The sequence below is a fragment of the Muscardinus avellanarius genome, assembly GCF_963383645.1.
Source record: "Muscardinus avellanarius genome assembly, chromosome: 14".
Lineage (NCBI taxonomy): Eukaryota > Metazoa > Chordata > Mammalia > Rodentia > Gliridae > Muscardinus > Muscardinus avellanarius.
The window spans coordinates 27,682,894-27,827,072 of NC_137800.1; the positions used below are offsets into that span (position 1 = coordinate 27,682,894).

At 37.2% G+C, this 144,179-nt stretch overlaps 2 protein-coding genes across 4 annotated transcripts; one reads left to right on the top strand and one right to left on the bottom strand.

The window, feature by feature from the left end:
• Positions 1–12,484: 12,484 nt before the first annotated feature.
• On the bottom strand, positions 12,485–62,522 carry ASB5 (ankyrin repeat and SOCS box containing 5; the record flags this gene model as incomplete). Of its 3 annotated transcripts, none has more annotated exons than XM_080710123.1 (7): positions 12,485–12,612; positions 13,682–13,873; positions 16,295–16,429; positions 16,601–16,751; positions 17,827–17,934; positions 21,464–21,543; positions 62,327–62,522. In XM_080710123.1, 7 exons carry the CDS (start codon positions 62,520–62,522, stop codon positions 12,485–12,487), a joined length of 990 nt encoding a protein of 329 aa, XP_080566249.1. The 3 variants fall into 3 exon arrangements, with proteins under 3 accessions (XP_080566249.1, XP_080566250.1, XP_080566251.1); XM_080710124.1 differs by lacking the exon at positions 62,327–62,522 and adding an exon at positions 34,987–35,110; XM_080710125.1 differs by lacking the exon at positions 62,327–62,522 and adding an exon at positions 28,469–28,529.
• A 32,077-nt stretch (positions 62,523–94,599) lies between these two features.
• Positions 94,600–102,917, top strand: SPCS3 (signal peptidase complex subunit 3; the record flags this gene model as incomplete). The annotated part of the gene is made up of 5 exons (XM_080710677.1): positions 94,600–94,742; positions 96,059–96,138; positions 98,328–98,398; positions 101,754–101,869; positions 102,785–102,917. 5 exons carry the CDS (start codon positions 94,600–94,602, stop codon positions 102,915–102,917), a joined length of 543 nt encoding a protein of 180 aa, XP_080566803.1.
• Positions 102,918–144,179: the final 41,262 nt, after the last annotated feature.

The following is a 144,179-nucleotide window of genomic DNA, read 5'->3' on the forward strand; positions in this document are numbered from 1 at the left end:
GACTTTGATCGCTGAAGGTTAAAATATATTTAAAAAAAATGAATGTGTTAATCAAGATAAGTAATCCTAACTAAAACACAAAACCTAAAAATATCGGTGGCTTAACACATCAAATATTTATTTCTCGCTGCCATTTCCTGTCTTTGCTGCATCGTTGGGCATGGGATGGTATCCAGGTGCAAGGATCGAGGCTGGTGCAGATATAACCTCCTAGGTCACATGGCTTCCGATGTTGCTATAGCAATGGAAGATGCACAATGGCTCTTAGGCTGAAATGAAGAACATTACTTCCACACATGCTTATCATACAGTACCATCCAACTTGCATGAGAATCCTAGGAAAGCAGAAGAAATGATGGAATATTTGGTCAGCATGACAGCTAGTCATCTTTGCTTTCACTGGAAACCTTTTATTGTGTGGTGCTAAAGATTGAACCCAGAGGCATTATACTTCTGAGCTACACCTCCAACCCTACTTTTTATTCTTTATTTTGAAACAGGGTCTCACTAAGTTGCAGAGGGTCTCATTAAGTAGCTGAGGCTGGCCACAAACTCGTGATCCTCCTGTCTCAGTCTCCTAAGTGCTGGGATTGCAAGCATGTACCACCAGGCCCTGCTTGGAAACCTCTTTTTGAAAGGGGTATATCACCTCTGAAGAGCAGCATTCATGGAGTTGTGAGAAGGATTTCCTGTGGCTTATCCATGAAACTTCAATGGTAGACTCAAGGAATTCTAGATAGGAAATGGTCTCAAAGATTCTATCTGTAAATAACTATATTTCTTTATATTTTTTACCTGATTTGCTAACTTGGAATTCTGATCCTAAATGACTGAAAAAAAGAAGTAATTTAATTTAAGAAACATTTGTAGGTAGAGGAAGGGTACTGGAGATGGTACTCAGGGGTATTCTACCTTTGAGCTAAACCCTCAGTCCAATTTAATATTTTTATTTTCAAATAGTGTCACACCAAGTTCTGAGGGCTTTCCTAAATTGCTGATACTGACTTCAAACTTGTGATCCTCCAGTCTCAGTCTCCCAAGTACTAGGATTACAGGCATTTGGCATCATACCCAGCCCAAAACATTTTTTATTTTTTTGTTAGTGAAAAGGCAACACTCTTTCAGTCAACATCACCAATAGAGAACTAGTGAACTTTAATGATCCCACACAGAACTGTAGAATCCATCCCAATTCTTTATTAGGAAAAGCAGAAACTGAGAAGCAATGAGAAAAACAAGATAGAAATACTCATAAGTCCCCATAATGAAGTATCTATTTCTTATTGACATCTATTGTTGTATAATTGAACCATTCTAAAATTTATTGGTTTGAATTAGTTAAAAACGTATCTGTTAGCTGGATATGGTGTCACACACTTGTAATCCCTGTACTTGGGAGGTTGAGACAGGAGGATGGCAGGTTTGCGGCCAGCCTCAGCTTCTTAGTGAGGCCCCTTGCAACTTATTGAGGCCCTGTTTCAAAATAAAAAATAAAAAATAGGACTAGGGGTCTAGCTCAGAGGTAGAATGCCCCTGAGTTCAATCCCTGGTACCGCAAAACACACACACACACACACACACACACACACACACACACACACATTTGTTTTCTCACAATGATGCCCCCCAGGGCTGGGATCAGGTAAGTTATTCTGCCACACATATGATTTAGGTTTTCTTGCTGTTGGAGCTGAGCTGCATAATCCCATATGGCCTCCGTCACATACATAGCACTCAGGGCTGGCTGTCTCTGGCCTCCTTGCTCCACCTGTTTCCTCTCTGAAGAGGTTAGCCCAGGCTTGTTTGCATGATGGTTTTGCTTTCACATCAAAGTGAAAGCTACAAGGCGTCTTAAGGGCTAAGCTCAATACTAACCCTACATCATTTATACCATGGTTCTTAGTCATGGAAAGAAACAAGACCAGTCCATATTTAAGAGTCAGGGTCGTCAATTCTACCTTTTGATGAGAGTGGAGAGAAAGATTGAAAAAGTGTGTACCCAGGAATGGGAGAAATTCTTGAGGACATTTTGCAAACAATCTACTGCAGAAACCCCTTTGTCTCGTTAATCAAATAAAATTTGGTTCTGTGCATGAAATTTTCCCACACAGGATTCAAGACAACTGAGATATTACCATCCCCAGGAGAAAAGTTAATGCTGTGTTTTGAGTGTAGCCTTTTTTCCCTATGTGTTAAGTCCCCATCTAGTGGAAAGGAATTATCTGAGAAATTTTCATTTGACTTAAACAAAGAGGGAGACATCCCTCCAGATGATTTTATTCACTGGTTTATGAGCAGCTATACAAAAAAAATAGAACTGGCTACCTAATTTTCAGAAAACAGTGCAAAATAAAAACATGGAATTTATTGTTCAAGAATTTATAATATCAAGGTAATAATAAATTGGGCGTGGTGGTGCACACTTGTAATCCCAATATTTGAGAGCCTGAGACAGGAAGATTACAGGTTTGAGGTCAGCCCCAGCAACTTAACAAGGCCCTGTTATGAAATAAAAAATAAAATAGGGCTGAGGGTCTAGCTTCAAGGTAGAATACCTCTGGGTTCAACCCCCAGTACCATTATATAAACAAATGAGTAAATAATAAGAAAGCAATCTCAGTCAACAATCTCACCGTTGTAATCCAAAATTATCAACCACACAATGTAGGGAAAGGAAGATTTATTTGCTCAGTTTTGAGAAGTTTCAGAGCTTCAGTCTGTGTCGAGCTGGGTCTGCAGAGCTCAGAGCATGGCGTCAGGAAGCATAGGGAGCAAGGCTTTGCTCCACATCCTAGAGGCCAGAAGCAAGAGAGGGAGCAGAGGAGGAAGGACATTCTGTAACCCTCAAGACCACACCCCAGGCACCCCTTCTTACCAACCAAGGGGCCTTATCCAACATTGCTGTGAGGGCAGGGGAACATTCTAAATCAAAAGCGTAACAATAGCAGGTCATTAGAGCAAGTGTGGGCCATGTGGTGCCCTGCAGCAGAGTCCAGCTCAGTAAGTCCAAGAAGAAATGTGTGTGTGTGTGTGTGTGTGTGTGTGTTGTTGTTGTTGTTGTTGTTGTTGTTGATTTTCCTACTCATATACAAATAGAGTAGAAAGTTTTCTTAATGCTATCCTTTTTTATTTTTATGTGAAACATTGAAGATGGCATATATTCAGACTGTGCTTGGTGCCCTCTCCTCTCCCACTTCTGCTTTCCCCCTCCCAACAATGAGTGTCCAGGTTATCCATGCTACATTCATACTTTTACACATATTCAGATGTAGCTCCTCCATTAATCAACCTCAGCCTTTTTCCTCTCTTATTCTTCCATTCTAGCTTTGCTGATGTATCCCTTCCATTATCTGGAGTCCCTCTGGTATCCCCAATGCTCCCTAGTTTGGGAATATTAGAGAAAACACATGTCCCTTCTCTTTCTATGCCTGGCTGATCTCACTTAACATATTGTTCTCCATGTCTTTCCATTTTCTTGTGAATGACCTGATTTTTTTATAGCTGAGTATAATTCTGTTGTGTGTATTCCCCATAATTTTTCAATCCATTTATCTGTTGATGGAAACCTAGGTTGGTTCCATATTTTGGCTATTACGAATTGTGCTGCTATGAACATGGGTATGCATATGTTACTGTAGTTCTCTGATTTCAACCCCTTTGGAAAAATACCCAGGAGTGGTGTGTGTGTGTGTGTGTGTGTGTGTGTGTGTGTGTGTGTGTGTGTATTGAAACCAGGGGCATTCTACCTCCTCTGAGCTACACCCCAGCCTATTTTTTATTCTTTATTTTGAAACAGAGTTTTACTGTTGCTGTGGGCCTCATTAAGTAGCTGAAGGGTGGCTGAGAACCCAGATCCTCCTGTCTCAGCCTCCCAAGTACTGAGATTACATGCACCACCATACCTGGCTAAGAAGAAAGTTTATAACACAGTAATACTTTTGTGTTTTTTTTTCAAGAAGAATGTAACTGAAAAGTTAAAATCACTGCCTTCCATCCCCCCTGACTGAGCTCTGTGGCTGAGAATTAAACTAAGTCCTCCTTTACAAGAAGGAATGTCTTGTTCAAGGCACTGTGTAATCATATACCCAGTGGGTATGGTTCCGCATAATAATTTAAAAACTAACAATGCAAATTGCTGATTTCACTCTGAGACAGATAGCTCAAAAATTATGAGGTAGTTAGGAAAATTATTCTTTTCCCCTGTGTAGTTGAATTATACTGTTCCCGAGAATTAATGTTTGTCCTTCCATAGTACAGAAGTGAGCCTGTTTGTGGAGAAGGGAGTGAATTTCTTCTGGGTAACAGAGATAACTTAAAAGGCTGCCTGCCCCTTGCACTGGCAGAGAGATCGCAAAGCAAAACCAGCTGTCAAGGGCTCCAGTTCAATCCTGGACCATGTGTGCAAGTTGTACAGTGGCATAAAGCCCTACACCTTGAGGACTCCATACTTGGGTCCAGTTATGCAGCCATTTCTGATCAGCTGTGACATTGTATATCCAAACTTTCTCCCCCCTCCATATTCCTTTAATATGCCTTCAGGAGTTTACATGTCAGAGGAATTATATCTGCTCTTACAAAGTCTCTGAGGGATTATTCTACATCAATGGTTCTAAAAAGGAATAATTTTTCCCCGGGAGACATCTGGCACTGAATATCTAGAGACATTTTTACTGTCACAACATTAGGGAGGCAGGGTATTGGCATCTAGTGGGTAGAGGCTGGGGATGATTCTGCATGACCTATACAATGCACAAGACAGGTCTTCACAACAAGGAGTATCTCGTCCCAAATGTCCACAAGAGTGAGGCTAAGAAATTAATGTTCTAGACTAACTTGAACCCTGTTCTAGATTAACTTGAACTTGCAGAAATATGTCACTGAGGGTCAGGCATAAGTTCTGATGGAAGCATGATGCTGTAAGTAGCATGGTTCCCTGAAAGGATATGAATGAAAGGGGGGTGTCTTCACACACTTGAGGACAGAAAGTGGGGATGTGGGAGCTGATAGCTCTAGAACTATGCTTTATAATTTATCTAGTCTTGTAAGATGGAGAATGGAGGAGAACAAAAATCACCTATATTTATCAACAGAGAGAACCATGATGAGAAATAATCAAGGTTAAGCCAGGCATGGTGGTGCACACATATAGTCCCAGTCCTTAGGAGGCTGAGATAGGAGCATCACATGTTCATGGTCAGTCTCAGAAAATTAGTGAGGCCCATTGCAACTTAGTGAGACCACACTGTTTCAAAATAAAAAACAACATAGTGCTAGTGGTGTAGCTCAGAGGTAGAATGCCCCTCAGTGGTCGATTCCTGGTAACACACACACACACACACACACACACACACACACGCACGCACACACGCGCACACACATGCACACACACACATACACACACACACACACACAGTTGTGCACTTGTCCTTGCAGACTTTATGGATATTTTCTTCCTGGTGTTTACTTCCTGCACATCACTGCAGCAAAATAATTAATAAAAAGTCAATCCAGGTGTGGTGATGCACGCTTGTAATCCCAGCATTCAGGAGGCTGAGACCAGAGGATTGCGGTTCGCAGACAGCCTCAGCTACTTAGTGAGACCCTCTGCAACTTAGTGAGACCTTGTTTCAAAATAAAGAATAAAAAATAGGGCAGAGGATGTAGCTCGGGTGTCAAATGCCCCTGGGATCCATCCCCAGACCCACAAAAAAAAAAAAAAAAAAAAAAAACGAAAGGCAACTTCACCTTATAAGTAAACCTTAGGAGTAAGTTACTCTACTGAACTCCAAAGCAAGATTAAAAGCACTCGTTTTTTTCTTCTCCTGAGTTCTGAAACATCTCTGAGACAAAAGATTGGGGCAGTAGGAAAAAAAAAAAAAAACTCCAGTATATCGCTGATGAAATTCTTCTATGAGAAGGCAGCTTATGCCCGTGGGCAAAGGTCTTGATGATGATTATCTCCCAGGCACAAGTGTGTTGAACAGGACAGGGGTCAGATCGGCTGCTATAAGTGTATGGCAGCTCAGTTCAGAAGTGGGAGAAAAGGCCTGAGCATGCTCTGTCTCCCTTTCAGCTTAACTAATCCTGTTTCTGTCCCCCATTTTTTATGGGGTGATGGTGTTGTGGCTGGCAGTGGGGGAAGATGGAGACTGGGTCAGGACAGAGCCCTGGAGCACTGTGGAAATGGTGCTGCCTCCACATGGGAAATCCCAACAGGAATGAGGGAGAGACACTCTTCTCCCCACTGTAAACATGTTCAGGATGCATTCAGTCATTCACTGCCTTGAGGAATAGGGATGCCTGGTCAGCTTTCTCTTCTAATGAGAATGGAGGAAAATGGGGTCGAGGTAGAGGTTATAGGATCAACCAACAACCAACTATGAATCCATAGAACTTTTCTTTTTCTCCTCCTCCTCCTCCTCCTCCTCCTCCTCCTCCTCCTCCTCCTCCTCTTCTCCTTCTTCTTCTTCTTCTTCTTCTTCTTCTTCTTCTTCTTCTTCTTCTTCTTCTTCTCCTCCTCCTCCTCCTCCTCCTCCTCCTCCTCCTCCTCCTCCTCCTCCTCCTTCTTCTTCTTCTTCTTCTTCTTCTTCTTCTTCTTCTTCTTCTTTTTTAGTGGTACTGGGGTTCCTGGAAGCCCTTCTACCCCCGGGCTACACTCCCAGACCTATTTTATATTTTAATTTGGAAACAAGGTCTCCTAAGCAAGCGGGCGTGGCTGGCTTCCAACCTGCGCGATTCTCCTGTCTCCGCCTCCCTAGCGCGGGGATTACAAGCGTGCGCCACCACCCCCGGAGAATCCATAGAACTTTTCAGGCTCACCGCCTTCACTTTCAAACCCCTCTTAAATAAGAAGCTGAAGTTAGGAGCTCAAAAGATGGCGAGTCATGTCCACAGTGCTGCTTCATCCACTCTGAGCAAGAAATGAACTGTCAGATCTCACCTAACCATAAGATCCAGGTATCAAGAGATGGCAGCACTAATTCCTTCCTGTCTCATACTATGATCCAGCCACTGATGAAACCCAAACATTTCACTTTCAAAAGGAGTAGAGTGGTCATTCTGTCTTATACATGGTTGAGGGGATATTGGAAATGTCTTATTCCTGTGGTCTAATTCAGCCATGCCCACGTTATGATAAATAATTTGAAAGGTCCTGCCATGCAATCACCCCTTAGTTACTCCTGCAGGGAGGCACGGCTGCTCCTCACTCTTCATCTCTTCTATTTTCCCCCCATGCTCCCCATATGGGACAATTTTGCAGGGTCCATGCAGAGATCCTTGATGGATATTGAATATCCTGATGGTTTCTCCTGCCTGGAATCAATGTGATCTCCTTTCTAATGTTTTCCCAGTTGATATCAAGTCACATGTCCATTAAAAAATCCAATTTTTTTCTTTCTTAAGTCTTTGAACCTTCTCTCTTTGGTGAATCACTAGCATGCTCTATTTTTGTTCTGATGCAAAACACTAATATCTCATATCTCTAGGAACTGGACCTAATGAGTTTTGCCTGTATGATGTAGAGTAAGTGAATCAGGGTAGTTGGATTCATTTCAAGGAATGTCTTCTTTTATTATTATATTACATTTATTTTTAAGTTGTTCATTTTATTTAAAAATTTTTTTATTGGTTTTTTGTCATACCTCTTAATGGGGTACAAGATGGTGGAGGCATACATGTACACATCACTCATTTAGTCCTTCCCCAATTCCCACCCCATTTCCTTCCCCCTCCCTCTTTCTCATGTTTGGCTTAGTGATTGACTTTGATATGTTTGTACATCATGTACATTAGGGAATTTTCCTCTTCCCTCCTCCCATCCCCTTCAGTTAGGTCACCTCATTTGCTTATTTATGTTTTTCCTTCTTCATCTAGAGTTTCTCCTTTTACATGTTTAGGTGATTTGTTTATTTTTTATGAACTTTATTGGTGCATTGTAGTAATGCATCATAGTGAGAGTCAAAGGGATATATTTATACATGAATACATCACTTGGTGTATTTCAGGAAAGAAACAATTCAAATAATATATCAATATATGAAGGTACCACTACCAATCTCACTAAATATATACAGGGAGGTAGAAAAGGGAAGCAAGGTGGGGCGTGGAGGGAGATAACCTGAATAGGTTGTTTATATCACCTGCAGCATCCCTTTTCCATCTGAAACATCCTCTCTTGGATCATTATTTTGGGAGGATGTCAAAGTTAAGATCCTGATATGCTAGCTTTAAAAAAAAGTATATTACTATTGATCTGCAGAGGACAGGGATTTTAGAGCTCCACCCTAAAAAAATTCAAGATTTTAATTGCCTTACCTCTGGAGCTATTAAAGATAACAACTGTTGACAGTAAGATTTGCTACATCATTATCTGTGTCAGCTGCTCCAGCATTATTGCACAGCTCCCTGGAAAGAGGATGAAATTAAAATCAAGGCTCATTTTGACTATTTATACTTATGGAATTGCTTCAAAGATTTAAAAAGATTAGTTTCTTAATGTAAACTATTATGTATAACCTGTGATAAGGACCTCAGTGCCAGAACTAGTTAAACAGGCTAATATATCTCTAACTAGAGCATTTAAACAACGCAATGATGGCTTCCCTCTGGGATGTTCTTTTAGATATTTATGAATTTGCCTTTATAGAACAAAACACATGGGATTAGCACAGGATAGCATTTATCACACAAACATCTCATAATGGGTTGTATCAGACATTTATTCCTACTTTGTCCTATCTTTGGTGTTGCCGACTAGCTCAGTCGGGAATAATAAATCCAGCACTGAATATGGCCACTGAGTCCACTCGAGATCGATTTTCTCAGAAAGATGTGCAAAGGATTCGGGTGCAGTTCTGCAGCCACTTATCTGCAGCGATTCTTTCCCTTTTATGAAATAAATTCCTTTAAGTTCCTATTCACGGCGCTAAAGGTGAAGATTCCTCTCCGGGAAAGAATCTGACATGGACAAAAGCCTCTTGTGCAATTGATACTTTATTACAAGAACCCAGAAAATTTATATCCTTCACCAGTGAGATTAATAGTAAAAAAAAGAATAATCACCACAAATCAATAGTGAAGGACATGTAAACAAAGTAAAAAAAAAAATAAATAACTAGTCCGGGCATTCAAGATTAGCTCCGATTAGCTCTGGATCCTGTGACCAAATCCAGCCCCCTGCCCTTGAGCCCCCTGCCCTTGCAGACAGGCGGCTCCAAAGGGCAAATTCCAGAAGACACGGGCATGCCCAGGGCTTGGAGAATACGGCCTCTCATGGAATGTCCTTTAACTTTTTTCGGAACTTTCTGTTTCTAGGACTTAGTCCATATGGCAGGCATGGGGAGATATGGCGATCCAGGGGGATGCGATGGAGGTCTCCCAGGTTTTGTCTGCATTGCCATTTAAAGTCTGAAAGCTTAAGCAGCTCACAACACAGTTTAGCAGATAAACACCAAAAAATAACATGAAGTTTTTAGATTTAGTTGTCAGATGTACTTCTCTAGCTGCTGAGCACTTTTCCTCAAAGAATAGGCTTATTAGAAGCCTATTCCTCTTTTAATAATCCATTTTCCTATCACAAACCCTTTGCATCCTTTTCTTTTCTGATTACCCCGATTCTCTCTTTCCCATTTGGGACAATCTTAGGATAAGCTCTTCTTCATACAAAAATTCTTTCTTATTCTCACCATATTTCCTTTCTTTCACATTTACACATTTATTATATCTGTCCTTTGTTCTGACATATTCATTTCTTAGCCACGTGGCACCTCCCTGTTTCGGGAAGCACTCATACTGGGTGTAAAGGTCAAGAATCTTCCTAGCCTTCAGCTCTATTGTATTGGGCAGTATTAGCTGCTCATCAACTAGGCTGCTTTGATGTCACACACAAAGTTTATCTTCTCTGTATCTAGGCAGGATCACAAGGAGAGGGGGTAAACAGAGGCACCGGTTGCCTCCCTTACGAGTTTTTATGGCTAATGGTTTCAGCTGACTCTTAAGGCTTTTACTATAAGTTAATAATTAGAATGAAGGTCAGAGATAGAGGGGAAATCTGAGTTTATAATTACTGTGACTGGAATGCTTCCACTGCATTCTAACTAGATTTTATTACCATTTGAGCAAAGCCGAGGGCGTTTAGAGGCTGAGACAAATTACTAGAAAATTTATTTTCCACGGACTCAGTTTCTCTCACAGTCCTGATCTTACATCACTGGAGCAATTCGTGTGGAAAGTTAAAAGAATCATTACCAAAAGAATAATAGTTATGAAAGAATATCTAAGAGTGGGGGAGTACTTTGGCCAGAGACAACACTTCCCCTCAGGGCTCCGCCTCCTTGAAGCTTAGCCAATTTCCTGCGTGGGAAATCTTCACGCAGATGCCGAGGAGAAGGAAGGAATCTTAGCACTTTGGTATGGATATGTTGGACATATTAAAAATGACTACTTACCCTCCACTTATTGATCAGCATTATTGTTTAAAATTTGGTCTAGTGATGCATGATAGAGAGCAAGAAAGAGACTTTCAACTTCATTCTTGTTCGTAACTTTTTGCTTTCTCAAAACCAATCAAGCAGGTGTGTTTGAATTTTCTTCTTTCCTGAGGGGATGTGTAGGTTTTTGTTTTACCATGTTCTTTAGTTATCTCTTTTATTCTGTTGTTATTTCAGGGAGGAGAGACCCACGGAAATTATTTCTGACAGTTGGAGGGGATAGCTTGTCCTGTGCCATGCCAGAGTTGACATTTAGCATTCATTGCTGGGGTGTCCCACCAGCTCTGAAAGTTTTGTTTCCTGTTTACTGCTACAGGGGCTCTTGGAACAGTGGAAGAATGGTGGGCAGGTGAAGAAGAAGAAATCTATCAAAAGTCTGCTCTGGTTCTGCTGTCCACAGAAAAGCCCATCATCGGTGAAAATCATATGTCTTGAAATTTTGTCAAACCTACAGCCACTGCAAGTTCAGCACATACAGTATGAATCATGTGCCACCTCCTTCCATAGATGATTGTGGATTTCAGTCTCTCTCTCTCTCTCTCTCTCTCTCTCTCTCTCTCTCTCTCACACACACACACACACACACACACACACACCTCTCACACTCTACCTTTCCCTATAATCCTATTCCCAGCATCTCTGATATCATTTATTAATTGCTTTATTGCTTATTTATTTTCCAGCATCTTATATCAGAGAATTGCATTGGTTCAGCTTATATTTCAATGTCACAAATAATCTTCCTGTTGTCTGCTCTTGGAAAAAAAAATGCCAAGTCATCTATGGAAGGAGCAAATTTTCATGGCGTATGATAATGTTGTTCAATGAAGATTAATACATTTAGAATGGTTTTATATTGTTTTGTTTTGTGATACTGATAATTGAGCTCAGGGGCATTCTACCTCTGAGCTCTACCCAACCCTATTTTATTCTATTATTTTTAAATTGTCTCACTAAGTTGTTAAGACTGGCCTCAAACCTGCATTGCTCCTGTCTCAGCCTTGCAGGTACTAAAATTATAAGTGTGTGTCATGGCACCCAACACATTTATTGCATAATAGCATTTTGGGGAGGCTATCCGAACATGATTACGTAGCACCTCAGATTTTAGGTTGCACTCTTACAATATCTCAGAGTTCATGCAGCAAGGGAGATGGCCATTTAAGATCTAATAGTAACATCCCTTTCGTCCAAGGAGCAAGGAAGAAAGAGCTCTGTGGTAACTATCCCAAAGGACCAGGTATAAGAAATCCCTCAGATGTTCCTCAGATGTTCAATTCCAAATGATTGAGTCACTCTTTTTATCTATGAAATCCTTCCCTTCGATCTTTGAAATAAGGACAATGATTAAGGAGGCAGTTGAATTGGGTTAACATCTCCTTTTTCTTGTTCCCATGCTAGGAGAATAGATGCTACATTTTTTATATACGATCACAGTATTATAATCACAAGAGACATGCAGCATAGTAGGTTTCCTGAATGAGAATCATCTTTATTTCAAAGAAGCAGATTAGCTGCTCCTTCCTAAACTGTCCTCATGTTTCATGCCCGTATTAGCAACACAGAGATAACCAATGACAGTAGACAGAATTAAAGTTTACCCATTATTTGGAGACTACAGATCTTTTAAAAGTGTGATACCATTTATAATTGAAAATTTTAAGAAGAGTTCACATTTTTCTTTTCCACTCCAGAAAAAGAAAAAAATATAAAATGGATAATTTCTCATTATTTTTGTAAGTCAACACAATGATCTATTGGAATACTAATAATATCTAGATATTTTAACACATTATAATCTAAAAGACAGTAAGATTCATAAAACAACAGTGCTAACTAGTCCACTTAAAAACGAAAATTGATATTTTGCTGCTTCACTGGGTGATTTCATATTAACTTTTGCCCTATTTTTACAACTTTTAATATGGAATATTCATTATGCAAGTTAAGTAGAATTTTTTTATTTTCAATGGATTTAGAACTATTTTACTGCCTTATCGATACTGTAAGAAATTGTGCAGTAATGTTGGCAGCTGGAGCTGGGGGATAAGATGCAATCTTGGTTTTCCCACACAGTTTCGGATACAGAGTCGGCAAAGTTGGCAAAGAGAGCTTGGAGTAGCTGCAAGAAGACATGAATATATTTATTAATTAAAATCAAAATGAATTTTTATATGTGTCAAGATACATGAAATAAAACCATAAAAGGACTGCAGTGCTTTGTAGTAAACTAGAAGAGTAAGACCAATATACTAGAAATATTTTTTTTTTTTTTTTTGCAGTACTGGGGATGGAACCTCAGAGCATTCTACCTCCAAGGTACGCCCCAATCCTCAGCCCTATTTCTCAGTCATTTTATTTTGAAACAGGGTCTAATCTAGTTGCAAATGGCCTCACTAAGTTCCTGAGACTGTCCTCAAATTTTGATCCTCCTGTCTTGGCCTCCCAAATGCTGGGATTACAAGCATGCACCACCATGCCCGGCCTACTAGGAAGATTTATTTAAGCATTTTTATTGTTTAAATAAATATATGAGATTTAAATAAATTTATGAGATGTTATAATTGAGATATATCCCCCCTCTATATTCTTTAAAACACTAATTTTCAGGATGATGGAACTACTGTTGCATTAAAATCCTCAGAAACAAATTCTGGTTTTTAAAGGATATATAAATCAAAAGCCCCAAGAAGTGTTATGTACTTAAAAGGGAAATTTTTAAATTACATATTTTCCTCAAGTTAGGCTTAATAATTAAGTTAAAGGAAATGTTATTATAATATATGAAACAGGCATAACAAATTCCATCTTAGAAGTATAAAGTGTTAATTTTTTTATTATGTTTCTGTAATACACTACAGAAGGAAGGTACATGCCTTATAAAATGGGTCATATTTTCAAATATAAACTAGACAATATCATACCAGAACTGCATACTACACATTCTCAAAACAAGCTGGATACATTTAGCCAGAGGAAGAGTTTATATATGATGAAAAATAAAAAAATAAAATATTATTATATCTTCTTTTAAATAGAACATAAGTTAAAATTCTTTTCTATTCTACTTTCACAAAAATGTTTGAAATATATGGCATTATTATTTTGCATGCCAACAAAAAGCCTTTCACTTTCCTCTATTTTTTGTAAATACATTTGTATTTCTACACATTCACATCTATACTTCATACCTTCATGCTGAAGCAGTATCCTTTCCACCACACTGTTTGATGTAGCTACATCTACAGGTCGCAGGAGCTCTGTATTTTTGGCATTGATATCTGCTCCAAATTCTAGCAGTAGATTTATAATTTCTGTACTGGACTGTTGAGCAGCAGCATGTAATGGAGTATCCCAATATTTGCCTTTTTGTACATCAGCCCCTATGTGAAAATAAGAAGTGATGATAAATACAAACAAAATTGTTATTTGAGTCAGTTTTTCTGCTGAGAGAAGAAAGGGAAAGCAGTTGAGGAAGGGCACAAAAGGGACCTTGACTCCATCTGCAATGAGTTATTTATTTTCATACACACTCATACTTTTATACACATTTCTCTCATATATATATGATATATAAAAATTTAAACTTGTTATCTCAGGATTGGGAGATACACACATATTTGTTATATTATTTTCAAATACGTATCTGTATGCTTGAAAGATTTCATAAAAATATTTCAAGTGATTTCAAAAGTGGTCATATTAACTAATGTTATAATTAGTCCATGATTAAATTCATAAATCTCTAATTTCATCATTGATGAGTGCTCTTAGAGTAAAGAACTCATTGCTTTCCTTCTTTTCACTTAAGACAATAAAGGTCTTTGATTTCTGAGAAAACTCACGAATCTAGACATGCTGAGCCATTTAGATAAAACAAATATAGGTTGTTTATCCTGCCACTTTCACTCATGTAGTTTAGATCATTAAATATATAGATACTGCACCTCTCAAGTATAAAAGTACCATTAGTGATGTCTGTATGCGATGTACTTTTTAATAAGATGCTTACATAAAAAAATTCAAAGATACATGTGAAACTGCCTATTGCATAATTGTTTTATCTTAGTGCAAAAACTGGCATGTATTGGTCATTCAATACACATGCAATGAATAAAGGCTGTTTAATATAGTAATTAGTAATATAGTAAAAAAATGACTAGTACATAAACAATTACATCACCAAGAAGCATCTATCAATAAAATTTTTTTCAACTCTGTTTTCTGATACTGTTTGCAAAATTAGTGATTATATATATATATATATATATATATATATATATATATATATTTTACTGGAGACTGAGCCCAGAAGGTTTCTACCTTCAAGCTATACCCTAAGCCCTATTATTTTATTCTTTATTTTGAAACAGGGTCTCACTAAGTTGTGGAGGGCCTCACTAAGTAGCTGAGACTGGCTGCGAACCTGTGATCCTTCTGTCTCAGCCTCCCAAGTACTGGGATTACAAGCATGCACATCCATGCCCTGCTAGAATCCATATAGTTTAAGAGTTCCATTATTGCCCTCCTGCTACTTTCAAATTTCAATAAATTTAATAGATTTCAATATTTTAAAAACAAATATAAAATATTTAGTGGTGAAATTATATTCATAGAAAAATGTCCATAGAGAAAGCATAAACTCTGTTGGTTATATTCATTTTATGAGAGAATGGGGCATGAAAATAACAATCTATCAACAACTATAAACAGCCCTTTCAGAATCTTTTTAACCCCATTTTAAAATGTTTGGTGGGAAGAATATCATCCCTAGCTAAAGAAAGAAGGATGAGAAAGCATAAACTCTTTTGGTTATACCAAATTTATGAGAGAACATAACTAGAAAATTACTATCAACAATAATTAGAAGAACTCATGCTTAAGAGAATGAACTAGTAATTACAGACCCTGATTTTAAGATATTTCTAACTTGGCTAAGATCATGTGAGTAATATATAAAGGGGTTACCAAAAATGTGTTTGAACATAGTAAGGGTCAAAATAACTGTCATAGACATTAAATAGCATAGAAATCCATTTTTTGTATGTGTGTATATGTATGTGTGTATATGTATGTGTGTGTATATATATTCTGAGCATCTACCACATAAGACACTGTGGTAAGACAAAAGAGATGGCCATATCCTAAAAGAAATCCCAGTTCCAATGTGGTAGAGACCACCAGGATCTCAACAGTTTAGGAATGTTTCTCAGGGGTCTAACATTGAAGCTTGAGGAACTAAGTTATTTCATGTAAGTGAAAATGGGAACTGAGTCTGTTTAAGCACATAGGACAGAACATACAAAGTCTGGGAAAGTAGAAGACATGGTTACCAACACAGTTACTATCCCTAAAGTTTCTTTTGAAGGAGATATTCAGATATATACATACTGAGCAACATTATATTCAACCTCAAGAATCTTAATTTTATGACCTTTTACAATTAGGACTTTCAGGCTCCATTACATACACAAATGTCTGCTAATTATATTCAACCTTGAGGATCTTAATTTTATGACCTTTTATAAGTAGGACTTTCAGGCTTCATTACATACCTAAATGTCTGCCAATGATGATTGTACAAAATGTAGAGATTACATATTCATTTGTGAGCCTTGAAGTGTTCTCATCAATAATGAGGCTCTTTTTTATGGTATATACTTGCAAGGGAGAATGCTAGTAAGCATTCCTAGCTTGTAAGAACGTTCCTAGCAATGAACTATTAGTTTAACGATGCCTAGTTAGAGAAATTAATAATTTCTGGGTATATAGGCAAGAGTAGAAGATGATTTAAGGAAAAGTACCAGCATAAAGAAGCTTCCGGATGCAATGGAATTGCTGTGACATACAAGCCACGTAGAGAGGGGTTCCCAGGTGAGGAATGTCTTGGTCGACATCTATGCCCCAGGATATCAGTATGTCCAGACATTCATGATGACCTGCCGACACAAAGTAGAGAGGAGTTCTCTTTTACCTAATGCCTACCTCCCCATATTCACATGCACCCAAATGCATGCTTCCTCCTGAAACACAGCTCACTGAAAGGTAAGTGGAACACTGCATGCCCAGGAACTCTCTCCCCCTTTCACTTAGTCCCATAGCTAAATTACCTTTACTGGCTGTCTCATGTGTGGGAGATGGGAGAGAGGACTCTAGCTGGGCCTTGGCACCATATTCCAAAAGAAGCTCTGCGCAGCTCTTACTTCCTTGAGAGCATGCGTTGAATAGTGGAGTCACGCCATCGATCGTGAGTGCATTCACCTAAACCAAACCCAAAACCTGAGCGTAAGATTCAGAACTCGTACACGATGAACAGATTTAGTTCCGCATTTTCAAAAGTCAGGTGAGGTGCTAACCAAAATAAATAGGGAGAAAATGTGTGCAGTAAATATGACAGTCTGTTTGTTCATACACATCAATAAGGAAAACTCTAAAACTTCATGTAAACCAGGAGAACTTTATGTTAAGTGAGATTAGCCAGTCACATTAAGTGCAGGGTCATGTGTTTTCTCCCATATGCAGCAGATAGGGAGTAATCTGGAAACAAGAGAACTTTAAATAGTGAAAGAGAAACCCAGTGGAGCCAGAGAGGTGGTCTAGGGGAAGGAGGGAAAGAAATAACGGAGGAAATGCTTCCATTGACAGTATGTATATGTGTGAGAACCAATGTCAAACTCATGGAAGGAGGGAGTGGGGAGGGAGTTTGTATATGGGGAAGAACTCACCAAGTGCTATGTGCTTGTAAGTTGATACCACTAGGAACTACATTATGATGTGATACTATAATGTACCAATAAAAGTATTAAAAACAAAAATAAATAAAACTTCAAGTAGTAAAGAAAAATGATATGGCAGATCATTCACAGGAATAGGCACAAAACCAGTGAAAATTATTAAAAGAACGTACTCAATTAGTGAACAAAAATAAATCAAGGGTTATGTAAAAAAATGAAAACAATTATAATTATGATGAGAGTTATGTTACCACTCAGCAGGTTGCTGTTTAAATAGGTAACGTTAACCATTCTACTTCTGAGGATTCATCTAAGGAAAATTGCTCAAAAGATGAGCAAGCGTTACAGCCTAAAGCTGTTCATCTAACGCCATTAAAGCAGAAAATAACCTAAATAATATTCTTTAGTATAATGCAGCATGCTCTCCTAACACGCAATAGTTGGAAACCCTATTACAAGAACAATGAGGAAGCTAAGGTAATTCCAGGGTTTTGATTCCGTTATTTTTGAAAACTGAGAAAGAAGGAAAGAAAAGCAAAATGAGAACTGTGATCCTTTCCATCAGCAGATGTGAATTGCTAATGTTTCAGCAAGGTGCTCACATTAGCTCCAGCTTCCAGAAGAGTCCTGGCACACGCCACGTGATCTCCCAGGCAGGCTTCATGCAGTGGGGTGACATGGTCTATGGTTACTGCGTTGACATTATAACCCTAAACACAGGACACAAATTATTTTGACGGGTGAGAAAAATGTTAAATAAAATCATTTCCATAAACTTCATTAGAGAATAACAGATTTTTAAAATTATTTATTTGCTGTAGTGTTGTTTTGTGTACTGGTGATTGAACCCAGAGGTATTCTAGCTCTGAGCTACTTTTGATTATTTTTTATTTTGAAAACAGGGTCTGACTAAATTGGTGAGAGTCTTATTAAGTTGCTAAGGGTGGTCTCTAATCTGTGATCCTTCTGCCTCAGCTTTCCAGGTTCTGGGCATGCACCATCATACCCAGCTAGAGAATTATATGTTTTAAAGAGCAGAGACTCTCAGGCAAACCTGTTAGCAGTTCCGAGGAATGGCCAGATTGAATGCCAGAGTCAATCAATCGTCAAACCAGCTCAGTTTCTTTTTTTATAATTATTCATAATATATATTATAGGTTATTGTGAACTAAAATCACTCTGTTGTGCTCTAGAACACTAGAACATATGTCTTCTAATGGTATTTTGGTCCACGTTCTCTACCTGGACTCTATTTCCCTTTCTCCTACCCTTCTCAGCCTATGGTAATCCCTATTATACATTCAGGTTGACTACTTTAGCTATTTTACATGCAGTACTTGAATTTCTGTATCTGACTTATTTTGCTTAACATAATGTCCTCCAGTTCCATCCACTTAATTGCCAATAATAAGATATTACTCTTTTTATGACGGGATGATAGTCCAGTGTGTATATGTACCACATTTTCTTTACCCAATCATCCATGTGGGCATCTAGGGTTGATTCTATTATCTTGGCTATTAAGAATGCTATTTCTTTGATATGCTGATTTCATTTATTTTGGAGCTGGAAGGCTCCAAACATAAAGTAATCATAAAGAGATGTATAAATTTTGAGCATATATTGAAAATATCACATGGTACTTCCTAAATATGTACAGTAATTTTTATTTAAAAATCACTAAAAGTGTTTAAGGAGTTGAAAACACTAACTACACTGATTTTGTCATTGCACACTGTATCCATGTATTGAATATGAAAAATTAACATTTTGAAAAATATCATTAGTTCCATTATTGTGGCACTATCTTGCCTTGACATAATAATTTCTTCAATATTTTCAATAGATTCTGGCAGGTTTTCTTTGAATCTTACCTTCTTAATTTAGGTGAAAGGAGTTGTCTTTTATTTTGTGGAACTGAAGAGAGTTTAGAGGTTGGATCATTTGTTTTGACTAGGGCTGAAAAATTAAAAATCAGCCCAGACAGGTGAAACCATACTCTAAACCTTAGTGGGCTGCTTTGTACATACAGAGTTAGGCTTGTGTAACTGCCTGGCTTGCATTATGTAGTAATCATTGTACTTTGGATAAATACCTTGGACTTTACATTTTAAATTCATTACAATGAGAATTAACTCAGATAATGCCTGAAAATCATTATTATTATGGTGTTTAGCCTATAGAAAATGTTACATGTTATTTTATTATTCAGTCAATATTAAATAAAAACTTGGGCTGGTTGGTTGGTTGGTTTTTATATCAATCGGACCCAGAGGCATTCTACCTCTAAGCTACATACTGAGCCCGTTTTACTTTTTATTTTGAAACGGGGTCTCACTACATTGCTTAAGCTGTCCTTGATCTTCCTGCTTCAGCCTCCCAAGTACAGGAAATACAAGCATGTACCACTGTGCCCAATTTAATACCTTTTAATCGTATTCCAATTAAATCCATAATACCAGACTAAATTAATTAAATATTATTACAATGGGAGAGTCTTTGTCCTCTCAATATTATTAGTAATCCATTTTCTTGACCATCAAGCTAAGCACTATTTATAGGAAAAATGTCAGGGCCAAATCCTCTAAGTATGTTCCAGATTATCATGATCTGTAAGACCAGAATGGACACGAGGAATCATAAAATGAAGGTGCAAAAAGAGATAATCGCACCAATTTTTTTGTCACTAGCAAGTGGATATTTTTAAGAGCCTTTTACTGTCCCTGTGAGATTCCAAGCTCCTAGCCTGCCGTAGGATTTGGAGTGCTGCCTCCAGACTGCTGCAGGCTAAAGTGGCCAGGCAACAGCCCACGAGAGAAGGTCAAGGTCCCTTTCACGTGGCACTGGGGGCAGCCTCTCACTCCTCCTGGCTGGCCTGTGCTTGGACAGGAGATGCACGTTGAGAAATACCCTAGGATTTCTCACTTCTCGAAGAACTGAATGCCCCTCTCCGAGGGATTACCATTTGGAATTACTGACCTTTTTATGGGGTTGTTTTTTTCTTCATCAAATGATGAGCAAAGCAAAAATCATCACGTGGTTGTGACAGAACAAGACAGCCCCGAGGGGGAATCTCTTTCACATATTTATTTTACAAATGAGAAAATGGAGCTGAGACAGGCTGTGGGTCATGTCAAGCGCCCGCCCATAGTCCAGGTCTACCTGGTCCCAGGCAATCCCAAGACCATGTCCTTTCTCTCCTTTGGCCATGTGAGAAAGTTCCTTTCTCTTTGATGCTGGGAAACACTAGTGTGGTGACATCTAGAACTGAATCAAAATGGAAGCTTCAAAAATAAAATGTAGTTGGGCGTGGTGGTGCATACCTGTAATCCCAGTAGTAGGAAGGCTGAGACAGGAGGATCATAGGTTCCAGGACAGCCTCAGCATTGTAGTGAGACTGCCATCAACCTAGGGAGACCCTATTTCAAAAAATGAGAAAGGGTTAGGAGCGTAGTTTGGAGGTAGAATACCCCTGGGTTCAATTCCCAGCACTACAGAAAACATTAAATTAAAATTAAATGCATAAGGCTGAGCTCTGGAATCTGTTTTTTATTTTTCTTCTGGTGAGTCTGATGAGCACACAGGTATAAAAATGAGCATTCCCTCACCTTCAAGGCAATTCCCCACAATACCAATTACCATAACATAAAAGCTTGTTTCAGCATCTGGTCTGATCACTCCTTTTTGGTTATTATGTGATTAAGTCTGCAGTTAGCTGTACATATTGTACAGATTTAAGCATATTTAGAATGATAAACAATGTGTAAATAAATTACTAATTGCTTACTATGACTGAACAAATGTACTCCATGATAAATTTAAAATAGCACCGGGCGTGGTGGCGCACGCTTGTAATCTCTGCGTTTGGGAGGTGGAGACAGGAGAATCGCACAGGTTCCGAGCCAGCCGCACTGGCTTAAGAGACCCTGTTTCCAAATAAAAATATAAAATAGGTCTGGGAGTATAGCCCGGAGGTAAAACGGCTTCCAGGAACCCCAGTACCACCAAAATAATAATAATAATAATAATAATAATAATAATAATAATAATAAATTGGATTATGCCAAAATATTTTTAAAGGAGTTTCAAAGATAAATCAGAAACTGCTAACTTGCTTGCCATGAGTTAAAATGAAAAGGTAGCAGTAAAATTTAAGAAAGTTTATTACTTTTGAATTAATTTGCCTTGCTAGCATTTTGTGCTTAGGGGAAGCAGACACATTTTAAGATGTCATTTTACCTGTGATAATAATGTTCTCAAAGCAAGAAGACGACCTTGACTTGCAGCTTCATGTAGCGGTGATCGATCTGCCCAGGAACCTGTCAAAAAAGAAGGAAAACAAAGATTGGTGAGTCAAGTAAACCCTGAGAGGCTGATAGTTCCCGTTATTTGTTTATGTGTATACATTTATTGGTGCATTATATTCTCACATCATAATGTAGTTACTTGGGATAGTGACATACAAGCACACAGCACTTGGTGGGCTTTCCTTGGTTCCCTCCCCACTATGCATTCCCAATACAGGGCAGGCATCCTCAAATATGTACATACTGTACATCATGTACATAAGTCATTCTTTCATTGATCCTCCCTCTCCCTTCTGCCCCCTTCCCCTAGACCACCTCCCTGGCTTCACTAGAGTTTCTCCTCCATTTTACGAAATCCTTCTGGTATCCAGATTCCTCCCTAGCTTGTGCATATGAGAGAAAACATATGACCCTTCATTTTCTGTGACTGGCTAATCTCACTTTACATAAAGTTCTCTCCCTCTGGGCCATCCATTTTTCTGCAAATGACATAATTTTTATCTTTATTGATAAGTAGAATTCCATTGTGTGTAGATTCCATAATTTTCTAGTAGATTCTATAATTTTATAATCCATTCATCTATTGATAGACATCTAAGTTGGTTCCATAATTTGGCTATTATGAATTGTTTTGCTATAAACATGGATATTGATTTATTACTACGATTTTCTGGTTTTATTAGCATAATCATTATGGAGATTAGTGTGGAGATTTCTTAGAAAATTAGGAATGGATCCACCATATGATCCAGCTATACCACTCCTGGGTCTTTTTCTTATGTTATTTATTTATTTATTTATTTATTTTTATTGATTTATGTTTTTTGCAATACTGAAGATGGGAGCCAGGAGCATTTTACCTTCAAGCTGTACCTCCAGGCCTATTTTTTTTTATTCCTTTTTTTTTTTTTTTTTTTGGTGGTACTGGGGTTCCTGGAAGCCCTTCTACCTCTGGGCTACACTCCCAGACCTACTTTTTTACATTATTATTTGCAAACAGGGTCTCCTAAACCAGTGCGCATGGCTGGCTTCGAACCTGCGCGATCCTCCTGTTTCTGCCTCCCAAGTGGGGGGATTACAAGCGTGCGCCACCACACCTGGCTTATTCTTTGTTTTGAAACAGGGTCTCATTAAGTTGCAAAGGGCCTCACTAAGTAGCTGAGGCTGGCTGCGAGCCATGATCTCCTGTCTCAGCCTCCCAAATGCTGGGATTACAAGTGTGCGCCACCACACTCACCTTTCTATATAATTTAAGTTATTCACACTCATTGTTCAGAAAGGTGACCCAGGCACTTATCCCATAGAGTAGAAAATTTTATGTTTAACCAAAGGATCTGAAGAAGCAGTTTCCAAATCCAGAGCACCATCGTGTATGCTCTGGACTTGACCTGCCCTAGACTTACTGTATCTAATTGAGTTATTCTCCAAAGACAAGAAAGATTAGTAACCAGTCAGGTTGTACACACACACACACACACACACCTCTATACTTTTATTTCATGAATTTTCAGACAGAGCTAGATTTTTTTTTTTTTTTTTTTTTTTTTTTGGTGGTGGTGATACTGGGGCTCCTGAAAACCCTTCTACCTCTGGGCTACACTCCCAGACCCATTTTTATATTTTTATTTGGAAACAGGGTCTCTTAAGTCAGTGAGGCTGGCTTCAAACCTGCGTGATTCTCCTGTCTCTGCCTCCCAAGCATGGGGATTACAAGCGTGGCCACCACACCCGGCCAAATAGTTTTTTCTTTCATATATTTAGCAGTGACAGCAGCCTGAAGGCTCACCTCCCCATGCCCAGCCTGCTCTGTGGTCCTCCCTGTCCCCATACTCCAATTTGCCTGGCCCTGAACTGTTGGGAGCTATAGTATATTGCCAAGGAGAACGAGGATCTGAGCTTTGAGTCTATAACATGGAGCAAGCCAGGTGGGCCCTTAAAAGGGAGCCCACAGGAGAGGAGAGTCACAGGGGCGGAGTGTCTGAAGTGATGGTAAGGGACTGTGGGAATCACTGAGCCCCTCTTACTCTGCGTTATGGTGATAACACACTGACTTGTCAAGGACCGCCAAGGTTTCTTCTTGTGCCTGCCGCACCCCTCCCGTAGAAAGATCAGCCCCTTCACACTAGGAAGTCTCCTTCTCCTTCTCTCCCCCAGCCCTTTATAGCACCCAGTTGCCACCCAGAGTCACACCCCTCCCATCTCCTTTACCTTGTTCTCACCCAGGTGGGTTTAAAACCAGTAGTTTGGTTTAATACACAGTGAGTTGGTGCACAGTGATTTTCTTGTAATTTAAAAAGGAAAGCACTGTTGGCCCAATTTACTGGGCATGAGACACATTAGAGGTTTTTACATAATTAAATGAGTTGACTATGCACATCAGAAAAAAACTTTTTTCTTGAAAGATGCTGTTGGCTAATAAAGCAACAAAGCAACGAAGACTAGAGAGAAAATCTTCCCAAAGTGTTATGATTATGGTGGCTAATATATCTTACCCCCTTTTAAAATCCATAAGACAATAAACAAAAATATAATTTTTACACTGATGATTGATTCTAGCACCATTTAAATAAAGTCACTTAGCTGTTAGGCATAAATATAAGTTTTATGGAACACATATCTAAAGTTTGTTTAAATAAGTTAGGAAAATTATCAAAAACATAGTTATAGTGGAATGCTGTACATTAGAAACCATATCATTATGAGACCTTTGAAAAGGTCTACATGTGATTCTACTCATGATTTCCTATTATGGTCTTACCACAGAGCTATGCCACCAATGTGATAGCCAAAGAATACCACTGAATAAAATAACAAGCATATATCAGAAGGCAAGTGAAATGAAAAAGTGATCCTGGTGCAGACTTCAGAAGTCAATTGCCAACCATCAATCTTTTTACGGCTACATCGGTATTATAGGATTTCATTGAAAATACAAATCCTAAGGGAAAGGACACAGAGTATGTCTTCTTATTGCTGGTTTATGGGTAACAATTTTAACAGCTAATGTCGAATAGCATGTCCTGTGTGCATAACTGGGTACATAGTTATCTCACTGAGTTCTCACAAGAATGGCTTGAGGTACATACAATTACTGCTTGCCTGTGTGTGTGTGTGTGTGTGTGTGTGTGTGTGTGTGTGTGTGTTAATGAGGATTGAACTCAGGGGCATTCTATCTCTGACCTACACTCCCAGCCCCAAAACATACATTCATCTATTTTGAAGTTTGTTTTAAAAAATAACTGCAGCCTGTCTTTCTAAAAATTCTCAAGTCAATAAAATAAAGACTTTAGCCATTAAGATTGAGAGCTTGAGAGCATGTCTTTATCACCTAGTTATATGTGGGTCAAAGAGGGTCAGTCTATGAATGAGGCACAAACCTACCTTCACTAACAGTCTTTTGGGTACTTATCTTTCTTCTTCTTTTCTTCTTCTCTTCTCTTCCTCTCCTCTCCTCTCCACTCCTCTCGTCTCCTCCTCCCCTCCTCTTCCCCTCCCCTCCCCTCCCCTTCCCTCTCCTCCTCCTCCTCCTCCTCCTCCCTTCCTCCTTCTCCTCCTCCTCCTCCTCTTCTCCTCCTTCCTCTCTCTCTCTCTCTCTCTCTCTCTCTCTCTCTCTCTCTCTCTCTCTCTCTCTCTCTCTCTCCTTCCCTCCCTGCCTCCCTCCCTCTCCCTCCCTCTCCCTTTCTCCACTCTCTCCCTCCCTCTCTCCTTTCCCCTCCTTCCTTTTTTTTCTGGCAGGGTTTTGCTGTTTCTGATGCTAGCCTAGGCTCAATCAGCTCCCCAACTTCAGCCTCCTCAGTAGCTGGTAGCACAAGACTGTATGAACCTCTACACCTCATTATATTATTATTTTTCAAGTATATGTGATTAGTGGGGAAAATCCCAGTGATACAGTTAGGTTTTTAGTTGTGATGTATTTTCTCTTTAAAAATTGTAGAGAGTTGTGGTGGTGCACACCTATAATTTCAAGACTTAGGAGGCCGAAACAGGAGGATCGCAGGTTCAAGGCTAGCCTTAGTAATTTATCAAGACTCTCAGTAACTTCGAGAGACTCTGATTCAAAATAAAAAGAACTAGGGTATATCTCAGAGGTAGAATGCTCCTGGGTTCAATCTTCAGGTACACACAAACACACACACAGTAAAGTATTTTATACATGATAATGCTATAAATTCCTGTAGAGACTATTATTACTGTAATTTATTTCATTGATTTATTATTTTTTTCTAATGGCCCACCAAAATATAATCTCTAGTCTAAGTGACAATTTTATTTTGTTTTATTCTTAGCAAAAGTAGCAGGCCATTGTTGTGACAGATGATGCTAATTGAAATGAGACATTAACAATAATACAGTGAAATTTCAGTCAGAGGACCAAAAGCTACAAATGAGTCTAAATTTTGGCAAAACAATTATCATTAATTTAGTGGGTTTCAAATAAAAGTAAACATCTTAGATCTGTTTCTCAGATACTCTTGGGAGCTTTGTGTTTTTAGTTTTGATTGTGTTTTATTAACAATTTCCTACAATTTAAAAATATAGCCTGTTTTATCAGATTCCCTTTCACTATATTTTTTTCTGCACCCCAATTTCAGGATAAAAAAAATCAATGAGAATTAAGTCTTACCAAGTCTTTGTAAAAATAAAATAAAAAGCAAATTCCTAAATATATCCTACAAATTATATAACTCCCACTCAGTTTCTTACATGTTTTTCTTGAATCTAAGAACAATGAAAATTGAGATTTAAAATTTAAAACATTGTAAGACTCAAAGGAAGACTAACTTATCTTTTCCCTGTATATAGATAAATGGATGTTCTTTAAAGCATTCTTCTAGCATTATTTCTTGCTTATCTAGAAAAATTTGTAAATCAGACACCTAATTCTTTGAGTTTGCAATTGAATAAAGAATTTTTATATTAGTTTTAGTGCATTACTTATTTGCAGTGTACCACAGTACTATTATATATTCAAAGCAGAATTATAATAATTCACACCATTAAATATATGTTGGCAAGACAAAATTTGGTGAAAAACTAATAATTTATAAAAAACTGGAACATTATGTTCTCACTAACTAAAATTCAAACTTCATTGTTGCAAAAAGTATTCTTCAGGGGTAATGACCATGGCTTGAGTTCTAGCTTCTAAAATGAAATCCAGTGCTTTACAAATCAGACATATTTCTTTTATCATTAACAAGTTCATTGCAGAGTGAAACTAAGAAACTTCAGAACATATATCAGTTTCAATGGGAACATTCATGCAAGAAAAAGAAAAAATTATATTAGCTTTCCAAATAGATTGCCTATGTGAAACCACTGTGTTCAGTTTAATTGGCAGAGCAGTAGCAATTTCATAAGGTTGTAAATAATTGATGCTTAAATACTTGTTTTAATTTAAACCATCACTTGCAACTTTATAATGCTGAGGTTCCCTTTTGTTAATAATGACTTAATAAATTTTATTATCTTTAATTTATCTCTAAAATTAGGAATTATACACTCAATTATATGATGCTGACTCATCATTACTGCCTGTATTTTTCACTCTTATTACCTAACATGACAGTTTACCAGATGCTGGATTGGAAAAAGCCTAAAGAATTCATTCAAAAGTCTTTCAAATTCATTTTGGACCCATTTCTTTCTACTATATCAGGAGACTTTTAAGGGGCAACAAGCTAACAATATTCATGACCCAGGCTACTGGTATTTCTCCCAGCCAGCTCACCTCTTCTGCATTCTAATGTGTTTGTTCCCAAAAATGATCTTATTAGTCTTCTGAACAACTTTGACATTACTTGCTGGTGCTTTAGAAAGTAATAGAGAGCAACAGAGAGAGAAAGAGAGAAGGAAAATTATTATTTAGAAAATGGTCACACTAGCAGGACGTGATGGTGCACGCTTGTAATCCTAGTACTTGGGAGGCTGACAAAGGAGGATTGCAAGTTCACAGCTAGCCTCAGCTACTTAGTGAGACCTGGTTTCAAATAAAAGAAATAAAAATAGGTCTTGGGGTGTAGACTAAAGGTAGAATGCCCCTGGGTTCAATCCCCAGTACCACACACAAAAAAAAGAGAGGAAAGAAAGAAAGAAAGAAAGAAAGAAAGAAAGAAAGAAAGAAAGAAAGAAAGAAAGAAAGAAAGAGAAAACAGTCACATGCGAATCAAAATAAAGCACTGCTGCTACATTTTTTCCTAAAGTAATAAATAAGAAATAAGCTATATCATTATATGAAAGAAACAATTTATAGAACATGCATACCACCCTAGAAAAAAATCTTTTGTTTTGAATTCTGTTAGCTTAGTGCCCAAGCAACTCTACCCTGTTTTCTGCCTTATAACTTCTTAGAAAAATTTCTACACTTAATCTGGTACCACGTGAGAATCAAAGGAGACTGGATCACATTCCAATTTCTGTTTGAAATATCTTTGCCCTTCCCTATATCTCCCCTTTGAAATATAAAATTTAGCAATTAAGGATTTCTATTTCAATATGTGAAATACCAAATAACGTGCAATATGGATAAGTTTTATGTCAGACTTACAAGCTTTCTCAAAATCAAAGAAAATATAAATATCCCATCTACAACAGTTTAGTAGACTTACAGTTGTGTTGGACTTTAATCAAGTATCTAGAATAAAAGCATCAAAACCCTACTAAAACATTTTCTATTTCACTCTTACGGATAAATTATTCAGCGTGAAATTGTTTTACAAAATATCTGTAACTTTCATCACAGTGAGCAAATGCTACTGTTATGGTCTCTGTAGCTACACAAGAGGTGGCTAACTATATTTAGAAACAGCAACAGTCCCCAGACATCTGCCATATAATTTACAAGGCCAGAACTTGCCTGTTTGTAAACATCATACTGCTTAAGCAAAAACATTTGTGGCTTAAAATGCGCATAGTTTTGTAAGCGTCTATATCATACCTAAGTCACCATCTCCCCATGGCACCTCGAGCCAACCACTGTTGAGGTAGACCCGACTCATCTCCCTTTTCATCAGCATGAAAAAACATCTCTTGTCCTTTGCTAGTTCTGTACAGTTATTTAAGGAGCCCCAAGCTGCTTGTAATATGACCGTCCACCTCCAAAACATACACAACTTCTGAAAATCTACTTTATTTTCAAAATTGCTTTTCCTTATTGATTTTTCCTCTTTATTTGAGAAATTACTTACTGGTCTCTCTCCCTCTCCCTCTCCCCTCCCCGTCCCCCTCCCACCCCCCCCCCTCTCTCTCTCCGAGCAGTATGGGCCCTGCAATTAAATAAAAGCATTCCAACTTGAACTCTGCCTCTAGCTATGGTGGAGATATTTTGTTATTTAGAAAGTCTTTACTTGTTCCCAATCTTAGGACCATCAGCAGAAGTAATATGTGGAGTCACTCAACAGCTAGTTTAAAAGTGATGCAGAGGGTCTTGCTAAATTGCTGAGGCTGGTCTCGAACCTTCCATCTCGGCCTTCCAATTCGGCACTGCTTAAAAAAAAAAATGAGGCCGGGCGTGGTGGCGCACGCTTGTAATCCCAGCGCTTGGGAGGCGGAGACAGGAGGATCACGCAGGTTCGAAGCCAGCCTCGCTGGCTTAAGAGACCCTGTTTCCAAATAAAAAAGTATAAAAAATAGGTCTGGGAGTGTATCCCAGAGGTAGAAGGGCTTCCAGGAACCCCAGTACCACCAAAAAAAAAAAAAAAAAAAAATGAAATTGGGCTAGGGATGAGGTTTAAAGGTAAAATGCCCTTGGGTTCAATTTCCAGTACCAAAACAAAAAAACAGTGATGCAGAAGGCTCTTGGGGCTTAGTCACACCCATTTTTCATTAGTGTTTCCCCAAATAAAAAAAAAACAGGAAACTTATCTCAAACAAGAAAATTCTAAGGAAGTGAGAAAACTTGATATTTTCTTTTTTAATATTTTTCTTTTTTGAAATACTTTCTGGTGCATTGCAATTATACATCATACTGAGGTATAAACTGATGGGAATATACACACACATACACACACACACGCACAACACTTGGTGTGCTTCCCTGGGACCCCACTTCCTCCCTTCTCTTCCTAATACATGTCATTGAGACTGGTATGGATAATAATTTCATATAAGTGCATAGCATTGGTTAAACTGTTACCTTCTACATGTCTCTATTTCCCCGTCTCTCCCCACCCCCCACCCAAACTCCCTCCAGAGCGCCATTGGAGTCTGTACTGCTTTATCTGAGGTCTCTTTTGTTTCCTGATTTTTCTCTAGCTTCCACATATGAGAAGAAACAGTCACTTTCTGAGACTAGCTAATCTCACTTAGCATAATATTCTCAAATTCCCTTTATTTTCTTATAAATGACATAATTTTCTTCTTTATGGTTGAGTAAAATTCCACTTTCACTTCAGTAAAAAGTATTAATACATTTTATACTTCCCTTAGCATAAATATTAAGTCAATTACCTTCCTGACAAGGTAGGTAGATTTACCATGAAGCCAATGCAACTCAAGTTTAGGACCCCTAGCTTGCATGGATCCTTTCTATCGCTCTCATTTCATATTTCATTTTTCTTATAGGAGCCCCCAAAGTGGAGCTTTTTTATAAGCTCCCGTCCTGCCAACATCTGTCCCATCTCTACTCACAAGTTTACAAATAGAGTCATCGGGCATTCATTGGCCTTTATTGTGTGCTGTCAGATGATGAGATTAACAGCCACAGAGATCCTAGAGGACATGGTTAATCAGAGGGAAGTAATGGGTGGTCAAAACCAGTGTCTTCAAGGATGGAGACTATCCTTGTCTTCTTCTCACCACCTCTCTGAAAAGATCATCAGCCAACTCAATTAACTAGTATTGATTACTGGTGTCCTGAGCAGATCATGCTGAACTTGGCCATCAGACAAATCTGAGATTCTCTTCTTTCTTTCTTTCTTTCTTTCTTTCTTTCTTTCTTTCTTTCTTTCTTTCCTTCCTTCCTTCCTTCCTTCCTTCCTTTCTTTCTTTCTTTCTTCTTTCTTTCTTTCTTGTCTAAGGATGAAACTTAGGGGCATTCAACCTCTGAGCTACACCCTCTGCCCTAATTTTTATTCTTTATTTTGAAACCAGGTCTCACTGAGTTGCAGAGGGCCTCACTAAATAGCTGAGGCTGTCCGTGAACTGTGATCCTCCAGGTCTCAGCCTCCCGAATGCTGGGATTACAAGCATGTGCCACCATGCCCGGCTCAAATCTGAGTTTCTATTCAAGAGAGGATAGATACTTGCAGTTAGGTGACCTTTGGCAGTTAACATTTTGAAACTCACTTTTATTATAGCTGTAAAATGACAATTCCACCTACTTCACAGTATTGTGGTTGATGCAAAGAAAGCACTTAGCATAGTACTAAACACATTTAAATATCAAAAATGCAACCCAAATTTCATTGTAAACAATGACTTCCATATGTCTTCCCTATGAACTCAGCCACATCTTTTTTTTTTTTTTTTTTTTTTTTTTGCAGGTCTGGGGGTGGAACCCAGGGGCATTTGACCCATGAGCTACACCTCCTGTCCTATATTTTATTCTTTATTTTGAAACTGGTTCTCACTGAGTTGCAGAGGGCCTCACTAAGTAGCTGAGGCTTTCCGCGAACCGCGATCCTCCAGGTCTCAGCCTCCCAAATGCTGGGATTACAAGCATGCGCCACCATGCCCGGCTTTAGCCACATCTTAAAAACAGAATAGGGAATAATTTATTTAGAATGCATTTAGGATTATGAAGCTTTATTTCATATAATTCCTTTTGCATAAAGTTTGTAGGAGATAGAAACATAAAATGGTCAACATTTAAGGACAATAATAACATTGATATGGATAAATCTATAGCTCTTACTCTGGTCTCTTCCTAGGCTTGTGATATAGCTCAGCGGTAGAGTTTGTCTTGCATGAATAAGGCTCTGTGCTTAATTCTCAAGACACACACGTATCCCTAATCTCTCCAGCAAAGTTCAGCCCCTCTATTTATTTACATTTGCGGTACTGGGGATGGAAGCCAGGAACATTGTACCTCTGAGCTACATCTCCAGCCCTATTTTTATATTTTGAAACAGGGTTTCACTGAGTTGCAAAGGGCCTCACTAAGTAGCTGAGGCTGTACACAAACTTCGATCCTCCTGTCTCAGCCTCCCAAATGCTAGGATTACAAACGTGCACCACCATGCCTGGCTTTCCTCACTTTAAAATATACTTCTGAGCATTCACCTGGATATTTTTCTGACTTCTCAATACATTTCTAAAAGCAAATTTATCATCTTTATCTTAAAAACAGCTATTCCTTTTTTTCCTTTTTGCTTCTCTATTGATTTAGTGTTATAATTTTCTCTTAACACCTGGCAGTAATAACAGGGTCTTTAATTTGAGCACAAAATTTTTCAAAAATCTTATGTACATTGAAAGTCTATGTGTTTCTTTGAAAGGAGACAGTTATTATTACCCTCACTGTTTCGTTTTCATCCTTATTCCCCACTACCAGATCCTCTTCGGTGGAAGCTCAGTTCTAGCATCTACCTACATTTACTCTTGAGAAATTCTCTCCTAGTTCAATAGATAGAAATATCATCCACATGTTGATATTCCTAAATGTACATTTCCAAACCAGTCACATTTTCCAAATTCAAGACTCCCAGCTCCAGCTGGCTATTCAATTTCTCCACTTGGATATCTAAGAAGGCAACTCAATGTAACATGTCCAAAATAAATTCTTGATCTGATACTTCTAAAATCTCCCTGTCAGTTAATGGCAGCTTTACTGACCTAGATGATTCAAAGCTAAATATTCTTTGCATAATCCTGAATTTCTCTCTGTTTCTTACACTCCACAGGCCAACACTTTGGCCTTGACCATTCACACATGATTCAAACTGTGACTATCTCAGTTTCCACTGCGATTACTTCAGTCCACACCATCATTATTATTCCCACTTGACATGCTACCCCTGCTTTTCCAACAGTAGTCCGTGGTAAACTCAGAACTCAGAGCAATAGCCCAGTGTGTGTGTGTGTGTGTGTGTGTGTGTGTGTGTGTGTGTGTGTGTTACTAACATTGAACTTGAACTCAGGGCATCCTACCTCAAGCTACACCCACAGTCCTTTGAAACAAGGTCTCTGTAGATTGCTGAATCTTGCTATCTTACTGAGCCTGTCCCTGAACCTGTGATCCTCCTGTCTCTGCTTCCCAAGTACTGAGATTACAGCCATACGCCACCACTTCTGGCCTGAGCAATTTTTCAAATGTCAGAGTATGATCCCAAATCACTGCAATCATCTACAAGTAAATGGTCCACTTTTTTCAGCCCCTATTGTATAATAACCTCCTACACCAGTGTCTACCATTCTTGTGTATATATTGCTATTGAATTAAACTCTCACAAGCATCTTGACTCCCAGATTGCCCATAGAGTGCCATTTGGAAAATCAAAACAAGGCGCTCTTTTTCTCTGACAGATCCCAAACTATGTGACCATCCCAGATGGCACCATGCTACCACGGTGTGATTTTCACGTTCCTTGCTGAATAAAGTCTAACATATTCATCCTTCACTCGGATATGGATTAGATCTCCCATTTTTGTTTGATATTTAATTTTATCTTCACAGTTCTCCTGTGGAAGCTAGGTTGGACTGTTTTACAAATTCCCTCAAACAAGTGTTTATGTCTTTTCTTTCTTGTTTTATATCATCTTCCCTCATGCAATTCTTTCTTATGGTTTTTCGCAGTCATGTATTGTGGTTTTGTTCTCCTTGCTTTTCCTACTTGACTTATAGGCTAATATGTACCCGTACTATTCCTTTTGCTTTTAATCTGTTTCTTTCCATTTAACCTTATCTCTTGGTCATTGTTCCATGTCACAAAATACAATTCTATCACATTTTAAATGATTACTTCAATGATATTTATTGTGCTGTCATACCATTATTTAGTTGATCATCTATCATATAACGTTTAAGTGCCTTTTGGTTTTAGCAGACCAACAGTGTTATTTATCTCTGTGACTACATCTCATTTTCTGCTTAGAATAAATCCCTAACATTATCATGCATGTCATGAATTTCCTCTTGCAAGACTGGACCTATTTACATTCGCATTAACATCTCTGGGAAAACTTGAACTAAATCTAATAAAAGTTTGCTAAGAATTGTTCTTTTTTCATCAAAGCATGAGTCATGTCCTCTTTATTATATTTTCAATATATTTAAACTTTGTTGAATATTGTATAAAACATATTTTACACAAACTTTATATTGAGCATAGTTTTATAGTTCATTTTCAACTTGTAGAGCCTATAGGAAGGCAGAAGTATGAGTCACCCAGGTGAATTCATTTATGCATTTTTTTTAAGTTTTTTTTTTTTACCATCTTCCACAAATCTATTCTTGCTAATACTTATGGTCTGCTGTACAGTTGAATAATTTACTCTTCATTTGAGATATTACAAGATTCTTTTTTTATTTCTACAATAGTTGCTAATATTCCTCTGAGATGTGACAGTGATGAGACTATTTATTACTGCTTCCCAGAACCTAGAACATAGTTAATACACAATAAAGACTTGTAAAATTGTTTTCTTTGTAGTCAACTACTTTTCATTTATGCTAATATGTTCTCAACTTGACTGTTAATTATACTGTTAAAAAGAAACAAAAAGAAATGTGTTTGGTGTTGGCAGAAAGAATTCAGTTGCTTTTTCAACCTTTTAAAGAAATTCTAATATTTGATCCTGCTTAAAAATATGCTTTGTTTTTGAAATTTATAACCACTTATAACATTCTTCCAGCTACAATACTACATAATAAATACAACTCATGATTTTTTTTGGATGGGGTGTATTATTTTACCTCTATATCTTCATTTCTGTCATTTAATGTCTTTCATGGACATATTAGTGTTCTTCTAAAATTCGTGATATTCTATTTTTCCTTTTAAAAAGAACTCCCCCACGCAGCTCCTCTTTGGTGCTGTGCTCATTATCCATTATAGCTTTCATAATTTTCTATTATTAAAGTTAATAAGCTGGTGTCATAGCATCTTAAGGAAGCTGTTCTAGTCATTTTCTTGCCTACATCATTCTCCTAGATGATGGTCTAATTTTACATGATTTAAAATTCCCCTATTGCCTGTAAGCAGCCTTTTCCTGCTTAATAACCCCCTTCAGTTTTCACACCAACTTATAAAAGCCTGCTGAGTTGGAAAGGAGAGCAACACAAAATCTAAAAGTTCACTGTCATCTTTCATATACTATCATAAAAAGGAGAAGCCGAATTCATTCTCCCATCCACTAAAAGATGAGATGCAGTGCAGTCGTTTACCGTGCCACACATTTACATTTCAGAGTTGGAATTCTGGAAAGCACTCACAGATTAAAGTTAGTATTCGCAAAAACAGCTCAAGGTACTCTATTTCAGGACATCCACAGATTTGCAATGGCCGCTATACTAACCTTGACTGGTCAGAATACCCCAGCTAGCTTTTCGTTTGGAAGAACGTTCCTCTACACTCGCTAGCCTTCTTTTCGTGAGGATCTGTTTAATGCAGTTCCCTTGCATAGCAATGTCTGAGGACATAGTCTGATTGACGTCTCTGCCTGTGGCAACCAGGTGTCATAAGTACAACTGCTCTAGCCAGAAGAAATATTAGCGCCTGGATTTCTCCCTACTTTTTTTCCTTCGGTTGGTTCAGATTTTCACAAAGGTTCCTGTGTGCTGACTGCAGAATGGTTCCGGACGACATTGAATTCTATTCAGAAGCACTTGGAGGGGGGCTGGTAGTTGCAGCGTGGGGGATGGGCCAGAAATGCGGGAGCATTTTCTATTTTTAAAGCTGAGACTCGCGGAGGCAGAAAATCGTTAACTATTTGTGTGATATAGAAAGCACGAAATGGGTAAAATTGCTTTTCCTGCCTAAAACTGAAGAGACACGAGCTCTGTCTTTAAAATAGGAAAGCCTGTTAAAATGATCTGCGAATCAATCAAACATGAAATTGCCGTCTATAATGGCTGCAGGCAGAATATTGCAGTCAGAAAGCTCAGGAGTGATCCGTGACTAGACAGCGACCAGGTCGCCTTTCTTCCCTTCCTTCTCAGGAATACATTTAACATGTGCATTAGGGTCAGCTGGTACCTATCCCGCAGGTTTTAATTTTGTAAGGATCTAAGTTTAGAATTGACCTCAGGACAAAATCACAGACATTATTTATATAGGCACAGCTCACTATTGGGATTTTTCTTGAGATCATCTCTAAACCCAAAGATGTCAGCAGAAAGTTTAAGTAAAGCTGAGATTTTTAAAATTTATTTATTCATTTATTCACCCAAAAACGCAGAGGAGAGTGTAAAGCTGGAGAGAAGAAAGGAAAACCAAGCCTGTGCCTGTTCTATTTCTCTATTTCACTAGCAGCAGTTGTGCGGGGCACACAGTCCACGCTGGAGTCAGGAACAGGGACTGCAGGGCTCTGGGGATTAACTGAGCTGGAGATCCTGTTACCCAGCACTAACAGGTTCAGATTCGTCTGGATGAAAACTGGTGGCGACACAATCTGTTATCAGCCTTTGAGTTTCATATGCATTTTTAAGGCTCTAGCTTCTGTTGGTATGTAGAAAAAAACAAAATTGGGGGGGGGGTGTTATTTCCTGATGTAACTATTCGAGTAGGAGGAAAAACTTTCCATCAGTAAAATGTTTCTCCACCCACTAGCCTATTAGTGTACTTGGGTTTGTTATGTCGCTGGTGTTGACCTCAGAGATACCACAGTGCTCAATCCCAAGAGTACGTTCTCCTTATATGAGATTAAGTGCCAATCCCACTGTCTGTGTGAGCCCCGGCAAGTAGCACATGATGCCTCAATGTCCTTTTTTATAAAATGAGAAGGTGGAATAAACAATCGTTCTTTGTTGGTCATAATATCTTTTGACTCAAATATTATGACCCATGCACAAAAAGTAAGATAGCATATCAGTTTCATGCATGTATCACCACAGAAGAACCTAGACAGCCCCAATAAACTAGAAACTCAGAGGTGGCAAAGCACAGGCAATTTACGTGTGTGGAATATACCAGGTGAAATTCAGAGACTGAAGGGCCTTATTGGAGTCTAACACATTTGTTTGTGCCAATTTCCCAATTGTCATTAACTACTGACTCCTTGTTCCCTAGTTTGTACTAGTTTATAAAGGGGTCATGATAATCTCTACAATAAAAGTAAATTAGTAAATTATAAAGGAGGCCCAGTGGCACACATCTGTAATCCCAGTACTTGGGAGACTGAGATAGGAGGACTTTAAGTTTGAGGCCAACCTCAGCAACTTAGCAAGACTCCCAGCAATATAGTGAGATTCTGTTTCAAACAAAAAAATTAAAAAGGGCCAGAGGTATGCGTCATAGGGAGAATGTTCCTGGGTTCAATCTCCAGTAATGAAAATAAAAAATAAATTATATTTTTGTTTAAATTAATTAAAAGAAAATGTGATTTTAAGTTTATATGACTTTTCAGATTTATGCTTTTGTTATTGTAAAATGAATATAGAAAGCTTTACTATATGTGTCAGAACTATTTGTTTTTAAAATGATTTTATATATCATGTATTATAATGATATGTCTCTGTGTAACTATTTGTTATTTCACAGATCTCTCTCTTAGACAACGGGCACTTTAAAAAGTGTCAGTTTAAAGAGCAAGGCTTGGTGGTGCATGCTGGTAATCACAGTACATGGAAGGCTGAGACAGAAGGATCACAGATTCAAGGCTAACCTCAGCAATTTAGCATGACTCTGTTTCAAAATTAAAAAAAAAAAAGTCTATGGTATATCCTAGAGATAGAATGCCCTTGAATTCAATCCCCAGTAGAAAAATACAAAATTAATTCAAATATGTAATTTAAGAAGGCATTCTATTGTTATAGAATATGTTTATATATTTATGTGATAATAATAGTTATATGACAATAAGCACATTTAGTAATAATATATAGTTATGTGATAATAAGCATATTTAATAATAATAATATATAGTTATGTGATAATAAGCACATTTAATAATAATATATAGTTATGTGATAATAAGCACATTTCCAGTGCAATGCAATAAAAAGAAACCAATGGATTTGAGTATGACTCCAAATAGCTGAAATGTACTTTGGCTTGCAATATGGACTAAGAAACAGAAGTAGGTGATTTTTTTCATTTCAAAATTTAAAATAAATCAAAAGTAATCATTATTTTAAAATGACTTCATGGAATTGAGGGAAAATGCTAGCATTAATTCACTAGGGGAAAAAAGAATTCAATAGATTGTGGAGACTCATGTATGCTTCTTATGTTCATTTATATATTATCATAAAAATAATGTGCAGTGAAGTTAATGTGTTTGGGGAAGAATTTAAATGTTGAGTACCTAGGATTTTATAAATAATGGTGCAGTGGGAAACCTTTAGGTACATAGAAGACTCTTAACATCTTCCCTAGTGCAAAAACAAAAGGCAAATTGGGTTAATTGCATGGTATTATATGTTCCATGAGTGTATGGAAGTATTAAAGAGAACCAGTATTACATAAAATATTAGGGAAAACAATAAAAATTAGATCCCATAGCAGATGATGGAGTCTGAATGATTATGTCTCAAGAAAAAGCTTTATAGATATCCTATAGATTAGAGAGGACCCAATATTACTACCTGAAAAAGCTAAAATAAAATGTAAGCCTAGTAAGAAGAATATGGGATATTAAACGGTAAAGATTTTCTTCCCATTTTAACCGATGCTGATGTATCTGAAAACACAGAGACCTGTGTTTGTTCTGGTCACCCATCCAGTGAGATGGTGAAGAGGAGAGCTCTGGTAGCTGGACAGGTTTCAGAGAAGGGCATTAGAAGCCATCATAAAGAGGGAGCCACTTCTGCAGGAGAGGGAACTTCACTTTCAAGTACTTCAAACTGGAAAGTTGAAATTAGGTGGCATTATGACAGAAATCTGTATTATCATGTAAGGCATGATTAGGAGTGAAAAATTTAAGAAACTCTGAAAAACTAGAAAGCAGGATCATTGACAATTTTGATTTTTTAAAAATTTGCATGTCCTCCTTGTGCAGGGGACATGCCAATCTTCTATTGTTTCAGTTTTAGTATATGTGCTCCTGAAGCAAGTACCCTATGTTTAAATTACTTTCAAACAGGATCTTAGTTTAGTTGCTGAGGATAGCTTCAAATCTGTAATCTTGTCTCAGCCTCTCAAGTAATGGGCTGATAAGCATGTGCCACTACACTCAGCTACCTTTTGATAATTAAAAAAAAAAAAAGCTAAAATTGAGGCACCGAGAATTTATAGTCTTTTTTTTTAGTTAGTACAACAATCACTAACTTACAGAGCTCATTGCTTCCAGGAAGTCATATTTAGATACATTAATGAGTGAGACATTGATAAAAATTTTTGAGGATATATATTTGAACTATAGGACTTAGTTCATTAGCAATTGTTCCTCCACTGACAGAAATAGATCAAGATAAATATATTGTTTAAATCCGGATCAGCAGTCTTCCTGAGATTTTACTACAGAATATTTCAAATATATCCTCATATCTGTCACCTATTTAAAAAAATTATCAAATCACAACTAGTCTTGTTTCATGTATAATGTACCTGCACTCCTACAATCTTCTGAGATCTTGAAGCAAATCTCAGTCTATCATCTTAGGCATAAATATTTCAGTATGTCTTTCTAAAAATTGATTATTTGTCATCATAACTGCAATACCATAATCACAAAAAAGCAATTCCATATTATGAACAAATACATCTTGGTAATATTTATTTATTTATTTATTGGTTGGCTCATTGGTTGCTACTGGGGATTGAACCCAGGGACATCCTACCTCCATGCTATATCCTCAGATTGTTTTATTTTTATTTTGAAAAAGGGTCTTGTGAAGTCACTACATGACTGAGGCTGGCCTGGGACCTGAATTCTCTCAGCTTCCCAAGTACTGGGATTACAGGTGCATACCACCACGCTCAACAGTTTAATTTTCTTTGAAAGAGCAGGTCTGTTCACAAATTTCCTTCCATAAACAATGCCTGGATTGTTATAATCCTCAGTCATTTTTGAGGGCAAAAGTCTGATCTTTCCATTTTATTATTTTTAAGATGTAAGATTCTCATACTTCAGGGGAAAAAATGAATGCTCATTTTCTCCAGTTACTAAGAGCTCACTAAGTATAAGATAAAGTTTTCACCTTAAGTCACCACAAGATATCTAATATTCTCTGTTACCTGTTAGTACAAAATTTCCACCTTTGCAGAGCCGCATCTGGAACAAGCCATTCTTCAATTCTCAGAGGCTGTGTTGCTCTGGGCTTCTTTACCAGCTCATACATTTGTACAATTACAAGGAGTCATCACTGAGCCCCATTCTTGCCCCATTTTATTTTTAATTCTATTTTATTTAAACACAAACACCTGCATCTGTTGGCCTAATGATAGTCAATGAGGGTAGATGAGGTCTGAGAGCAAGCCTGGCGCAGGTATCCTGGGAAAAATACAGGGATTGTTATCCAATAGTCAACCTTTGTTCCTAGGGTCATTCACTCTTTATCTGAAGGTTGCTTGGAAACCTACAGATGTCAGTGCTGTGGCTCATTATATTTCCTCTCTCTGCTGGAATTGAGTGGTTAGCAAAGGCCATGAGAGTCCGAAAGAATTGCAGCTAGAGAAAATATGGTTGGGGTAGCTACAAAACCACACATAAAATGTCAAGGTCCAACCTTGGTGGTCAAGGATATTGCATTACCAATATGTGTGCAAGGATTTTAAGAAGACACATTATATAACAGAGTCTTTTCAACTTTACTGACTTTGGTACAATTAAGGAAACTAAGCATAATTAATAGTCAAGAAATAATAATGTCGCGGAGTTTCACAGAACTTATTTTCATTGTAGATCCTGAAACAAAATGGTAAACTTCTGTTGAGGAAAACGTATATGTTCTCATTGTCCAGGTAATATAAAAAATGAAGAATCATGTGCCTTTACCTGTGATGTAAAGATTATTTCTATCATACTTGAATATTTGTTAATATCAAGAGCTAAAACATCTCAAAATGTTAAAAGTCTCTTGAATGATGCTATAAAAGAAAACATGTACATGAATCAGGAATAGTTTAAATTAAAATAATAGGAAGGAGTTTTTTAAAAGACACAAATAATCCTTACATGCGGAAAAAAAAATGATAAAATACGATTTTAATTCCCACTGCATTGCTGCTTAAAACATGAAGGACTACCATGAACCTCTAACTACTAGAGTGTATTCATTTTTAGTTGTGTAAACAAACAAGACGGTGAAATATTTATTCATTCACCCACTTATTCATTATTTTCTCTGTATGTACCAGGAGTTACGTCCTGGGGACACAGACATAAAAATATAAGAGCTGCTGCCCACTTAAGCCTTCAACTCTAGAGGCTTAAGATGCATTTAGAATTCCACAAACCTCAGTCTGATAAGTTTTATAAGTCTCAGAATCAAAGAACTGAAGAGTCACAAAAGCTCAGAAAGTCTCATTCTCCTAGCTAGGTTGCAGTAATAGTCCCTTAGCTGCTAAAATTGCCAGAAAATATCATTTCCACATAATTTTCACTGAAATTAAATAAATTGTTAAGTGCTACTCTAAATTAGTGATAATCAATACAGAGGTCATGGTATTATCATAGATAGTACATTTCCATTACTAAGATTTTTTTTTTTTTGTACTGGGGATTGAACCCAGGGGCATTCTACCTCCGAGCTACACCCCCAGCCTTTTTGTTGTTGTTGTTTTGTTTTGTTTTAATTTTTACTTTGAAACAGGTCCTCACTAAGTAGCTGAGGCTGGCTGAAAGCCTGCAGTCCTCCTGTCTCAGCTTCCCAAGTACTGGGATTACAAATGTGTGCCACCATGCCTGGCTCATGGCTCATTACTAAGATTTTGTTTTTTTAAAAAGCACAAAACAATTTGTAGAAAAGTAAAGTGAAAACACTTTTTGTAATTTTTCCCTTTCTCTGTGAAATGAACCCAGGTCCTTGTACATGCTAGGAGGCAAGTATTCCACCACTGAGATGCATCATCAGTGTTTGTTGTTATTCTAAACATACCCTTAAAAGAATTTGGCTAGCATGTAAACTGTGAAATAAACAGTGAAAAGATTGTGTGTGTGTGTGTGTGTGTGTGTGTGTGTGTGTGTACAACTATATAGATACCATTGTAAAAGAAAAATTAAGGAAAAATTTAACTGGAAATACTAGTTCTACTTCTGAAACCAGAACTTAATGTTTCTGCAGACTTTGCTAAATGCATAATATTTAGAAGGAAATATGCATTGCTTTTTAAAAAGCATAAACACATTTTGTTTTTGAACTATAATAATAGAAATAAAAAATTTCAAGCGCTTACTGATATGACTACGTTTTACAAATGACACTTGTGTCAGGAGTCTACCTACAGTGCACTTAAAGATCTTGGTAGAGACACTCATGGAATGACAGTCCTCATTCCAGTAGGGTGCAGTACTTAAACCTCAGTCCTGCAGTCAGACCGTCAAGGTGAGGTCTTAGCTCAGCTGAACCATATACCGATCTGTTATCTGCAAAGCTACTTAATTTGGGCTTTAGTCCCCTTATCTGGAAAACAGAGCTGGCAAAAGCACCTACCTCACAGAATTTCTAAATTAATACCTAATTTCACAGACAGTATGTTCATGAATTGGAAGTGCCTGGAACATGGCTAGCCTTCAATTAATACTAATTTTTGGCACTATTCTTCCTAGTTATAAGGTATATATGAATGAATCATTCGTGCTTTCTTCATGGAAGGTTGCCTTTTTACTGAGGAATAAAGTTAAGAAGCAAATTAAAAATTCACAACTCTGACCACTTCAGTTATTAGTAAACTCCCAGGCATTCATGGTTCACTGCTTGCTCAGTGACTATGGTGTAACAGCAAACAGTTCTTGGCCTAGTCAATTCAAATTTTCCTTTTTGTAAGTGAAACAAAACAAAACAAAGCAATAAAAGCAACAAACAAATGCAATCCATAAAAATAAAGCAACTGAAAAACACAGACTGAAAGGGCTGAAGACTCAAGAATACATCAAACTTATTTCATAAGTAAGTCCACTGGTTTCAAGGGAATAAGTGCTCATTAAGATGTAATGGACCAGCCATTGTCTTGTAAAAGGAAATAAAATTAGACAAAGAAAATATCTAAAATATTAACAATAAGGAAATTTAAAAACAGAGGGCATAAAGAACCCACAAATTTGAAGTAATGATGGTCTTTTTTCTTTTTTTATTTTAGGGGTGGGGTGATTACAGGGGATTGAATCCTAGGGCCATTCTACCACTAATCTATATCTTCAGCCCTTTTTATTTAGTTACTTTTCTTTTGAGACAGGGTCTTGATAAATTGCCCAGGCTGGCTTCAAACTTGCTATCCACATACCTCAGCCTTCCAAGTCACTAGGATTGCATCACTACGCCTGACTCTTTAAGCAGCAACAATCTTGAAGCACAGAAGTTTCCTGAATCTCCTTGTTGACAGGCCTCAGGGCCTAGAAGGTCTGGCCTATGATTATGAAACTGTGATCTGGATGATCTCTGCCTGCAGATTTGCTAGGTTGAATTATTATTCTTAAATATTTTTAGCTAAGTTTTTCCCCAGGTAAATTTCAGATTTAATGGACAAATAACTGGTAACATTTCTTAAGGGTAAAATCATGCATTATAATGTGTTCCACTAAAATTTTCTTAATAAATTTAATTGTTAAATTGTTATTACCCTAGAGCTTTCAAATGTTGATGTGTAGGTATATATAATTCTTATCCATTACTTTATCATGCCCATTTATGCCCCCCAACTTTCCCTTGATTATGTCCATATTCTCTCAGTTCTAATATCAACACCCTTGAGTCAAAGGACTAGGCCAACCTATCAGAAATACTGCAATAGCTGCTAATCATTGGACCTATTTTTCTTTTATTGATTCAGTGAAATGTCTCATTCAAAATAGTCCCCAGGTAACTTTTGCAGGTTTGCTTGTTTACTTCTACAAATTCAAGGGGTTTTCTCCTAAGAGTGTTATCTTTCTGCTCAATGTCTGGGCAAGAACATTATTTAAAACGAGAACGTCTAAAATAGATTTTTGAGAAAGCTGGTTCCTCATGCTGAGTTTGCTTTGCTGATAGTTATTTAAGATTTCTGTAGCTATGTTCATGAGTGAGATCATGTATAGTATTCTTGTAGTGACCATTTCAGGTTTTAGTAATGTATTAATGATTGTTTGATGGCTCTGAATGTTATAGGATATGGAATATAGTACACCAATGACATTGTCTACTATGGCAGGGGCTGGTTATGAAGTCTCTGCCTCTGATATGGGCCTGAAGTCACTGGAGGCCACCTGTCTGGCAGCGATCGGCAATGACAGCTGGTGTGAAGTGAAGAATATGGAAGACGACAAGGAATCTACAGAGAACCCTGAAACAACATTTGCTATCATCTCCACTCTCTGTCACATTGGTGACACCTGGCCTGGGGTGCAGAAAATCAAAAAGGGGAGGCCAAAGCCAGGTATGGTGGCACACGCTTATAATCCCAGCATTTGGGAGGCTGAGACGAGAGGATTGCGGTTCGCGGACAGCCTCAGCTACCCAGTAAGACCCTTTGCAACTCAGTGAGACCCTGTTTCAAAATAAAGCATAAAAAAATAGGGCTGAGGGTATATCGTGGAGGTAGAATGGCCCTGAGTTCCATCCCCAGTACCGCAAAAAGAAGAAAAAGAGAAGACCAGTGGAGCAGAACCAGCTGTAGGTCTGGGTGCTACAAAACAACCAGTGACATATATGTGAGCAATTACAGCACCTGCTGCCCCCACCCCAAACTTCAGAGTGTAAAAATGGCAACTGAATCAATCTGCCAGTCAAATCTTGTGCTAATTTCTCTCTGGTCAGCTCCCGCCCAGAGCAACCTAGGAAAGAGAAGCATTTCTGGCATAACTTGTTGAAGACTCGGGACAAAGTCATCACAGGTAGCTGACTAATAGAGCCACACCAAAAATCTTAAAATAGAGGAAGAGATTAACAGAAAATGTGGCATTCTAGAAGAGGAAGCACTTGGCTCTTCTAATCCCAATGGTGTGTGTGTGTGTGTGTGTGTGTGTGTGTGTGTGTGTGCGCGCGCCTGCACACACGCATTACTGGGGATTAAACCCAGGAGTGTTCTATTTTGAAACAGGGCCTCATTAATTGCTGCAGGTCTTGCAAATTTGCTGAAGCTGTCCTCTAACCTACGATCTACAATCCTCCTCTTTCAGTCTCCCAAGTACTGGGATTACAGATGTGTGCCACCAAGCCCAGTTTAACCTTGATGTTACTTATTCCACACTGAAGCATTCCTCCCTCCTCTCCCTAACTGCACAAATGAGCTGAATATCTGCTCTGCCATGAGCTCAGAAAGAGACTTTAGTTTTTCTATTTGAGTTGAGGAGTAACTGTTCATCTTTATGAAACAGGCTGCTCAACATGACCTAGGAAATCTCTCCTAGTACCAAACATGTGCACAGCGGAGAGGATGAGGATATTTGCAGATGGATGAGGACTGGAGTAGCTGGAGAGTACAACTGACCACAGCGTGCTCTATAAGATTTTGTGTAGCCCATGAAAGAAAGAATTTAAAGAAAACATCCTCTGCAAACCCACAGAGAGTTCTCTAAAATAATTGTCATTGCATGTTAATTTGTGACTGAGGCAGTGATTCTTGATGGTTCAGGTGAGTACATGCTCCAAGTTCTGAGATAAGGCGACTGAGGTCATGAGTGTGATCTGGTCAAAAAAGGTAGCTTGGGGTGGTGAAGCCTGATGGCTCTATCTTCTAACAGTGAGTCTTCCCACTCTGCTCTATCAGGTTACAAAGTGAACTTCCCAATTATTGCAAAAGAAAAAAAGAAAGGGTCAATGGCTTCAAAGAGAGGAAGAGAGAGAGAGAAAGAGAGAGAGAGAGAGAGAGAGAGAGAGAGAGAGAGAGAGAGAGAAAAGAGAAGAGAAGAGAAGAGAAGAGAAGAGAAGAGAAGAGAAGAGAAGAGAAGAGAAGAGGAGAGAAATCTCCAATTCTCTATGGTTCCTTTATTTTGCAGATAAAGGAACAGAGGTTGAGAGTAGATGATATTCTGAAAGTCACCATTGGGGTTAAGAGCAAAGCAAAACTGGAACCATTCATTCTTTCCAACATTCTATTTTGCTATCTAATACTATATGTGAATAAATTGACACCAGTGACTATAAGATAAAGACAAAAACAAACCTAATAACCAAAAGCTTCTATAACATAAAGTTTGTATGAGGATCAGATGAGTTTATAGTAGCACATGTTTAGAATGGTCCACGGCATGCATCTAAGAACAAGGGTTTACTATTCTCACAAAATAACACTTTCTTGTACAAACCACTTTATTTTTGTACTTTTCCTATACAAACATAAAACCTTTTTTTTCTCACTTTATTTATACTCTGTTCTCTCTCTGCCAACTACCAGCTTGAAATGAAAAGGGTCACAAATTCATAGGAGGAATAAAATCTACAACCTATCTTCTCTACTCCTCAAACAACAGTTTCTGGAGAAAAAAAACTGATATGCACCATGGATAAGGATTTAATGTAAGAACATTTTTTTTCTTATAACCCTTCTCCTTCCCATAGTTCTAGCCACAGACTTGTTGTTGTTGTTGTTGTTGTTGTTGTTGTTGTTGTTGTTGGTTTTTGGTGGTACTGGGGATGGAACCCTTCTACCTCCGGGCTACACTCCGAGACCTATTTTATATTTTATTTGGAAACAGGGTCTCTTAAGCCAGCAAGGCTGGCTTCGAACCTGTGTGATCCTCCTGTCTCTGCCTCCCAACCTTAGGGATTATAAGCATGCGCCACCACGCCCAGCTAGCCACAGTTTTATCACCACTATGAGCTCATGAAGGTTTGCATGCTGACAGCAATTAGAAGGTTTTATCTTGATTTTTTTCATGAAAAATTTAGCATATTTGCAAAAGCATATCTTAAGACAGAAAGAAAAGGTCAAGAGGCCCAGGTGTGCCAGCCTCAATTCCAATGTTACATGTCATGCAGGTATCACATCCACTTTGGCTGGCCAGCCCTGGGTATCCTGCAGGTCTCTGCCTTTGTCACACAGGAGGTGTAGCTCACTGGGGAGAATGCTGCTTTCTTCCTCCCTGCTGTTAAATTGACTGTGGGGAAAACTGAGTTCCTAGCACAGGAGATAAAGCATTCCACCCACTGGAACCCTCCAGAAGCCTATGGATGAATAAGCCAGGGAGTGCATGGGAAACAGCAAGACTTCTGTTTGTTTAATCAGTCAATCCTACCACTTTAACTAAACAGATTCTATAGGATTTGAGGAATAGGCGTAACATGTAAAGTGACATAAGGGTGAAAACCTGAAGTCCAGAGATACTGCTTTCACCAGATACTAATTCTCTATTTTGCATCAGTCCTAGGCCTTCTTGTCACCGCTTCTAATACTTGCTAGTATTTTGATCTGCTTTAGGGAAGAGAAGAGCAATCTCCTGTCAGTTACTGTTAGTACTGTTTTCTGTTTGCCATACACACTTCAAAGTATTATGCTGAGCATCTAATTTTAGGTGAAAAAAAATTATTAATATTTGAAGATTGGCTCACAAAGTATAAAATGTTAAGAACTAAAATGCATTCACTTAAGATGAAAACAAAAAAGGTGAGTTAGCAGTGTTCTTCACCAAAAAGAAAGAGATCTTTGAGTTAACAGAACAGGGAGAAGATATATGAATCCATTAACAACCATTAACTGATTCCAATTAAAAATAAATTTATTAAGAATTTGTTTTATTTGGTGAAATGGTGCTAGTTTCATGAGAATGAAAGAAGTTAGGAAAAGGGACATTAAGTTTGATGAAGAAGAACAACTGGAAAGCATTACCTATAGATTCATTTTATCTATCTTCATTTGTTCTCTGAGAATCTCCAGAGTCACTGTGCATTAGCATTTATTTGAATGTATGTGGATCCACAGCACTGGGAAAGGTATGACTACAATAGTCACTGCCCTGTACTGAAAGTGACAAAATCCACTTACTTAATTTTGAATCCCTCACTTTCTCTCTTCCTTATTTTCTTCTTCCTGTATTAATTCCAACCTTGAATATTTATTAACTAACTTCATGTGTTAGGCATTAAAAAAATGAACCAAGTCCTTGTCTTCATGAGGCTTACAAGCTAGACAACGTCTACTTTATGGCATCATTAATGATAAATTTGCTTCTGCTATGATAGTATTAAAAGAAAAAAGCAAAACCCCACAGATGGGAAGAACAGTGATGCCCAAGCAGAAGACCCAGGTTCACATTCTTATATTCCTCTAAGTAGACTGATAACTCTGAGCCAGCTCCTCTATATTTTTAAGCCTCTGATTTCTTCTCTTCAAAAGTATAAGACTGTTGACTTATTTGAGGACAGATAGAAGGATGAAAAGGGATAGTATGAGTGCAAAAACTTTGTCAGTTACAACAGAAAATATATTCTTACTAAGAAGTATGAAAGAGACCATGCTAAGTCAAAGCCCGAGTTTAAGAAATGTCAAGAAGCCAGGCGTGGTGGCACACACTTGTAATCCCAACATTTGGGAGGCTGTGACAGGAGGAACCGGGTTCTCAGACAGCCTCAGCTACTTAGTGAGGCCCTTTGCAACTCAGTGAGACCTTGTTTTAAAAATAAAGAATGAAAAATAGGGCTGGTGATATAGCTCAGAGGTAGAATGTCCCTGAGTTCCATTCCTAGTACCACAAAGAAGAAAAAAAAAAAGAAATTGTTAAGAGACTGGATAAACCCACTAGTAAATACAATTGTAGGGAATCTCTAGGAAACAGGGATTCACTCTAGGTTGAAGATGATATTTACTTCCTTCTCTTTCTCATCTTCTCTGTCTACAACATTAATTAAATAACATTTACTACAAAAGCAACACATAGAATTATCAACTTGAGAAAATGTAACATATGAAAAATTTATTTTTGCCAAATGAATAGATTATTTCCAAAGTGAATTCTTTAAGTAATAAATTTACATAACCCTTGTAACCCTTTCTAACATTTGGTAATGTTCTGATCTGCTTTATTATTTATTTATTTATTATTTTTATTTTTTGCAGTACTGGGGATTGAACCCAGGGGCATTCTACCTCCAAGTTACACTACCAGCCCTATTTTTTATTCTTTATTTTGAAACAGAGTCTCACTAAGTTGCAGAGGGCCTCACGAAGTAGCTGAGGCTGTCCATAAACCGTGATCCTCCAGTCTCAGGCTCCTAAGTACTGAGATTACAAGTGTGCACCGCCACTCCCGACTTCTGATCGGCTTGATGGGGAAGGAGTAGGTTTTAATGGTGTGATGTGTGCATATATATCCACACAAGTTTTTTATTCCATTAAAATGTATTAATTCAATGCACCAATAAAAAAAAGCAAGCTCTTGTCAGTGCTCTGATTTCTGATATTTGTACTATTTTAAATTTTTATTAATTTACTAAAAACTATTTTGCATACTACTTAAAATATAACTGATACACATATATCAATATAGTATACATATTCTGTATAAATATTCTAGTATAAATATTCTGTATATAAATATCTAGTATATATAAATATACCAGAATATGTGTTATTAGTTATCCTCTAATTCCTGTACTTGGAAGACTGAGACAGGAGGGTTGCATGTTCCAGGACAGCCTCAGCAAGTACTGAGACTCTTATCAACCTAGCCAGATATTGATTCAAAATAATGATTGGGCTGGGAGTATAGCTTGGAGGTAGAATGCCCTTGGGTTCAATCCCAAGAACCAAAATACTAATAATAAAACAGAGCTTTTAAAGGATTTTGCATTAGTAAAATTACATTATAAAAAAAAAGCACCTTGGACTTAGCCATTTTGAAAAAATAGAAGTTCTGTTAGAGTATTACTATTCTGATATTATCACATGGAATTGGAATTCTATTATCTCAAAGAACAAACAGTCTTACATCATCAGCATGATTAAGACGCTACTGAGGAGCAGGATAGTCTAAGGTATATCCTAAAAATGTTAGAGGTTGTATTGTACAGCTGTTAACTCAGAAATGCTAAAGTGTTGGGATGTCACCCAAGTACATTAAATTTTCAGAATTTTTGTTGTTGTTGTTGTTCTTCATATTTCTGCCAAGCTTTCAGTAGTAAAATTTTATTTTTGACTTGAAGTTGAGATTTACACCTACCCAAAGATACTATAGTAAAATGCTAATTTCTTAGATTTTACAATTAACAGCCTTAATTTTCCTATTATTTTGATCACCATTTTCCCTAATTAAAATATTAATAGTTTAATGGTCTCATACTGGATGGAGAAAATAAAAATTATTATTATTATTTATGTATTTATTTGTTTATTATTTTATTTTGGTAGTACTAGGGATTGATTGGACCCAGAGATATTCTGTCTCTGAACTACACCCCAGCCCTATTTTTCAATTTTTTATTTGAATCTCTCTAGGTTGCTGAGGGCCTTGAACCTGAAATCTTTCTGATTCAGCCTCCCATGCTTTGAGATTACAGATATGCACAGCCACACCTGGGAGACAAAAATTATTTTTAAAAAGTTGTTTTCTGAATAGACTCTTAGCCACCTTCTAGACTTTACAGTAGTCTATTAAGGAGCAAGCATTTCAGGAAGACATGGCTCTTGAAATACACTTTGCAAGCCTCTGCATAGCACCCCAGAAATTTATTATATAGACCAGATTTTGAGGTTTTCCAATGACCCTATGAAATAATTATATAACCTTGTTTCCAGATCTCATATGTTTATTTTAAAACAAATTTTCTCCTTTTTCAAAAACAAAAATAAACCACCCAACTTTTTGTAAGGTATGTCCAGTGGACAAACTCTTTCCATCACTTCCTAGACAGGTGGGCTGACAGAAAGGAGCAGAGAAAATAAAGGAAAAAGTCCCATCTCTGAAGGGGCTCACTCAGCTCTTCACAGTTAATGTTGTCATTATTCTTTGTTTTCCTTTTCAGCTGTTCTGGATTAAGAGAAAAGAAAATAAAAGCACAAGAGACTTTGAAGAAGGATGGTTTGGCAGAGGAAATGAATATCTGGTATCTGATACGCTAAAGGTCAAACAGCTTCAACCCTTTCTATGACGCTGACTATAAAAATATAGCCAGAAAATTGCCATTACAACATACTGTCACAAATTTATCAGTCTTCAGAAAACAATCTAGGTTTCCCTCCAGTTTAGTCACAACCAAGTATTTGATCAGATTTTCTCAGAAAAACGTTTCTGTTCAAGGAATGTCTACAAGGAAAAGTTTCTTTGATGTAGTAAGATGGCAGAAGTATTTCAGCAAATAATTTTAAAATTCCCAACTGTGAAGTAGGCTACCTTTTATAACATTCTGCCTAGGCCTTTGTCTACACTAACCAACTTCTAAATTTCTCTTTACTTCAATCTTGTGTAATGGCTCAGAATGTCTTACTTTCTTTCATGAAGTACATCACTGAGAATATTTGACTAGAATAGATATCTTTAGTCCTAAAGGCATAAAATAAACTGTTTATTTTGGCTGCATTTGTGGAAAACCTTGTGCTATGGTTAGAGGTAGAATGTCCCCTGGAGAGCGCATGTGTTCATGTTCAGAGTTGATAAAATTAAGTCATGAAGATGGCAAGCTCATCAGTAAATAAATCTATTATAAGGGATTTACTGGATGGAGAGCTAGGCAGGAGGTGGGGCTGTAGAAAGTGGGTCCCTGGGAGTGTGGCCTTAGGGACTTTGCTTTTGTCTTTGACTCCTCTTGCTCTCTCACTGGCTTCCAGGCTCCATAATGTGGGAACCGAGCTCTTCATCTTTCCTTCTCCTTGCTTTCCACCCAGAGCTCTGCAGATGTAACCCAGCCTGACAAAGACTGATAGAAAAACTATGAGCATATAAATCTTCCTTCTTTTAAGGTGTGTGGTCAGTTGTCTTGGATTATAGCAACGATAATGTTGACTGAGCTACTTCGTATTTTTACAAATTTTTAAAATAGTTAAGATTTACAGATAGTCTCCCTTTTTAGTATGACAAATAGCCTATACGTAATGTACACAGGTGGTATAGACTTGATGAGCTTGAGGTTTGATTTTGACACACATTGTTTATTCAGTGTGAAAAATAAGAAAGGTTATGGGGTCAAAGATGTCACTGGTCAAGAGGAAAGGCTCAGCAGTCAACAGGATCTAGTTTGAAATGCTGCTTCTTCCAGACACTGAAAAACTTACTAGAGCTCCAAATGGTTATCACTAAACTGATATATAAATAAACCCAATCACTTAGGTTCTGAAATCATCTACTTAATGAGTTCACCTGATGCTAGAATACAACATACACTCGGTAGATACATCCTACCTGCCTATAAGCAACTTATTGACAAACACAATTAATTATTGTAATCTTACTATCTTTCTTATCACTTGTCCATGTTATTAAACATGGCCAGTTCTAGATTTATTTTGGAAAAATTTTAAGTATAAAATAAAGAGCTAACAATTATAACCTGTTAACTGTGTGCTAGAAACTATAGTAAGTGGTTTGGGTAATAAATTGTCTCTCATATGAGATTTACGTTGAGCCTCTGTAAGTATTAATATCTCCATTTTGCTGATGAAGAAACTGAGGCCTACAGATGTTATACAATATTCTTAAGTTTGCATGCCTAAAAAGTGCTAGAATATGATAGAACAATGTATATCTGGGTAAATCATAATGTATGTCTGGTAAAATCACTATATGCTATGTGTTTTTAACCTTCATTTTATCCCAGTTATGGTCTTTTATTCATTCTACAAACATTTATTGAATTTCTTCAATATCCAAGGCATTATTTTTTTGTGTGTGTGCTACAGACAATTATTTCAGGGTCCAAGTGACAATTCTTTCTATTAAACTGTAATTTAATTTTCTTATCATGAATAATAGCAGTTTTAAAAGATTGGCTTTACTTGTCATAATGTTACAATTCAGTCTCTATTTAAGACTTTTTCCATAATTTCATTTGCCCCATGAACTTTAAGTTAATTATAAGTTATCCTTTTTCCATTTTACTTAAGTACTTTGTCTATCAAACACAGTAAGATAAAAAAATTCACTGTAATATTATAGTACCAGATCACATGTATACTTTTTAAAATTAAACTTTTAAAGGGTTATAAAAATTCCCATATTAAATCCAATGATTATTCATACATAATTTTTTAAACTAATATCATTAGAATCAGTGAATTTTAAATATTAATTTCAAAAACATATTTCTATTTATTTCTCAATCTTGGAGAATAGTACTAATTAGAATTCAAATATCATTGTAGGAATTAACATTCGTAATATAGAAGATTATTCTCTCCAACCCCAAACCAGTCTTGTTTTGTTGGCTTCTTTGAGTAATAGCAAAGAGCTGTAAGACTTTGCTCCTGCAATAGATTTTACTAGATGAGTAACTTCATAATAACTACAGGACATAGGAGGGATTCTCAAATTTTCTTTCAACTCCTTTTCTTAAGAGAAGCATTTATTCTTTCATAGACACAATGGCCTTGTGCTTCTGTGTATTTGAACTCAAAGGAACTAGCACTTTTTTCCTTTTCCAAATTCATCATTCTTGGACTCCAGTTCAAGTGAAAAGACATAAAACTCCCACATTCAGAAATAGATTTGGTGCATCATTTCATTTTAAAAGTTACATTTAGCTTTTACTTAGCAGATGATAGAAATCATGATTTCTCAGGGACTGCAGTAGACTTTGGCAACCGTAAGTCTTCCGACCTCCTTCTTGGTTGATCAAAAATGAGGCTGGTTGTTACTGAAGAGGAGAGTCACAGAGACATTACTTCTTCGTTCTGTATTCACTGCTATTGTAGTGCACTGAGCCCTTTGTAGAAGAATGGCTTCCACTCACATATTGGTAGCCTCACTGGATTTGCTCTAAGAACAAGGGGTTATTCGGCGTTTTAAACAGTGAGGAGTGGATTTTCAATGGGTGAGCCTGAACTTTAATATTATCGTTGTCAGTTTTCATCCCCATCGAGCTGCACACTTGACAGTCAAGATGAGCCGTGCTTCTATTTAAGAACATGAGTGGCATTTGGGTGTTAGGTTTCAGTTTGTTTGTACTCTGCCCATAGTTTAAGACTCTAAGCCGTCTGGAAAGAGTTTATGTATGTCCAAAGGTTTCTATTTTACTCAGTAGGGAGTGGTGACATGGAAAGTTTAGCTGCCCTCGTGGAGAGAGGATGCCCTCGTGCCATTTCACATAGTTACGCACATTCCTGACGGGCCCAAAATGTTAACTCTCCTTCTAATCCCTAGGAAAGAATGTTGAAAGGATGCTGTTATGACTCAGGTCAGAGGAAGATTAAGTTCTGCAATGATGCACATAACTTAATATTTTAAAAAGTGGGACAGTTTCATCTTAAACAATATTTTATCACTTTCTTAAAGCAAATTCCTTCTAAGGTCCAACCTAGGAGGATTTATGAAAATAGAGGAGTTGATCTATTTAAGAAGACCCACGAAAATGTATCCCTTTCACTGCACCCTACCTCCGCAATCTCAAACTCTTCCAGAAAAATTTTTAATCTAGTTAGAAGACAGATGTGTGTGTGTGTGTGTGTGTTTTAAAAAACCTTGTCCTACAGAAGCCAGTGGGATTTTGTGCTATGAAAAATATATATTATTCCAATACATCTTCTCTTAACCTTTTTTTTCACAGAGTGGACTCATTTTTTTTCACAGACCATCTGGAAGGTTCATTTAACATTTAACAATTCATTAAACCTCTAGCCTTTTTCCCTGACTTGATATTATTTGAGCATTGTATACTAGCCATTCTAAATAGCTCATGGTCTGAGAGGCTGGAAAGAATGAACAATTTTCCCTATATAGATGGTAAAAAGAAACGTCAAAAGTTCTATGTAGCCTGTCACCAAACTCTTTCCTTTATCCCCTCCCTCCTTCCTACCTCCCTTCCTACTTGAGTGTGGCTTTGAGGAAGAGACATTTTGAATACTCCACTGGCTTTCAATGACATAGTTTATCATTCAGAATAATCTTTCTCCAATTAAGAAAATGCACTTAATGTGCTAAAATGGTGCAGAGACCCATGGTATCTGTCTGCTGAATCTGAAGGTGTGCGCCACTGACCCCAATATCAAGGAGGCATTTCATCTTCTCTGACATGTAGTTCATAGAATGCACATAATGATGCATTGAATCATTACACCAAGGCTTTTATAAAATGCTTACGGCAGTGATTACTTCCATCGTCAGCTCATGACTCCTTTTCATACACTGAATCCAGTAAAGACATTTGAAAGCTCTTAATAGAGCCCTCAACTTTTGGATGCGGTTTGAGAAGATGTGACTTCCTCTTTCCATTGGCATGCAACTGCGTATCTTTAGCATTTTTACTTCAAACCTTGCTCCTGATGAACTTGGCTTCTTTGGCTAAATTTTTCCTCATTTTTTCTTTTGTATTCAGCTTGGTTTTGATTCCATGTTTGCATATACAAATATGTTCTGCTTTTGACTTTCTGCCTCGAGTTCCGCCTTTCTATGAAGTGCCTTATATTCTCAACCATTCCCAATCTCTTCCCCTCCTGACTGCTAAGAGAGCAAGTATCACAAAACTCAGCTGTGCTTAACTTTGCATGTGACAAGTTTCTACTTGTTTGCTGTTTGGTTATTTTGCATGTGTGAGGGTTCATGCCCCTCATCTGAGTCTTCTCCTTTTATTCAAGAAACAAGTCATTTATTACATGCAGCAAATATAAAATATATGTAACTAATAACAAACCTAGAAATTATAAAATATACACAAATATATTATATTCTCACACACAGCACATAAAATTGTGTCAGGAATAGGGCAGAAATCAAAGTATTTACTGGACTCACTTGAATTCCTAGCTACATCAGTTAAGTCAATAAAAATAGTTTATCTTCACAATTTATCACTTTTTATTTCACTTACATTTTAGTATACCTGCTCTTCGTTTTTTTAGATTACAAACTTATTTTTAGAGTTTTATTGGTACATTTTAGTCATACATCTTAGTAAAGTACAGATGGTAGAGGGATACATGCACACTTAGCTCACTTAACCATTTTCATAAAGAGAATGTAACATGGAAAACAAATATTAAGACCTCATTCCCATTCCTCCAAGAAGTAAAAAATGTGAGTAGAGAGTGAAAGTAAAAAGTTTTGGAGCATTATGAAAAAGAATACATGTATAATTGTGGGCTAGAACATGTCCATTATTGGTACTGCTCTTACTTAACTAATATATCCCAGGCAGAGCTAGTCTTACCTTTGTATTCTTTCCTCTATAATCCCATACCACCTTGTTTTGTTCATTACTTGGTTATCTGGTTTTTGCCACTAGGCTACACACACTTTAAGGAAAGGGCTGCGTGTTTTAGTATATTTGCTCTTTACTGCCTCAGACATATGCAGCTAGGACATATCTCCTCGGACCTAGCATGTATGCATGTGCGTGTGCATACACACATACACACACACACACACACACACACACACACAATATTGTGTATGTCCTAAGTAATAAATGACCAAGCAATTTCATGATTAGAAGAAGGAACAAAACAAGGAACAAAAACAAATAAAAACATTCCTAGAAAAAAAAAATCATTCCTCTTAAACTACCACTGGCTATGCCAAGCTCTTTAACTCCAAAAATTCATGCATTTCTCCAAAAAAAGAGAAAGAACAAAAGTAAAAATACAATAAAATTTGAAAAAGTCACTTCTAACTTGAAACTTTGTTCCCATTTTTTGTTTGTTTGTTTGTATTTGGTGGTACTGGGGTTCCTGGAACCCTTCTACCTCCGGGCTATACTCCCAGACCCATTTTTATATTTTTATTTGGAAACAAGGTCTCTTAAGCCAGCGAGGGTGGCTTTGAACCTGTGTGATCCTCCTGTCTCTGCCTCCCAGGCACAGGGATTACAAACCTGCGCCACCACGCCCGGTGCCATATTTCATTTTTAATTTGAAAAATTACAATGGGTTCTTTCAGGAAAAAAATAAAGTACTTTGGCATTTCTGAAAAGTAAGAAGAGTTTTAATAAAATAAAAACCTTTAAAATTTGTTGGCAGCACTTTTGAATGTGTGATATCTTTTGTCAAACAATAGCATTTCTATTGATTTCAGTTATTCTTATGTTGAGTTTTTTTCACCTAAATACAGAAAATGTGTCCAAGATAGGTTCAAGAGATTGTCACACTTTTATATAATGAAGACAAAGAAGTCATCATCCTATAGATTTGCCTCCTGAATTTTTTAATTTCTGAAGTGTTGAGAAATAGTCCTAACATCATTAATCTCATGCGTGATCAATTAAAGCAGCTCCAAAAATCATGTGAAGCAAATCTTCTCAGGAACTGGAAGAATGATTATTACTGCTGACATTGTTGGCAGCTGCTACAACATTAAATTCCCCAAATTGGTTTTAAACCTGAGAAGAACTTCAGTGATAGGGGAAAAAATAGATATTTTATCATATTAAATTCTAGCTGATGTGTGTGTGTTTGTGTGTGCGTGTTTGTATGTGTGGTACCGGGGATGAAATACAGGGGCATTCTACTTCTGAGCTACCTCCCAGACCTTCTTATATTTTGTTTCACTAGGTTACTGAAGGTCTCTCTAAGTTACTAAGAATTGTCTCAAATCTGTGGCCCTCCTATCTCAGCCTCCCAACTACTGAGATTACAGGCTGGCTCCAGCTGCTTTTCCTATCCCGGTTATATTGCTCTCTGGAATGACAAGTTCTTTTACCACTTGATGTGAGGTGGCATGTTTACAAAGTATCTAGTTTTCAGGTATCAATCATAGATATGATGAAAAATAATTGCAGGCTTAAAGGTGGTTCTAAAAACAAACTTATGAAATCACAAGAGAAATATTCTTTCAGATAATTCTACATACACCTGATATTCCACATAAAGTTTGAACCATGAAAGGAGTGCCTGATGAGGAGAGGTACAGCCACCAGGCTGCTTCTTCAGCAGCCTCCCAAAACACATTACCTTGAGGGATTTTCCACAATCCCAAATTTGGCCCATGGCCTTGCAGACTTTGAAACTCGATCTATTAGCAAAGCTGGAGAAAATTTCTATCTCTGAGGCAGATTTACAGCTCAAAGTGCACAGAACGCTAAAGACTGTTTTTGAGATGCAAATATACTAATTTATAATTAGTCGGGTGTGGTGGCAGTTTGTAATCCCAGCATCTGGAAGGCAGAGACTGGAGGATCTGGGTTCCTGGACAGACTTGGCTACTTTGTGAGGCCTTTTGTAACTCAGTGAGACCCTGTTTCAAAATAAAGAATAAAAATAAAAAATAGGACTAGCATTGTAGTTCAGAAGTAGAATGCTCCTGGGTTCCATCCCCAGTACCTCAAAAAAAAAAAAAAAAAAAGGGACTAAAAACTTCAGAGGCACTGAAACACTCTGGTGGGCAAACCTTCATATCCTTTTAGAGTGGGAAACCAAGTCATAATGAGAAGTCTACTTGGTGATAAAAACAAAGTAGACCAAAACAAACAAACACATTAAATAAGCCAATGCAAGACTAGAATTTAGATTCTAGCTTTATTCTTTCCTGATTTACCTTGATATTTCATGATAGAGGTCGGTAAATGGCCCACCACACTCACCCAGCAGCTGACAGCCCACCTCCCCAAGGTGGCCATGCACACTAGCCCGTGTGGCTAATCAATCCCTTTTCTGACTGTGTATCTACCTCCGAAGAGACTCATTTATCTTAAGGTAATAGCAACTATCTCTATCAATGCTATTTAAAGTGATCATCAGCTGGGAGTGGTGACGCACACTTGTAATCCCCGCGCTTGGGAGCAGAGACAGGAGGATCGGGCAGGTTTGAAACCAGCTGCACTGGTTTAAGAGACCCTGTTTCCAAATAAAAGTATATAAAAAAATAAGTCTGGGAGTGTAGCCTGGAGGTAGAAGGGCTTCCAGGAACCCCAGTACCACTACCAAAAAAAAAAAGTGATCATCAGAGTCATTCTTTCTACTTTACTTATTTTTGTTGTTGTTGTTGTTGTTGTTGTTGTATTCTTTCTTTTCTTTTCTTTTCTTTTTTTTTTTTTTTTTTTTTTTGGTGGTACTGGGGTTCCTGGAAGCCCTTTTACTTTTTTTTTTGTTTCCTATTTTTACATTTTTTTTTTTTTTTTTTTTTGGAAACAGGGTCTCCTAAGCCTGCGCACACGGCTGGCTTCGAACCTGTGCAATCCTCCAGTCTCTGCCTCCCAAGCGCAGGGATTACAAGTGTGTGCCTGGCTGTATTCTCTCTTTTCTATTCACTCCACAATACCACCAAGCCAATCGAGGCCCTCATCTTCTTATGACAAAAGTCCTAACTGGTCTACTTGCTGCAAATCTGTCCCATTATCCTTCTCCAAAGATTATTACTATATAAATCTACCTTAAATTATGATTTCATACATGTTTTCTCTTATTTTTCCCAACTTCGTTCATACCAAAATCTTAGTGACTCCAGTTGTCTTCAAAGTTCAACCCACATTGTTTAGACTGCCATTCAAATTCTTTCATATCTAAGCCAAAGTTATTTTTCTACCTAATGAACTTTCCATTCTAGCTAGATCTATTGTCTCTCAGTTATTCCAGGCACACCCCTAAGTCCATGTCTCTGTGCATTTTGGGGGTCAACTCCATCTCTCCTGTCTCTGTGAAGGTTCTCTCTGAAATTCCAAATCTGAAATGGGCACTTTAATTCTTAAGACTCACTGGATACTTATTATATTTGAAAGTTATATTGTTAATCCCAAATTACAGTGGTATCTTTAAAATAATACCAGGCCTATGAATATATATATTGGAATCAGGACATTAACAGCAAGAACAATAGAGGAAGTAAATAGGGCTATCTCATATGATGGTGTGGTTGATAAGTCTTCAGAGATAAAAAGATAGATTTGCAAAGTTTTTTGGAATCACAAAGGGATCAAGAAGGAAATGTTTTAAGCTATTCTAACTACGACTTAACATTTCAGCATTCTGATATGCAATTATATCTAGGTCTCAAGCTAGATTGGAAGTGCTTTAAAAAAGCATACTGCATTTGTCCAATACAATAAGTGATTTGCATTAGTACTGAGGAAAATCAGCAGTTTCTATTATTTCATACCAAAATAGTACTGCTTACGGGGAAGACATTGATGAAGTTGTCAGCAAAGTCTTCTGTGATTATGAAAGATATGAAAATAAATGCATCATCTCCTACTTCATAAAATTTGGCAACTCTACACAGAAATGTTGGGGTACAATCTAGCTAAGCCTTTAGAGCAGAAGTGGGAAACCTAATTTAAAGTGGAAGGAAGGTGATAATCTTTCCAAGTAAGGAGGAAATTAGTGGATTATACAAAGATAATTAAACCTGATTAGTCAACCTAAAGATACAAACAAGATAAAAATAGTTTAATTGTGGTTAAAAAAGTAGAAGAAAGCCATGCTAAAAATGGGAAAAGTAACAATTTCCTGGGCAAGGAGGAAGAAATGATCTCCCAGCAGCAGGACATTAAAAGTTTTTGTAAGGTACTTGATTTATTTTTTGAATGTCAAAATAAACTTGGGAAACAATTGACTATATATAATTAAAAAATATAATTATATTTTTATTAGATGTATAGGTTAATGTATGATATTGGTAGAGTTTTGTGATCCAGTATTAAAAAACACAAAGATTTTTATAACTTCATTCTTATTTTAGATTTTCAGTAAGTGTTTCCTACACTTGAGTATTGGTCTTCTTTCTTTCTGTCAGGGGATAAAATCCTAGAGTTCTGACATATCATAAGATAGAATTCTGAGTAAGTCAATGGGAACATGGGAGCCATTTCATTTACTCCCATGACTTCGCTGCATAAACATACTAAGAGCATTTTAAAGAGGGCCAGTTCCCTCCCCCCTCTCTCCCTCCCTCCCCCTCTCCTTCTCCCTCTTCTTCTCTCTCTCCCTCTCCCTCTCTCTTTCTCTCTCCTATTTTCTGGTGTTTATTTTATTGCTGGAGATTGAATACAGAACTTTGCACATGCTAGGTAGATGCTCTATCACTGAGGTATAACTCCAACCCAGACTATCTCTTTTTATTTATAAATATATAAAAAAAATTCCATAGCCTCTTCTGAAACCCGTTAACACACACACACACACACACACACACACACACACACACACACGTTTCTTCTTTTAGCCATTATTTCACTATTTTATGTAAGGTACTTCTCATAATGCATAAACAAAATGACTATGAATTTATCAACTTTAGACTACCTAGTAGAATAAACTTTACTACCCCATGATTTTATTACCTTTTTAAAAATATAATTTTTTAGGTTTGCTGTTTTGTACAGAAATAGTCCACTTACCAACTGAAATTATTATTTTTAGTTGGGTAACATGGTATATATAGGGGATACATTTATATAGTGCCTATTCCGAAACAGAGCTGGTAGGTAAAGGATTGAATTATTACCTATTTCCTCTGGATTTCATCTTCCCTACAGGATTCTTATGTTGGTGTATAGATTTTCCTCACTTTGAGTGACTACCTACTTCACATGCCACAAAAGATTTTCCAACCGACTTTCTATGTATTGATAGAGTAACTTAGATTTTAAATGAATTATGTCACAAATTGAAAAAAGTAGGAAAATAGACTTTAAAGAAAGTAAGCTTTCTACTCTAAGTACTCTTTTAAAATTTTTTGTTTTCTAATTGTGTGACACTAAATTTTGCTTCTGAAAACTTAAATTGCTTTATAGGTATTTGGGCTATAAAATGTTCATGCATGTCTTGATGCATTTCAAATCATAAATGAATTGAAAGCCTATATGAAATCAAAATGTCACTTTGAAGCCCACCATATGAATCATTTTTACTGTGTAGAATATTGGTTCAATACAAGTGGTTTTACAACCTTTAGAATCTGTGATTAATATTGATTTTCTTTTTCATTTTACCACATATTTCAGTTTCTTCTAAGAAACATGGATGCACTTGGCTGTACCCAGAGAAAATGTGTTACTTTGTGTTCCTGTCCTTTTATAATTAATTTTTCACAAATAAAACAAGCATTAACAATCCCTTAAAAAAAACACATGGCATAAACCTTCATTCTTTGTGCTTTATTTTAGAATAAAATTATAAAGTTCTGTGAAATAAAATCGTGAAATCTCTTTTTAATAACAATTATTTTATATAACTAAATATATGATTAAAATGATATAAAGCCAGTTCATGCTAAAGAACAACTGAAATACATTCTGTTATTTCTAAAACTATAATTTGGTAAATCAAATACTTACAGTTTTAAAATGTTGATTAGTAGGAAAAGATATATATTAATAGTATATTTCCATTCATCTGCTTTGCAATGACACCTTGATTTATACCCAAATGTGTACACAGAGAAGTAATTTTCTTCCTCACAAAGCCAGAATATGACTTACTAATATTATTCTGAACAAAAGTTTACAAAATATTCACACTGGAGCTGTCATAAGAAAACATGTGATGTTTTCTTGGATTGCAGGTCAGGTGACAGCTAAACTTGAAACGGGAGAGCATTATCATAAACATACCTTGTCCTTGGGTTACTCCATAAAACTCAGCTGCTATCCTTGCCGCCTCCTTGCGATTTCCCTTCACAATGTAGAAATGACTGAGGATGGCAAGGCTGATCTTCACAAAAAGCTTAAAACAAAAAAGTGAAAGTATTGTAAAGTAGACATTGGATAACTGTTGAGCAAACGGCCGGGTCTCTTCTAACACCGACATTGCTGCAGAAAAGTCTGCGGCAATCTTTAGTTAGATCCAAGTTTCAGCTGTGCCTTGGCTCCGCTCTGGGGTGCTCCTGAACAGCTGGTCCTGAGGAAAGAAAATATAGATGCCGACAGCTCGAAATATTTATACTGTCCAGAAAAGTTCTTTGCAATCTCCTATTGGTCCAGCAATATTCCATGGAATCAACTGCGTCACGTTTCGCAAGACTCCTGACTTTCCGTACTTGGTATAAATTGATACCCCGCCTCTCTGCCCTGAATCCCAAGACCCAGATATTATAACATAAATATGCTTAGCACCTCCATTTATGGGTATCTAACTATCAAAAAGAATTTGGAGACATGATGGATGGGGTTTCCATGATTCGTGGAAATAATATTCACAATATTGAGGAAAAGTTAAATCCTTCAATTCAAGGCTTTAAAATGGTACTATTTGTAGACCATGAGCTAAATGAGCAAATAGTTCATGACTTGCATCTTAATGATGACTCACCAAATTGACCAATTATGTCCTTGTCATTGTTGGTAGACTAAGACTTATTTTCCTTACAAGTGACTAGATGGGATTAATAACTTTGTACCTATACCAGTAAATACTTTCTGAGGTCCTGTTATGTATCACAGATTTTTCCAGATGCTGGAGATATAAAAATGGATTAACAGTCCCTGCCATAAGAATCTCATAGCCTAGAGGAGGAAATAGACAAGAATGGAATACAGGTAAAGAGAGTATCTTGTGGGCACAGAGTGGAAGAGTTTAATTGTGATAGAAATGTCAGCAAGGCCTCTTGGGGAAAGTAAAACTCACAGAAGAATTAATAAGTAAACATAGTATTTCATTAGGAGCCTAAAACCAACAAAACAATATGCTTTTTAGGTATATAGACTTTAGTAAACCCCAATCTGATTTATTCAAGAGTGAAATACAACTGCATGTATAGGTACACTTAGACAAGCTATAGTTTAAAAGAAAAAATGAGTACATTATTAAGATAAATAATGTAAAGTGACAATATTTTTACATTTAAATAAAAATAATATGCCAAGATAAAAAATATCATGTTATACAGGTATATTTATTTATTTATTTATTTAACCAGGTTTGGGGTCTGTTAATTGTTGTATTTCACCCAAAATCTTCTGAGAAGTTTCAGTAAAAAAAGTATAGTAGCTCCTGGGAAAGGGGGTATATAAAAAAAATTGGTCATATTGGTACAAATTGTATGTTGATCTGCTTTGGTGTATACCTTTATTCTGCGTATCTTTACCTGTTTAGACTGTTTAGATTTAAATGAAACATTCCTATGATGAGGGATAAATGGCTGTTAAGTAAATATGTCAAATAAAGCAGGTTGCTTCTTTCCCCCTGTGATTGAGTAGCTCTTACCAAAATAAATCAGACTAACATGTTAGAAAGAAATTGCCAAGTTTTTTTTTTTTTTATGAATATGGCCCTTGGTGTTGTTCTCAGCGGCAGAATACTAGTTGAATCATCATTAATTGGATCCAGTGTGCCACTTTCATGTGGTTTGGGGAAATCAGTAAAAACATATCTTTGGAGTTGTAACGATAAGTTAACCACATGCTCTTCTCTTTCTCTGGCATGGAGATTGTGTCGGGTAAGTGACTAGAGGGTGACTGCGTCTCAGGGAGAGTGAGTCTTCCCTCTGGCACCATGATGCCTAACCACACGCTGGAGAGGTCCACCCGTCCGTGGACAGCTGGCCATCACAATGGTCTGAGTCACCGTGTGACTTCCACCCCAGAGCTTAGCATCTGAAATAAACCCGCCTTAGTCACATCCAAGTGCCTGTCTAAGGTTTCACTCTTTTCTCTTTACCAGCAAGTGCTATTATAAATAATTACCTCCACATCAGTTAATCAGGAGCCTGGATTTTTAGGGGTTAACAAATACTTCTGTTTCACTAAGGCTGTTGTTATTGGCGCATTAAGTTTAAATCTTTATGGTTTGACTAGTAGAAAAATACTGCTGTACAATATTCAGGATTTTATATCAAGAGGGCAAGTTTTATTTTCATAAATTTCTTGATTCTCACTTTGATTTTTTTTTCTGTGTGGTGATATCTCTCTCAGCAAATTTTACCATCTGTGTGTTAGCTAACTAAAATTAAGGCCAAATAAAATTCATAGTAATTGAGTTAATCAAATATGAATCAGATGCTGCATTTTCTTATTATAGACCTTCCAGTTAACATCTTGAGTAGCTGTTAATATTTCAAAGACACATGAGAAGTACTGTACATCTATTTCTATGGCTTAATGTTTTCTTAAAGATGAACTGAATATTACTAACTTAAATAATTTATTAAAATAAATTCTCTTATGGTTTACCATTTTGAGAGGATGTGGCAGAAGAATTTTATTGATTAGTCCAGTACATCCAAACTTTTATAATATTATTAGTTTTAACCAGTCAAACCAAAATATAGAAATTAAGTGCAACATTGTTACTAGAATGAATGATGTGAGAGAAGATAAATAAACCAGAATAAATCTATCATGGAGGGTCACTGTATGATACATACACGTACATATACATTAATTCACTCTTTTATTCCATATCAGAAGATATTATTATTATTCATAATTTAAAGAGGAGGGAAAGTGGGCTTCTAGAGCTTTAGTGACGTAAAATGTTGATTATGAACAACAGCACTATTTGAACATAGTTCTAACTCTGAATAGATGCTTAAGTTGCACTCAACTTTCTCTATTTTTAAACACCTGGAATGTGAGCAAATACAATTGATGACTACGTAGACTGAGACTATCATACAGGTTCACACACTGAGATCAACATAAGGTTGTATTTAATTAGGGACCTAAATTAGTGGGGTAAGCTATATAAATATGCTATGATGATTAAATGAGATGGAAACGTGTGTGATGAGTGAACAGGAATAAGAGAAAGGAGGAATGTTTCATGATGAGGCTAATATTTTTCAATTATTCAAAGCTAAGAATTGATGAGTGACCCCCATTAAAAAAGAAAAAAAGCAGAAATAATACCCATAAATGTGAGCATCAGTGATGGCTTACAAAATGAAAGGGAAAAAATTACCAGTTATATCTGCCAATGTAATAGTTCATGATTGCACTTAAATCTCCATTGAAAACATAACACTCACTTCTTTGGTTTTGTGAATCCCCCCCCAAAAAAAATAAGACAAATAAAACCTTTCAATGTTTAGAATACATTGGAGCCCTAGATTATTTAAATTTATGGGAATTTGAAACAAAACAGAAGTGTTTATACTCAGAGATATTCTTAAAGGATATTAACAACTAAATCTAATCTTATCTCCATTTGGTACATTTTGTTTATCTTAACTCACCCAAAAGCTACTCTCCTAGAAATAAGAACTTCATAAAGTTGAACCAAAGTACCCTGTCATAATTTCTGATACACATTTAGACATCATGACATCAGGCTTCTGTCATAAGCAATTAACTTATTGACAGAAGAAACATAGGTATTGATGCCTCCTGTTCTTATTAGATATCCTTAGTTATCATTATTATCATTTTCTTTTACAGTACTGGGAATTCTGGGAATGGAACCCAGGGGCATTCTACCTCCAAGCTACACACCGAGCTTTATTTTTTATTCTTTATTTTGAAGGAGGATCTCACTAAGTTGTAGAGGCCTAATAAGTAGCTGAGGCTGTCTGCGAACCATGATGCTCCGGTCTCAGTGTTTCAAATGCTGGGATTACAAGCATGCGCCACCACACCTGGCTTAGCTATCATTAACTGTTGATGAAGGATATATTCTCATAGAAATTATAAATAGCATACTATTATTTATTTTGCTTGTGGGGATAGTTTGGGTGAGAACTCTTCTGTTTGGTTTGACTGGACTACTTAGTAGTACATCCTTATTTGTCTACCAGGTATACTTCTTTCTTTAAAATATTTTATTATTTTTCTATTTGAGGTATTGGGGATGGAACTCAGGGGAATTCTACCTCTGAGCTACACCCGCAGCCCTACTTTTTAATCTTTATTTTGAAACAGTGTCTCATTGAGTTGCAAAGAGCCTCACTAAGTAGCTGAGGCCATCTGCAAACTGAGAGCCTCCTGTCTCGGCCTCTCAAATGCTGGGATTAACAAGCATGTGCCACCATGCCTCGCTCAGGTATACTTAGTAGAGCAAATGGTAATTTCTGCTAGTATTATGATAATCTATAAAATATTAACACACAGAGTTGTCATTAATTTAGCTTACACTCGGGCTTTTCAGGAAAAATTACTGGCTTTCTCTAAAACACAAATCAGTCACAACACTAAAACTTGAGTCACATTCAACATCACATATTTTGATCTGCTTTAACTAGAGATTTCCTTAGGTTAAACAGGCTCTTGTCACATATATGTGGTCCGGTCCAGGAAAAGTTGCCTGAAAGTTGGTAGTTCTTCATATTTAAGAGTTTCTGAACAAGGTTCTATTTTTTACTATGTAATATACACTTATCAAATACATACTGTATATCAAACACTGTTCTAGACATCTTATCTATTACAATGTTTTAAATACATTTTAAGTATATTTATAAATCTAATATTCTTCATGTAAAAAGAGCAATACTAGTGCTAGTAACACTCATTAACCTTTTCTCAATGATTTATATAAACAGCTTTATATGCTTCTTCATATCCCACTTTCCACTATACTCCAGTTCCATAGAAAAAAATGAGCCATAAAACATTTCTCTGGGGGCTGTAGTATTCACCTTTCAGTTCAACACAGAACCTGTGCTAGTCTCTGGTGTTTCTGGCTTGGAAAAGGCAAGGTAAGTACTGCTCATGCATGAGCTGGTAATCTGTCCTTTGGCTATTTTAATATTTGTGGGCAGTAGTATAAACACGGTCATGGGAAATATATCATCTACCTGGGATGTGCAGCATCTGCCCAATTCATTTCTCCTTAATCTCACTGAACCCCGGTAACAAGTAGATAAAGTTAATTTGTCAACCTGTTTATAGAAGAGAAAATGAACTGGCCTTCTCTTTCCCATGTTAAACTTAATAAGATGAAATTGTATGTGGAAAAAAAAATCATTCTACACCCAATCTATTCTATCCAGGCAGTAGAAAATAAATTAAGTCCATGTTATACCTTTAGCCATGGTTGAATAATACTAAATGAATTGGTAGCCTTCCAGTGCCTGATTTTCTCATCTGTAAAAATCCCCAATATAAAACAATCTGCCTTGCTTATTGTGAGTTTTAAATGCAAAAATTTATGTGAAGCAGTAAAGCTTCACATAAATTTTTGCATTTAAAAATTTAGAGCTCAGAAACTATTAGCTATATACTAATACATTCTACTAGATTTTTATTTGAGTTTAAATGAGAATCTGTTGCATACCAGGCATTGAGATTTTGTTGCATGCTTGTATAACGAAATGTCCAACTTTTAGTACTACTATACACACTGCCTCTTTTTAGAGAGGTTATTATATAAAGAAAAATTTCTTAGAACCTCTCTGCTGTTAGAAAATGTGCCCAATTTTATAACAAAATTTATAATTAGCGTTATATATAAAACAATTATAGATTATTTGCTTCATGATACAAAAGATAGCTATAACTTATTAAGAAAATTTTCATCACAATACCTTTAAATATTTTATTTACTTTCTTAAGACCCAGGACAAAGGTACTAAGCAGTTTGGCATACACTAGAAGACAAAGGATATTGTGAGTTTTAGAAATAAAGTAGATATCACACTATCATTCATGTCTTCTGATTTAACTAAGTTTCTGGGACTACAAAACCTCACCTGAAGATGTAATAATGAGAATACTAAGAAGAACAGTACCAGCTTGTATATTCTGTTACATATTATTGTGGCCGGAATCTGGCCCATGAATTAACTGAAGTGACGGATTGAAGACAATGGGATCTGTGTGGCCACCTGAAAGCCAGGACATTTGTTGTGATGAGTCTGTAGCAGCTGACATTGCTGTGTCCCAAGATAACAGGGCAAGTTGGCAGAAAGTGCTATGGTGAGGTCTTCAGAAAAACCAGATGAGGAGTCTCAGTTGTTCTAGTAATGAGCACTGTGAAATTGGGCAAATTTCTTAATCCCTGTGGCCCTATTTTCTCACCTGTAAAAACAGGAAAACAGCTGTATCACAGACTAGAAAGAGTGTATGAAAAAGTGCCTTGTCAAATATACTCAAATTAGTCAGAGTGACTAACTTCCCAAATTAAAAATCCAGCTGTCTCCTCTGATGTAAATGTTTAAAATGCAAACCACTATGAAAACTGAGAGCGTGAGATGGGTGGGAAGACTCCAAATGGGATTTTTCCAGTGGGCTGCAAGATGAAAGCACAATGTCTAGAACAGGCCTGTGGGGGACCCCAAACAACCACCACCAGGGAGCAAAAAAGCATCTGATGAATTACTTAAATGCTTTGTTTTTCAAATTTTCTTTTAAAACTATTCAATAAGTTCTGAAATGCAAAAATTACTCTTTTTATGGTCTCCTTGTAGATAAAGTGTATTCGTTTTATAAGAGAAGTGTGGGAGCTGGGTGTGGTGGCACATGCCTGTAATTCTAGAAACAGGAGAATCACAGATTTGACGACAGCCTCAGCAAGTAGTGAGACTCTCATCAACCCAGCAAGACACTATTTCAAAACAAAAATGAAATAGGGCTGGGGTGTAGCCTGGAAGTGGAATACCCCTGGATTTAATCCCTATTACCACAATAAAAAGAGAGAGAAGTGTGGGAAAGCGTCTACTCAAGAAGGCTTTAGTAAGTAATGACATTTCCATAACAGGAAATAAAACAATTTAAATTTTTTTTAAAACTTTCTTTTATTTTACTTAATTTCTGTTTTCTCTCTTTTTTATTGGCACATTTGTAGTCATACATCTTAATGGGGTACAAGATAGTAGAGGCATACATGCACACATACTCCTTTAGCCCTTCCCCAGTTCCCACCCCAATCCCTCCCTCCTCCTTCCTTCTCGTGTTTGGCTTGGTGATTGACTTTGATATGATTGTGAACATACATTAGGGAATGTCCCTCTTTTCTCCTCCCATCCCCCTCAGTTAGGTCACCTTATTTGCTCATCTATGGTTTCTCTTTCTCCTCTAGAGTTCCTCCTATGACCTATTTTCTCCCTAGATTTTCCATATTAGGGAGAGCATCCGATTTTTACTTTTCGTGACTAACTCACTTAGCATAATGTTCTCCAGTTCCATTCATTTCGTTTCAAATGACATAATTTTGCTCTTCTTTATGACTGAGTAAAATTCCATTGTACACATATCCCATAGTTTTGTAATCCATTCATCTATTGATGGACATCTTGGCTGGTTCTACAGTTTGGCAATTGTGAATTGTGCTACTATGAACATACATACACATGCATTAGTTTGGTAATTTGGTTTCCATTTTTCTGGGTATATACCCAGAGTGGTATTGCTGGATCATATGGTAGGTTCATTTGCATTCTTCTGATGGTCCTTCATACTGTTTTCCAAAGTGGTTGCACTAATTTGAAAAATTCCACCAACAATGTTTTAGAGTTCCCATTTCTCTACACCCTCGCCAGCATTTGTTGTGTTTTTAATGATTGCCATTCTAATTGGAGTGAGGTGAAATCTCAGGGTAGTTTTGATTTGCATCTCTCTGATTGCTAATGATGTTGAACATTTTTTCATACTCTTACTAGCCATTTGAGTTTCTTCTTTTGTGAAATGTTTATTTAGTTCACTAGCCCATTTTTCATTGGGTTAGTTTTTTTAGTGGTAATTTTCTTAAGTTCTCTGTATATTCTAGATATTAGTCCTCTATTGGATGAGTAGCTGGCAAAATTTTTCTCTCATTCTGTCAGCTTTCTGTTGAGGTTCTTGATAGTTTCCTTTGCTGTACAGAAGCTCTTCAGTTTAATGCAATCCCATGTATTGATTCTCTTTTTAATTTCTTGTGCTTTGGGGGTCTTGTTGGGAAAGTTTTTACCTGTGCTTATGTGTTGAAGTGTTGGACCTATGCCTTCTTCAAGAAGCTGCAAGATCTCTGGTCTGTTTGAAGTTGTTGATCCATTTTAATTGACTCTTGTGCAGGGTGAGAAAGTGGGGTTTATTTTCATTTTTTCCAATATGGCTAACCAGTTTTGCCAATACTATTTGTTAAAGAGACTATTTCCCAAAGTATGTTTTTGGCCCTTTTGTCAAAAATCAGTTGGCTTTAAGTGTGTGGATTTGTTTCTGGGTCTTCTATTCTGCTCCATTGGTATAACTGTTTTTGCGCCAATACCATACTGTTTTTATTACTATGGCTTTGTAGTTTAGTTTAAAATCAGGTATTGTGATGCCTCCTAGATCATTCTTGTTGCTGAGAATTACTTTGGCTATTCTGTTTTGTTTTGTTTTGTCTTGTTCCAAATAAGTTTAACAACTGATTTTTCTATGTCTGTGAGGAATGACCTTGGTAATTTAATGGGTATTGCATTGAATCTATAGAGCACTTTTGGAAGAATGGCTATTTTGATGATATTTATTCTGCCTATCCAAGAGCTTGGAAGATCTTTCCATCTCTTAAGGTCTTCTTTGATTTTTTTTCAATGTTTTATAATTTTCCTTGTATAGGTTTTTTTTACCTCCTTGGTTGGGTTTATTCTTTAGTATTTTATATTTTTGTGCAATATCTTTTTTTTTTTTTTTTTTTTTGCAGGTCTGAGGTTGGAACCCAGGGGCATTCTACCTCCAAGCTACACCCCCTGACCTATTTTTCATTCTTTATTTTGAAACAGGGTCTCACTAAGTTGCAGAGGGCCTCACTAAGTAGCTGAGGCTGTCCGCAAACCACGATCCCTTGGTCTCACTCAGCCTTCTGAATGCTGGGATAACGAGCATGTGCCACCACGCCTGGCTTTTAAGATTAATTTTGTATTCAGATACTTTGCTGAATTTAATGATAAGTTCTATATACCTTTTGGTTGAGTTTGTTGGGACTTCTAAGTATAGTATCATGTCATCTGCATATAGTGATAGTTTTAGTTTTTTTCCTGTTTGTACTTTGTTTTCTTTTCTTGCCTTATTGCTCTGGCTAGAATCTCAAGTACTATACTGAAAAGAAATGAAGATAATGAACATTATTGTCTTTTCCTGTTTTTAGGGGGAACTCTGGCAGTTTTTCCTCATCTGATATGATGTTGGCAATGGGTCTGTTGTATATTGCCTTTATGATTTTGAGGTATATTCCTTCTATTCTGATTCTCTACAGTGATTTTAGCATAAATGGGTGTTAGATTTTATCAAATGGGTTTTAATTGTCTCTTTAAATGATCATATGATTTTTGTCTTTGGTTCTGTTTAAATGATGAATTACATCGATTGGTTTTCATATGTTAAATCAGCCTTGCATCTCTGGGATGAACCCTACTTGATCATGGAGTATGATTTTGTGTTTAATTTATTTTTAAATACAACTTCTCAACTTGTAAGCATCTAGTGTTTTGTTTTTGTTTTGGGGGAGTCATTCACTTATTTTTGCTTTTTTGTGGTACTGGGGATTGAACCCAAAGCCATTCTACTCTGGGCTATATCCTACCCCTTTTTAAAAAAATTTTGGGTTTCAAATAGGGTCTTGCTAGGTTGTGGAGAGTCTTGCTAAGTTGCTGAGGCTGGTCTTGGACCTGTAATTCTCTTGTCTCAGACTCTCAAGCATATGCCATCACACTCAGTTTAAGCCCAAGGTTTTATTAATCTTTTTAAAATAATAAGTAATAATTCACATGCTGTCACTAAATATGTACAACCTACTGTTCTGCTTTGCGAGTTAAGATCTTTTATTCACACACACACACACACACACACACACACACACACACACACTTGATCTCTTTTGTGTTCCAGGCACTGTTGGGTACTGAATGCAGACACAACAGTGAGCAAGCAGATGAGGTGCCTGCTCCGGTGAGGTTAAACTTGGCATAGCCAAGCCAGTTTGAATTTGGAACAAATAAAATATTCGGTTTTTTTAACAATAGGTTTCCTGCCTGCCTGCCTGCCTGCCTGCCTTCCTCCCTCCCTCCATCCCTCCTTCCTTCCCTTCCTTTTTTTCTTGCTTCCTTTCTTTCCTTCCTTAATTCTTTCTTTTTCTTTCTTTATTTTTATTAATACTGGGGATTGAACCCAGGTATATTTTACCTCTAAGCTCCACCCCAAGCCCTCTTCATTTTTTAATTTTTGGGATAGGGTCTTGCGAGGTTGCTGAGCGTCTCATTACATTACTGAGGCTATATTCTAACCTGTGATCCTTCCTTCTCATCCTTCCAAGTACTGGGATTACAGGTATGTGCCACCACTTCCATCAGATTTTCTTTCAATTTTGCAGTTTGTTTTTTTCTTTCCTTTAGTGCCTTGAATCCCAAATCAATGCAAACTTGAAAAAAAAAAAAAAAGCCTTCAATTGACCATCACCCTCAACATTAGGTTAGCATTTGTACTTTTTACTTATCTTTCATTCTTGGTGCTGGAACAATTCTCAAACTTCACTTCTCCCCTCCCCATAGAGATATAATTTGACTTTGCCTTTTTTCATGGAAACTGGGCCCTGGAATGATATGGGTCAGACTTTCTACAGCCAGTCCTATGGAGAGCTCCCTCACCTGGCCTTAGTTTGTAATATCACCAAAGGCAATGATGAGCTTTAAAATATTTTTGCAAAGAGACAAAGATGAATATGCATTACAGTGTGGTCCCTGGAATCAGGACCCAGTTATCCTTGGAAATGTGAAGGGAAGGCTAACTCCACAAGAACTCGAGGGGTACTGGCAAGATGTTGTGTATTTATCACATGGATATGGGATATCATACACAGAAAAAATGGAGAGTCACTCCCTGAATAAGTGAGACAGCCTTGGTGAGGAATTGCTTGGGGTCCATAGGTGTTTAAACTGCTCCTTTGTTCCATCATTGGGTTGTGGTGTGTCTTTAACAACCTTGCTACTCAAACAAGCACATTTAATATTTACTCTGTTTTTGTATGGTAGTTTATTATAATTGGCCTCTGTAGAATGTTTAATGGGCCTAGCAATGTATTCTAAGGTTTTATGTGGGCTTATTGAGAAGATTCTCTGCTTAGATATGACACTCCCTGGGAGGTGGCATTTTTTTCTGAAGCAAGAGTCTGGGTTTGAATCCTCACTCTCCCACTTCTAGTTACGTGATATGGAAACTTCCTTAGTCTTTCTGTACTTCTATTCCTTCATTCAGGAAATATGAATACTACTACTACTAATATTACATATCCCAATGTGTCTTCAGGATCATTAAGTAACTTCATATTGAAAGGTTTCTGGTATAGTAACTAGCACATACTAAGAACATTATAAGAATTTGTTAAATTTCAAGACAACAAAAAATATGATAACTAAGCCACCCGATAAAGACTAAACTGGAGGTGGTGCTTGGTGTATAAAAACTCCAATAACACACATATGTCTTAAATTTAAATATGGCTGCTCTATAATTTCCCATGACAAATTAAATCCAAGGAATATTTTGAGAATATTTATAAAAGATATCTCCATATCAGCCCAAACTGGAAACAACTAAAATGTCTGTCAACAGGAAATAAATAATTGTGGTATATTTAGTAACCTAGCACAATTGAATATAAAAGGAATACGCTGCTGATATGTGCAGAAAATGGGTGAACATCAAAAACATAGGTTGAGCAAAAGTGAAACTGTTATGTAATTTCTTTTATACAGTTTAAGGTCAATAATATAAATATAAGATGTAAGAAATTAAATGATAGGTTTCTGGTGGGGTGAGGTAAGAGTGTTCACTGCAAAAGCAAATGAAGTACTTCCTAGGAAGATGAGAATATTATTCTTATTGGAGTGATGATAACCTACAAATATACATTTGAGAAGGAAAAATAAAGCAACCTCAACTAAGCATTTAGAATCTATACCATTTTACTTTGTGTACATTAAACCAGAATAAAATTTAAAAAAATTTAAAAACACAAATACATCCTGGTTTTTGTTCATTGTAGACTAGTTAACTTAGGACAAACTTTCATTCGGTGACAATAAAAAATTTCTAGATGAAGAATAAAGTCATTTTCCTAGTAGCATCAATAGCTATGAAGATACTGAGAAGTCATTAGACCAAGAATCCTGGGACAGAGGATAATCAAGAGAGGAGAATATGAAATTTGGGACCTCAATTACCATAGAAATATTTTTCTATTAATAAAATATGGCAGATTAAGCAATTTTTATAACAATCTTTTAAAGGAAAAGGAAATAAAAGTTGAAGAATAAGGCCTACCAAAATTGGAACCAAAGTAAAATAAAGTGCTGTGCACCTAGACTTTATATCCATTAGGGTTAATTATCTAGGATTAATAAATCAGAAATAAATCAGCCTTTCAATGGTTACATCAATGTGGTCTAGAACTATAATGAGATTAAAGTGATCAAGATAGGCACCAGACAGGAAGAAACACACAATGCTTTCTGGGGGAAAATAATATTCTTGGCCTTAAATTATTTCCATATATATATATTTTTTGGTGGTACTGGGGTTTCTGGTAACCCTTCTACCTCCGGGTTACACTCCCAGACACCTATTTTTTATATTTTTATTTGGAAACAGGGTCTCTTAAGCCAGCGCGGCTGGCTTCGAACCTGAGCGATCCTCCTGTCTCTGCCTCCCAAGCGTGGGGATTACAAGTGTGCGCCACCACACCCAGCAACCATACATGTTTTTAAAAAGTGTCTAGCACTCATTCAAAAATATAAATGCCCACAGAAAGATACATCAACATGAGAGTTAGAATTAACAACAGAAACATCTACAGGCATGCCAAATAGTGAAATTTTCAGAAAGAAAATATGCATTAGCTATTTTACTAATTGTATAGAGAAAAAGCAAAACTTCAGTATCTCAAAGGAAACAAGAATCTTTAAAAAGGACTTCACAGATTTAAAAGCAAAAAGAAAGAAAGAAAGAAAGAAAGAAAGAGAAAGAGGAAGGAAGGAAGGAAGGAAGGAAGGAAGGAAGGAAGGAAGAATAAATGCCAAAACTAAAAAAAACACAGTGTCTAAAATTAGTAACTCAATGACTGGGTATGTCAGCAGATTAGATGTAAGGAAAGGTCAGTTATCTCCAAAGATGAGTCAAAAGGAAATTTAGGTTGATAGAGACACATGGACAGCTTGACTTGGTCTCCTTTGGTAGTATCATCAGAGTGTCCTTACCATGGTATCAACCTGAGTAGTTGTGATTTGTTTCTGGTTCATCTGGTAGTTGTGATTTGTTTCCATAATTTGTGGCCCCAATGAGGAGTACCTTTAACTCTCCAGAATTCAGTTTTCCAAGTGGCAGACCAAATATCTGGGCCATTGGCCACCACTCAGGAATCAATAAAAATATAACAAGGTTCATCAAGGGACTATGGGACAGAGCTGTGAGAATGGAATTAAATTCTACCCACTGAGTGTAGAAACCACATCCATTTTCACTTTTGCATTGTTGGCAGCGAGGCTGAACAGGCTCAGCAGCCCATGGACACCATCTGATTCCAGCTGAGCCAGATTATCAGGCAATCAATTGGTTCTGAAAATAAACCGCAACTACACATGTGTGACTTTCACAAGTATCATGTTGAGGAAATAAGTTTGTATAACAAATAAAAAGGTAATATATAGTTTCATTTATATAAAGTTTATACAAAAGTAAAAGTAAGCTGGGTGTGGGGTACATGCCTATAATCCCAGTAGTTGCAAGGCTGAGATAGGAGGATTAAAGGTTTGAGGATAGCCTGAGCAAGTAGTAGTGAGACTCTAATAGAGGGTACCCTGTTTCCAAAAAAAAAAAAAAAAAAAGAAAGAAAGAAAGAAAGAAAGAAAGAAAGAAAGAAAGAAAGAGAAAGAGGGATAGAATGGGTAGCCTGGAGGTAGAATGTCTCTGGGTTTCATCACCAGTACCACAAAAAAATAAAAAAGTTAAAAGAAAAGCATTGCAGTTCAATATACCTAGGTAGAAAAAGCATAATAATGTTTACTATTTGGGTTAGTAGTTACCTTAGTGAGTCTGGCGTATGATAGAAGGTAGTCTGGTGTGGTGTGTATGTGTGTGCATATGCATAATGTCTTATATCTTGAAACTGTAATCACTTTAATATATATATATATATATATATATATATATATATATATATATAATTGGTGGTACTGGGGTTCCTGGAAACCCTTCTACCTCCGGGCTACACTCCCAGACCTATTTTATACTTTTTTTAAATTTTTGGAAACAAGGTCTCTTAAGCCAGTACGGCTGGCTTCGAACCTGCACGATCCTCCTGTCTACACCACCCAAGTGTGGGGATTACAAGCATGCGCCACCACGCCCGGATATAATAATTTTCTAGCATATAAATTTTTGTGCACTTTCAACATGATGAATTTCAGTATGTTGTTGAATTTTTTAAAAAAGGAATAAATCCCTTAGTTTATTGACTAAGGAATTAACTTGGTATGAATATGTTCAAGTCCAAAATCAAGATCACTTGCTTTTGTTAGTTACCAAAGTTGAAAAAAAAACCTTAAACTAAATTAAAATCGAAGCATAATTTTTCTAATTTTTTATTCTGCTCAGCCTCAAAACTGTACCCTGTAAAAGGGTACAGCTGAAATCTTTACAGCAGCCCCAGCCCAGGTTCCTATTTGAAAAGCTATAATACCTTCAGGAGATCAAAAGCCACATTTTAATGCCAGGCCCTTGGTGTTCCTCACTTGTCAAAAAGCTCAGAGAGACAGTAGGACATGCAAGATTATCAACAGCCCTGGCCCATTACCCAACAAATACAGAAAAGAAGCCAATTCCCTGCTGTTGGCAATTATCCCAGGAAAAATTACATTTCTACAACACACTATTAGTATTGCCAAAAGCCATGGCAGAAATTCAATAGTGTCTAAGTGTAGGAGGGTGAAAAAATATCTGAGTTTTTAATTTTCACCAGATTGTCTATTAAAAGATGCCAGTTGTACCATACCCACAACTGTGAACTTAAAGAAGAAAAATTTATCAGCAAGAGTTTGATTTCAGTGCTCTGAATTTACTATATCTGGAAAGGGAAACCCACCCATACATATTATCTCTTCTCAGAAAGTGACATTTATGATGGAAGGCTTGTGGCCAAGATTCTAATGCAACAGAGACATTTCCAGTCCACATGTTTTCTTTGGGTTTATTTTTCTTTCCATCCAGGAAAACATTACCATTTTCACTTTGGGCCTCTTAGTTCTGACCCATACAGCTTTGTGTCTGAGCTCTATAAGATGACAGGCTCTCCATGGTCTCCTGCAGGCAATCATTTTTAGTCCTGTGCTGTCTTTTTTTGTGTGTGTGAAATTACTTAGGTTTGAGAAACTGATATTTCAGAGAAACATGTACACGAAGTCCCCCACGTTTGTTCTAACTGAAAAATCACCCTCAGGGAACTTGTGATCTGAGCTGCTTTGGAGAGTTTTAATGCCTGTTCCCTGAGAGGTCTTGGTAAATTGCTCCAGATACTCTTTTCCCACCACTTTGAATTCTAAACTCTTCTCAAAATGTTCCCTCAATCTGGACAGAGCACATTTAATCAACAGTATGGTTTTATCCTTCATGCCCACTCTGTCATTTTGAAACATCTATTAATTCTCAGAGGATTTTTATATTTGATGCCACAGATAAGCCACACAAATTCAAGTTTATTGTCCCAGATCACAACCTGCCCCTAAATGTAGAATTTGAGAACCTTAGGAGCTCAACAGTCAGACATCCTGCATAACACGGAAATATTCTGCCTCCTAATATCTAGAAGTTCTGTAGATGGAAAAAGTTTTCCCTATAGTGATTCATTGTTCCAGTGTTCCAGCTCTTGTCGACAATAGCATCCACCGGGCACCCTCGCTCTGAGAATGTATGCCAAGTGGACCTCCAGGGCAGCCTGTGCCCCCAAATCACACGCTTGCCTCCTACCTCTCCTTCAGAAAGAAGCTGCCCCAGTACTCTCTGCTCAGAGCCTCTCACGCTTGTAATTCTACCTTCATCAGGACCAGCCACTCACCTGTGGGCAGAGCCCAGCGATCATTATTTGCATGCATCTGTCAGGTTGATCATCCACATGATCAATTTCACACAGGTCAGAGTAATTAAAAGCCACTGAACCATTGTAAATGGCAGACCAGCCTGATCAAATTCAAGCAGGGTTGTGTTGTGACTTTGTGGGCCCTGAGCATGGTCAGCTTTTAGGAGTTTCTTTGATAATTAAAATGCTATTAAAAGTATTACAAATTTTATTTTGTGACTACATTAGTATACAGACAAATCCAAACTAGAGCATGTGTGTTTCTTTTCTTCAGAATTTAAAGAAATAAAACATTTCTGTGGGTTCCTTGATGCATCATGGTCCTTAGGCACTGTGCCGGCCTCAGCTACAAGTTAAATCAGCCTTGATACCAGAGTCCAAGCCCCACGCCTACCAGTCCATGCTCGATTTAGCTTATTACTTATTTCTTAGTGATCTTGGCCAGTGTAACAAAACTGTGACATTTTGAGGGATTCCAATGAATGACTTCTTTATCCTCTTAGAGAAAGGAGGCAAATAAAAAGGTGAGGGTTAGATATAACCTTTATTGCTAATGGAGAATAGGTTAAAAGGTATCATCCGTTTGACTCTTACATTTATTATAAGTTAGAACAATGCATCCACCCAGTTACAAGCAATGCTGAACTGAGGCAGGCTGCTCCACAGACTGGGGAAGGAACAGTGCCTGTGGAGGAACAGCAGATAATGCCTCCTCCTTGTAAGAAAGCTCTGGCGAGGTAGCACATTGAATTGAAAGGCTGAGGTGAATGTGTACAGAGTTGATTTCCAATATTTATCAGCCAGATGAGTCATTTTTATGCCTGGGGAAGGAAAGAGGAAATGTCAAGCGAGAGTTGTAAAGGGGTAGCCCTCGAATCTTTAAACAGAAGAAAAACATCAACTCAGAAGATGCATTCCGTCACCAGTCCATGTGAGAGGTTAGGAATGTTTAGGCATTCTTTCAGGATTGGCAGGATGGGAGAAGAATCATGCTCAACATTACTTTGGGCAGGAATGAAGATAAAGCTTTATGTCATATACTCAATAAATCAATGATACTTATTAAAATGATTATCACTAAGTCCACTGAAAGAAAAGTGGTTTAAAACACTTGATTATATTTTCAGTACATGATAGAAGAATATTCATTAATTCTTGGTAGTCTGATTAAAAAGAATATATTATAAAGAATTATAAAGAATAATTAAATGATTCCTGGCACTTGAGTTTCTGTTGCTTGATTGAGTAAACAATGCAGAAAAAATTCTTTAATAAAATTTCACTTTATTGTTATGAAAGGATTCTGGTCTACTTCCATTTACAAATCCCCATAATGTTTACAATTAATATCTATTAGTTGTCTTCATTGGGAATACAACAATAAAAAAGAAAGGCTTTAAAATAAAATAAAAAATATTTGTCCTCATAGAACTAACATTCTTGCATTTTAAAACAAAAGGGACTCAAAAGGCTCAAATACAAAAAGGGAATTTTACCTAAATCTTGATCTGTAGTTCCTCAGTGATAAAAACAAAAAACTCCAAACAATATTTATAAAGATTTGAGTAGATAGACTTTGAGCTCTTGGAATTATTATGACTAGTAAAATTGCATTTATTGGTCAGTTATGAGTCAAAACTATTATTAGTTGCCGACTGATTTTTCTTTTATTTCTATGTATAGATATAAAATGCATCCTCATAAACAGCAAAGAATTGCTATATTCAAATCTTAGTCAAATGGGAGGCAGCTTTGTTCAATGGTGGTTGAACAGGAATAATTACCCACTGTATGTGTGTATACACACACACACACACACACACACACACACACACACACATATATATATATATATATAGTATATATATATACTATATATATTGTATATTTAAAGGCTTGAAGTTAGCCAGGCATGGTGGCGCATGCCTGTAATCCCAATACTTGGGAGGCTGAGACAGGAAGATTTAGCAGGTTCGAAGCAGCCTCAGCTACTTACTGAGGGTCTCCACAATTTAGTGAGACTGTTTCCAAATAAAATATAAAATAGGTCTGGGAGTGTAGCCTGAAGATAGAAAGCCCCTGGGTACCGTCCCCAGTACCAAAAAAAAAAAAAAAAAAAAAAAAAAAAGTAAAGGCTTGAAGTTTTTGCTTACTCTGTTTTTTCTCATAATAATCCACTTTATCACTTAATGTCCAGCTTGGTCAAGATAAATTTAGTCTTAATGAAGTGTTGGCCTCTCTTTCATCAATAGCCATCTGATAGAGTTGGCTAATAAAATTTATGTTATAGGCCTTGTATAACTATATGTGGTGATCTTGTAAGGTAATTATCATTTAATCTTTGTTCAACCAGGTAGGCTTTCCAATATATTTTTTGTGTGTGTGGTACTGGGGATGGATCCCTTCTACCTCCGGGTTACACTCCCAGACCTATTTTATATTTTTATTTGGAAACAGGGTCTCTGAAGCCAGAGAGGCTGGCTTCGCACCTGCACAATCCTCCTGTCTCAGCCTCCCAAGCGCAGGGATTACAAGCATGCGCCACCATGCCCAGCTCAATTGTATTTTTTAAAATAAGTATTCTAATTCAATTCTTATAACACTTTGACAGAAAAAAGAACATTGTGTGCTGAATGTAAAATAAATAAAAATGGCAACTTAGCTAATTTTGTATTATGTAATCTAAAAGGTGCTACAATCATTTGAAGTCATTATTTTTGTTTTACTTAGACAATACAGACACTACAATTATTTCTTGTTCTGAGGTTCCCACCAAATAGATCTACTTAAAATAGTTCAATCAACCTTTGAAAATGCATTATGAAATTAAGTAGCAAATGACTCAAGAAATGGTTAAACATATAAAAAGAACTTTCAAAGGTTTATGATACTGTACAACAAATTAGAAAGTGACCACTTACCCCTACTATCCTTTGAAATATTTCTTTAGATCCCAAGTGAATATTACTACAGATATTTTGCAATTTTATATTGATGAACATGCTATAATCACATCTACTATTTTTTATTGTGTCACCAACTTATTGAATGTTTAGTTTATATAGGACTTTAGTTGAGTGTGTTTGTTCAGCTATTGATGTAAAATCCAGTGATTATGCTGTTTACAGCCTTTGGTCAGTTTTCTTTGCTGAACTTCTCTTTGAAGACTATACTTTGCTTCTGAGATCTGTCCTCACCATCCTGCCAATTTGTCTCTTTTCATATTCTTGGTATAATGTGTAAATAGTTTTTCAGCTGGAAGCAAATGGCAAGAAGGTCCCTTAGGTTTCAATGGCACATGGATTATACAGGTTTTTTATCTTAAGAGCTAGTTTCTAACAATGGCTATTATCTGCACAATAAAGGGCCTCAGCTTGTCATTCCTTTTGTCATTCCATTTTTTTCATCAGTCTAGATATTCCAAAGTAGTTCAAAGACTGTCAGCACTTTTCCCTAAAAGTTCCTTTAGCCCTTCTAATATACCAGTACTGGTGCAAGGCACTACTTAATAATACTATATTTTCTGTTTTTGGTTCAGATCACTCACAGAGTGGCAGTGATGCCCTCTTGTTTCTATCCTTTCGGCATCTTCTTTTTACATATCTGCACCTATCTCTTGAGGTCCTGGCCTCATCTGCCACTAGATCTAAGTTTTCTGTAGTCTCTACTGTCATTTTCTTTCTTAAATATCATTCTTAGCAAGTCAGGGTAGGGGAATGTTGGTTTTCTTAATATTTATTTTTATTAATTCATCAAGAATGTACACAAGTATTTAGAGATAGCTTTAGTATTCACTACAGTAAATAATAAGTGCATTGAACTTTCTCTACAATTTTCCTCTGGGGCAGTGGAGAAAAGAAGATGGAACCATTTCTTTCGTGAGCAGCTAGACATTCCACAGGTGAGGGACAGAAAACATTAGATTTTTTCCTTTTCTATGCTGGGCCTGTGTCCTGTTCCAAAAGCAGAATTGTTTGAATCCCTAATAATAGAGATGGTAGTGTCTCGTGTTCCTAACTTCTTTATAAAGTATTAATTTTATTTGGTTCTTTTTTTTTTGGAACTAGGAATTGAATCCAGGGGCATCCTACCTTCAAACTTCAACCCCAATCCTATTTTTCTTAATTTTTAAAGTCTGCAACAGGGTCTCACTGAGTTGTAGAGAGTCTCACTAAGTTGCTGAGGCTGGCCATGAACCTGCAATCCTCTTGTCTCAACTTCTCACAAACTTGGATTACAGGTGTGAACTACCATACCTAGCTTTCTCATTCTTTCTATACAGGTCTGCCTCACTTAATGACAAGGATGACTTCTGAGAACTGTCATTAGAGCTGCAGAGTGTACTTATATAAATGTAGACATTATAGTTCTATCACTTGACCTTACCTTCCAGATTCAACCAAGAGATGTAATAACATGAAATATCTAAGGCTGCTGCTGGTGTAACGCAGTGTATTATTTTACAGTCAACTTTTTTATGAATTGGAGAAGCATGCTTTAAAATATTAAAAGAATAATAAATACACAAACCAGGAACAGTCACTTATTATTGTCACCAAGTATCATGTGCTGTGCCTAATTTTATTTGCTGTATTTTTACAGATCTGGCAATAAAGTAGGTTTGCTCAAACCAGTATCACCACAAACACATGAGTAATATGTTGTGCTAGGAAGCTGGGACAGCTACAGTGTCATTCAGTGATAGAAAATTTTCAGTTCCATTATAATCTTTTGGGACCACCATTGTACATATGGTCTGTCACTGAGAAATATGGTACTATGCAACATGTGACTGTATTATAACTTTCATTGGCATCTTCTGTATCCTCCTTACTATCTATAAACTACAGCTATGGGCCAAATTCAAGTTTTTCCTATTGAAATTCTTAGAGTTCAAAAAAATCAGGAGTTATGACTAAATATGGTGGGGTATCACCAACTCCACCTGCTGGTCTTCATGAGCTTTGGTTCAAGAGCTATAGTTTATGTGCAGTTACTACTTACAATCTAGAAATGAGAAGGAAGGTGAATATAGTTTGCAGTAAAATAGAAAGACTGCGTGTATCATAACTATATCTGGTGTGTTGGAAGAAGTAGAAATCAAGCTTTTTCCTTTATTAGCAGATAATAACAATAGCCACAGATGTTGGTTCTTATATTGGACAATTCTTTCAAACAAAACTATGACTTGTGTCAAAGATGTTTTCTTCTCCATTTATTTTGGGTAAAATAATGCCCCCCCTTTACAACCTGGCACAATAAAGCAAGTAAGTTACTATAGGTTTTCATTCTCTTGTAGAGGACTATGATATATGCAACTTTGCTATTTTATCATAAACTGAATTCATCTTATTCATCATCTCTAGGTTTTAAATAGTAACTGCACATGTAGTACAGTTAAATGCTATTTCAATTCTCCACAAAATATGTTATATGTAGATATATAGAATTTAAAACTATAAGTGATTTTTATGCAGTATCTCATTAACTACTCATTATATCTCTTTTACGAACTGAACCATGTCTCTTAAAAATTTATATATCGAAGCCCTAACCCCAATATGATTGATAAAACCTATAAAAAGAAAAAAAGGTTAAATGAGTTCCTAAGGGTGGCTCTTTGATCCAGTAGATGTCTTCATGAGAAGAGGAAAGGACTTGGGAGAGCTTTCTCTCTGCAGGCATAGAGAGAAAAGGTCATGTTGTGAGAACAAAGTCTATAAGCTGGTAGGGGCTCCCAACCTCAACCCTGTTACCATCTTGAACTGTGACAAAATAGATTTCTATTGTTTGAGGCACTCAGTCTATGGTATTTTGCTGTGAAATTTTGAACCAACAAATAAAGGTCTATGTGGTAACAGTATGAATAGCTTTATTTTACCAAAAAAAAAAAAAAAAAAAGGAGGGGGGCAAGAAGCCTAGGAAAGTTTCAGTAACTTGAATGACTTGTTCAAGGTCACAAAGTAGAACACATATTAACTTAGCAGACTTGATGGTTTCCAGATCAGTCAAAATAACCTAGAAAGATTTGAAAAGAAGTGCCATAAAAAGAATACTTAATAATACACAGATATAGTTTATAACAACACAGCAAGATTGCTTATGCTGCAATTGTACTGCTGAATGAGAAGTCCAGGCAGAGAATACCGGTAGTTCAGAAGAGGCAAAAATGGGGTTTTATCTATTCTTTTGAGACTATTCTTTGGAGCCAATTCGGGAATAATATTCTAAGTTGACTTAGGAAAACAGGAGCATAACTAGAAAATAAAGATTGAATCAACTGAAAAAGTTTATAGTCTACTAAACAAAATCAGAAAAAGGCTGCTTCCCCACTATATTTAAAGGTCAAATTCCTTAAGATGATATTTGTAGTATAATGGTAAAATTTTTATCACAACAAAAAAAATTTTTTAGGGTGAAAGAAGGTATTATTGTGATATTTACAAGAAAAACAATATTAAACTAGGACAGTTCTAGGGACACATTAACAAGAGGGTCTTGCATCATCTGACTCATGTCTTATATCATCTGCTCCCTTTGTGTCAAAATGGCTTTCCATTCTTTGAACACATCCACCTCCAAAGTGAATTTTGTTCAGAGACGCCACACATACATTTGGTCCATTTTGTTAGCCTTTCCCTCTTTGCCCGGGTAACTAATCATCTTTATAGGCCGGTTAATTACCCTTTCCTCCCTCTTTCCTGTTCATTGCACCTTGATTTTGTCTGGCCCTCCTTCACATAACCTCTGCCACACAGAGAACTCTAGAATCACCTCTTTAGGCAAGAACAAACAGTGGAATCTATCAACTATATCAGTCCTCTGTCTGGGCAATGACTTAAGGAGAGGATATTAGTGTGGAGTTGTGTACGGCACAAAACCAACTTTCTACTAACTGTTTGAATGAAACAGAAATGTATTTCTCCCTAATTTAAGAGAATGTAGGGTGAGAAGATACAAGGTCGATGCTGCCAAGCCCTTGGATTTATGTTGCTCTGTCTTCTTCAATATGTGCCTGCCCATCTCAGCCTTCACACTCATATCCTAGCACAGGGAAGACAGAGGGACCAGGAGGGGCACTCCCTGCTAGCTTATATCCTAGAAATGACACACATTACTTCCACTGATGTCGCACTGCTAAAATTAAGTCACAAGCCCAGGCTTAGCTATTAAGAAACCTGAAAGGACCATGAGGTCCTTCACAACTCAGTGAGACCCTGTTTCAAAAATAAAAGGAACCAAAAAATAGGGCTGAAGGTGTAGTTTGGAGGTAGAATGCCCCTGGGTTCCATCTCCAGTACTGCATAAAGAAAGGAAAGAAGGAAGGAAGGAAGGAAGGAAGGAAGGAAGGAAGGAAGGAAGGAAGGAAACCTAAAAGAAAGCATTCTTTCTTCCAAGTGACTATGTGCTCAATTAGACCGAAGGGAAAGACTTAAGTCTACAAGCCTATTTATTTTTCTCTCACCTAGTGAATAAGAACAAGAATGAAAGGAATCCTAGTTGCAACAATATTTGAATGAGAGAGAAACAAATTTCTAATTTTTTTGGAGACACAATCCCAAAAAGACTAAGGCTTAAACAAAGTATTCAAGTATGCTGGACCGTGGAGCAAAAGGAAAAACCCATTTCTCTGAAGATGCAGTTGAGTCGCTAAATCCACCACTCAGGAAACCTATTCTGTCTTTACACACCTGATTATATGAAAAAACAGTATCTGTCTTTGGCCGTGGTGGTGCTGGGGATGGAACCCAGGGCCTGTGTGTGCAAGGTAAGAAGTCTACCTAGGAGACAAACCCCAGCCTCAGAAGCAGTTTCTTTATTGTGCAAGTCACTTAGGTCCCATTTCTTTTTCCTATACCTGAAACCATCTTAACTGAACTCCCTGTAATCTCCCTCAAACCCTCATTCCTGCTTAAAGTCTGTCTTAGTGACCTCTTCCTCTGCAGTGCTTATTAACATTTTGTAATATAAGTTTAGAAGTTTATTTCTTTTAAACTTCTTTACAACTAGTATCACCCGTATACTTGTTTCCATCACACTGGAATAAGGAAGAGAACTAGGATTATAGATTAAGTCCTTCCCTTCAGTCTACTTGAGCCAATGTGGACTGTTATCTGTCCACCATGGCCCATTTTCCTCAAATTTTTAGTGGATCCCCGGGTCACCTGCAATAACGGTTACATTTCTTAGCTTTCCTCATAGCTAGATGTGGCTTATGAACAGGTTTTAACAATGGGGTGTAAGTAAAAATAATTATTACTTTTATTACTTTTGAATCATTTATTTAATATTTATCTCCCCCACAGGTTGGAAGCCATGAACTTTAGAATTCTGTTTTGTCAATTATTGTATATATATAAAAAGCAATGATATCGCTAGTACAGTTCTTGGCACACAGTAAGCTTGTATTTAGCAGCTGTCATAAAAATGAGGTTGACTAGCCGGGTGTGGTGATGCATACCTGTAATCCCAATACTTACTTGGGAAGTTAAGACAGGAGAATTACAGGTTCATGGCCAGCCTCAGCAATTTAGTGAGACCCTATTTCAAAATAAAAAATAAAATAGGGATGGTGGTATAGTTCAGAGGTAGAATGCCCTTGGGTTCAATCCATAGTAAAACACACAAGCATGAACATGCATATGCACACAACACACACGCGCGCGTTAATAAGCTTCACGCAGAAGAGTCATTTTTCCTTAAAAATAGAGCTACAGCCACATGAAGAAATGGGCAAGAATAATTTCAAAAGTCATTCTCTCCTTTATTCTTTCATATATATATATATATATATATATATATATATATATGAAAGAATATATATACATATATATTATATACATTATATTATATATTAATATATTAATTATATATTTTATTATAATATATATATAATTATTATTCCACCTACCTCAAGCATCTGTTTTATACCTTCATTGAGAACCTCAGATTTGAACACTGGGGTATTTACAGCCATAGCTTGTTCTGAAAAGGAGCAACAGCAGAAATGAGAGCACAGAGGTGTCACTGCCGCCACTCCCCAGGCTGCACTGCGGCTCCCACTCCAGCATGGACATCTCAGGTCTGGGCCATGCACAGACGGGCCTGGGGAGTCCTAACAGCCTCCCCTGGACATTGCAGAAGCAGCGTCCTCCCAAATGCCCAAGCACTAGGGACCCTGACTTTTCCACTTCTCCAATGCCAGTTTCCTTTCTTAGACACAGGTTCGTCTAAGGCCATGGTTCTGGGTAAGGTTTCTTTTTGTTTTTCTCATTCCTGCAACCCCTAAACCTTTCTGCCATTTTTGTACTCCAGGCAATAGAGAACAATTTAAGCAATAAATATGCCTAAATTTATAGGTAATCACTAAAATATTTTACACACCACTCTGAAGTGTCCTTCTAAAGCTTTCTCTCTGTATCATCCACTACTTCTTCATATACCCAGGGCATTACCTTGTGTCTATGTACGCAAATGCATTCGTGCAGAAATGGGGATTGAAACCAGAAGCATTCTGCCTCAGAGCTCTATTTTATTCTGAAACAGGGTCTCATTAAGGTGCTGAAGCTGAACTCAAACCCACAATCCTCCTGTTTAGGTCTCCCAAGTACTGTGGTTACAGGTGTACACCAACATGTCTGGATGGAATTAGCCTTTAATTATTACTTATTTTAATACTGCTTTCTATCTAAATGTGTTTAATTATTACATACGGCTATTGGAGGAAAAAAGAACCATAACCATGATGTTGATCATTAATAACATGCAAACATCTTTAAAAATAATTTAGATAAAACTGATTTTTAGCCACGATGATTCTAAATAGATGCATAGGCAGGCCACAAGCTTTTTTCTTCCCCATTCACTCCTAGAATACCAAACAGTTCATGACTGACTCCCACAACATGATGCATGATTAAATCATTGATGCATAATTAGTGCTTTAAGAATTTCAGTTTTAATAATATAGTCACATAATTTCTGTGATCCATAGAATTTTTTTGTAATAGTGCAACATATTCTGGTACTCAGAAGCTAAAATCTAGCAAACAATTTTAAAACATTTTTGTTCTCCAGATCTTGAAATTAAGATAGGAAGAGTTCAGATATTTCTTTATACATTTTTAAAGTTACCAAGTAAAATAATAAGAGATTCATATGAATTTGTAAGTTTGTAAGACTTTCAGCAATAAAAAAGCATACAAACATTTTTAACCTTCTCTGTTAGATGTTGAATTTAGATTCTTTTCCGCTTTACATACATAAATATGGAGCATAAAAGTGGCGATAGGTCAAAGGATATTATATCTGACTGTGGTAGTAGACTTTGCCTGATTTATTTCCTTTATGGGAAGGTCCAATGAACTGATGAAGCCACTGAAGTGGTTAAGAACCACCATGTCCGGCATAAAATATTTTTTAAATACAAAGTTTAGTTGGGCATGGTGGCACACGCTTGTAGTCCCCGTGCTTGGGAGGCGGAGACAGGAGGATCTCGCAGGTTCGAAGCCAGCCTCGATGGTTTAAGAGACCCTGTTTCCAAATAAAAATATAAAATGGGTCTGGGAGTGTAGCCCAGAGGTAGAAGAGCTTCCAAGAACCCCAGTACCACCAAAAAATAAAAAATAAATAAATAAAATAAAATACAAAGTTTAGAATCAGTCAGCCACTCTTATCATTAAGAAAAGTTTATATCACTGAAGGGAACTATTCACTAGTCAAGTTTTCCAATATCAGACATGGCCAGCCTTTGAAAGCAGGTCTAAGGACAGAAGTCTCAGGCATATTATGTTAACTCTTTTCTCATAGTTTCAGTCATTTTATCCATTTTTTTCCTTTCCAGATATTGCTGGCTTTGTCAATGACATCCAAAACTTTTCTATAATAAAGATAATTTGAATAAGTAAAAAAAAAGGGAGTAAACTCACCAGGAATAACCTCGATTTCTAGATCTTATTTATTCCAGAGCGTTGGTTGCCTGAAAGTTTTATAAATGATGGCCAGCTTTGGTGTTGATAGCTATCTCATAGATCCATTTACCTCAGCTGAGAGTAGTTTTGTGGAATATATATTTATATAAATTTATATTTATAAATTATATAAATTTATATGTAAATTTATATATGTATATATTTACAGTGATACAGATCAAAACTGGGTCGATGTCCACCATGGCACAGAAGAGACATAGTATTAACAGCGAGTTGCTTGGTGAATCGGAAGAGTTCAGAAAAAGAGAAAAATTAATCAATTCAGTTCTTCAACTAAGAGAATGTCACAGTCTTCATTAGGAGACAGGCAAACCTCACTTTTTCCTGAAAAGAATATTTGTCCAGATGTATGAGCAGAGAAGTTGGATATTCACTGCCTAAACTATTCAAAGAATCTCAATTGTACTAGGATTTCTTTGATTGACTGGAAAATAGAAGGACTTCTTGTCCATTTTCCTCAGGATTATTAAGTATAGATATTCAGAAACCAGAGGCCTTTGATACAGTTCCTGAGACTTCTTTTAGGGCTGTTCCATACACTCACTTGGCGTGTATGTATGGGCTGGGCTAGGTGATCATGAATACATGAGATAACTTGTCAAGGAAGCTAATAATAAAGAACCTAAAAGTACCTAGAAGTAGGCCAGGAATAATGACACAAATGGTTAGATTCAAAATGCAAATCAAAGAAAGGAGAGCCTACAAGGAGAATGAAGTAGCAGAGTGCAAAGCTAAGATACATAATGTAACATGATGAGAGAATAAAAAATGGGATAGAAGCTACTTGAAGAAATATTATAGATAGAAGCCTTGGCTGGCAATGGGCATTTATTATCTCCCCACAGTCTACAGAGTGAATAAATTATCTTTATTTGAAGGGCTGTGGGCCAATTTTAGCTTAAGAAAAAGAAGGACAATAAGTGAAGGAAATGTACTGTACCAAATATTAAAACGTATTCTTAAATTTTCTCATGTGCCATAAGAATCATTCTTGGTAAAGTCTTCTAAAAGAAATAAAATTACCTGAAAGCAACAAGGTTTTATACTTCTACAACATAACTGATACTTCTCCCCTTAGAACAGCTGCTTGCAAGATTGTCCCTTGGGACATCTGGGAATTTGACTGTTAAACATTTCCCCGAACTTCTTCCAAGTGGTGAAGGACCCACTGTGCCTAAACCGTAGAATAATGTATTTTGTGCCAAACACCTGTTTTTCTTCTGGGGGGCTGGCAATTTGATATGTGCTAGGCAGAAAATGGGTTTCCTTCTTCATTATTCTTTTCTGGCTTTTCCTTTTTTAAAGGTATTCACAAATATAAGACTACTGGAATTCTTATAGTGGCATGGTCTATCCATCTTGAATAATTACAGATATTTAATTAATTAAAGAAATTATCTTCAAAACAATCAGCAACACCACCACCACCACTACTACAAAATCTACTGCAGTAATCGCTCACACCTGGTCTACCAGTTGTCCGTCTCATCCCTTTCCACGAAGCTGCATACCTTCTTAGAGCCTACATGGTCATGACACTCAATTGACCTAAAATTCACAAAGGTTCTTTGCTGTCTCCTGAATAATATTCAAACCTATTAGCATGGCATTCATGCTTTCTAAAATTTGTCCATAGCCTACATATTCAATTTAGCTTTATATTTTAGCATTTTTCCAATACACTTCAAATGTTTGTTACTTGTATGTGACAGCATAGCACGTATCTTTTTTTTGTCCCCCTGGCACTGGGGACTGACTGAACTCTGGGGTGCTCTACTACTGAGCTCCATCTTCAGTTATTTTCAAATTTTTTATTAATTTTAAGAAAGGCTCTTGCTTAGTTAGTTGCCCAAGCTGGCCTCAAATTTGGGATCCTCCTTCCTCAGCCTACTGAGTAACTGATGTGGACTACTGTGACGGGCTGACATGCATTTCTTACATGGAAATTCTTAAAAAATAGTATGGCCTATGGATTCAGAATATCTAAGTTCAATAATGTGTGTGTGTGTGTGTGTGTGTGTGTGTGTGTGTGTATGTGCACATACACAAGTGTCAGTATTCTGTGCCCAGAAAGAATTAGGAAAATATACAAAACATCATCCTGACTCTCCATTACAGTATAATTTATAATCGCTTCCTAGAAACCATTTCCAATTTGTGTGCTTAATGTGTCAGACCTAAAACATGCTCCACTGAAAGCAATTCCTTACATAATTTAGTGCTACGTGGCCTCTAGATATTTCTAGCAATGACATATTTTATTGGAATACTTATCTTTTTAGATTTATCCCCTTTTAAAACAGCTTAACTGTCTATCTGCATACAAATTTATTTAAGATATTTCCTCATAAATGTATTTTTCCCTCTCCTTAGCTGGGTACTATGAAAGAATAATTATTTGTGAAATAATTGTTTGTAAATAAGAGCAACACCTTATTTTTACTCTATTTTTTCTATCCTTCAGAAATATAGTCAAACATGCCTTCCCCATCTGACCATGTCCTATTGGTATTAAGTCATGACAAAGTATACCATTTGCCTTATCCAATCATATAACTTACAAATGGCTGCCTGTGTAGAGATGCTACTCTTGTCTAATATGCAAATTTCTTGCTACAAACACTCAACTTTGTGACCTGTTTTTTTTTTTTATACTAGGCCCTTAATTTTTCTTTCCAAAATTACTCTTTTCCTAATCCTTTGATCATACATCATTTGGCTGAACCAGACTACTGCGCATCTCTTAGACATCTCTTACATATGCCGGTACTTACTGCTTAGTAGACTTTGGAATAGTCAATCTAGACGTTACCGCCTATAACAAATATCCTTTCTCTGAATTATTCTAATATGAGAATAATAACGTGTATTAATGTTTAGGTACTGGATTAAATATTCTGCATATGCTGCCTTTGTTCCACCTCTGCCTAAATGTGGTTTCTTCCTGCATTTTGTAACTTCCCTTGGTTTTTATTCCTGTTTTAAATTTTAGATTCCTGGTGGTGGAGGATAACTTGGAAGGCAGAGATATGAGGATCACAGGTTCATGGCCAACTTCAGCAACTTAGTGAGGCCCTCTGCAACTTAGTGAGGCCCTGTTTCAAAATAAAAATAAATTAGAGCTGAGGGTAAAGCTCAGAGGTAGAATGCCCCTGGGTTCAACCCCTAGCACCAAAAAAAAGTAAATAAATAAATAAAACAAATAAATAAATTTCAGATTCCTATAATCCCAGTACTTAGGAAGATCATAAGTTCAAAGCCAGCCTCAGGAACTTAGTGAGGCTTTCAGCAACCTAGTGAGATCCTATTTACAAATAAGAAATAAAACTGGGCTGGGCCTATAGCTTAGAGATAGAATGCCCCTGGGTCCAATCCCAGGTACCAAATAAATAAATTGATAAAGTTCAGTTTCTTGCTTTTGAAAAAATTTTTATGGTGCACTGCAGTGAAACATCTTAATGGAGTATTTTTACTTGATTAGAAGCTTCCTGAGGTTAAGAAGTGGTTAGTACACATCTCGGTATCACTTGTAGCACAGTAGGCATTTAATGGATACTTGCTTTTTTGAATAAAATATGGCTGCCTGAAAGATAAAAATTAAGGTTTTTAAATTTAGCCAATGCCCTCTCTTTTGTCTATAATTTCATTTTTCATGTCTTGGCCTTGTTCCATTTGAGCAGAGGCTCTGCCTTATTAGTGCTGTATTCTAGAGACCTAGAATAGTCTTGGCACGTGCAAGGCAATTAGTAATCATCCTACCTGCATGGCTGTATAAAAACTGAATAGTAATGATGATACAAAAAGGCTCAGCAACAGACAACATAAGCCAGCATCAGGGGTAGATCATCTCTGGTTTATATTTATCATATTCTATAATAAGTATTCTTTAGTTTAGACAGCAAAATAAAAAAAATTACAGATTACCAGAACCGATAAATCCCATTTTTATAATTACAAAAATCCCTAGGTGTGAAAGGAACAAAGACTGAGTAAGCTATATATTCAAGGTCAAGAACTGGTACAGTCAGAACCCTAATGGCTTTTAGGGTTTCGGGAATGTGATGTTAATTCCATTGCTTACTACTCATTATTATTATTAAGTTCTTATACATTATGCTGTGTAGCACCTCCACAGCAAGTACTTCCACTGAACTCGAGAGTCTAGGGTTGCTGGTTACTTTATTAGTTATCGCAAATTCGTTTTTGTTTAAAAGCAAATATTTAAAATGGGAATAATCAGCTCTTACCTTCTAAAGCAGCTTCAGCTGTCTTTAGAAAACATAGCATTAATAAGAACTGGACTAAGGTTGGAGTGGACAGTAAAGGCGCGGAAGGCTGGTACAAGGGACTGCTCTTTCAGGCCCTGTGTGGCCTCATTTCTTCCCTCTTCCCTAGAACTTTGACCAGCTTTGAGAAAGGAGAGAGAGGACCAGACGTTTTATAGTGCGGCTTCCAAACACAGGACATCAGTACAGACTCCAAACCACTTTGCCTTACTTGGGTTTCTAAGTAAAAAGAAAAGGCACAGAAGTAACCAAGACGCTGCTGTCTCAAATCACCTGACCCGAGAACCGAAAAAGCAGGGTGGGCAGCCGCTAGCCCCTTCCCCTCTCCCTTTGCAGAATTCTGTGGCCAGATGGGGGAGTGGAGGCGGGAAGCATGAGCTGGAGGAGGCGGGGCTCCAGTGACGACGCTTCGCCCCGCCCTTGCTTTTCCTGATTGGCGGCGGCGCTAGGGAGGCGGGCCCTCGGTGGGTGTGTCCCGGCGGGCGGGTACGCGCGCGCGTGCGCGCGGCAAGGGAACCGGAAAAAAGGCGGAGCCGCGGCGGCGCGCGCCCCCGGAACGTCCGCACCGCAGGCGGCGCGGGTCGCAGGGAGCCGGTCCGCCGCCGGAACTGGAGCCGGGTGGCTGCGCGGAGACGGGACTCGCGAGCGACGGTCGCGATGAACACCGTGCTATCGCGGGCGAACTCCCTGTTCGCCTTCTCGCTGAGCGTGATGGCGGCGCTCACCTTCGGCTGCTTCATCACCACCGCCTTCAAAGACCGGAGCGTCCCGGTGCGGCTGCACGTCTCGCGGATCATGCTGTGAGTGCGGCCGGGGCCGGCGGGACGGGACCGGCGGCCATGGAGCCGCTCGCCCAGGCCGGCGCCCCGGCGCGCGCTCGGATCCCCGCCCCATTCCCGGGCTTGCTCTTAAATTTTAATTTTGAGTGTGGCCGAGGTCCGTGCCTCCGCTTCCTTCCTGTTCCTCACTTCCCTCACCCACGCCCGGCCAATGAGGGAGCAACACAACAGCAAACCCCGCGCCGCCGCCCGCCCCGTGGGCCGAGGGCTGGGGCGCCCGCCCGGCCCGCGCAACTTGCCGGGTGTCATTGAGGACCCGAGTTTGTCCTGCCTGGCGTTCCGCGTACGGTTTCTGCCTCCAGCACGCAAGAAATAACTTGCAGCCGCTTTGAAGTTAGGGTATTGTTAGGATGCAACTAGAAGCGTCATAGGCTTAAAACGTGCCCGGGGTCTTTCATTTGTCCTTTTTTTTTGGTCCACCTCTGGAATAAATTTATGGAGATGCCCCGGATAAAATTCTCGAGATGTCTTGTCATTTGGCTATTGCTTCTTTTTTTCCTTGATAGCTTTCTTTTTAATTCTCCACCAGTTTTGCCTATGATACGTAGACTTTTTGATCCTCAAACCCATTTACTGTATACCGTTTTACAACAAGGTCTGTCTCTTCTTTAGTTTTACTTAATTTTTTTGATAGAATCTCCAACAATCCAGTCGTCTAATGGCGAACTCTCCGCTTGCTTTTCTTCCTGTATTGTTTATTTTGTTAGATAACTGTTGGAGATTCATGTAGATGTGGGATGGAAACCAGCACTGCCCCTCTGAACTCCTGTGAGGGCTTGGAAGAGCTTGGCACATATTACACACCGAATACATGTTAAATGTTATCTTGAGTAAATTTTTAATTTACAGGGCTTTAATTGTTTTTAAACATGAAAATACCTTGATGTGAGATTCGAAATAATTATGAAATATACGAAGCAGATCTGACACAGTAAGCACTAAGTAAACAGCTGTTATTATTCTGGTTTTCCACACCACCTTGTAGTTATGCAACTTTTTTCTACCTGTTCTACTTGCTTTAGATCAGTGTTTGCAGTTTCTTTTTGGCAGTTTTTATCTTCCCTTGGGCTCTATTCTGTTATGAAAATAACTGAAGATCTTTTTTATTGAGTTAGAATATTTGCCTTGTTTCACACTTCAGATTCCCTGGTTTTGTTTCTTTGTAGAATTGCCTTCACCTGTGTGCACAGCTAGATTTTTTTTTCCCCTGTCACTTAATTATATGAATTACGTGTTATGTATGAAAGATGGTAATTTTTTTTTATCTTTTCTTCTAGAAAAAATGTAGAAGACTTCACTGGACCTAGAGAAAGAAGTGATCTGGGATTCATTACATTTGATATAACTGCTGATATCCTTTAAGGAAATATTTATTTTTCCTTTAGTTTTGTGTTGAGCATGTTGGTTAGATATTTGCAGGACAGTGAGTATGCCTACTGCCTTGAATCAATCAAACCTTGGAAATTCCTGTACCTATGTTTTCATCATTTAAATTGTTTTAATACACTTCTAGTAAATTTCATAGATTCATGAATTTGTTGTGCGAACGTACTTTAAATTTTCCAGACATGTTAAGTTGATCGAAATCTATACAAGAAGGTTGACTGTGAAAGAAAAGGAAAATTAGATCATTTGGTTTAAAGAAGGAAAAATGCTACCAGATTTTGGTCTGCCTAGAAATGCTCTATGTGCACTCTCAAAGAATCCATATTTTATAATGGCAGAAAAACACCTATGTTTAAAAAATGAATTATATTTGTAATAGTTCGAAAGGCCTTTTTACAACTTAGACCCTGTTTCAAAATAAAAATTAAAATAGGGCTGGAGGTGTAGCTCAGAGGTAGAATGTTTCTGGGTTCAATCTTCAGTACCAAAAGACTGATTTTAGGACAATTTCAAGATTTTGCTTGAGTGTTCATCTTTTGACAACTTTGATCATTTGGACCACTTTAAACTTCTTTATGGTCATAATTAATACCTTGGCAATATGTTCTCTGCCATTTCTAGCCTGATCTCATCTGCCTTTCTAAGACTCCATGATTAAGAACAGTGAGAACTTGCATAAAGCAACTATCTGGACATTTGAAGCCGATGAAATGTTAAGAGAGTTTACTTGCTGTTCCTCCTTACTACCGTAGGATTCTTTTTAACTTTTCAGAAGTTATTGAATTTAGAAGTAGGCTTGGAATTAGTCCTAAAGGCCCCTTTTTTAGGAAATAGAGTTTGTTATCAGGAATTAGTCCTAAAGGCCCCCTTTTTAGGAAATAGAGTTTGTTATCAGAAATTGTCAAGCCAGGTGGTGCACATCTGTAATCCCAATACTTGGGAGGCAAAGACAGGAGGATCTCAAGTTTGAGGCCAGCCTTAGCAACTTAGACCTTGTTTCAAAATAAAACATAAATAGGGCTGGGGATCTAGCTCAGGTAGAATGCCTGGGTTCAATCTCCAGTATCAAAGAAAGAAAAAAAAAAGTATATACTAAATTTTGTGTACCGTTAAGCCTTCGTGTCATTTTCAAAAATCTATTCCAGAAAGAGTATAGAACTAGTGTGAAAGTAATTTTGTAGAGTATTATGGTGAATTTCCTACCTCATTTTTATATTAATGTCATTTGTAATATATCATAAAATTATAATAATAAAATTATACCTGTACTTATAAAGAACTATCATACTTCTCAGTTCTAAACGAGTAACTCTTAGTGACTACACATAATTCAAAGTGGAATGTAACTTACCTGTCTGTTCATGTGTGAATACACATAGTAAAATTTGAACGATGTTTATATAGTATTTAATATTATCTAACATGGAGCTCATTTCTCTGTGGTGGCACCAGTATGTATTCTTTCTAGTGAGTAATTCTCCCCACCCCAAGCTGAATGGAGCCAAATTAATGTTGAGTTGCTGCTTATCAAAGCACTTTAGTATGTTGAGGCATTTTCATCTCTGCTGGTATGTAACCAAAAGCAACTGACACTGTATATTATATTTGGTTAATTACTTGAGCCTCTCTGATGTTTGCATATTGCTAAATTTATATAGTATTATATTTTCACTAGCAGTACTAATACTTCAATTAAAAAAAGAAGTAGTGAAGAAACATACCGAGCTACTATTTTTTTAATTGAAGTATTAGTACTGCTAGTGAAAATCTAAGAACAACTAAGATGTATTTAAAAGTTGTGTGAAAGAGAAGGAACATATGTTTTCTCTAATATGCACAAACTAGGGAGTATTAGGGATACCAGAGGGACTCCAGATAATGGAGGGAAATCAGCAAAGCTAGAATGGATGAGTAGGAGAAGAAGAAGGGTCAGGTTGATTGAGGAGCCACAAACTGTGAATGTAGCATGGTCAACCTGGACACTCATTGTTGGGGGAAGTAGGGGAACCGGGCTGGGGGGGGCACCAAGTACTGTATGAATGTATGCTACTTTCAGTATGATCCATGTAAAAATAAAGTAAAGCACCACTACTTGGATGTTTAAAAAAGAGTTGTGTGTTGCTGTATAATTTGTATATTCCTTAATTTGTTTACATTTAGAGAATATATTTGATTGGAATGTTAAGCAGTTGTTTCTGTATTTATCAGCAGAATATTCAACAAAAAATAATGTAAGTATACTTAAACATATTTTAATAGTTACTTTAAAACTTTGTTAGATTTTTTAAAACCTTTTTGTTGTTTCTTTTGAGTGTTCTATAACTCTTTAGCATTGTGGTGTCCAGGATGGTATTTATGCAAAGTAATCAATAGGTATATACGAGAAACACTGTAGTTTTTAGTCATCTAGTTTGCAGTTTAAAATTAAAGAGAAAGATTTCAACCTCTACCAATAATTGCTATGTGAACTGATTAATATTCATGTTCAGTTTTTAAGTCAGATGATCAGATGGCTATGACAATTTGCAAATATTCTAGGGGAAGAATGCTGAAAGTGGTAACATGGTCAGCGTCTATAGGCCAAGAGTTAAAAGTTGTGTACTGTAGAAAAAGCATTTCTAAGGCCATGCAAATTGCAGCATTTTGCAAACTTGTGGGGTTCATGATTATATTATATAGTTTTAAATAATTGCTATAAAAATGGAAAAATAGCTTTTAAAAGATTCCTGCACTGGGTGTGGTCATGCACTCTTGTAATCCCTGTATTTAGGAGGCTGAGACAGGAGGCTCGCAAGTTGGAAGCCAGCCTTAGCAGCTTAGTAAGGCTCTCAGAACTTAGTAAAGATCCTGTATCCAGAACAAATAAAAAATAGGTCTGGAGATTTAGCTCAGAGGTGGAAGGCATCTTGGTTCTATCCCCAGTACCATACACACCCACACACACACAAATAAGATTTCTGCAAAGAAAACCCAGGTTGAAGATAATGCTAATGTCCCAACACATATAAACAATAGGAAAATGGTTGGAGACTTAGATTTCTTTCTCTAGCTGCTAAGTCATATAAAAGGATTAAAAACAAAAAGATAACTTAAATGCTCTACTAAGTTGGAGGAGAAAATTCTGTATTGGTTAAGATTATTTGGAATAGAACTTTGTATTCATTATCAGTGATGATATTAACTAGTAATAGTATGTATGTAATATATAATAAATAAAGGACATCTTTTGGTAAATAATAATAGTATCTAGCTAATCATCAGTAGTTCCTTCTCTATAAAATGAGAACTATTTAAGCTAAAATATTATTTTTCCAGTCAGAATTAGAAGGCTACTGGCAACAAAATTCGATCAACAAAAACTCAGATCTGTGATTAAAACTCATTATAAAGATATATAGTCAGGCTGTAAATATTAAAAAGTTTTGAATCATTTGAGATTATTTTTTAACTCAGTACTAAATATATTTTTCTTTTTAAAAATACATGCTTTGGTTGTCTTATTAGATCATACATCTATAAATAATATTCTGCTTGTTGAGGTCGATTTTACTTTGTTTTAGAATTGTATGGGATTCACCAATCTGTAATTAACTTAGTCTTTATAAATTATAATAACTTTTGTAATTAAGAGCTGTTAAGCTATCAGATTAAAACATACTAAGATTGTTAACTTATGTTTGAAAGCTAGTCTGGTCTGATTTGTAGCTTTTGTTGCAGGTAGGGAATGTGGTAGACTCTTCCTGCTAAATGTTCTAAGGGGCTAGCTTAGTATTTTATACTAAAGATTTGAAGTGTCATGAAATTGAAAAGGGAAATATATGGAATTATATGTTGTTTTACTAGAGAGATTCTCTCATCATTGCAGACTGAAGATGATTTGTAGTTAAAGATGGGTCTACGTTTTTTGAACTGTATTTGTTTTTAAGAAAGTAACACATTAAAGAGCTTTATTTCTTAATTGGAACGTTTAACACTTAAAAATTATATATTTATTTTGAGTTTGAGTGTGTTTGTGTGTTATATTATGCCAACTATTTTGTTAGGCATTGGGAATATTGGATAAGTAAGTTTTGCTCCTTGTTCCTTCAAGATCAACAAAATGTTAAACAGAGAGAAACAGAAATGGCTCTTGAAGATAAAGAGTAACAAGTATATATAATAATATTATCCCACAGAATTATACATAGAATTTAAATATACTTGTCATAAAATAATTCTGATTTGCCCTATTCTAACTACTAAGATACTATGAGTCCAAATTGGACAGGTTATTGCTTTGGTAAATAAGAGATTATATATATAAAGTCTTTTTAATTTCAGCATCTTTGGTTTTGCTCCTTTAGTATTAGTGTTTCTGCTAATGTTAGGAAGAGGATGGCTTTGAACTTGGATCCTCTTGTCTCAGCCTCCCAAGTACTGGGATTATAAGTGTGCGCCAGCACACCCAGCTAGGAAGAGGCTTTAAGTTGTAGGTTTAAGCCCTCTTTTAAAAATAGCTGTTCCACATTTCTTATCAGTTGATGCAGTTACCCATACTGAGCAATCATCTCACAAGCTAATGATAGCTTAGTGAGAACAAATTCCTGGAGATTTAGTGACAGTCATAGTGATATTTGCTTTTCATTTCATGCTCCTAATTTTTTAATGGAACTTGTTTGTAACATGTTGAAATAGAGTGTCTATAAAGAATTGTCCACCCTTTATAATTCTGCCATGATAGAACACCGGTGCACATATTCTTGTTAATACAAAGGGAAAATAGATCTTAAACCTTTCTTTGGTGACTCCTTGACAACTTAAAATATTGAAGATTCACCAATTTTAATGATATAATCTGGCAGCAGTAAATCTATGTTTAACTGTGATGGAACAGGGATTAACTTACTCTGCTTATTCTGTTTTCCCAGTACTATTGAGGGCTCATTCTGACATGAGAGGTATCAGAGAGCTTAAAAGGAAAAGACTTAAAAGAACACTCGTTTTCTAGGGATTCTAGTCTCTCTGGTTCCTCCATAAGATTTTGCCCCCCCACTCCCATTTTATACTTTTATTGGTACATTGTAATTACACATAATCCACGTCATACAAACAATCATGCACACAGGTCTTGGTGTGCTTCCCTTCAGGGCCCACCTCACTACCCACCCTTCCCAGTTCATGATCCTCAGATGATGGTGACGCCTTTGTACTTGGCATAAGATGATTCATTTGAATTGTTTTTTCCATTGGTTCTTCCTTTTACCCTTCCCACCTCTCTCCTCATTCCCTACCACTCTTCTACTGGTTATGACCCCATGATCTTTGCTTTATATAGCTCTAAAACTTTACAGGAAGCCAGGAGAGCTCTGTGCAATAGAGTTGGTTTAGGAAAAGAAACAATTTCTTTTAGGGAAATACTTTTCTCTCCAAAAAAAACTTTGCCCCAATACATATCTGCTTGCAGTCATTTTTTATGTGTCAAGATTTTAGCAAGACCAACAGCATTGGAGACTTCCTGTCAAACTCTTTGTTTACTTACACTTTTAATTTGAAATACTAAGATGCTGTTTCTGATGAGTTCCCTAATTCATGTTTATTTTTATGTAGGCTCTGAACCAAGTTGTCCTTTGGGACAAGATTGTTCTGAGAGGTGATAATCCAAAACTGCTGTTGAAAGATATGAAAACAAAATACTTTTTCTTTGATGATGGAAATGGTCTCAAGTGAGTGATTCTTTGTCGTTTTTTACATTTAGGAAGATGTAAAAGGGAGAGAAAGATATAATGTTTTTTATTTTAAAGAAAAATAGTAAAGGGTAAAAAAAAAATGGGAGAGAAGTATTTATGTGGATGTAACCTGAAAGATTGAGAAGAAATCTAAATCAGGATCTAAAAACCAGTTTTCTTGCAGTGTGTGAAAAGTAATAAACTAATAAATGTCTAAGATTTTATGCTAAGGAAACAGGAAACATAGGTTTGTTTACATATGGGAGGGCTATGATTATCAAATTAGGGGTCTCCATTTTGAACATGAGACAGGGATAATTTAGCGAGAAAGTAGTGCATTGTGTCTAGGAATCAAATATTGGTTCTATTAGTTTTTCTAGACTTCAGGTTACTTAAACAAAATGAGGGAATCCAATGATTGATCTCTCAGGTCATTTTTTACCTCTTATGCTCTGTGAGGTAGTATCAGAGAGGATTTTAGAGGAGAATTGTTATGACCAAACCAAACTTCATATTTTTAAGTGAAAATTCCAGACTGATGGATATTGACTTGTTCTGTTTTGCCCGACTTGATAGTGACAAAATTAGGCTTCAACTAATTGTCTTCCTATTCCTAGCACATGTCTCATTTTATACTCACTGAGTTTTGCTTATATGAGCGTTTTGGTTGTCAGTTATTAATGTACCTGTACATGAGTGGAGATTGGTCATTAAGGGGTATCCACAAATGTAATGCTGATATCTTCTAGTATTGTCTTTGGATTTCAGATGAGGTAAGAAAACAGTTCTGTTTGCAGATTTGAATTCTTGTAAGAAATAGGTACTTTATAAGTATTTGACTGCAGTGTTTAGAATATTATTACTGAACTATAAGTGTTTCTGCTGACTTCTGTTTATTATGTCTTTTTATAGGGGAAACAGGAATGTCACTTTGACCCTGTCTTGGAATGTTGTACCAAATGCTGGAATTCTACCTCTTGTGACAGGATCAGGACATGTGTCTGTTCCATTTCCAGATACATATGAAATAACGAAGAGTTATTAAATTATTCTGAATTCGAAACAACATATTTTTATACTTAATGAATTATATCTCATCCCTTGTATTTTCATTCGTTTTTTTTTCTTTTTATAAGAAATAACATCAAAAGACACGTGTTTGAAAGGAAAGGCTAATGGGCTACTTAAACTTCATTTTACAAACAAAGCAAAACAAAAACAAGGCCACCATAGTGGAGTATTGTAAGGATAAAGCAACTACATAACAAAGATTTGTAAAAGACACATATTAGAAGTACTCCCTGTATCTCCCTTATTCTTTATGGACTATTAAGTGAGCATGAAGGGTTGTTAAAACTTTCAGGTGCCTGTAGAGTCATAAGAACTCTTGAATTTTGTGCTTTGCATACGTGCAGGTTCACATTGGTTGTGACTTTAGATTTAGACATTCTCTTTTAGGGTGTTAGGTTACTGGAAAAATTAACATAGTTATTTTTTAGAAGTCTGGTTTACAAAAAAGCCCAAAGTCATAGTTTCCATTTGTCTTAGGAATACCAGTAATGCTTGTTTTTCTTAGAGGACTAGCAGCTTCTTCCACATAAAGACTAAATACCTCTTTATATGCTGTAAATCATTCAGACTCATTTTTATGTCTCAAGTCAACCAAATGTCTGTCTTTCAGTGCTCCCTCTAAAAATGTTCCTTTGTATTTCTTTGTATGATTTTTTTAGTGTTGCCATTGAAAGTTGAAATGTTTGCATGGTTTATGCTTTGAGTTAAGTTTGTTCTCGTGAGCATGCCAAGTGCCACTAAGTGGTAATTATTTACAATTTTCTGTAGGTCTACATTTAATAATTATTGGAATAGTAATAATGTTTGCAGTGTGCTTTTCCATTTACAAAGCACTCTTTGGTATTCTTATATGTTATCCTCAATAATCTAGCAAAGTAAGTACTGCAAGTGTTAGCTTTTTGCAGATCAAGAAACTGAAACCCAGAAGTTTATTGAATTGTTCCAAAATCAGAATGGATTGAAACTAAAACTTGAACTCAAATCTTTGATTTGCTAGGCTCATTCTTTCCCTTATACCTCAGTTTACAGAGAAATCAAATTTCACTTATAATTTTTATTATATTTTCTGTTATCCTGGATACCCTCTCTGTCACTTCTAGAAGTTTTCCCATCTAATACGGAAGCAACTGATTTTTAGGCTGTCAATGGTAATATTTCATCTCATTCTCTGCCTAAAGATAGCAAATGCAAATTATCCTTAAGAGCAAGACCAAACACTGTAGTCATACCGTAAGCAACAACCAAAAAGGGCTAATACTTTCTAAGAACAGTTTAGTATTTATTGTATTTACCTCATATGAAATACATCACTATTTAGTTAAATTTATTTAAATAGCTGTTGTATGTGGTTGTACAATTCATGTAAAAGCATATGCATGAATTTTCAAATCAGCAGGAAGGTCAGAGGTATGTGAATACTAGACTAGATTTGGTCCCAGCTTTTTCATTAAACTTTTCAGGGTGTCAGTTTCTGTATCTGTAAAATGACAAAGTTGATCTAGTAACTTAAATGGTGATCCTTTTGTGCCACACAAGTCTCTAATAAAATTTGTTTTATCTGTTCAAAGAGATTGAACAGAAAAGCACCTTAGTAATGTGAAGACAGATAATTGAAAGGCTAACACATAATTTGTACTGATCTGACTTTATTGCTGTTACATATTTCACTTAGAAATTTTAACTTAATATACTTTGTGCAAATACTAGACATGTAAACTTAAAATCTGCAGGTGGCAAAGCTTATAAAAATTGGCTGTGTTCTGTCTAAGGAAGGCGTGTCCAATAAGCCTGCGGTGTGAACCAGGCCTGGGTTCTGGTTAAGTAATGCATCATACCTTTTATGACGAGTGGATCTATTACTCGAGTAGGGATTAAAAATGCAATTTACTTGAGTTACAGTTTGTTAGACAAGCTCTCTTTTTGGGAGTTTGGTGAGGAATAGGAAGGCCCAACCAGCCCAATGTGGATTAAAGTTTTCATTTGTATTTAATTAAGGAAAACTGCTCAGGATAAGATTGCTCCAACATGGGACTAAGGAATGTGTGTCTCAGGAACTCTTTGGGTGTGCACAGCTTTATTTTTTATTAGTTCACTATAGTTCTACATCTAAAAATTTGACTTCAGTTTGATAACCATATCATTAGTCTCAGTTTTTCAAATCTATACAAAGACCCAAGGTTTCAGACTTATAAGAACAAAAGTGTAATCAGAAATAGGCGTCTAAGTCCAGAGATGATTCTGAGCAAAGAGAATAATTGCAAGACGCTTACTTGAACTAATGTCAGGTGGAAATGAATACATTTAAAAATAGCACTCATACCCTTTTGTCTAGCAGTTTAACCTAGACAAACAGCTAGATCAGTGTTTTTCATTCCCATAACTGATTGCATCTAGCTTTATGACTTCCTAATTCCTAAGGATGTAATAAGAAATTGGCTCATTTTGAATATCCTTTTCTAGAATTGAAGCTTTTTTGTGGGTCTAGCCAGCCAGCTAATAGCGCCTAAGAAACGGGCTTTAAGGAACTAATCCTTTGGATTTGGGGGGTGTAAGTTAATGGATGTTATTTGGTAATACTTTGAATTGACATGTAATGGGTTTATGGGGAAGAAAACCATAAGCTGTGAACTTTGATTATAAACACAACATCTATTTCAAAAGCTTTCCTTGCTTTTAGCAGGGATCCTGTGTACATGATACTGCCAGTAGTTTAAAGAGATCTGTTTCAAAAAGTTGTTGCATGTTTTTGATGCAATTTGGGAAATTGTTTACTGCAAAAATAGAGACAAGGAAAAATTCATGAAAATATATGTGTTTGAGGATTTTCATAATTGCAATAAATATTCAGCCTTTTTTCTAATGAAAATGAATTTTGTTTATGGTGTTATGTATGCATTTTAAAAGACTTTCAGATTTTCGCTTTTTATGTGAAGCTGCTGAACTATAAAGAAAGAAACCAAGTCTAGTAAACTAAAGTGGGGGGTGGGTTGGGGAGAGGTGGTTAATAATACCTAAATTATCTTCTCCAGGAACTGTATGCTCCTATACTAGACTGTACGCCCTTGGAGGGCAGGCTGTCAGATTTTTCTTTGTATCTTCCCCAGCACCTAGTGTAGTGCCTTGCACATGATAGGCACCCAATAAATATCAATGATAATGAATTCATTGTGTTTCTAATGTGACCAAACCATGGGTCCTGCTCATAATTAACACTATTTTTTCCTAAGTACTGCCTTTTTTATTGTTGAGTTCTTGGTGACTTTAGCTCTGGCCATTCTTCCTATTTCCTTTCAAGCTCATTTGAACTGTCCAGTAAAAGTAAATGGTGCACTTGCCGCCATGCCCTGCTTAGGGGGCAGTTATTTTAACCTAAGTGTATTTATTCTCTTAGTGTTGCTGTGAGAGGTCAGCTAGATTTTTCTCTTGTTTTCTTCCAACCTGGGGAATCCTCTTCCAGAACTTCCTCTTCAATTGGTAGATATTTTCCCTCACCATCTTCTGTCTTTTCACTTCTATCCAGGTAAAGTATTAAAGCAAGAATTCTGGTTTCAGTAAGATATTGGCTCATGAATGCATTGTCTCTACAGAAAGAACATCACCTCCATCCTATACCTTAGTATATCCAAAGAGACCTCAAGTTCCAAGGTATTCCACAGCACTTCCTGTTCATGTATGCAGTTGTTTATCTGTGAGATTAGTTGAAAAGAGGCATTTGGGAGTTGAAGAGTAGAATGGCCGATTCTAGAAGTGTGTAACACTCTCACTCTCGCTCGCGCGCGCTCTCTCTCTCTCTCACACACACACACACACACACACACACACACACACACACACACTGCCCTTTCTAAAGATACTGCTGTGCTTTTATATCTCATTCCCTTGCTTGTTAGGGACTTAAGATGGCTGTAACCTACCTGGTAAATTAGTACAATGAGTTGGGAAAAAATCTGTTGGGTATGGGTGGGGAGGAAGAGGGTTCTGAGGATGTACTGAGGAATCTGAAACAGTCATCTTAAAGGGGATTGGATCCTGAAATGTCTTCCCAAAGTCATGTAGGCATCTCCCAGATTTACCTCAGGTTGGGGCTTGGCCCAGTGCTTCTGTTTTAAGCATCCTTTAAGTGCTGTTAATACTGTGTATGCAGAGACAACCCAGAGTTATTCATAATCTAATTAGGAATCATACTTTTTATTTTTTTAAAATTTATTTATTTTTATTGGTGCACTGTATTCATACATCATAGTAGGATACATACTTTTGTAGACATACATGCACACTTTTCCCAGTCAGCCCCCACCCAATCCCCACCCCATTCTCTCCCTATCCCTCCCTCCCATGCTTGGCTTAGTAGTTGACATCTAGTATTATGGCAATTTATCTAAAATTAAAAATGATAATCTCACATAACAGTTTCATTTGTCTGATACCAAGCTTTTGATGACTTAAAGATAACATTTCAATATTTCTTTTTGCTTTCTTTCTTACCAGAGAATATTTTTTTTTCTATTTTTTAGGTGAAACTATCATATATTTGTATATTTATTTTTCAGAAAAAAATCTATCCTAATATGGAATATGGACTCTAGGTACCCAAAACGATCTTGAAAAAAACAAAGCTAGAAGATATATATTTTCTGATTTCAAACCATATAAAGCTACAATAATTGAAACAGTGTAGTACTATTCTAAAGGCAGATATATAAACCATTGGAGTTAAATAAAAGCCTAGAGCTAAATTCTTCCCTATATTGTCAAGTTATTTTTGACAAGGTTTCCACGAACATTTGGTGGTGGAAATATTAATCTTTTAACTAAATATTGTTAAAAAATAATAATTACATGGAAAAGAATAAAATTGGACCCTTACCTAATCCCATATACAAATATTAACTCAAAATAGATAATAGACCTAAATATAAATCTTAAGACTATAAACTTTTAGGAGAAAATCTGGGTCATTAAACCTCACAACATTGAAATTGGCAGTGATTTCTTGGTTATGATTTCAAAGGCACAGGCAACAGAGGAGTATACAAACTCCCTAAAAAAAAAAATTGTATATTCAAAGACAGTGTAAACAGAGTTAACAGTTACTAATAGAATGGGATAAAATATTTCCAAATGCTATATCTGAAGGTGTATTAATATTCCAACTAGGAATCCTAGAAATTAACAACAATAAAGGCAAACAATACCCTTTAGAGATAGGTAACAGACTAACATAAACAATGAATCTCCACAGATAACCAATCTTAGTTGTTTGTTGGATGGAAAATCTTGTTTCTCTAGTTCTGGAGTGTGTTACCTATTTCTTCTTTGTAGTTAATCTCTTTGAGTATTTTCTCTAGCGCTGGTTTTGAAGACATAAATTCCTTCAGTTTCTGTTTGTCATGGAAGCTTCTTATTTCTCCATCTAATTTGATAGAAAGTTTTGCTGGGTAGGAAATTTTTGGCTGGAAGTTGTTTTCTTTCAGAGTTTGGAATATGTTACTCCAAGCCCTTCTGGCTCTCATGACTTGTTTTGGGAAGTCTGGAGTGATTCTAGTTGGTTTGCCTCTGAATGTCACTTGGCCCTTGGCTTTTGTTGCCTTTAAGATTCTCTGCTTGGCTTCCACATTGGTCATTTTGACAATTATGTGGCGTGGGGATCCTCTTCTCCGATCCTGTCTAAAGGGAGTTCTATAAGTTTCCTAGACCTGTGTATCGATCTCTTGCTCTATGTCTGGAAAATTTTCTGCTATTACTTCCTTGAAGAGCTTGTTGATCCCTTTGGTTTCACTTTCTTTTCCCTCCTCTATTCCAATTATTCTTAGGTTAGCTCTCTTAAAATGGGCCCATATTTCTTCAATGTCAGATTCCTGCTGTCGTATATTTTTTCCTAGATTAGAAACTATGCGTTCATTTTTGGAATGATCATCTTCTAAGAGCGAGATTCTGTTCTCCATGTGTTCTAATCGGTTGTTTGTGCTTTGAATTGAGGCCTTTACTTCATTAATTGCATCCTTTATCTCTTTTTGGCTCTCTCTGAGTTCTTTTCGAAGCACCTCTATTATTTCTACTGTTATTTTCCTGATTTGATCTTCTAGAAATCTCTGATTTTCAGTTTTATCGGGTTCTGATGTTGTGGGGTTGTGAGCATTTATTGCTCCAGTATTATTCCTCTTTCCCATGATTTCGGATGTTTGTGCCTTCTCTGGGTTCTTCCCTTGGGTCACTATGACTTCACTTAATGTTGCTCTGGATCTCGAGTCAGTAGTATCTCAGACCCCACTACTCCTTTACTGGGTTGTATCACAGAGTCTCCAACCCAGAGAGTCGATAGAGGCTGCTTTAGACTGTGGGGGTGCCAGGTTGCATGTTCTCCTATGGTGTGATATCTCTGCTACCGCCCCTCCCCCACTGGGTCAAGTCCCAGGGAGTACAGTACTGGGATTTCTCCTTTGTGGCCCGCAATTTGACTCACTGTTCTTGAGTACGCAGATGTAGCTGTACTGGCCTCGCTGGATTTGGTGCTGCTGCCGCTGGTGGCAATATGGCGCCGCTGCTACGCCCTCGGCTATGGGGCTGGTGTTTTTCTTCTTGGTTTTGGTTTCCACTCTGAATCCCTGCAGCGTGTGCTGAGCTCGGCCACTGGGAACTTTAGATGCTCTCTGCGCGGAGAAATCCCGCCTGGCTGTTCCGCAGTGGCTCACCTCGGCTTGCTGTAGCCGTCCCGTGAATTCGCCGGCAGTATGGCGCTGCTGCCGCCGCGTCTGCCGCGTCCTCGGGCGATAGGCCGGTTATCTCCTCTGTGGCTCTGTTCTCAGTCCGCTTTCTCTCTGGAGCCTGGTGATTTTTTGTTTCACTGGTGATGGTGTTTTCTGGCTATGAAAGGCGCTGATTTTGTGGTAATGGAGGTTTGTTGTTAGCGGGGCTCTTAAGCCCCGCTTTTCTCGGTCGCCATCTTCCCGGAAGTCCTCATACTTTTTATTAAAAGTTTGCAAATGCCAGTTTATAAGACAAGACTGGATGCTCAGCTCAGTGTTTGAGAGCTCAAATACTCTGTGAGACCACTAAGTGGTATAACAAGGAACATCAATGACTTAGACAAATTCATTTCTGCTCATGCAGGAAGCAGTGCAGTACAGACAGCTTTCCACATGACATCCCTGAAGGGCCCAGGCGTCTCCCATCAGTGATGGACCCCAGGGCTCACATCAAGCTGGCTGACCAGGATTGGAAGGAACAGAGAAGGCTCATCTGCTTAATTAGTTTGGCCTACTCATATCACACTTCAGCTCCTTCCTGGGGTGGGGTTGAATTGCACAGCCCTGCATAGATGCAAAGAGCACGTAGGAAGTAAAATCTTTAGTTGAAAATCACTTCTCAGAAGCAACTCTCTGTTGGGCAGGAAGCATGAATCATGAATATCCAGTCATTCTATTTCTGCTTATGTTAGCTAATTTAAATTGGCCAGCTCCCTGTAATAGTCCAGGAAGGAATAACCAATCAGTTATGAACAATTTTTATATTGTCTGTAGGGTTTAGGTACTAAGGATTTTCTAGCTATGTGCAGTTGTGCACACCTCTAACCTCAGTATTTGGGAGGCTAAAACAGTGTTATCACAGGTTTGAGGCCGGTCTCCACAACCTACAGGACCCTGTTTCAAAATAATAAATTTTAAGAAGGGCTAACTCCTATTTTACTGTAAAAAACTATAGTATGTCTTAGTATTAAATGCTTAACATTTTAAAAAATGGAGGGGAGGGATGTGAAAAATTTATACTTGAAATGGATTAGGCAAAAGCCAGTCATAAATCCTTATAAACTTACATATTTTGGTTTTTTTTTTCTTTTTAATGGGTAGAAGAAAACACAGAAAGGTGCATGAGAATTTGTATATAGTTTAATGAATTATTACAAACAGCTCTTTAACTGCTTCTCAGGTCAGTGATTAGAATATGCCTCCCAAGTCTCCCTCTCCATACTTCTGGATCACAACCTCTTCTCTCTCCACTGCCTTCACTTCTGTGGGACTTATTTTCTTGCTTTACATATTGGCGTATTTATTAGTTTTGCTGCCATTATGACCGTAGGAACATATTAGTGGCTTATGAAAACAATTGTGTATTTCTTGCATCAGTGAGGGCTAATGATTGGCTTAGTATATACTGCACATGTCTTCAGAATCCATTCCAGAAAATCAAGTTAGAAGAACATTTTCTTTTGTGACACCAAACAGAAATAGAATTAATGGGAATTTGAGAGCCTCTGATTGAACTTGACAGGCATTTTATACTCCTTTAATTGGCTCAAGCGTGTCACATGAAAAAGTCTGTAAATCAAAGGATTGGGGCTATAAATTCCACAGGGAAACAGTCTTTAGTCACACAGCACTGGATAATCCTTTTATGTGGAAGGTGAGTAAATTCTTAGACGTGATACAACTTATCACACATTTCTAAGCAATATGGTTTAATTTTTCTTCTTTATGAATATAAGTGGAAACTTACCATAAGAGTTCTTTTGTGTCCTGCTTATTTGGCTGATATTAAATTTGGAAAGTCCATTTATGTTTTCTTAAAAAGCTATAGCTTAGCCAGGCGTGGTGGTACACGCTTGTAATCCCAGCATTCTTGAGGTTGAGACCAGAGGATTGCAGTTAGCAGACAGCCTGAGCTACTTAGTGAGGCCCTCCGCAACTTAGTGAGATCCTGTTTCAAAATAATAAAAACAGGGCAGAGGATGGAGCTCAGAGGTCGAATGCCTTTCAGTTCCATTCCCAGACCTGCAAAAAAAAAAAAAAAAAAAAAGCTATAGCTTGTTCATTTTACTGTGAATGTTCTTGTGTTAGGTATCCTGGTGTATGTGTTCAAGTGTTGATCTAAGAAATGGATCTTCAATAGAAATAGATCTTCAATGTCTTTTGCTTACATTGTACATAAAAGATTTTTGGAAAAATATATCTTTAACATTATTAAATATTAGATACTTTCCAACCTAAAAAAATAGAGAATGAAATTTGGAGCATAAACCAACATTTAAAGTACAAACTGTCACTTAAATTTTTTGCATTACTTTTAACAAATGCATCTAATGGTATCCAGAGTAATTTAAATATCATGATTGACTTGATAGTCAAAAACATTCTAATGAACATATTCTACCTTAAAGGTTAAAAATTTTATCATTGCTTTTTCTCAAATCATATGCACATTCCTCTTCTCCAACAATATTAAATTCTAGTGGGCAGTAATACAGAGAGTACTATATTTGAGTTATTTTAAAGTAATTTTCAAAAGTATTTTTGATGCATTTTATTAATGGTTTTACCACACATATATGCACAAATATGTACATAAATTTAAGTTGATCTTTTAAAAATATCACTTCAATGTTCAGCGTATTTAAAAGTTATTCTGAAGTAAGTTATTTCTAATTATCAATACTACACAAATAAATTAGTAAACACAGGCCAGGTGCCATGACTCATACCCATAATTCTAGTAGTTAGGAGGCTGAGACTAGAAGGTCACAGATTTGAGGTTGGCCTGGTCAATTTAGTAAGACCTGTCTCATAATAAAAATAAATAAAAAGGGCTAGGTGTGTAGCTCAGTGGTAGAGCGCCCCTAGGTGAAATTCCCCAACTCCCCCAACAGAAAAACCCACAATAAAATGGTAAGCATATTAGAAATAGGATAAGTAGCTGGGTGTGGTGGCACACACCTGTAATTTCAGTACTTGGGAGGCTGAGACAGGAGGATCGCAGATTTGTGGTCAGCTACAGCTACTTAGTGAGGCCTTCTGCAACTTAGTGAGACCCTGTTTCAAAATAAAGAACAAAAAAAACAGGGATATGGGTGTAGCTCAGAGGTAGAATGCCCCTGGGTTCAATCCCCAGTACTGAAAAAAGTATAAATAATTGCTAAATATAACTTGAGGTGGAATAATAAATTTTATTTATAGAGCTTTTATTAAAGAAATTTTCAAATTATCTCTTTATCTTTTTGTCTTTAAGGTATTTACCTTGTAGCAGAGCATGGTAGTAAGATTCTCAATGAGTCTTGCTCCAGCATTTTTCAATTAGTATAGGAAACATGTTCTCTGAATAACATATTTAATTTTCCTGGGGAGAATGGCAATCACGTACATTAATTTATTAATAATATTGATAAAATGGAAAAAATGTACCCTCATTTTCACAATCTGGCATAAGAAAGGACAGAGAAAAGCAAGACTTAATAAAACTTTGAGCAGAAGTTGGTGTAAAAGACAATGAACTAGCAGGGTGTGGTGGTCCATGTTTGTAAACCCAGTACTTAGGAAGTTGAGACAGGAGGATCACAGGTCACGGCCAGCCTCAGCTACTTAGGCCCTCCACAACTTAACTGTTTCAAAAGAAAGAATAAAAAAAAAGGGTTAGGGGTGTAGGTTAGAGGTAGAATACCCCTAGCTTCAACCTCCAGTTCTGGGGGGGAAAAAAAGACAATGAACCAGACAATGAAAATGATTTTGTTCTGACTAGAGCAATAGGAAGAATGTCTCTAAATTAAAGGCTTGGGGGTTTATAGAACCAGGGACTTACAAGGACAGCAAGTCTTAACCGAGCCATGATAAATGGTAAGGGAGATTATTGGTATGTCATAGGAGGCACCTTGAAGTTACCTGTTTCATGGAACAAAAAGGCAAAAGTCTTTTGAATGTTTTTTATTTTTAATTTTTTTGTGTTGGTGCATTGTATCATACATCTCAATGGAGTATAAGATGGTAGAGGCAGACATGCACACATTATCTTTGCTCCCTTTGTCAAAGCTCAGAAAATGCTCAGCATTGTCATTGGTATTAGGAGAACTAAGAAAAAATAAGAACCTTAAGTGTAACAGCCTGGGGACAGTGTCCAAGCAAGTTCTAGTAGTCAAGGTGAGAGGTCACGAGCCTAATCAGGAGACTGAGACCATGATGGAATGAGGAACATGAGGTAATTGTATCTGAAATGATTTACAACCTTTAACTTAAAGGTTGATATTTGACTGACGACCAGCATTTTGTTTGTTGTTGTTCTTTTGGTACTGGGGATTGAACCTCTGAGCTATATCCCTGACCCTGTTTTATTTATTTATTTATTTACTTATTTATTTAGTGGTACTGAGGGTGGAGCCCAGGGGCTTTCTACCTTCAAGGTATACTCCCAAACCTATTTTATACTTTATTAGGAAGCAGGGTCTCACTAAGTTGCTTAGAGCCTCACTAAGTAGCTGAGGATGGCCTCAAACCTGTTTGATCCTCCTGTCTCCGCCTCCCAAGAGTGGGGATTACAAGCATGCACCACCACACCCGGCTTATTTTTTATTTGGAAACAGTCTCGCTCAATTGCTGAGTGTCTAGCTAAATGCTATGACTGGCCTCGAACCTGTGATTTTCCAGTCTCAGCCTCCCAAGTACTGAGATTGCGGACATGTGCCACCATGCCCATCTACCACCAACTTTTTATACATTATGAATCAAGACATTAAACAAATATTTACTCAGTGTTTTTTTTCTCTAAATGTTACAAAAGTTATATATTATTATTTATTTTGATTGGACTTAATTCCTAATTAGCTTTCCAATAGTGAAATAGTATTGTAAGACTGTTCATAGTTTCTAAAATTTTCCCTTTCTGTATATATTCCTACTAATTAGAAATACAGTTCTGTTAAGTAACTTAATTTAAAATTTGAAAAGGGTAATAGAGACTAAATATAGTTTGAAGTCCTTTTTAGATTAGTTTTTAAAAATTACAGGTTTGCTGGGCATAATGAAGCATGCCTGTAATTCTAAGACTTGTGAGACTAAGACAGGAGTGTTACAGGTTTGATGCCATCCTCAGCAACTTATCAAGATCCTCAGTAATTTATTTAGACCCCGTCCACACCCCCACCCCCAAAAAAAGAAAGAAAAAAAGGTTGGAGGTAGCATGTCCCTGATTTCAATGCCCAGTACCACAACACACTATTTGTGTGTGTGAATATATGTGTGTTTGTGAATTAGAGTTCCCACTTCTCCACATCCTCACCAGCATTTGTTGTTTGTTTCTAATGATTGCCAAAATAGCACAACCTCTTTGGAAAACAGTATGGAGGATACTCAGAAGAATGGGAACAAACCTACCATATGACCCAGCAATACCATTTCTGGTTATCTACCCAAAGGAATAGAAACCAAACTACCAAACTAATGCAAGCATATTTTGTTCATAGCCACACCATTTACAACTATGGGGACTATGGAACTATAGAACCAGCCAAGATGTCCATCAACAGATGAATGGATTAAAAAACTATGAGATCTGTACACAATGGAATTTTACTCCGCCATAAAAAAGAACAAAATTACATCATTTACAGGGAAATGGATAGAACTGGAGCACATTATGCTAAGTGAGATTAGTGAGTCACAAAAGTAAGAAATTGGATGCTGTCCTTAATATGTGGAAGCTAGGGAGCAAATAATGTGATCTAACTGAGAGGGATGGGAGGGAGGAAGAGGGAAATTCTCTAATGTACACAATGTACATTCACAAATATCTAAGTCAATCACTAAGCCAAACATGAGAAGGAGGAAGGGGGGAAGAGATGTAGGAATTGGGGAAGGGCTAAATGAGTGATGTGTGTATGTATCCCTCTACCATCTTGCACTCCATTAAGATGTATGACTACAATGCACCATAAAAAATTTAAAAAAGAGAAAAATACATGTGTATATATATTTGTACACACACACACACACACACACACACACACACACACACACACACACACACTGTAAATTGCAAAAGTAGGACAAAGAAGTCCCATGCTACTCTTTACCCTTTTCCCATATGGTAACCTCCTACATAACTATAGTGTCAAACCCTGAGCATTGACATCAGTGCCATCCATAGACTTTATTCAGATTTCATCAGTTTACTCATTTGTGTGTGTAACTTGATGTGTCTTGACCATTAAAGACCTTGCTTAAACTAAAAGATGGAGTGTGGTAATATAGCTGCTCAAAGCATGTTACAGTTTCTTGGGAGTTTTGTAGTAAAGTGAGGAGTTTTTAGTCCTGCCTTGAAAATTTTTCCAGTTGCCTTAAAGAGCTGAGAAATAAGAAATTGCAATCATAGTCATGGTTAAAGAATAAACATCTTAAAGTGGATTGGAGGCACCCACCTGTCACATTAACTTCCTGGGCCAATATTCTCCAATGGGTGCATTTAAACTCCCAAGTGGTTGAAAATTCTTGCAGTGAGTAAAAACATGAAGGAACTTGTCTATAGAACCTGTATATGACGCTCAGGCTTAGTGTAGCTGGTTGTAGTACAATGCTGTTGACCACCATGTGACCCACTTCTTGTAAAATATTTTTGGGCTGCATAAAGTGCCAATTCTTGAGGGATGCCAACTAAGTGCTCATAAAATTCAGCAGATGAGCTGCAGCACTCAGCTGGGATTGCTAATTCACGCCAGAGAGACTAATTCTTCCAAGTCCTTCTTCCTGTCCTGGTCAATTCTCTTTCAGCAAAGATCCAAAAGATCTCTAGGAGAACCTATGTAGACAGTAGGTTTATATTGCACTATGGAGATAAGTTATTTATTTATTTATTTATTTATTTATTTTTGGTGGTGCTGGGGGTGGAACCCAGAGGCTTTCTACCTCCGGGCTATACTCCCAAACCTTTTTTATATTTTATTTGGAAACAGGGTCTCACTAAGTTGCTGAGAGCCTCACTACGTAGCTGAGGCTGGCTTCGAACCCGTGCCATCCTCCTGCCTCAGCCTCCCAAGTGCAGGGATTACAAGCATGCGCCACCACGCCCAGCTATTTCCATATCATTTAAAAATAGTGGTCATTAGCTAGTACATTTCAAGATCCCCTGTTAAAAAGAAAATCAGTTCAAACAGTGATAAGAACTGAGAAATTAGGAGCCTAACAAAATTCATAGTAACATTTACAATTTACTGGCCACGTACAATTTGTGTTATTAAAAAATAGCATGATTGAAATTCATTCATCCAACAAAATTAAAAAGAAAATTATTGCGTTTCTATTGGCTCAGCACAGTTCTCGTTGCCAGAGACAAAGCAGGAGTTTTGAGAAAAAGTCTCTGTCCTGATGGAACCTAAAATGTAAGGGAGAGAATCTCACAAACACCTATGAAAGTTAAGTGGATTACATGCATAAGGACTGTGGAGAAGAGCACTCCAGAGGGGTGAGGCGAGCTGGAGTGCTAGACTGAACGAGACAGCCAGAGAGAGGCTTTGTTCACAAGGTGACACCTGTAGGTGAAGAGAGCCTTGTGGACACCAGGTGGAGAGAGTTCCTGGCTGAAGGAGTAGCAAGAGAATCCTTGGAGAATTCAAGGGCCAGAGAGGTGTGACAGAGGTACAAAATGACAGGTTCAGGAAATTTAGCTCAGTCATTCTGTAGGGGGTTCTGACCTTACAGAGCACAGGTCTGGCTAACTCTAATGTCTGGACTTTCTCCATTACAAAAAATGGTGTGTACAAACCACTGTTCACCAGCTATAGACCATCATCCCACCTCCTTTTTTTCTTTTTCTTTTTTTCTGGTGGTGCTAGAGATTGAACCCAGGAGCATTCTACCTCCGAGCTACATTCCACTCCTATTTTATTTTGAAACAGGGTCTCACTAAATTATTGAGGCTATAGGCATGTCCCACCATGCCCTGCTCATCCCACCTCTTACTCTAAAAATTTGACCATCACCTAATATTTTTGGATAAAAGTGTCAAATAGCTATAGGTAGAAATCACATAATAGCCTCCACAAGTTTTGAAAAGATTAATAAGAGAAAAGGGGAAATGTACTAGTGGATTTAAATGATCAGCGAGACAGTATAGGAGAACCATTTTCTTACAAGTGAAATATATATTTTTTTGTACTAGAGATTGAAGCTCAGGGCAACTCTACCTTCATGCTACACTCCCAGCTCTCATTTTTTGTTCTGAGACTGGGTTTCCAACCAGCAATTCTCCTTTCTCAGCCTCAGAAGTATTGGAGTTACATGTGTATTCCACCACTTCCAGCTTATAAGTAAAATGTTTTTAAAATCGAGTGTAACCTGTAAAATTACTAGAGAGGGAAGTAAATATCATCAATACGTTTTTTTTTCTAATTTCGTGGTTTTAAAGCATTTTTTCAATAAAAAGTACCCAGAAACTTTACCTTGATTCCTTGATTTTCATTTTACTTTTATGAAGAGAAAATTCTTCATGCTATCCAGTTGTATATTCTTCTGAAAAGGTTTTGGGGGGAAAAAACAGTACTTATAATCATTGTGAGCTTTTGGTCGTGCTTATCTTTTGCTATAACTGGTCCTTTGGTGCCCTCTGGTGGTATTAGTTGGTAAAAACAAGTGGTAGTCTTGTCTACCCAGTTTATAGCATTTCTCTCTCATTGCCATCTAAAATGTACCTTGTGCAATACTGATCCACGAAGAAAAATTGCCCACAAGAATCAGTGTACACTTCTCAGCTTATTTAATCTTGCCTTACATAAAACTAGTTAAAACCTCTGAGAATGTTAAGAGAGAGTAACACCTAACTCCATAAACAAAGGAGGTTCAAAAATCAGTGCCATAGGAGGGAAATACAAATCTTTAAGAGTAAGACTAACAGAGCCACTTATCACTTCTGTGTGCACATTCTCAACAAATTATCTCAAAATGAAACAAGTAAATTGAAGTCACTGGAAATCGGATGAAAAACAAAGCTATTCATAGCAGTAAGAAAGAATGTCATTTTTTCTGGACAGTCTGAACTACAAACTGGTTGCCAACAGTAGATGGCATGGCCCTGTGCTATAAAATTGTCTATTATTTTAACTTTCATCCTTTCCTTGTCTTCACATTTCTGTACTTTGTAAATAGCATCGTGTTAGTCCTTGCATCACTGTGAACAAAATGCCTCCCAGCACAACTTGGAGGAGGGAGATTTATCTTGGCTCATGTTTCAGAGGTGCAGTCAGTGAGTGTCTGGCTCTAAGGCTAAAGGTCACTGCAGAAGGGCGTGGCCGAGGGAAGATGCTCAGCTCTTGTCAGGCAGAAGCAGAGGAAGAGGGGAAGGGGAAGGACAGATAGAGTCCACAGGCCACAGCCCAGTGACCTAGGTCCGCAAGCCATGACCCACCTATCGTTTTTACCACCTCCCAGTAAGTCTTCCAAGTATTAATCCATCAAGGGGATTAATCTGCTGATCAGATCACCTTCTAAGGCTTTCCTCTCCTCTCAACATAGTTTATTGTCTCATGCGTGAGCTTTTGAGGGGATGTTAAAGATCTAAACCCTAACAAATATAAAAGTCGGATTTTTTTAATCCATTCTGGTAAATTTTTTGCTAGTTATAGTGATTACCAATATATTTAGACTTATTTCTTCCCTCTTACTTTGTACTTTATGATGCATTTCAAAGCTTGTTCCTTCCCTTGTTTTATTTTGAACTCATTGGACCTTTTTTTATTTTTCATTCAGTGATTAAAAACATTTAACTTTGAAATATTACCGTGCCTATGTAATAAATTCTTAGGTTAATGAATGGTTTGTAAGTTAATACTTTAAGAATGGAAAGTCATAGGAGGAACTCCAGGTGAAAAAAGAGATACTATAGAGGAGCAAATAAGACAACCTAACTGTGGAGATGGGAGGTGGGGAGAGGGAAATGCTTTAAAGCGCACGATGTACTTATTCATATTGAAGTCAACACTAAACCAAGCATGGGAAGGAGGGACAGGGAGGGGGAGAGGTGGGGACTGTGTGGGGGCTGGCTGGGTGATGTATGCATTTATGCCTACACAAGTTTTTTTTTTACCCCAATATGATCTATAAGTACAATTCACCAATACAAAAATTAGAGTAAAAAAATTTTTAAAAATAGCATTAAAATTGAATTTAAAAAAAGAAAGAAAGTAATTTCAAGGCCCTTTAATGACATTAAGTTGTATGTGAGAATCTACTATTAAAAAAAACAACCAGCTGGGCGTGGTGGCATACTCTTATAATTCCCACCCTTGGGAGGCGGAGACAGGAGGATTGCACAGGTTCAAAGCCAGCTGCATGTGCGCTGGCTTAAGAGAACCTGTTTCTAAATAAAAGTATAAAAAATAGATCTGGGAATGTAGTGTGGAGATAGTAGGGCTTCCAGGAACCCCAGTAGCACAAACAAACAAACAAAACCAAACAAAAAAAAATTGGAAAGTATTAAGAAGGTATATCCTTGGGCTGGAATTTTTCTTTTTTCTCCCCACTATCATATTCCCAGTTCCTAGAAATGTACCAGGCCATACATGGAGGACATCTTAATTATGTGCTGTCCTTGTCCATTATTTTAGTTTTTTTTTAAAATTTAACACATTTTATTTATTTATTTTGCGGTACTAGGGATGGAACCTAAAGGCATTCTACCTTCGAGCTACACCGCTAGCCCTAGTTTTTTATTCTTTATTTTGAAATAGGGCCTCACTGAGTTGCAAAGGACCTCACTAAGTAGCTGAGGCTGTCCGCGAACTACGTGCAATCTTCCTGTCTCAGTCTCCCAAGAGCTGGGATTACAAGCATGCCCACCACGCCTGGCTAATTTAACACATATTTGACATCATTTTCATCATCACTACAAACACCTTGTTTAGATTTTCTTCTATATTTAACATTTATTGGCTCATCATTACTTCTTGCCTTTCACATCCTTTGTGAAGTCCATTTATTAGAAATTTCTTTGCTAGAGAATTGATGATGGTAACAATCTTAATTTTTGTTTCTCAAAAAAAGTTTTGTGCTGGGTGTGGTGGCACATGCTTGTAATCCCCATGCTTGGGAGGCAGAGACAGGAAGATTGCACTGGTTCGAAGCCAGCCTCGCTGGCTTAAGAGTCCCTGTTTCCAAATAAAATATAAAATAGGAATGGGAGTATAGCCCGGAGGTAGAAGGGTTTCCAGGAATATAATCATTTTATCTTATGCAGAATGCCTGTGGTTTCTTATTAGGTCTTTATTTCCTTTTTGATCTAAGTTGTAGGTTTTTTTTTTTTTTTGTCCATGAATTAATTTTTTGGGACTCCAGAAAATTTTCACTTCAAATATTGCCACTCTTCTTTTTTCTCTCCTTATAATATTCTAATTATATATGTTACATCTCACTCTATTTTCCATGACTTTAATTTTCCTTTTTTATCTTTACATCTCTATGCTATTATTTATTTGTTTATCTTGGTTTTTCTCTTGGTTCATTTTGAATTATTTTCTTCAATTTTTGTTTTCTAGACCACTACTTCTGTTTTCAGCTACATTGAATCTGTCAGTTTTCTCACTCATGTAATTATTATTATCTTATTTCTTAAAATTGTTTTTATTTAAAAATTTTCTTGATCTCTCTTTTGTAGTCTCTTGGTCCTTGGTCAATTATTTAATCCCATCTTTTATTTTTTTATTTTTATTTTTATTTTTTTTATTTTGTATTGGTGCAATGTATTCATACATCATAATGGTATAAAGAAAATATTTTTGTAGACATACATGCACACATCGCCCAGTTAGCCCCTACCCGATCCCCACCCCATTCCCTCCTCCCCATCCCTCCTTCCCATGCTTGGCTTAGTGGTTGACATCTAGTTTTATAGCAATTTATCCAATATTAACGATGATAATCTCACAAAACAGTTTCATTTGTCTGATACCAAGTTTTTGATGACTAAAAGATAACATTTCAATATTTCTTTTTACTCTCTTTCTTACCAGAGAATATTTTTTTCTTTTCTTTTTTTTTTAGGTGAGGCTATCATACATTTATTTATTTATTTTTCAGAAAAAAATCTATCCTGATATGGAATATGGACTCTAGATACCCAAAACAATCTCAAAGAAGAACAAAGCTAGAAGATGTATATTTTCTGATTTCAAACCATATAAAGCTACAATAATTGAAACAGTGTAGTACTGTTCCAGAGGCAGATATATAAACCATTGGAGTTAAATAAAAGCCTAGAGATAAATTCTTCCCTATATTGTCAAGTTATTTTTGACAAGGTTTCCACAAACATTTGGTGGAGGAAATAATAATCTTTTAACTAAATATTGCTGAAAAATAATAATTACATGAAAAATAATAAAATTGGACCCTTACCTAACATATTTACAAATATTAACTCAAAATAGATAAAAGACCTAAATATAAATCTTAAGATTATAAACTTTTAGAAGAAAATCTGGGTCATAAAACCTCACAACATTGAAATTGGCAGTGTTTTCTTGGGTATGATTTCAATGGCGCAGGCAACAAAAGGGTAAATAAACTCCCTAAAAAATAAAAAAAAAATTGTATATCCAAAGACAATGTAAACAGAGTTAAAATTTACTGATAGAATGGGATAAAATATTTCCAAATGCTATATCTGAAGGTATATTAATATTCCAACTAGAAATCCTAAAATTTAGCAACAATAAAAGCAAACAATATAATTTAGAAATAGATAAAAGACTAACATAAATAATGAATCTCCAAAGATAACCAATCTTAGTTGTTAGTTGGATGGAAAATCTTGATTCTCTGGTTCTGGTGTGTGTTACCTATTTCTTCTTTGTAGTTAATCTCTTTGAGTATTTTCTCTAGCGCTGGTTTTGAAGACATAAATTCCTTCAGTTTCTGTTTGTCGTGGAAGCTTCTTATTTCCCCATCTAATTTGATAGAAAGTTTTGCTGGGTAGGAAATTTTTGGCTGGAAGTTGTTTTCTTTCAGAGTTTGGAATATGTTACTCCAAGCCTTTCTGGCTCTCATGACTTGGTTTGGGAAGTCTGGAGTGATTCTAATTGGTTTGTCTCTGAATGTCACTTGGCCCTTTGTTTTTGTTGCCTTTAAGATTCTCTGCTTGGCTTCCACATTGGTCATTTTGACAATTATGTGGCGTGGGGATCCTCTTCTCTGATCCTCTCTAACGGGAGTTCTATAAGTTTCCTGGACCTGTGTATCGACCTCTTGCTCTATGTTTGGAAAATTTTCTGCTATTATTTCCTTGAAAAGATTGTTAATCCCTTTGGTTTCACCTTCTTTTCTCTCCTCTATTCCAATTATTCTTAGGTTAGCTCTCTTAAAATGGGCCCATATTTCTTCAGTGTCAGATTCCTGCTGTCGGATTATTTTTTCTAAATTAGAAACTATGCGTTCATTTTTTGAATGATCATCTTCTAGGAGCGAGATTCTATTCTCCATGTGGTCTAATCGGTTGTTTGTACTTTGAATTGAGGCCTTTACTTCATTAATTGCATCCTTTATCTCTCTTTGGCTCTCTCTGAATTCTTTTCAAAACACCTCTATTATTTCTACAGTTATTTTCCTGATCTGATCTTCTATAAATCTCTGCATTTCTGTTTTATCAGGTTCTGATGTTGTGGGGTTGTGGGCATTCATTGCTCCATTGTTATTTCTCTTTCCCATGATTTCGGAAGTTTGTGCCTTCTCTGGGTTGTTCCCTGGGTCACTACAATTTCACTTAAGTTGCTGTGGATCTCGAGACTATGGTATCTCAGTTCCCACTACACCTCTACTGGGTTGTATTGCAGAGACTCAGACCGTGGGAGTCAATCGAGGCTGCTTTAGACCATGGGGGGTGCCAGGTTGGGCGTTCTCCTATGGTGTGATATCTCTGCCACCACCACTCCCCCACTGGGTCAAGTCCCTGGGAGTACAGTACTGGGATTTCTCCTCTAGGGGCCGCAATTTGACGCACTGTTGAGTGCGTAGATGGAGCTGTCGTGGACTCGGTGAATTCGCTGCTGCTGCTGCCGCTGGTAGTCATATGGCGCCCCTGCCACACCCTCGGCCGTGAGGCTGGCGTATTTCTTTTCTGTTTTTGTACTCCACTCTGAGTCCCTGCAGGGTGCGCTGAGCCCAGCCCCTGGGAGCTTTAGGTGCTCTCTGCACCGAGAAATCTGCCGAATCCCGCCCGGCTGTTCCGCAGCGGCTCACCTCGGCTTGCTGTCCGCCGCTCCTCTCTGGAGCTTGGTAGGCTGTTGAGTGTGTTGGTCTGGTGCCGCCCGGTGAACTCGCCACTGCTGCCAGCAGTAAGGCACTGCTGCTGCGTTCTCAGGCGTGAGGCCGTTGTATCTCCTCACTGGTTTCTGAGCTCCGTTATGAGTTCCCTTCCTCTCTGGAGCTGGTGCTGCAAGGCAAATTGGCGCCCACCGCTTCACGCCGTGGCTCCAGCTGCAGCACTGTGGTCTGTTTTCTGGTGTCTCGTTTTTCCAGCCCTCTTTTTCTCTGTCCCTTAAAATTACATTTTTTGTTTCTCTGCTGATGGTGTTTTCTGGCTATGAAAGGTGCTGATTTTGTGGTAATAGAGATTGGTTGTTAGAGGGGTTCGTAAGCCCCGTTTTGCTCCGTCGCCATCTTCCCGGAAGTCCCTAATCCCATCTTTTATATTAGAACATTTTGTGCATTGTAATTTTTTATTTTGTGTCTGAAAATTCTAATATATGAAGACTCTTATCTTCTACTGACTTTCATAATATTTATTTTTTGTGTACTTTTCAAAGTTATGATCTCACATCTGGTAAGCCTCACTCTAAAAAGGCTGAGCACCTAAACTGGTGATTTTGCTCAAAGCAGAACTTGTATTGCTTCTGCCTTGGGCCAGTTTACTCACACATTTTCAAGGGCCATGGTCACTCCCACCCAGCCCCTCTCCCGTTCTGTGGACCTCTTTAATTGAAGGTCTTTGTCCTAACTGTGGAGGAGAAGAAAGGTTACAGGTACAAGGTGAACCAAGAGAAAAATATGCTGGGAAATCAGGATACTGAAATGCCTCCAAGTACTTGTGATAAAAGCTAGCAAAAATATTTAAAAGCTCCTGAATCTATAATATGATTTTTTTCTATTTCTGTTTCTTCTTCGGCTAATTACTTTACCATGAATACTATGATTTAGATGTGTTCACCAAATTCATGCATGAACACTTACTCCCCAGTTGAACAGTGCTGGCAGGTTGGCCTTTTGGGATGTGTTTAGATCAGGGCTCTGCCCTCATGAATGAGCTCAAGCCATCACTAAGGGCCCTCGTTGCTGCTGCCGTCATCCCTGCCAGGTGAGGACAGTGCTCCTCTCCTCTGGAGGATGCAGCAGCAAACTGCCATCATGGGGCAAGGTGACTGAGCCCTCGCCAGACAGCCCTTGAACTTAGACTCCCAGCCTCCTGACCTGTGAAAAATATCTATTTCTTATATATTATCCAGTTTCAAGTATTTTGTTATAATGGCCAAAATAATCTAAGACAATTTCCTTTGCTGATAATGTCCCATGATTTAAAAATATATTTTAAATGGGATGTGGTGGCAAACACCCACAATCCCAGTACTTGGGAAGCTGAGATAGGAGGATCACAGGTTCAGGGACAGCCTCAGCAACTCAACAAGGCTCTCAGCAACTCAGTGAGACCCTGTTTTCAAATAAAAAATAAAATGGGGCAGAGGGTGTATAGATAGAGTGCCCATGGATTCAATCCCAGTAAAACACCACACACATAAACACACACACACACACACACACACACACACACACATACACCCCAAAAAGATATTTCAAATTTTCAAAAATTAATTACTTTTGTCATATAGTAGAAAGTCTGACATTTTGTGACATTTTGTGGATTAGCTACTCTTGGTCTTGGTTTCCTATTTATCTATCTATCTATCTATCTATCTATCTATCTATCTATTTACTATTTTGTGCTGAGAATTGAACCCAGGAAGGTTCTACTTCTGAGCTACAGACCTAGGGATGTGTGTATGTGTGTGTGTGGTACTGGGGTTCCTGGAAATGCTTCTACCTCCAGGCTACACTACAAGACCTATTTTATATTTTTATTTGAAAACAGGGTCTCTTAAGCCAGCGAGGCTAGCTTCGAACCAGCGCGATCTTCCTGTCTCCCCTCCCAAGCACTGGGATTACAAGCATGCACCACCACAACTTGCCTGACCTAGGTATATTTTATTTTGAAATAGAGTCTTGCTAAGTTGCAGAGATCCTTGATAAATTGCTGAAGCTGTCCTTGTACCCCTGGTCTTATCTCAGCCTTCCAAGTACTGAGATTACAGACATTCGCCACCATGCCTGGCTTGGTTTCCTTATTCTTAAAACAATACCCACCCTATGATGTTATTGCAGAGTTTGAGGCAATGCATTTAAATTTTCAATTGTAGGATCTCTTCTATAATAATCATGCATATAATGTTTTCTTTCTTTTCTTCCCTTTATATTTCACTCCTATGATGATAGCTAAATACTTGGGAAACTGCAACAAATTACCATTTAGATTTGGAGGCCTGTAAAGTAGGGAGCAGATGACCCATGGAAGAAGCAAGAAGACAAAAAAGGAACAAAGGAGAAACTCCTTGATACAATTGAAATTAGATGGTTGGTCTCCTAGCAACCATTTAGATCAATCAAATCAGGATATAAACCCAACACCTCATTTCTTTAGACACCAATTCTTTAGGTGTTTTCCTTGTCTTGGGAAACCACTTTATCTTCATTCAATCATCAAGAAATACCTCCACAGGTGGAAGTGCATGAATACCAGGGTGTTTACCGACCACTTTATGCACAGAATCCTGTTTTATGATGGGAAGGGGAGCTCCCTGGTCAACAGACATTATTTTAGGCAAAGAAGGGCATTGTTGAAATTGTTTTACAGATGAAGTAGTTGCAGTAAGCGAGGCTAAATATCCACTGTTGCCTTGTTTAGCCAATGTGCGGTGGGGTCACATCTCACGCAAAATGTACACAGTATCTTCAGGGCACGTGGGAATTGGAGAACACAGAGACAGAGTAATGCGCTCACTTATTTGCTTCTAAAATATATATATTTTTTCAGAACTGGGGATTGAACCCAGGGGCATTCTACCTCCGAACTACACCCCCAGTCGGATTTTTTATTCTTTATTTTGAAACAGGGTCTTGCTAAGTTGCAGAGAGCCTCACTAAGTAGCTGGGGCTGTCCATAAAACTGTGATCCTCCTCTCTCAGCCTCTCAAGTATAAGCATGTGCTGCCACACCCTGCTTAGTATATTTAAATGTATTTGTGTTTACTCAATTAGATGTATTTGTGAGTTGCCTTATATACTTTACGGTTAAGTGATCATGCACTTTGCATCAGAGTTGCCCTGGTAATGCTGCAAACATGAATAGTCCTCAAATGTCTGTGGTTTAATAACACATGTTTATTTTTTTATTAATAATACATATCATAGAGGGTAGAAGGTTCTGACTTTTGTAATCTAGCCCCTGACCTTGGTACTGAAGAATTAATCTAAGCATAAACTTCTAGGATTTCTGAGGTTAGAAAAGAGAAAAGGAAGGAGGAGTAAAGGAAGAGGAGATGGAGAAGGAGGGGGAAGAGGAGATGGTAAATCAGATAGTGCCAGTCTTTCAGGCCATCTTTGATTATGAGGATTATTTACGATCTATACAATAAGAGTGGTAGATAGTTTTCAGCTATCTTTCACTTCTGAAATCCCAGTAGGTCCCCATTCTTTTTTATTTTGACCTTGGTTGCCATGAGACATAAGTAACAAATCTGTGTGTTCCTGGAGGGACTTCTTTTTTGGTGGTGCTTTGTCAAAATGTCAGTTATTTATATCCACTAACTTGGCCTTACTCCTACCCAAAATTAGCTTAGGAAAGAATTTATTACTCTTCATAGTGAGAAACATCTTTTTAATGAAGAAGCAAGAATGGGTCGATCTAGAAGCGTGTAGAACATGAGCCAGGCAGCATTTAGGAAAAAAGAATATCAGAAGACAAGCCAGGTATGGTAGCATATGCCTGTAATCCCAGTCCTTTGGAGGTTGAGACAAGAGGATTGCAAGTTTGAGGCCATCCTCAGCAACTTATCAAGACCATCAGCAACTTAGTAAAGCCCTATTTCAAAAACAAAATAAAGCTGGGTGTGGTTGCTCACATTTTTAATCCCAGTACTTGGGATTACAGAAGGATCTGATTTCACAGCCTCAGCTACTTGGTGAGGCCTTCTGCAACTTAGTGAGACCTTGTTTCAAAATAAAGAATAAAAAAACTCTTGGTGTATAGATCAGAGGTAGGATGCCCCTGAGTTCCATCCCCAGTAACACACACACACACACACACACACACACACACACACACACACACACGAGAGCTGGGGGGTAGGTCAGACGTAGGATGTCCCCTGGATTCAATCACCCCAGATAAAAATAATAACAAAGAAATATCAAGAGAGAATAAGTTGGTATAGTACTGGGTTTTAGTTCAGTGTTCGTCCGCAAACTATAAGAGTCTGTGCAAGACTACTGAGAATACACTGCAGCAGAGTAGAAAATAGAAAAAATCTAAATTAAGAATAAGAGCAATTGACAAAAATTGTGTGAATGAGTGATAGATACATGCACATAAAATCTATCTCCGTTCAAGGAAGTAGAAGTCTGAGAACTGTTTCATACTTCAGATGAATGAGCTGAAACCCCGTATTCCTTGGCTATAAGCAACGGGACTGTATGCTAATCCAGGTCAGTGTGATTTTGTAGCAAATGGCTTTTCTAATTCTTCAGGGAGAAGTATTACTTCAGCTAGGCCACTTTGTCTTAGCTAAAGAACACTTATCAATGTCCTGTATTATGAATGCTTAATTGTAAAGAATAAGATTATGTCTGAGCTGAGTGGTGTGTGTCTTTAGTCCAACTACTCGGGACACTAAGGCTCGAGGATCATTGGCTCGAGGCCAGCTTCCACAAATTAAAAAGACATGTTCCAAAATAAAAAAAGGTTGTGGGTGTATCTCAGATGTAGACCACCACTGAGTTCAATTTCCAGTACAAAAAAAAAGAAGATTATACATGATCAGATACTTTATATATTTATAACTCAGTATAGCCCATTAATATTCGGGTTATTTTCAAGCATAGAATTTTGTGGTAAATAAATATTTATTTCAAGGATATTCCCATCAGCCCATGGACCATTAGATTTGTTTTTGGTAGGAACTGGGAAGAACAACAATTATAATGGAAAACTAGCATGAACCATTCACTAAATATGAGAAGTCAAGCTACAGAATTTCTGGCTGGTTTCCACTAGATGATGCTATTGAGTACAAGATTCAACCTGCTGCTTATTTTATTGCAGGGATTTGACTAATTATAGAACACTTTTATATTGTCACATTTTAAAATATCCAGACTATTATTATTAATTTTTAGGTAAGATTATAAAAATTTGCAATCTCTAGAAATTTGAAAATATTATTACTGCTTAAAACTGTCAGGATATCTGATAGTAAACATTGTACTTCATATAAATGATCTTTTACTATTAAAACATAGATTTTTGGATCGGAGTTAGGAAACACGCCTTTAATTTCAGTACTTGGGAAGCTGAGAAAGGAGAATCTCAGGTTTAAGGACAGCCTCAGCGAGTAATGAGACTCTCATCAACCTAGCAAGACCCTGTTTCAAAATAAAGAATAAAAAATAGAGCTGAGGGTGTAGCTAGGAAGTAGAATGTTCCTGGGTTCAATTCGTAGTACCAAACACACAAGAAAACCATTGTTTGTTGTCATTTTTAATGTGTTTTAAGTTATTACTGGAGATATTTATCTTCTCAGGCAAAATATAGATTTTATTTTTGGCTATCCAAAGAATAGGATGAAATGATAAAAAGATAAAGTTTTTCAGGCAAGATAACATTTTGAATGGGTCTATTTCTGTATAAAAGTAGACTACTTGTGATGACAGATGTTCATGTCAATTGCCATGAGACATTACGAACAAAAACAAAAATTCAGAAAAATAGATAACACTTCTTTCAGTTAGTGAATGAATTCTAATATATAGCTAATTATACATATTCTTTGGCTGTGTTTGTTATGTCAGAATAATGACAAACTAAAGAATGCAGTGTTTTTCTGTGTCACATCCATAACTAGATGGACAGCTGAAAGAGATCTTAGAAATTATCTAATCCATCTCCATCATGCTAATGAAGAAACTGAAGGTACCAACCACATTTTCAACTGCAAGAAAGATGTGTTCCCTTGCCTTTTACCTGGGTACTCTCTTCTTGTCATTCTTTGTGGTGCTGGGGATTGAACCCAGAGGCATTCTACCTTTGAGCTACACCCCCACTCTGATTTTTTATTCTTTATTTTAAAACAGGGTCTCAGTAAGCTGTAGAAGGCATCACTAAATAGCTGAGGCTGGCCAAGAACGGAGATCCTCCTGTCTCTCTCAAGTACTGGGATTACAAGTGCGCACCACCACACCTGGCTCTGTCTGTATGTCTTTAACAAAAACTTGTTTATAGAAAGTATCCAAAAGCAGGCCTTCACTTAGTGTTTGTGGATTTCTAATGCCATTAATAACATTTGTACAATTAAAATGTGGCATGAGCTAGGCATGGTGTCACACTCCTATAATCCCAGTATCTGGGAGCCTGAGACAGGAGGATCGTATGTTAGAGGCCCGAGCAAGGTAACTTAGTAAGACCCTGTTTCAAAATAAAAAAATAAAATAAACATAGGGGTGTGGCTCAGAGGTAGAATGTGTGACCCAGGTTTAAGCATCAGAGCCCTCCCTCCACACACACATACACACAGAGCATGAGTGGTATTAGCAATGGCAAATACAAACATGCTATGTTCCCTGAGTTCACTTATATATTAAAAAGTGCAAACAACAGAGTCAGGTAGAACTGAGTAGTGAATGACACTTCCATTGCTTACAACCTTTAAAGAAAACTGGGGCAGGTTTCTGCTCCTTCCTGATGCTCCGACTCCTCATTTACAAGATGGTGTTAAGCTCTGCTCACAGAGGCATGCATGTGTAGTTGTAGCCATTTGGGAGGCCAAGGCAGGAGGATGGCTTGAGCCCAGGAGGTTGAGGCCAGCCTGGGTACTATAGTGAGACCCTATATTACAAATACTATAAAATGGAGCTAAAATACCTACTCATGGGATTGTACTGCAGATTGAAGGAAATAGCACAGCAGGTGGATCCATAGTGATTCCTCTACTTCATTAAGAACTCATGGGCAGCCGGGCGTGGTGGCACACGCTTGTAATCCCGGCGATTGGGAGGCAGAGATAATCCCCGCGATTGGGAGGCAGAGACAGGAGGATCATGCAGGTTTGAAGCCAGCCGTGCTGGCTTAAGAAACCCTGTTTCCAAAATATATATATGTTAGGTCTGGGAGCGTAGCCCAGAGGTAGAAGGGTTCCATAAGGAATTCATGGCCATATCCTTACCTAGGCTTGGTGTAGCACACCAGTAATTCTAGCACCTGGGAGGCTGAGACAGAAGGCTCTCAGCTTCAAGGAGAGCCTCAACAGCTAGCAATACTCTCAGCAAGATAGCAAGGTCCTATTAAAAGAAAATCTGGGGGCTAAGTTGTATTCTGATCTTTCCAATGATCAATTCTGATTAACTTTTTGGCTCTGAATTGGCAAAGCCCAATTGATTGGTTGCCTAAACCTGGCCATTTTCAAGTTCATAATAACTCATAGACTACAGAAATCACCAAAAAGATGTAGAAAATCTCAGTCAACTGATACATGCTTTTCATAGAGGTTGTTTGCCTGTTCCAGGACTGAATCTGTGTTGGCTGGACTCACCAGTCACACAACAACGCAGTCACACACGGTAATCCTCATTCGATCCTCTTCCTTTTCTATTCCTAAGGATTTATAGTAACACAATGTCACAGATGGTAGACACTGATGAATTCTAACACTGTGAGCATGTATACACTTGAATTGTTTTCTTTTCATTTCTCTTATATTCCAGCAGGTGTCAGCCATTCTCTTTAAATACTCAACGTTTAGTCTCACCTGCCTATAAAGAGAAATCACCTTTAGTTATGCCAAAGTGACAAGTTTGTTGATCTGTAACCATAATGATGCTCCTCATTAACCTGTCAAGCACTTGAGACTTTCTTTGCATTCGAGCAAGGATGAACTTTTGTTATCTCATTTAATTTTTTTTCAAAAATCTCCATTCTAGAAAATAAATGAGAAAATAGGGAAGACACGCAGGGAATTTAAATTTGATTTTGTGGTAAAATAATTTGTACTTGCATGAGAAATATGAAACATTCCTTTATGCCAGTGTATGTTTATTATTTCACTCTAGAGTTTAAATATAAAAAAATCTGTATATTTGCACCATCTATATTTGTGCAGATATATGCAGAAACAATGTGATTTTTAATCATTGCTGTCCATGCAAAAGCTGTCATTATACCAGCCAATGATTCTAGCATAGGGTTGTTAGCTAAGAGCCACTTTCATAAAAGCAGAGTAATTTTTGTTCAGTTTCTAAAAGTGAAGAAAGAAGATTATAAACTTTAAAGGAAACTATAGTGGCTGGGCATGGCGGCACACATTTGTAATTCCAGTATTAGGAAGCTGAGACAGTAGAATCACAGGTTTGAGACCAGGTTTAGTAGCCTAGAAAGACCTTGTTTCAAAAGAAAAGAGAGTAATTCCAAAAGCCAATGTATTCTCAGATATCTCTCAAACTATCTTAGTGTCTTAAACCTACTTTTCCTTTTAATAGTGATTAGTAGCCAAACCTCAAAGAGCATGTCCATTATATAAGGGGGCAATATTGACAGGCTTTTATTTTCTTGGTAAATCCTGAACTTATTGGGGGGAAATTGACAATTTCTCTGCAAGCTTTTGTGATCCCTGTCCTTAAATATATTTTACACATTTAGTCTGGCTAAATGTTGTATTTCAAGATAGGCCTTCTGCTCTGGTCTGGTGGCTTTCCCTACGGAAATAGGGGGACATTAAGCCACTGTGCTTCTCCAAGGGACTCACCTAGATCTGCTTCCAAGATCTTCATGGTCCATATGTCACTTGCAACCAGGTGAAATAAAAATTACTACACTTCACTGGACTTATTGAGAACTTTTTGTTATTACATAGCTGTTAGGTACACAAGCCAATGATAAGTGGTGTATATTAAATAGTAGTTATCCACCAGGAAGCACACAGAAATAACCAGGGACAAAAAGATGCCAATCCAGAAAAAACTAGGAAAAGAAGAATTGTAGCCATACACTAATCAAATATTTAATAGCTTTATGAAAAATAGTTTCATAGTTGAATGGAAAGAAAATAATGCTATCATAAAATTCTGAAAAGCTTATGTGTGAAAATTTCATGACGATAGTATCTAGAATAGATTCTTTTGAAACTTTTTATACTCGATCTTTTCCTCATGGGTTTGGTAATATTTTTAATGTTTCATTATTAATGAATACATCAGACTTTAGAAGGTAAAAGAAGAGTGTTCTTGTTTCCCACTCATTCATACTTGAACCACTTTGGAAGTAACTATGTGCTGGGCATGGTGGTACACACCTGCAATCTCAGTGGCTTTGAGACCATCCTCAGCAATGTAGTGAGGCTCTCAGCAACCTAGGGAGACTGTTTCAAAACAAAAAGTCAGAAAGGAATCTGGAGGTATAGCTTGGAGGTAGAATGCCCTTGGGTTCAATCCTCAATACCACAGAGGAAGACAAAGAGGAGGAGAGAAGGAGCTAGAGGAGGAAGAGGCAGGGAAGGAGAAGGAGGAGGATGAGGAGGAAGAGAAGAAGACTAGGTAGTTAGTTAATTAAGTGACCAAGTACTTAGTTTTCCAATTTTTAGGACACACGAGAAAGTGAGCAGAAGATAACTGAAAGGAAAAGGCAAGTGGGCTGTACAAAGAGCAGGGATGAACCAGAGACACGGTGGAAATTTCAGCTTGAATAAGAGAAGAGAGTGATGTGTGTTCCCTGGGCAGGGGGGTGGACTAATGAGCTGCTGGTATCTGAGAAACATTGATTGATGAGCTTCTCTGATAATTGTTATGCAGCGATATTCCCCTAAGAAGGCAAAACTGTTATCACAGTATCAATGCACAGTAAAATAAACATGCTGCTTTTTGCGTGAATGTGATAGTTCAGTCTTAGAGATGAGTACAATGGAGGTAAATAAATTCTCTCCTTCCTATTTTCCCACATCTCCACTTTTTAAAGAGTTGTCAGGTATTCAATCATTGTCATAGTAGTATGAGACTCTAAGTCCCCATAGTTTATTATTTTCCAGTAGTGTTTTTGAAATTCAATAATTTAGAGTTCTCTTGACTCTCGGATTTACATCGCCGATGCTAGTGTTATGAGAGTTTTGTTACATTAGTCTACGCGATGAAATATGGGCTTTTAGCCTATTGTATATAAACTTGAAATTGAAACACTGCCATGATTTTTAAGAATTTTAAACTAATTTTTAAATAATAAGTTTTCTTCCCCCAAATGTTTTGCAAATGTAGCTCATATTTCTGAGGGCTGGGAATGTATATTTGCTTACAACAAGAATGTTGATGGGGACTTGGGTTTCTTCTAAGTTCAACTATTTTTCCCTCTCGGCCAACGTGTCAAGAGCTGAGCCGGGGAGAGCTGAGCTGCTGGTTGGTGGGACAGTCAATTACAACAGCACAACAAATAAAAGTCACAGGCCAGACTTCTATGACTTCCTAAGGTAGCATAAGCAAGAGGAAAAAGCTCCAACTTCCATGATGTTCCATTTTTTCCCCCATAGATGGACATTGGGCGAGGGTCAGATATATCTGTGAACCTGGAGGGAATTGTTTCACTACCACAGGTGCACTGAAAAAAAAAAAAAAAGCTTCTTAGCTGGGCATGGTGGTGCACAGCTGTAATACCAGTGTTTGGGATTACAGGTTCAAGGCCAGCCTTAGCAATTTACCAATGCCTTCAGCAACTTAGCTAAACTTGGTGTCAAAATAAAAAATAAAAGGGCTGGGGGTGTATTTTGGACCTGGTGTGAGAGGTGAGAAACAGCAGCTAAATAGGGAAGAACTAGGTGTGGCAAAGCACAAGTGCTGAGTCACAGCACTGAGTCAGAGTGTCTTCAAGATTCCTCTGCAGTAAGGAGGCCTTTCCCAGCAGAGGTGCCAGAGGACAGCCTGAGCACAAAGCTCTCCTTGAGGAGTCCTCCCAGTGCAGGTGCCCAGGCTGGAAATGCAACCCACGCAGGAGCATGTAGGGTGGGGCTGGGTGAGCGTGCTGGGTGGGGGCTAGGGTCCTTGCCTGCAGCTCTCTTCAGAGACCCCCGCTCACTAGCTGTGCTCTGTCTGGTGCCTGGAAAGCAGCTTTTCCCTGGGAGGCCTGCTGGGTAAACCTTGATAATTGCCCGCAGCTGGCCTTGAAAGACCTTATGTTGATAGGTTTTGGGCCAGGTGCTAAACTCCTCCACACCTTTTAATTTCAGTTCTCTATCACCTCATTTGGAGAATTTTTGGAATTGCCTTTACCTATCCTCCATCTCCCTAAAGATTTTCATTTTTTTAACATGACCCATCATACCCTTAATTGTCAGGTTATTGATTCCTTTATTTTGGAATCTGGAACATATCATTGTCACATCAAATCCAGACCACTCTAGCTAGCATTCAAAGCCTTTCATTTACCCCAGAGTCTTGGCTGATTCTCCTAGGCCTAGAATGTTCTGTATCTCTTATTCATGACTGATCCTTCTTAGCCCTAGTCTTTCCACCAGGCTTAGACCATCTTTGCCTATAAGCTGCACTGACCAACTTAACCTCTTTCTTTTAGAATTCAGCCAAAGACCTCTTCTCCATGAAGTCATTGCCTCCCCTCCTCCCCGATTCTCCGTTGCTGCTGCTGCTGCTCCCCGAAGGGTTTATCCTGTCTGATTACTCTTTTCTATCATGCTACTAAGATATAAGCACTTGAACAAACAGCATCGGATTGTTCCCCAGCTGTTTACTATTTTTTAGTCTCATCTAAACTTTAGGCTTTGTATTCTCACCTTGTGTGTTATGTTTGTGTGTCTCCTTGGTATCAAGCAAAATGTTGGACATTTCCCTTTATGTCATGTAATTTAACTTTCACAAAGGCCTTCCAGTTGCATAATTCTAATCATGATATGATACCAGATAAATTGAACTTCAAAAAGTTTGGGTAATTTTCTCTCTCATGCATAAGAGACCAGCAGATTGGCAGCCAAGAGCTCTTCCCAGGGCACCTGCAGTTTCTTCTACAAGATGCTGCTATTGTCTTGGAAGCACAAGCCTGGCAGGCTAAATGAAGGAAACATGGGTGGTGCTAATTCATATGTATATATTCTCTGCCTTAAGAAAAAGTGTATCTATTCATCTTCATTGATAAAGCTATTACTTCCAAGATTTTATTATTTAAAAAACCCCAATCAATCAGCAAGGCATGGTGCGTCAGGCCTATGATCAGTACTTGGGAAGCTGAGACAGGAGGATCACAGGTTCGAAGTCAGTTTCATCTACTTAGTGATGCCCTCTGCAACTTAGACCCTGTTTCAAAATAAAAAAAATAAATTAGAGCTGGGAGTATAGCTCAGAGGTAGAATGCCCCTGGCTGCATCCCCAGCAACACATATCCACACATCCTTACACAAATCAACATTTAACAATGTTATCAACATTAGAGGCAGGTCACAGAGCCACACGCCCTGCGTTTGGACTCCAGTGTCTTCACGTTTCACCCACACTGTGTGCTTTCTGTATGATCCTGATTAAGCTCCTTCAACTGCTGGGTCTTGCTTTCCTCATTTGTCAGATGACATCAGAATCCTGGGTTCTGAAATCCATTCCAAAGTTGAGGTTCTATTTTATTATTCTTTACTGCACTCTGAGTTTGTTTTATTCAAAAGAAAAAATGTAGCCAGTCTTCCTTCCTTTCCCAACATATGTCTAGTCCACATCCCATCATGGTTTCATCCTGTTAGATTTTGATCTGAGAACTAGAAATTGACACTTTACCTGTTTTCCATCATGTGACTTAAAGTGCCACATTTTTACTCCTACATTTCTCTTAAAAGGTGCCAATAAAGTATTAGTATCATTAAGTAAACAATTTAACCTGAGAATCATTATGTACTCAGGATCGTTCTTTTTTTTTTTTTTACATTTTTTTTTATCACATTGTAATTTCACATCCTAGTGTAGTTCAGAGCCATAGTGACAAAGAGGCACATAGCACTTGGTGGGCTCCCCCCGGCTCCCTCCCCACTCCCTCCTCTTCCCCTTCCCCACGCACAACACTAAGCTCCGCATTGGTATTCTCACATATGGACAAAATGTCAGTGGACGTGTTTTCTTCATTAATTCTCTCTCTCCCCCACGACCCGTCTTCCCTAGACCACCTCCCTGGCTTCCCTGGGGTGTCTCCTTCATTATCTAAAGTCCCTCTTGTATCCAGAATATTCTAGAGCTTCTGCATATGAGAGAAAATATAAGACCCCAGTATCATTTTTAAAGCCATGGCTGCTATAATTTCTGAAGTCAAATAAACAAATTGTAGGAAGTTTCCCATTTCTCCAAGTTTTAGACATGTTTTTTTAATACATACGTGTTATCGTTGCTATTGACATTTAAAGTGTGTGAAAAATGTTATCTTTATAGCAGACACCATAGAGAAATTCTCAAGCACATACATTCAGTGAAAATAGAGATAAGAGAGCTGGGCATGGTGGCACATGCCTGGAATCCTAATTTTTTTTTTTTTTTTTGAGGCTGAAACAGGAAAAATCACAGGTTTGGGACAAGCAGGAACAATGAGGTGAGACCCTGTTTCAAATAAAAAGTAAACTTTTTGGCTCAGAGGTAGAATACCCCTGGGCTCAATCTCTACTACCAAAAAAAAAAATTAGAAATAAGAACAAATTTATAGTCTTCTCAGCAGTCCAACAAAAGGAGAAAGAAGAAATGGAAATACTAATTGTATTGCTATATATGAGTCATATATGCAGAGTTATGTGCACTAGTAAAAAGTCAAGACAAAATTAGTGAAATTTTGAAGATTTATTTCCCACTATATGTTCAGTTTTTATTTTTTTTTATTTTTATTTCTTTTATTTTTTGGTGGTACTGGAGGTGGAACTCAGAAGCTTCCTACCTCCAGGCTACACTCCCAGACCTATTTTATACTTTATTTGGAAACAGGGTCTCACTAAGTTGCTGGGAGCCTCACTAATTAGCTGAGGCTGGCTTTGAACCTGTGTGATCCTCCTGTCTCTGCCTCCCAAGCGCGGGGATTATAAGCGTGCACCACCACGCCCGGCTCTATCAGTTTTTAAATATAAATTTTTTCCACTACTGTTTTTTTATCTTGAGAAAAGGGAAATGGTTCGGGATGAGGTGGTGAGAAAAGTTAAAGGAAACAATTGTAATGAGTCACAGTGTGCGTCTGTGTTTCACAGATTCCCATGTTTAGCAAAAATGCTTGTAAGAAAGTAACGAGAAAAAAACCCACTGTTTTAAAAAATATCATAGTAGCCAAGAAGAAAGTTCAAATTTTAAAGAGCACACTGAATGTCCACATCATTACCTACTGCCCCATTTCCTTGAATTATGGTCGTGTGAAATTGATTTCGCTGGAGATTGGATTCACTGGCAGTTTCCTTTCTTACAAGGTCCCACAGTTCCTTTTCCTTTCTTTAAAGAGTGAAAGCACCCCTCAGATTTATTATAACTTGTAATGTCCATCCTTACCACGGGAACGAATCTGATACAACATTTTCTTTGCTGAACAGTGGTGGGCTTTGAGACCTCCCCAATTTCTTGATGTGAACATTTCTGATAAGAGAAGCAGCGGCTGCTTTAAAACAATGCAGCCCAAGTTTACCCTGGCAAGTGGCTTTTCCTTATTGGTATGAAAACACAGCTGGACTTTCTGTTTACCAGGGTTCTGTACCATCAAAGCTTTGGATTGGTGATCTGGCTAACAAGCATTTCTCCTGATGATAAAGTGGAAACTTCCCTGTACTCTGAAATGAAACAGACTTTCTCTTGGGAAGCTGGGCCCTGACAAATAGATTTCCTTTTTCTCTTGCTAACCTTTTCTCCTTTCTGCATATGGCTCTCATTAGGACAAAGCACAGCCTTGGAGACATTTGTTTTCTAATAAATATGGTAACTTCCAGGTGAAAGTATAGAGTTTTTAAAGACAATCTCATATTAGTCCTTTCTTAGTGATTACAAAGATTTACAAGCAAAGCTGCCTGTCTACATGGTTAACCTGCCATCAAGCATATAAATGTATCTACCCATCTTTCCAATGATATGCCACTGCTTTCTTACTAAGTTCCTTATTTCTTTTTATTAAAAGAAATAAATAATCCCAGTTTTAACTGTAAGTATATTAATGTTTGCAAATCTACCCCTAACATTAGCAGAGTCACAAGCAAAAGAAAAGAATGTAAGACAACGTAATATTTGGCTAGATATCTAGTAATTGTAAGACAAGCTAATAGCAACTGAAGTAAAACATGTCCCTCTTTCCTGTCTTAAGAAACTTATCTTCATTATGACTTGGAAGTGCTGATTTGGGTTTAAAGTTTTTGGTCCATTCTAAGTGCTGAGTAGGAAAGAGATGGTACGAGGTGAGAATTGGCTTCTGACTTGTGACTTGTCTTTTTCCTTTCCCACCCTCAGTTCTGTGCTCACCAGGAGAGGCTTCAGATGCACTGTGCACACTCTTACCTAGCTGCCTTCCTAAGCTCAGTCCATACATCTACTATCAAACAAACAGCTGCTCCTAGGACCTTTGAGTATGGACACTAGTGGTAAGTAAGTCACTGTGGGGAGAAGGTCCAAACACATCCAGAAAAAAGCTTTGGGCCATGAAAGCAGGGGCTTGGGAACTGGTGTATGTTTAGCATCATCTGAAAGGTTAGTATAGCTCAGTGAGGGACAGTGATAAGGTTCCCTTGATTGAATATAATACTCAGTTCCTGGAAAGGCACAGCCAGGGAAACACAGTGTCCAGGAGAGGGCGCCAGTCGCTTCACTCATTGCTACACAGATTTAATGAATTTATATATGAAAGTATAATGAAAGTATATATATATATATATATATATATATATATATATATATGTGTGTGTGTGTGTGTGTGTGTGTGTGTGTGTGTGTGTGTGTGTATGTATATAACCAAGCCATAAGTTATTGTTTAAATTCACCTTTAATTTAATTTGGGCCACTAAGTAGAATAGATATAATACATGGATATTCACATAATTTCATTTAGGAGCGTGATATCCTGTCCCAGGTAACAATCCCATCTACATGGCACATTCAAATTTTGAAGCCATTTCTATTTTTGAGACTCTAAGACACAAAGAAGATAATCTTTTTTTACACATTATATCCATATTCTTAATAGTAGTTTAGTCATTTGGTTAGTCAAATTATTGAGCATCTCTATTGTGCTAGACATCGTTCTGGGCACTGGGCAATCCTTGTCTGACTATAACTATGGAGATAAACAAAACACAGACCCCAGGCTCTTGATGCTCAGCATTGGAGGAGATACTCATGATGGCATGTGGTAAGTGCTATGTAAAGGGATTTAACAAATTCCTGGGGTCAGGATAATGCGAGAGCTAAGTGGATGGGCTTCACATTGAGAGATTTCTTTGTATGATTTGTAATTTTACCACTTTCTAGCTTAAGTTGCTCAATCACATGACTTTATTTCTTTATCAGTGAGATGGATTGTGATGACAAAACATTAGATATAAATATAGTCCTTACTCTGTGCCACACACTTGGTATATATTACAACAAACTTGGAGGATATTATTTTTAGGCCCATTGTACAGAGGGAGAGATTGAAAGCATAGAGGAATTATTTAAGGTACTAAAGATCACATAGTGAAAATGAATCCATGGTGACAACCCAAGTAGTTCGGCTCCAGCATCTATCTCATAACCTCTATTCTATACTTCCTTCTAAGGAAAATTATTATTTCCTGACATGTAGGAAGAGCTCAGTGCCCCCAATTATTATAACTATTGCTAGTAACTGTACCCAGATAAGGGGGGAGGCAGACATATAAGGAAAGGTCTCACACCAGCAGTAATGAAGAAATTGAACTTGAAGAAATCATGGGTAAGCCAGGAAATTAAAAGAAATCATGTGCACAGGGTCAGAAGAAACAAGGGTAATACTGAAAGGAGACTGAGAAGGGAGTCACAGGAAATGGGGACCCATGTGTGGAGCATCATATGTACCAAACCAAGGAATTGGTCTTTATTGTATAAGAGTTTGGGAAGTTAACAATATTTAACTAGGGAGAACATTATGCTAGGTGAGATTATTCAGTCACAAAAAATAAGAAATCGGATACTCTCCCTAACATGTGAAATCTAGGGAGGAAATGGGTCATAGGAGGAAGTCTAGACTAAGAAGGAGATACTATAGATGAGCAAATAAGGCGATCTGCGGGAATGGGAGGTGGGAAGATGGAAATTCTCTAATGTTCATGATGTACATTAACAAACATATCAAAGTCATTCACTAAGCCAAACATGAGAAGGAGAGAGGGGGAAGGAATGGAGCGAGAGTCCGGTAAGGGCTAATTGGGTGATGTGTGCATGTATCTCTCCACCATCTTGTACTCCATTAAGATGTATGACTACAATGCACCAACAAAAAGTTAAAAAAAACCTTTAACTAAGGAAATGATATTAAGTGACTCCTGATCAATGTGATAATTTCTCATGAATAATGGAAGATAACTTTAATGATTTGTAACTCCTGCATGCGCGAATCATTTAATTCTTAAAGTTGAGGATCATGGTTGCCATCTAGAAACCAGCCATACATTAAGCAGAAAAACAAAATAGTTTTCAGCTGATATATAGGCTAAAATTTCTTTGATCCAGCAGATTAAAAAAAATGTGCTGTATTTTTGATTCGTTAATGCATAGTGTCTTTCTATTGGATCTCCCAAAGTCAGAAAGTATCCCAAGGGTGAGCTTCCTGTTGTGTCTGTTTGGACTTTTAGATTTTCTCTTATTAAACTAAATTAAAAATAAATTTCATATAATTCAGATTAACTTTTTTTTTTAGTACTAGGGATTAAACTAAAGGACATTCTACCCCTGAAATATAGCCCAGCCATTTTTATTTTATTTTGATACAATGTTTTAAGTTGCCCAGGCTAGCCTTGAACATGGGATGCTCCTGTCTCAACATCCTGAGCAGTTGGTATTATAAGTGCCTGAATAAATTCCATATAATTCTCAAAGTAGGCTTTCTCTAAGTGCACAGGGATGCAATTTTTTATATATTGTCATTCTCAAGTATTTTTAAGAGTAGTGTAAGTACTATAAGTACAGGTTAGTATACTAAGTATTGCGGAAGGGAAAATATTTAAAGATAAAAGGCCAAGTTAATTAACTATTTCATATAGTTATACAAGTTTTAGAATTTAAATGAGCCGTGTGTATACTATATATTCTGCTCAGCTCTGGCTCCTTCTTGAAATAATTCTGAAAAATCACTTTGCAGTCTTTCCAAGTTTCTATTACCTCCCCCATCTCCCATGTCTAATGTAAAGCTAAACTGTTTATTTAACAATTGTGACTGGATTCAATGGATTAGTATAACTGTGTAAAGCTGATCCAACTATTTCCCTAAGGGTATGTATCACAACATGAACTTTTTGGCAGAGTTGGTATAGAGCTACTGTTTCTAAAGACCATGTTTTTGATATTTAGAGTAATGTAGTTAAAAAATCTTGATATATCAGAGAACAAATTTTTGAAAATTCAACCTGTTCTATTACTGACTGAAATTGACAAAATTAATGATATAAATTTATGTTCATAAAATAGTAAACATATGTAACTCTAATACATTTGTACACTATGCATTTACATATGTAATATGATAGCATTTGGTTTGGCAGTGTTATCTGAATTGGCCTGTTAAAAGATTGAATTGGTTGTTCTCTATGAAATATGTCTCTTTGAATTAATTTAATTGGTTAATTATTGTAGTGCGATGAAAGTTACAGTATGTTTTTGTCCTTTATGTTCAAAGAAGAGACAATGAAATCCCTATTATCAGCTCCTATCCTTCTGTGTTATATTGCAACTTTACAACTTTTTTCTCCACCACACAGATTCCTGGGCATCTCTTTTCTTGTAAATTCTATAGCTGAGGTCAAGATCTAGTTATTATATGCAATGATTTCTTAGTAATCCCCTTAGTAATCACATCCTTTTACTTTTCCAACAAGATCAGTTTTCTGGGATCTTGCTGTTAATCAGGTCAAATGAGTGTATGACTTCTATAAAACTTAAAGAGGACTTGACCACATTAGAGTTTAGGTGCCTCCAATGGCTGTCACGTTGCAGGCAGTTGATATGCTGATGACTGTGTTCTAATGCTTTGGTGATAATGGTGGTAGTGCTATACTACTACCCTTAGAATAATTTATTGAGAATTACTACATTCCAGTTTCTGTATAAGGTGCTGTACATGTATTATCTTATCGAATCACCACCACAATTCTATGAAATAAGTACCATATTCATTCCCATTTTATGAATAAGAAAAATGAGTCTTAAAGAGATTAAGTAGATAAAACACTGCAAGGAGGTCAGACAGCCAGTAAATGGCAGAGTTAGCCTTTGAACTTGAACTTCTTTTAATGAACAGCAATTGTTCCTCCTTATGAAGCTGAAATCCCAGGTGTATGATCTGATATGTTTCTGTTTGTGCCCATGCCATTTCTTTTACATAATATTTATAGAGCATTTTCTATGCTATGGGCACTAATCTGAAAACTACAACATAATAACTCGTCAAGTCCACACAATTTAGGAGCAAGATATGACATTTACATATGATAAAGCTGGCACAGAAGTTAATTAACTTGGGTAATGTCCACTGAGTCACCCTGAAAAGTGCTTACATGCTGACACCTCATTGTCACGAGTTTGCATTCCCCTACGAAGGCAAATTGATTAGTTGTGACTGTCTAATTTCACATTATTTCTACACAGCAAAAATAAGCCAACTCTTCACCTTTGGATGTTGTAACATTATATAAAATCCAAAGATCAAATGCAGATTACATCAAGCATACATAAAAGGCAATGTAGAAATTACATGCAGTGACTTCTTAATTTTAATTTTTTAATTTAAGAAAAAATCATATCTTTGATCAAACTCATGCTGAAGATTGTCTCAGCTAAGGATTTAAAGGTTAGATTATATTTTCTTAAGCTGTTTGTGAAAGTTAGCAGTCTTGAAGTTTTCTAATCTTTTAATTAACTTATTAAATCCTTCTAGCAGAATGTTTCAGTGTTTCTATGCACCTACCCAAAACAGAGCCTTATGA